Source organism: Malus domestica, chromosome 11 (assembly GCF_042453785.1).
Source record: "Malus domestica chromosome 11, GDT2T_hap1".
Taxonomy (NCBI): Eukaryota; Viridiplantae; Streptophyta; class Magnoliopsida; order Rosales; family Rosaceae; genus Malus; species Malus domestica.
Window position 1 is genome coordinate 1643149 of NC_091671.1, and position 142916 is coordinate 1786064.

Here is a 142916-nt window from a genome sequence, read left to right on the forward strand (position 1 = left end):
CCCATACAAGGTTTTTGGATTATTCCTTTCCGACTTTGATGACTTTAGAAACAGGGCATGAAAGTTATAGATGGTTCATCAGCTTACTACTAATCAAACAAAATACTGGTCACATGTGCAAACCAATAGTTGGGCCAACCCGTGACTTCAGCGTTTTAAATTCATTGTTCCAATTTGGGTAAAGACAATATAGTGCCCCAATCGAGGTTTTTAACTTTTTGATGCGGAGCATGCTTCAATTGAGGTTTTAGAGATGGTTTATTAGCTCACTACTAGTTGAACATTGACATTGACCACATGTACAAACCAATATATAGTTGGGTTAACTTGAAACTTTAGTTTTTTAACAAATTTATTGTCCCAATTAAGGAAGAGACAATCTAGTGACCCACTACTAATGAACCAAGGTTTTCTAGGTTTTTGATGTGAGACATGGTTGGTTGAGGTTGAAAATAAAAATGTAAATAGTTGCAAAAATCAAATATAACAATTAAAACTCCCATACTATTGAATAATGCGTAGCATAAAAGCCACACCGGTGAGACATGCTTCAACTAGGGTTTTCAAATCTTATGCTAAGAGATAGTGAGCCTTGTCTTTCAATTTATATTAATTCACATGTCCCTTCGTATCGTTGTAGTTCTCACTAAAAAAGTAGGTTTAAAAAGGTAGGTGGGTTTTAGATATTTGTCCACAATATTTGAAATTTGAAATCTTTGCTTTCATGTACACAATATATAGACTGAAATATCAGTAGTAGTGAGTGAAAATAGTTCACGTTTGAAGGTTTACATACTTTTTTTTTTTTGGTAAAAAAGAAGGTTTTACATACTTTGACAATGAGTCCCACAATACTTGTAATCACTAGACAGGTTTTTAGATGCAATCAAGTTAAGGAAATTCGTGAATAACGAAAATAGGAGCCACTAAATGATAATTTCGTTTTCAGTTTCAATTTTCACTTTTATTAAAAAATGAAACTTAATATATATTTGGTAACTATTTTTAGTTTTCCAAAAATAAAAATTGATAGTTTTTTTGAGTTTTCAAAATGGGAGGTGAATTGTCACTTAGTACTACGGTTTAGTGATATTTCTCTTCAGTTGTAAGTGAGACATTTTAGGTTCTATTCTTACCAAAGAAGAATTTGAATCACATTATTGCTACTACTAGACCATATTACTAAGTGACTATTTCTAGATATTAAATTGAATAAACCAAATAGAATCCACGACTATAATTAAGTAGGAGTGTGTAAATAGCTAAATTTGTGTGCGATTGTCAATTTCCTTCAAAAATTAGTTTTTTTTTACTTGCCTTTTTTATTTAACATTTTTGAAAATTGAAATGATTATAAAACAAGTAGGAAAAAAGTTTTCCAAATTAAGAAGAGAACCTAGAAAATTTAACTATCAGATGACAACAACCATTTCAACTGGAGTCGATTCAGATTAAAATTAATTGTAAAATCATATCAACAATTATTTCATTCAGCATTCGTAATTGTGCACTTTTGATTTTTCAATGAATTTATTTACCTAAACAAAAAGCAATTAATGTTAAATGCAGTAGTACTAGTACTTAGATGGCATACCATGTTGATTTTTTTCACAATTATATGCAAGTCTTTTTCTTGACTTAAAAAGATTTTGCAGATGGACACATGGCCACTTATCTAAGTTGATAGCAATTACTGTTAAATGCGGTAGTACTAGTACTTAGATGGCATACCATGTTGATTTTTTTCACAATTATATGTAAGTCTTTTTTTTTTTTTTTTTGGTAAACTGGAATTTATAGCCAGGGCAAAGATGCCAAAGCATACACCGAAAGCCCACAATGAGGCAAACAACCAAAAAACAAAGCCGGAAGTGCAAGGGGAAGAAAACTCGACACTACCAGGAAGCAGGAGTGTCACCCCTTGCACAACCGAATAAAACTAATGTGGGCAAGGTAGTCCATCTTTATTAAGTACATCAACAAGTGAAGATGGGGGTCGGTCAACCCAAATAAAATCACACATCTCCACACACCTGTGCGACGCCAACCTATCGGCCGCCATATTGGCTGATCTTGGAGTCCAAGACCAGCAACAGTCATGGAAAGAATTACCAACTTGCCTGCACTTGGATAAGATTGGAAACGCCTCCCACTGTCATTTGTGATGCTACCCTATAAACACGAAATAGACTGCAAGGAATCAGATTCAATAACCACACGAGTGAGACTCAAAGAGTGACCCAACTCACAACCACGAAGAATGGCTAGAGCCTCAGCCGCCTGAACACAAGGGCCCTAAAAAATGTAAGTCTTTTTCTTGACTTTAAAAGCAAAGCCACAATAATTTTGCAGATGGACACATGGCCACTTATCTAAGTTGATTCTCAGTGGTTTAATTAAGTCATGAGCAAGGGAAACCAATGGAGCATTTTGTTTTCTTTTTAGTTGGGTAAGATGCTTTATTCAAACGGCATGGAAATGCATATGCAAATTTCCACGCAAACAATGCACTAATCAGATTACTATGCCGAGAAATGTTAAAGAGACTTTCTCAACAATGAGACTTTCCATAGACTTTCTGTTATTTATTTATTTTTATTTTTTTGCATAGTGTTTTATAATGTTGTTACTATAATTGACGTTAAACTATGAAGTGACAGAGAATACATGAAAAATCCCACTTTCAGAAAATCCGCTTAGCATTTCTCTAGTATTCCTATATGTAGGAAACTTTAATCCATTGAGACAATAAATAATTAGGAATCAAGAGGGAAAATATGAAAAAGAAAAAGAAATAGGAGATGAATAGCCCCAATTAACTTGAAATATCAATCCTTGTATACATACAGACGATGGGAGCCTCGGAATTTTTTGCTTCTAAGGCCACTGCGAATCCATCAACGTTGCAATGATTTAGGAGATTAAATTTTTACCCGCAATCCTATGGTTTAGGATTATTTTATTCTTTAAATGTTTCAGAAAAGAAAAAGAAAAATAATCTTGAAATCAAGAGATTAAATACTTGTGTGATAAATTTGGTATAGAAATAAAGATGTGGGACTCATCGGACCTATTTCAATCGTAACAAATAAAGTGGATTATTTATAAAATTGGCTCACAAAATTGTAGTTATATTCCAAGTTTTAAAAGGCGTTAAGCGCTAGTCAGGCAGTGAGCAAAGATATAACGTTTAAGAGTTTAGGCGGGGCAGCCTAGACGTTTTTTTAATTAAATTTATTATATAATATATAAATAAATATCTATTTATATTAAAAAAATACATAATTGTATTTGATACATAAATTGTAAAACAGAATGACATAAAGATTATAAAGTATTATAACACATTGAAAACATGTGAAACAAACATATAATGAGTGTTGATCTAAATATTCAACAAGTCTTTTATAATTTATTATAAAAATAAAATGCAAAATGAAAGTTATCTATTTTCTGTCAAAATAAGAGTCGCGACTTAAGAAAGTTTAGACAGAGTCTAAACAGATCTAAACTCTCTTTCTTAATTTTACATGCCTATATATTAATCAAATGGTGACCAATTAACGCCTACACATGAACTGTGTAGCGCTAGTCGAAATTTTTTAGAACAATGGTTATATATCAATTTTACTCAAATTTTATTTAGATAGACAAAAAATCCCGACAGAAGAAAATGTAAATCCTATCGCATTTCTCCTCTAAAGCCTCCTCCTCACTCTCCTCCCTTCCCCTCCCACGCCTCTCTCTCTCTACCGCCCTCAAGGGCCTCAACTTCCGCCGTCGCCCTTCCAAATTCCCATTTTACCCCTCCAACCACTTTGGAATTCCCAGGCTGCCCCTCCTCGCATGCAACCTCAGCTCCGGCCGCAGCCAACAGCAAGCTCCCATGGACTCACCCCCGCCGGAGGCCAGCGCCGCGTCGGTCGACTCCGTGACGCACGATTTGCAGAATCAGAGCTTGGCCGGCGATGAGAAGATGGTGTAAGTAACACTCAGAGGGTTAGGTTGAAGCTCGAAGATCTAAATTGGGACAACTTGTTTACCGGAGAGCTACCTGGCGATCCCCGGACTGATACCATTCCACGAGAGATTAGCTTTGATTTTTTATGTGTATTAGGAATTGGGTTATTTTCTGTTTGGTTGCTGAGAAAGTGGAGGAAAAAGGAAAGTTTATCGTACATGTGGGGTGTGTCACGTGTTTGCTACTAGCTCAAGGCTTCCACTTGCGTTTTTGAATTGTGCCAACTCGGAAAAGTTGTTAAATTTAACCATAAATTCTTTGAACATTGTAGTTACTCAATCGAGAAATCGCCAAGTGACTTACGATTTGTGTGTTGTGAATTGGGTTCTGTTTGGTTGCTGAGAAAGTGGAGGAAAACCAAACAAGAAAATGAAACATATGTGGGGTGTGTGTTTGTGTACCAGTTAAAGGCTTTCACTTTTGCGCTGTTGTTTCGGGCCCAAATCAGAAAAGTTGTTAAATATATTCATAACTGCTTAGAAATTTATACTTACTAATCAAGAAATTGCTGAGTGGCTTACAGTCCGAGTGTTGTTAGTTGGGTTAGCTTAAATTGGCTATGGAACTGTGCCATTGATAGGTTTGATTGTGATTTGATTTCTTGCTTTGAGCTCCAGTTGATTTTTACTAGCTGAGGGGGTGTTATGTTGTAATTAGAATCGTGAAAGACGGATAGATCCTTCTTATCGAGCTCGCTTGATTTGGCAATGGAATTGTGTCATTGATAGGGTTGATTGTGATAGATCTCTTGCTTTGATGGAATTGTGCCAAAGATGGATAGATCCTCCTAAAGAGTGAGTATTCGTGTTTCTTGTGCTCCAGGGAACATCAAGTGTTAATGCTTTTTGTGAACATGGATGAGAAAATAAACTTCATCTTAAGAGTGAGTTTAGTAGAATCAGAAAGAACAAAAAAAAAAATGTGTTTGACAGCATATATTATGGGTAATGATTTTGATGGTCCTTCATGTCGAATGTGGATCTGTTTTTACCTCTGCACAAGAACCTTGTGGTTGGCACTTTAGGAAATTAGATCAGTTTGTAAATAACATGACACTATTATAACTCGTATGTGGAAATATGCTAAATTAGTCCCCCAGATATTTGTACATATGGAGTCACCAAATTTCCACATGTTTTCTCAAGATTTCTGTTATTGATTGAAATTTCCTTTTCTTCGAGTTCTGATATTTTGCTGAGGCTATTGCTTGCTATCTACATGTGTTTTTCATCTTGTATCTCGGATGATTGCTTTGGTTTACTTACTGTACCTTGAACCATTGACTGATATACCATACTTCACTTTGATGAATGATGCATGAGTACGTATGTCTTGCATGTGTGGTATGCCATGTTTCATGGGACTAATTTGCCACCTTGTTTGGAGTTACAGATTTGAAAGGCCAGATTTTCTGCTTATATTCTCTGGGCGTCTCATTCAGTGGGATCGTAAGTGCTTCTATGAATATTATGTTATGAGACTCGAATTTGGGCTTCTTGTATTTTTTCATGCAGCCTGGATGGATGCTTTATTTTATGCAGGTTCCCTTATGCTCAATGCTATGGTGGACATCAATTCGGCATGTGGGCTGGTCAGTTGGGAGATGGGTGGGCTATTACTCTTGGGGAGGTTCTTAATTCTAAGTCAGAAAGGTGGGAACTTCAGCTTAAAGGTGCTGGAAAGACTCCTTACAGTCGGTTTGCAGATGGCCTTGCTGTGCTTCGTAGTAGCATCCAGGAATTCCTCTGGAGTGAAGCAATGCATAATCTGGGAATTCCAACAACTCGAGCTCTCTGTCTTGTGACCACAGGAAAATTTGTCACGCGCGACATGTTCTATGAGTGTGTTAATTAGATTTCTATGCAATGAGTATTTTTATACCTAATCATGTTTTACTGTGAGAACCATACACGATTTTGTTCCCTATTGAGATAATTTCTCTTTGTTCTTTGATATTATTAGCCTACTTGCTTTGATCTTTCCCTATTGAGATAATTTCTCTTTGTTCTTTGATATTATTAGCCTACTTGCTTTGATCTTTCCCTATTGAGATAATTTCTCTTTGTTCTTTGATATTATTAGCCTACTTGCTTTGATCTTATGCTAAAATATCAATATCTTGCTCGAAAAGGAATAAATTTTAGGAATATATGTTCCTCATGTTCTCTTGTTAAAAGAATTTCTCTTTGTTCTTTGATATTATTAGCCTACTTGCTTTGATCTTATGCTAAAATATCAATATCTTGCTCAAAAAGGAATAAATTTTAGGAATACATGTTCCTCATGTTCTCTTGTTAAAAGAAATTCCTCATGTCCTTATTTGCACTGGCAGTCCAAAAGAGGAGCCTGGTGCAATTGTTTGCAGGGTTTCTCCATCCTTTGTCCGTTTTGGGTCATACCAAATACACGCCTCTAGAGAAAAAGAGGACCTTGACAACTATATTTGGCCCAATGTTTTCCGCTTATCTGCCACATTTTGAAGCTCGTGTCTACGAGTTCGAGACTACTGAAAAATGTGAAGAAAGATGGAAGCATGCATTATTGCAACATAGTGCATTGGAGAATCACGAATGGCTGCACCTAAGATACAACTCCGAAAGCAATAAGGTTCCGCATTTTGCATGCATATATTTCTGCAGGAGTAGTTACAGAGTTGAAAGTGGGGATACTTTCTTCAAGAAATATGTTTCAAAACGCAACTCTTTATGGGATTTTGTAACATGATTTGAAGCCATTATTTCCAGTTGAAAAGCATATGCATGGTTTATACACAGAAACAATATTTTTAAAGTTCCAGGATGAAATGATTTAATATACTGCTTATTTAAAGTGTGATGTTATAAGGGAGGACGAAAAGGAATGTGTTTATGTTATACGTGCTGATGCAAAAAATTCAAAATTGTGACATATTGTTCACGATAAAGTATATATATCAAAATCAAATGTTTAATTGAATTTAATCATTCGAATTGTCCTTATTATCGAAAGTTTCTAGCTCCGTCCATTAATGAAAGGGTATGCAGAAAAATTCAAGAAACATTACTCTCCCAACAACCAAACAAAAAAGAAAGAAAAAAGAATAAATTAAATGTATCTTAGGTGCAAAAGAAAATATTTTCTACTTGAGTAGAAACAAAAATGGATGTATTTTTAAAAGATATATAGGAAAATATGTGAGGAATATTATTCTTCTTGTGGACCTGGAAAAATCTCCTCTCTTGCTTCTTTGTTCATCAGCTTCTTCTTCTAGGAAAATTAATTACCTCTGCTCCCAAAACCTTTTGGTCAATTCAAAATAAAGGAGAAGTATAAGTCAGCAATTTGCTTTGGTTTTTGCACTCCAAACATATTTAGAACTGTTTCTGTAATGTTCAGCTTTAAAAGAAGGATATAGAGAAAAGAATGAAAAGGAAAAGACTGATGAAATTTATGCACGAGAGAGATGTACCTTTTCCCAAGAAACTTCCAGAAAGTTTTTCTGGAAACGTCAAAAGAACTATCTACAACACAAGATCAAAAGAAAGAATTAAACACTCAAAATACAGAAATCTTCAAACTTGAAAAGAAAAGATAGAAAGCTTTGGTTGCCTCCCAAGAAGTGTTTTAATTAATATGTAGAGCTAAACATCCTGTTGGCAATTCATCTCAACTAACATCCATCAAAGTGATGGAATCTGTAGCAAGATCATAAGGGGACTCATTGAACAACTTTAAGCGGTGTCCCTGAACTTTGAAAACAAAACCGGTGTGCATATTTTGAATATCCACAGCTCCCTAAGGATGGACCAGTACGACAAGTTATGGGCCTTTCCAACGTGATTTGAGCTTTCTTGGGAACAGCTTCACCCTTGAGTTAAAGCGCAAAACTTTCTATTCGGGATGAAATTCTTTTCGACAGATGTGAGCATCATGAAACTTCTTGGCTTTATCCTTATAAATTTCTACATTCTCCTATGCATCATTCCTTATTTCTTCGTTTTCATTTGGATGTAGCTTCTGCTTCTCTCTTAGATAAGCATACCCAAGGTGGATTGGCAAAGGCTTGAGCTCTAACTTGGGAGTTCGCTCGCTTGAAGGAAGAAGAGGTTGCTTAGGCCCTCCAAGGCTTTCATACACATGTCACCACTTTGAATTCTGAACTGGTGTACTATCTACTACAACAATGAGGTTCACCGCATTTTCTTTCGTATGTGAATTAGCATCTTTGGTTAATGAGGCAATTTAATGGTTCATCATTGGATGATCGTGAGGCAAAGTTTGCATGCACAATCCCATCCAAGATATCAATATGAAAACACTTCTCTGATTTGAGAGGACACTTGACAGCTTCAAAGAGTTTGAGCACAACTGAATTTCCTTGCACTCTTAAGGTCAATGTACTTGCTTCCACATCAATAAGTGTTCGGGCAGTGGCCATGGATGGTCGGCCCAATATGAGTGGCACTCCCTTGTCTTTCTTCCATGTCAAGTACAATGAAAAAAGCTGGAAGATGGAATCGATCCACCTTAATAATTACATCTTCCAAAATACCCAAGGGATATTTCATAGACCTGTCCGCTAATTGAAGACTCACATATGTTGGCTTGAGTTCTCATTTACCTAATTTCTTAAACACATAATAAGGCATAAGGTTAACACTATCACCTAAGTCTATCAACACTTGGATCTTTCTTCTTGGGTGGTAGCTTATGTAGTAGGACATCACTGCATTGCTCCGTTAGAACTACCTTCTCATATATTCCAATAACTTTTTCTTATTGGAACACAGCTCCTTCAGAAATTTGGCATATGATGGGATCATTTTGATAGCATCCAATAAAGGCGAGTTGATTTGAACCTTAGCCAAAGTTTTCATGAAATCAGTGGCTTGTTGATCCTTGGAATGTTGTTGTTGCCTTTGTGGAAATGGCAAAGGTGGAACGTATGGTGGCATATCATAAGGTGCAAACAAAGTGTCAAGATCCTTTTTCCTTATTTGCATGAGATTTAGGTCAAGAAAGCACTTCAGATTGCACTACATCACTTGTTGTAGGATCAGCTACGAAAACAGCTCCTGGTTGAGAGTTTGCAATTTACTGGCGCTTCTTCATATGGCTCTTCTTGGTCCAATTCATCCTCATGGTGAACAACTTCTTTATTGTCAACTTTTGCCACTTCTCAGAGTCCTTATCACCTTGCAGTGTTCCATCCCTCTTGGATTTTGCTAAGGTTGACTTGGAAACCTTCAATTCTCTCTTTTGTTGAACTTTGTAACAAGTTGTCCAACTTGAGTCTCCAGATTTTATTTAAAAGGGGACCAAATTTTATTTTATGTACGTCCTTATTGTTTATTCAGTGTTCCTCAACTTTATAATTGATTTGCTCATATTTCCTTTTGATTTAATGGATTTTTTTATAAAAAAATTTATTATTATTAATGGGAGAGGGAGGGTTTTAAACTATTATAATAAGTTAAGAGAGAGGGATTCAAACTTGAAATGAGTGGAAATCCAACACCATATACACTATGATATTGAACATGATGATTTAATGGTTTACAAGTTATAGCTAATTTAGTTTCTTAGAGCAACTTCCAGTGCAAGGACAAGGATGTAAAATTGAGAATGTAAATGAACATTTTATAACTCTAGAGACATGTTTTGCTCTAGTAGGAGAATATAAATTTCATGATGAAAATGAAATGCATCTAACTTTTTCTGTTATTGATTTTTTTTTAAATATTGAATGTGATGAAATTTTTATTCATTGCGTTAAAATAATAAAAGGAAGGAAAAAATACTAAATAAAAAACTCAATTATATAAATTCCCAAATATTTCTTATTATTCTTATGTATGGTGATGCATGAGATGTAAAAATGAAAATATACTACTTTTTTTACTTCTTCTGGTGAGGGTGAGTAATTTCGATATTGAAATTCCGGTGCATTGAATTTCAAATATATTTTTAAGTTATATAATACACACATTTTCAGACATTTTACATATTTCAAAGATGATCTTAATTATTTATATTTTCCTTTTGATTTTGTTCATATATACTTCCCTTTGAATGTGAGCTTTGGTTTATTTGTATTTTTATTTTTTTTAAATTAAATTTTGATTAATGTGGTTGCCAGGTTAGTGGGATTGAAAAGGCAGGAAAGTCGGTAAAATGCCCTAGAAGATTTGCTTGACTGTGAAATACAACATAATACTATTAGGGTGTGTTTGTTGCACCGGATTATCTCGGATTGGATTAGTTTTAGGGACTAAGCTGGACTGGCTTAGACTAGACTAAGTTGGATTAACTTAGTGAAGCGTTTGGTGCAGTGTCAGACTAAAAAATAGGATAATTAATAAACTTTAATATTATATTATTTAACCAATATCTATTAATATTTTAATATTAATATATTTATTTATTCTTTTATAATTTCTTCCTCTCTCTTAACCTCTCTTTTTCTCCGCCCATGGTCTTCCTGCCCTTTCTCATTTTTACTCTCTTTTTTCTTCGTCCATTGTCACCCTCCCTACTCTTTCTTTTTCGCCATTTTCACTCAAATTACTTTGCTCTGTTCTTCTCTTCTTCAAAATATGAAACTTTGAAATTGTTTTGATATTTAAATTTCAGTTCTTTGAGATTACAATTTCAGTTCTTGGGGTTGGATTAAATCCAAAGCAAATCCAACTAGGTATTCCTTCTTGAAGCAAAGAGGGGAAATATGGGTTGTGGGTTGGGTTTCATAAGAGGGAGAGAAATCAATTTGAAGCAAATAGAAGGTTGGGTTTGCGAGACGAAGGAGATCAGCAAGACGACAAGATTTGGTGATGGGTTTGCGGGGATGATGGAGATCGACGAGACCATAGGATTTGATGACTGGATTTGGCAACACATGGTTGCAGATCGCAAACGATGCAGATATTAGAGAGGTGGGATTAGCAATCCCAACCTTTTCAGGGGTCCTAGCTAAGATGAGGTAGCGAAGCCTTTAGTCGGAACGAGTCCGACTTAATCCCATTAAAGACAGTCCCGGATCAAACCAAACATAGACTAGTAAGCCAGTCTAGTCCAATGAAACCTAAGGAGCTCAAACAAACACACCCTTAAGCACCAAAGTGGTGCTTCGACAATTCTCATCAGAGTGAAGCGTTCACTTGAGATGCTTAAGTTAATATTCGAGCAAACTATGGCCTCAAGGTTTTATTTATCTCAAACCTAGCCTCGATCTTCTCTGAATTCACTGCATCATTAACATGTCTAAAATCATTTTCGTTTGCAAATGCAATTTCATCTTGAAGTGTGCTGCTACGTCCACTCATATGTTCTATTTTCTCATATCCACTTAATTTATATTTCCATTCATCATGATTTTTTTTTTAATATTTAATATTCATTAAGTACTTATAAAATGACTGAAAGCGCTTTTCAATGGAAGTGTTTTTGGATTTCAAGAGCACTTAAAGTGATTCTTGCAAGAAGTATCAATTATCTGATTTTTGCAGGTAACACTTCAGGTAACACTTCGACACTCGTTGTTTCTGTCTGGATTGAATGAAGTTGCTGACGTTATTAGAAGGGATGGCTATATGTTGAGCAAGCTGGGACATTTGGTTTTTAAGAGATGGCTTACTTGGCTCATTGGTTGGCTGGTGGGGATGTTGGTATTGGCAAGCCTGTTCGTTGCCACCCCAATTAAGAATGGGATGGTGCCTCCACCCCGGATTATATGTATTGGAAAAAGGGTCATTCTTAGGTATATTATAATTATTTACCATATTGACATGCTCTTGCATGAGCTTAGGTTAACATCCTTGTTGGGGCACTGAATAATGTCATGAGTTGTCACACTACAAATGACACAATCTTCTTGGACATTGGGCACGGAGGAGCCATGCATTAAGGCATCAAACTTGGCGTTGAGAGTTTTATCCAACTTAAAATTTTGGGTAGAAACATTAGGATAACCTTGAGAAATTTCGAAAACTCCCCTCTTTTGTGTTTGTTCTTCTGTCCATTGTTGGGATTCTAGAGCCATCATATCATACAACTCAAAAGCTTCCCTTGCTAATTTCGACAGTAGTGACCCTCCAACAGATGCTTCACTTGACTTTTGGTGGTGACATTGAGACCATCTTAAAAGATGTTCATTTGAAGGTCAGAATTAACCCAGCATGAGGACATTTTACTTACAGCTCATTGTAACGTTCCCACGCTTCATGGAAATATTTGTTTGGCTTTTGGGTGAATGCCAATATCTCCTTCTTAAAGTGCAAGAGTCTTGAAAGATGGAAAGAACTTGTTGAGAAACTTTTCTTGCAACTGTGTCCAAGTTGACATGTTATTGGTAGGAAGAGAGTGTAGCCACGTCTTGGCTTTGTCCTTCATAGAGAAAGGAAACAAGCAACCTCTTATTATGGTGTTATCACATGCTTCAAGAAAATCAGTCAAATGCATGTTAGGGTCGCTGTTTGGCAACCCATGAAAGGATGGCAAAATGTTGAGGATGTGTTCTAGGTATACAATGCACCTTGGCAGTGCATTGACTCTTGCAGCCAATGAATTCCTCAAAGGCTGACCTGCAGCAGGTAGGGCAAGTGCGATGGTTGAGATCAGGGCCAAAGGCTGGAAAATAGTTGCGCTGCTCTCAGTATCACGAAACAACTTTTCAAGAAAAGTGTCACGTAGGCTGGGATCTTGCACTAAATATCTTTCTCTAGCGAACCTCCCTGCAATTCTCTTTGGTTCAGGGTCAAAGGCAGCAAGAGCTTGATTCTTAAACCTTGTTCCAATTACCATATGCTACCTCTAATTGTGATCAAACAAACCAAAATTTTATTTTATTTATTTAGTTTTTTATTATATATTAAAAATATATATTTTACATTTTTTTTATTTTACAATTTATTTCTTTTTAAGTTTTAAGTTTTTATTTTTAGGCAGTAATTATTAATAAATAAAACTACTTTTTTTTTTTTAAAGAAAGACAATAACTATGAATTAATTGTCACTTAGTACTACGATCTAATGATACAAATTTGTTACAGATAATTTGTGTGGAACAAAAAGAAATTAGTTACACATAATTATACAAATACATACAACAGTATACGTGAAGAAATAAAGAGGGAGGACAACCCGTTTTACAAGGTTTCCTCCTGAGCTCTCCATATTCTTTCTGCAACCCGCAACCAAAGACTCCAACCTAATGCACAATGGACGGCTCAGATTAAATCTCAACCAATCCAATGATCCAACAATTTTTAAAATTTAATTTAATATATATAATTATTATAATTTGTAGGGGTATAAAATTGTTAATTTAATATATATAATTATTATAGTATTTTTTTAGGATTACAAAATTATAAAATTAATATTTTGCTTTGTGTATTATGTTACTCATGTGTATACCCGAACCAACCCGTTATCTTACCAGGTGCTTATCGGGTTACCCAATAACAACCCGATTCGTTATCGTGTCGACCCAAACACCTGTTAATTTCGTGTCATATCGTGTCGAATTATCGAGTCGTGTCAGGAATTACCAGGTCTAGTCCCAGTGCCGAGAGCTCACTCTCTTATCTCACTTTAAATCACTTTATTTTATTACTTCCTTTTCAGCCCACCTGTTCCTTCGAATTCCATTTCTTTTACCATCATGCTAGATTCCCCACCATAGAAATATTAATTATTGCAACGTTCGGCTACGAGAGTCCAACTGGAGTGTAGGTTGATTATTAAACCGAATGGAACACATTTTAATGGGCTACTTGTTTCAGAGGCGCGTTTGTTTTTTGTAAACCTTGTAGAGAGCATAGTATTGCTAAAACAAAGGAAGAACAAAATGGTCAGTTTTAGGCCTGGTTTCGTACTGAGGTGATTCTGAAAAAAAGTCGATATCAAAAAAAGTTGGAAGCTTTTTTGTGTTTGGTAAACATTCAGCTTCAGCTTTTTTTTCACAGTTTTGGGTGAAAAAAGGCCAAAAACAAGAAGCTGCAAAACCCAGCTTTGAAAAATCGATTTTTTTTCACATCTGTTTTACATAAAAGTTTACCAAACACTATAATAATGTTTTTTTTTTTTTTTCAAAAGCATTTTTACAAAAAAGTTTACCAAACACTCTATAGCTTTATTTCACAACCGCTTAATCTCACAGCACAACAGAAGCAACTTTTTTCGAATCACAGCAATACCAAACCAACCCTTCGTTTACAGAATAAAAGAAATTCAAGAGCATATTGAAAAGGGTGTTATTCCAATTAATACCTGTACATTCTGGCATGTCTTGAGCTCTTCCTCATCCAAGGTATACTCGTGCATCACCCAATCGGTGCGCTCCCCACTAGGTGCACGGCCTTTGTAATAAACTAAGGTCTTCTTCAATCCAACAGACCGTGAATAGCATACAAGGTACGATCCTTTCCTGTAGCTTTCCAATACCCGTGTCTGGTTGCCCTGCTTGATCTTCCTCCATTAGGGTATTTCCGATCTCTTGGACTGAAAAAGAACCATTGCCTGTCTCCAGTTTCAACAGAGAGAGTTCTGCATATCACATTCACAAGTTAGTAACCAAATTCAATCAACAAAAAACGTGAGAGGTTAAACAACAAAAATTGTGAGAGGCTAAACAAGAAAAAATGTGAGAGGTTAAACAGCTATCTAATACATAAAACTAAGATTAGCAGATGAATTAAAATTAATGAAAATCAGAACCATTCAAAACCATTTCCATTCCAAACGCAACCGGATTAACAGACACATATACTTGGCATTTTAAAGTTGGGATTTATAAACCAAGGGCTAAGAACAAATATTAAATTACTTTACTCCTAAATGCGTAGCTTTATATAGCATTGTATTTTCAGTTTCTCCTGACAGTGGAAATCATTTGTTTTTTCAGTTTTCAGTCAACAATAGATGGGATAGGGCAGGGGGAATCAAGCTGGGACCTCGGGTATAGAGGTAAATTCTCTTCACCACAGGGCTATAAACCCGCACAAACTCATTTATCATAATGTGCAAAAACGTAAGAACAGAAAAGAAAAAAAAATTAGTTATTTATGAGACAGACTATATCCTACAAAAGGATAAAAGGCCTACGAAAGAAACGAGAATCAGTTGCAGTATACCTATTTTAGATTGACCCATTCCCATGTCTCATCCACTGTACCAATATCATAAACCAGAGCATGTAGTGTTGGGTTTTTTCCAGCCCATGATTAGTTGTCCTAAGTCTATTGGGAATTAATAGTCTTAGAGGATTAAATTGTTTTCCCAGTTGGAATTATTTACCCAATTAGAGTTAGTTTCTCAATTGGAGTAGGATTCATAACTAGATTCCAATTAAGATTAATAATCCTTATTGAAGAAGACCTTTATTATGTCTATATAAAGGGGCTATTGTACTAGTTTTGAAAAAGGAGCAAAACAATAAGTTGTATATCACTCAAGGGATTAGAGTGAGAGAATATTGTGTGTGCGAGAGAAAAGAAAAGAGATAGTGTATTTCTTGTTCTTGTTTTTTCAGGTTTTTTCGTCAAGTCCTAGTTCTAGAGATTTGGCAAGATTATTGGTTGTACTCATTATTGATATAATGAAAGATTGTTGTTGCTGTCCCGTGGACGTAGGCACATATTGCCGAACCACGTAAATTCTTGGTGTTATTTATCTTGGGTATTTGTTTTTCGATTTCCGGAGTTTGTTCTTGTTTTTCCCATTCTTAAACGCAATATTCTCAACAAGTGGTATCAGAGCCTGGTTCGACTGATATCCGTTTAGAATGGAGGGTGCAATTATGATGAAACTCACCCGCTCCAACTGGGTTACGTGGAAATCAAGAATGGAGGATATGCTTTATTGTAAAGATCTCCATGAGCCAATTGAAGGTGTTAAGAGCAAGCCAAAAAATATGTCTGATGCCAATTGGACCAAGATGAATCGTAAAACTATTGGTACGATTAGACAATGGGTGGACGAGAGCATCTATCACCATGTGTCTAAAGAAACTGATGCGCAAACTCTTTGGAAGAAGTTAGAATCCCTCTTTGAGAAGAAGACCGTTGCCAAGAAAGCATTCCTTATCAAAGAGCTTGTCAACACGAAGTATGCGGAAGTTGTTAGTGTAACCGAGCACTTGAACAACTTTCAGAACGTGATCAATTAGGTAGCCACTATGGGTTTGAATATTGAAGAAGAGCTGCTAGCACTTTTATTGCAAGGATCCTTGCCAGATAGTTGGGAAACCTTCGTCGTAACTGTAAGCAATTCGACTTCTAATGGTGTACTGTCTATGGATGCAGTTAAGGATAGCATGTTTAATGAAGAAACAAGGAGAAAAGCTTCAGGTGCAGGCGCTGGACAACTCTTTGTCACAGAGAAAAGAGGCAAAAATTCTAGTGAGACGAGATTCAATGGTGACTGCCACTATTGTGGAAAAAAGGGTCACATGAAGAAGCATTGTCGTAAATGGAAAAAGGAACAAAAGGATGGGAACAATACTGCAAGTGTTATGACTTACGATGAAGAGCTTCTCTAATGCAGATGATTGATGGTTTTCTGGCAAAGAAGTCTGTAATTGCCTTTGCCAATGACGATGGGTGTTGCGATCAGGGGGAGCCTGGTCAAGAGAAGTCTAATCAAGAGGGTCTTGGTTAATGAGTAGTTCGATCAATAGGAGTTTGGTCAAGAGGAGCAATCCTTATTTGGTATACCTTCCTCATGGTCTGGAGGGGGAGATTGTTGGGTTTTTTCCAGCCCATGATTAGTTGTCCTAAGTCTATTGGGAATTAATAGTCTTAGAGGATTAAATTGTTTTCCCAGTTGGAGTTGTTTACCCAATTGGAGTTAGTTTCTCAATTGGAGTAGGATTCATTACTAGATTCCAATTAGAATTAATAATCCTTATTGAAGAAGACCTTTATTATGTCTATATAAAAGGGCTATTGTACTAGTTTTGAAGAGGGAGCAAAACAATAAGTTGTATATCACTCAAGGGAGGGATTAGAGTGAGAGAAGGGATTAGAGTGAGAGAATATTGTGTGTGCGAGAGAAAAGAAAAGAGATAGTGTATTTCTTGTTCTTGTTCTTTCAGGTTTTTTCGTCAAGTCCTAGTTCTAGAGATTTGGCAAGATTATTAGTTGTACTCATTATTGATATAGTGAAAGATTGTTGTTGCTGTCCCATGGGCGTAGGCACATATTGCCGAACCACGTAAATTCTTGGTGTTATTTATCTTGGTTATTTGTTTTTTGATTTCCGGAGTTTGTTCTTGTTTTTCCCATTCTTAAACGCGATATTCTCAACATGTAGACCCTGCCAACGTTTGACAATTGTTAGACTTCACAAAGATTTATATTGGAGTCGTGTGGTCAAACTGCTAATTACCAATGCTTAATCAGGTTCAGATGAATTCACAACAAGAGCATACCTCAGCACGGTTGAAATTAGTTATAACAGCCTCATAGAAGTGGTTGTCTTCAGGCCACCTTGTCCAAACCTTTCTTCCTACTAACGGATCACTAGTTTCTCCCCCAGCAGGCTCACTCTCCAAAAAGGCACCAGCGGGACCTCAATTAGCAGCCTGGGGCCTTAGAGGAATATTTGCGGAAGGGTACTGTGTGGACTTCAAAAGCAGGCAACAAATTCCATTGAAAAAGAATAGGTAAAAACTAATCTAAGAATATATAAACAGCACAGGACCATTTTCTCAACCCAGAATTATTTCAACTTACAGATTTTGGTTTCTTGTTCCGAGGTCCTGGAGGAGGACCTCGTCTCAAGGCTGAAGAGGATGGTTGCATGGATTGAGGCAGTTCAGGAGTTGGAGCACCGAGGGATAAGGACTGTGATGTTTTCTGTTTCTTACGTGATGCTGAAACAGTTGGACTAGGTAGGGGGTCATGAACAGGCTGAGCAGCATTAAGTGTACCAGGTTGAAGCCCACTTTTTCTCCATTGCCTAATAGTATATAATATAACATGTCTCGTAAAAAATGCAGAGCTATCCAAACGTAATACATATTTGGTGCTCAAACCAACATGGGATAATATTATCACACCTTATTCTCTGGATCATGTCATCGGCCTGGACCCTGGACAAAAGTTCTCTGTGCTCCTCATCAGATACTCTCAGCTCCTTTCTAAGATTTGTCATTAAAGTTTCCTTATCCTGTAAAGTACATTAGAACTGACTTTCAGGCCTAAGTTTACACAAATAATACTTTGATCCTAAGGAAAAGCAAAAGAAGAAACAACAAATAATTAATCAAACAGCTACCCAGGTGATGGCATCAGATTGAGCACTAAATGCTCTTAGAAGTGAACAGTATGCTTCTTGCTCAATGCGGTGAATCTGGGTTTCCATGTCACCATGCATCCTAGGTAAAGGAGCAGAACTGACGGCTGCAGATCTTCCATTCCCAGAAGTTCGGCCTCCTCTTTGAAACCTATTTTGATGAGACGGCAGAAAGTCATCGTCCGTTCCTGCAAATGTTTCAGAGCATAGCAAACTATTATTTCTAGCTTCAGTAACAAGCCCCTTAGGTATTTCAAGAACTTTGCAATAGCAAAGCATAAAATCCTTTTTATTTCTAAGGCCCTTGTCCCCGCCAATAGCCACCTTTTTCAATTATATACATGTCCATATGCACGCAACATATAATAGCATGCTATTTCTTGTATCTGTGCCTCACAAAGTAGGCATAAACTATATGTATATAGAAAAATGGATCTTATATTCCAGAGTCCAGGCAAGCCACGTAAGAATGTGTTCCTTCCTCAAAATGTATCCTGACACTAGCATAAAACGAACTAAAAATGAAAATCAAACCAACATGTTCTGATAATACAGAAGATGGGTTCTAGAAGCATGCACGGTCCACTAAAAATGTTGCTATAGCATCCAAGAGCAGTATCAACGTTAAATAACAGCCTTGCAGATATTTAAAACAAAAACATTATAATATGCTTAAAATACATCTTTCATTATTTCTACACTAAACTAAAGCATCCTGGGTTAAACTAATATAAGCCATAACTTAGCATTAATTATCAACTTTCCTGAATCGCTAAAACCAAACCAACAACAACCACACGAAATGTGGCCAATATGAAAACTCTTAATGCCAGTAGGTTTCTTTTCTTAAACAATTAGCCACCTTCTCCAACACAGTGACCTTGGCTAGAATCAGAATAGTAGGACCTAACTACCATTCACCAAATTCCACAGAGAATTACAAGTGACTTTAATCCCTGGAGGATGAAGAAACAATTCCAAGCAACAAAAAAGAGTAACTATCTTTTGGGTGTCCACCCAGTGTTCAGAATGCAAATATACAAGGTTCAAAACAATAAGCAAGACCAACTTACAGACGGGAAGAATGGAATACCCGAATCGGAGTCAATCTTCAAATAATGGCATCAAAGTACATGTTGTGGGAGAACTTAAAGTTCTTACATGGTGCTTCCAAACCAACTTATAAGAAGTAAAAGAAGGATCAAAGCCGAATAAAAAATCCTATTACCTCGGAGCACAAGCCGGGTACACTACATTACAATTAAATTTTCTTCTAATTCTACCATGGTCGACCAAAGAAGTTAAATTTCAAGACAATCCCACGAAAATGATGAATTCAACAGTAAAAAAGCAGTAATTAAACCCAAATTCTACCACACCTAACATAAATTCAAGAATTTGAGTCAAAATTACTCTTGAGAACCAATAGATTACACAATGGAAGAACAAAGGTACTTAAACCAAAATTGAAAAACAGATAAGCAAATTCAACTTAGCTTACCACTGCTATCAGAGAGCTCGTAGTCCATCACCGCTCCTCAAAACCAAGACTTTCGCTAAAAACCTAGCAAACCCACGTCGAAAGTCGATCAATTTAGCAAACCCACGTCGAAAATTCGATCAGTTTAATCGAGAACTTGAACTTGCACCCACTGGTACCCTCCAAAACAGATCAATTCGCCGAATTTTACCTAATTTCAAGTACAGTGCGGTCCCAAAACCTCATAGAAGTTGAAATTAGGGCAGCACGAGTGATGGAGAAGGCGATCGATTGACGTCAATGCGAGCGAATTGGGAATTGGAATACCTGTGTTAATTGTGGGGCATAAATAGAATTTCGAAGAGATGTGGGGTGAAGAGAGTGGGGAATGGACTTGGAGAGTGAATTCGAAGAAATTGAATTCCGGCAGACGGATTGGAGATTGGAGATAGGTCGGAAGCGAAGTCGCGGACTTCAAACTATTCTTGTGGCGCCCTAATGTTTTCAGTTAATAGTTCAGTTTCAGTTCCGTGTTTCCTATTGGCTGTTGGTTTTTATTTCGGGAATCCATGTGGCGCTCAAATGTGGGCCTCACATGCGTGCCATGTCAGCGGACTAAGCGGAGGAGTCTTCATGCCACATCAAACCTTTTTAATATACGAGAGATCCAGATCTCCTCCGCATCCAATAAAACTGTGTCTGTTGAGCAAACAATCCGAATCGTTGAAATTTGATCCAACAGCTACGAACAAGGATCCTTAAGTTATAATAATTGTAGATATTATATCAAATTTCAACGGCTCGGATCGCCTATTCAGCAAGCTCAGTGTATATAGAATCGGTTCCATATATGAGGACTGTTTGATTTAATGATACATATTTGCACTTGACAATATATTATTATAGATGCTCTTATAAGAAAGATAAGGAAAACTAATGAAAAGAGCTTGAAAACTTTGAGTTTTAATGATAAGGACAAAATAAAGGGTAAAGTGAATAGTACCAAGATTGACTTTTTAGTGTAAAAATGTGGTTTTTCGTTAAAGTGAACCGTACCAGGTGCTTTTCGTTAAAGTTCCCTATAAGATATTCATTTTGAGGACATGTGACGACGTCTTTTATATGAGCTGTTAAATCAGTTTAATGATAACAAAATTATGAGGTTATATAATCTTGTTATACCTAAACAAATTGAGTGAGTTAATTAAAAAAAAAAAATTAAGGGTTCACGCGTTAATTCTTTGTAGTCAACACAGAGGTCTTTCTCCAATAAAGGTTTTTTCTATGAGCTTCTTCTATAGTAGGTTGAAGGAGAGCAGGGCGCACATACTTCAAATTTCGTAAAGTCGTCAGAAAATTAAAATTCTCTTTCAAGCTTCTATAAGGTATTTTCTTTGTGGTTGTATTGATTTCAACCTTTCTTCGAGTTGTTCATGAACTCGTGAGCGATTGCATGATTTCGTTAACGCCATCTCAACTTGATTCTTCAATTTTAGATTCTTCTTCTTGTTGATAAAAAAAACGATGCAGTCCATACACCTATTTTTACCTTTTACACACCCCTCTTAATTTCTGGCCGTTAGATCGAGTTAATTGAAAAAGAACAATGACAAAAAATTAACAAGAATGTGTGGAAAGTAAAAAGATGTGTTTAAATATCCTTGCTTTAAAAAAAATTGACGTGGTACCGGTTCAAGCCCAACTCCATTTTTTTTATGCTTTAGTTTTAATTTTTGTTTTTTTGCCACTCAGTATTACGGTCTGATGGTATTTGTCTTCACTTAGAAATGAGAAGTCTTATGTTCGAATCTCGTGAATGGCGAATTCAACACCAAATTAGGTTGTCTATTGTGTGACTTAACCGAACTCTCCCTCTTTTAGTGTAAAAATATCAATGTATTAATAAATAAATGAGGTTTCAGATTAAAAAATTTCAGGAATTTATTTCTTGAAATAAGTTAACTATGTTTTAAAAAGATTTTTTTCAATGTTAATTGCAACTTGTACGATGGAAGAACAAGTTGCAGATGAACGTGTTTGCTCCCTAAATCCGCCATGGTGCCTTGCGGGCAAGCCGGGGATTTACTTCACATACGAGATTGGTGGGTGCGGGCGTGCCACTACTAGATGCCGCTAGTAGACGGGATTTGAATGATTGAGGTTGCGCCTGAGTTTGACTTCGAACCAAGAGATTGTGTCATTGAGTGGGAGTTGCTCAAATTAAGGTTCTTTGTTTGCCTTAAAAATAAGGACTTTACTTATATGGAGAGATAGAACAATATGTAAATGACAAGGTTGCTTGGAAATATAAATGACAGAGGAAAGTGACTAATATTGCAGATTGCTTGTAATTTATATGGCTGGAAATGAGTACATAAAAGCTATAAATGAGATCGATACCGCAAGTGAGCAGCAGAGCTAATAAACTTAGATAAAAGAAGGCTTTCGGCAAATCTGGTTTGAGCAGAGTTTGTGCTTTTGTTTGTTTGTTTGAGTGTCTATAATCCTTGTGTATCTGCTCCCTTTTATAGAGGTCTGGAGGAAACCCTCCTGCTGAGGTTTTGTACTTGCCCGAAAGAAGCTTGGGCAGCTTGTATTTCCTTACTTGGGTAGCTTGCATTGCTTTTGCCAACTTGCACGTAGAAACAATATTAAAAGGGGAATTTGCATCTCCACCACATGTTTTTAGCACATGTTTTCCCACTTGTAATAAACTAACAATTAAAAGAAGCAAGTTGGCTTCTTTCATTTGTTCCTTATCCAAAGGCTCTCCCATCCACTTGCAATACATGCATGTATCTTTATTAAACAAAGGCTTGACAAACCTCCACCATCCAAACAAATGGGAAAAACAATATTATAGTGCCAAACCCATCTACTTGCAGCCAAATATCTTTCCAAGTTAGCTTTCTTGCATATTAATCCTCCAAATGCCATATTTTACCCAAATTGCCCAAATAAGTAAAAATGGGTATATTTTGAGTGCAAACAGAACGTAAACCCAAAGTTGGCCAAGAACTTGTATCAATAACGGAAGCATCTGATTTTTACAATCATTATGCATGGGAAGTTGGATTTCGTGTTAGAATGGGTTCAAGTAAGAAGAAAAAAGGAATGAATGAAATTACCTGGAAATAATTTGTTTGTTTAAAGGAAGGTGTACCGGATGAGACTTATGACAAAGAAATACGTCAACCAAAGAAGAAAGGAATCTTGGATCAACGCATGTGTGTTGTAAGGCCAAGTTAAACATTTCTCGTGACAAGTCTAGAACAAAGTGGTCTACTTGTAACTTTGAACAATGTCATAATTATGTACTTTCAACCCCTACAAGAGTACGCCTACTACATTTACACCGCAAAGTTTCGTAAGCAAAGAAGCTTTACATGGAAAGACTACGTAGTGCAAATGTATCTACAAGTCAACAATTCAGAATAATGGAGAATGAGGCAAGTGGAATTGCAAATGTTGGATGTACTGACAAAGATTTGAGAAAGGTTGAAAGAGATTAAAAGAAAAAGTCAAAGGGACATGATGCTAACATTGTTTCTTGAATAATTTGATTCAGAAAAGGAAAAGAAACCAACCTTTATATTTCGAAGTTGATAGAGATGAGGAATTCAGCCCATTTTTGGGTTGATTCTACTTCAAGAAAAGCTTACTTCTTTTTTTGCTAATGTAGTTGCTTTTGATACAACTTACAACACAAATAAGGGATAACCATCACAACCAAACAATTATATTTGGGTGTGGATTTCATTTTATCATTCAAGTTGCCTCTTTTGAGAAAGTTTCTGGCTCCATCCATGGATGGAAGGGTAGGCAGAAAAAAACCTAGAAACATTAATCTCCCAACAACCAAAAATATAAAACTTAAATGTATTTTAGGTACAAAAGAAAATATTTTCTATTTGAGTAGAAACGAAAATGGAGTACTATTAAAAAAATATAGGAAAATATGTGAGGAATATTATTCTTCTTGTGGACCTTGAGAAATTCCTCTTGCTTCTTTGTTCATCAGCTTCTTCTTCCAGGAAAATTAATTACCTCTGCTCCCACAACCTTTTGGTCAATTCAAAATAAAGGAGAAGTATAACTCAGCAATTTTCTTTGGTTTTTGCTCTCCAAACAAATTTATAAAGCATTCTGTAATGTTAAGCTTTAAAAAAAATTCAAAGCAAAAGATAAACAATTAGGTGCATTATCATAATAAGTTACTCAATTGTTGGAGATCATTGGACCCTTTTTCAATTTATTTTTAAATTCCAGTGAGATTGATATGTCGTTGGTATTTAATTTTGATCAGTTCAACAATTGGTATTTGATTTGTGATGATTTTAGCCATTTCCTTAGAAGGAAATAGAGAAAATAGATAGAAAAGGAAATGACAAATGAAAATTTCTGCATGAGAGAGATGTACCTTTTCCTTAGGAGGAGGAAATGTTGCTCATTGTTTACTTGGACTTGCATATTGCTGTGGAAGTCAGAAGTAGAGTTTAAAAACACGGGGCAGTCCAGCACATGCAAGTATTCCAATGAAGGGCACACAAGTGTTGCACTTCCAGCGAGTACGCTTGTCAGCTTTGAAAGACTTTGCAATGCTAAGTTCTTCAGTTGTGGAAAAATGATCTCGTCATCCTGCACAATTAATCCCTCGTTTAGGCCGAAAAGTTTGTCCAAGTTATGGCATTCCTCCACCCAAAGCTCTTCCAATTGCAGCAGACATTGAGCTACGTCGAATGTGAAGAGAGTTTTCAATTTCTTGCTCTTGGAAATCGCCAGAGTTTTAAGGTTATGGAACATTGCAGGCTGAGCAGGACCGTTCAATATGTTTGTCAGTTCCGGTAGATTCTCCAGTTTCATCTCTCTCAATTTTGTCAAGACCGTTTCTCCTTGTTCAAGCCCTAGAGATTTGAATATATCAACCATACCAGCGGTACATACAATTAGTACTTCAAGATTTTGTAGTCTCTGCAACAGATTAGATGGAACAAGCGCATCAGCCACACCTTCACACTGCTCCACCTCCAATAACTTGAGATTTCCAAGCGACCCCTGCGGTAATTCACCAACACATAACTCTTGCAAGCGGTCCCAGTAGAAGACATGCAACTCTTCCAAGCTCTCGAGCACAGGCTTATTTAGAACCCTAGTTTCTGTGTTCATCAAAGTTACCATCTCACGGCACTCTTGGAGATGCAAAAACTTGAGTCCGTGCAACTTCCCATGATTGTACTCCACAAGAATGTCAGTTAAACTTCTAGGCTCCATGTAGATTATTTTCTCCACTCTCTCCGTCACTGTGCTGTTAAACCAATCCGGCAGCGTATTGATTGTTGTGTCCAGAAGCAAGGCTCTTGAAAATGGAGAACTGGTATTCTTTGATAATTGCACATTCATGGACCGATAAAATTGGTTTTCTGCTATACATATATCAAAATTTCCCCAATTTCGAAGAAACCCTACATTTTTCGGAAGGCATTCTACATCAGAAATGTCAACCTTCAAAATCTTTAAGTAACACAAGCTAATTAGCTCATCAAAACTAGCATTAGTTTTGTCATCTTCTCCTTCAACTTTCTTGCCCCAGTCAGCGAAACTCTGTTGCATGTATAGTTCTTCTAATTTGGACAACCGTGATATCACATTGGATGGAATTGTTGCAATGTAGGTACTCATAGTGAGATCCAACATCCTTAAATTGGTCAAATGTCCAATTTCTTCCGGCAATTCCTCAATACCAGATTCTCTCAAACTAAGAACCTCCAGTTTTTTCAGTTCTCCGAGAATTGATACATCCGTTATTGACTGACAACGATCTAGATGCAGCGTTTGGAGCTTGGTTAAGAGATTAAATGATGATGGTAATGAAGAAATTTCGGTACTACTTATGTCGAATACCCTTAATGCATTTGGGCTTTTGAAAAAATCTTCTGGGATCTCCTGTACTTCAAAATTTGACTGTAGTAATAAAATCTGGAGTTTTGGACATACCAACTCGTCAGGAAGATTGCAAATTTCATTCCCCATTAGGGAGATTGCAGAGTAGTCTTCAAGTGAATTCGTTGGCCAATCCTTTAAGTTGCAGCCAGCTTTTACGAAAAATCCTTGGCCATCCCCAGATGATGCAATTCGTATTGCCATGTCCCGAATCACATCATGCATTCTTACACATCCATCTTGTTCACCATCCAAAACCAAGCTACAAGCTTTAAGGTACTTGGCCACTAAATGTGCTGTGCTTCTGGCATCTTGCATTGAATTGGCATCTCGAAACAATCCTTTCCCAAAACCATACTTCAGCAAGTCTTCGATTTGGATATCAGAGTCCTCCGGGAATAAGCAGCAAAGTAAGAAAAATGACTTGGCGTCATTTCCTTTCAAGTAATCGTAGCTCAGCTTTATACATCTGAACACATCCTCCTCGTCATCAAGGTTGGTAGTTTGGGACATCTCTAGTCGTCGAGCTGCTTCTCTCCATTCTTCCAAGTCCTTATCTCCGAGTGCTCTTGCAACTGCAATCAAAGCAATTGGGAGACCACCACATTCTCTGGCTACCTTCCTTGCTATGTCACATAAATTGGTTGATTCAAAAGACCTGTTTGCCTTCTTCACAAACAAGGCCCAAGAATCTTCTTCTGATAGGATATCGAGATGAATCTTTTCTTGGCTCTTCATGGCATGACATACATTCCATATCCTTGTGGTGAGTAGAACTTTGGAATTGCAGTTTTGGAGCTCGTAGTGATCGGGGATCCCTATGAGAGACAAATCTATTGTCTTCCAAATGTCGTCCAAAATTATCAGGATCTTTTTCCCTCTCATTATTCTCTCCTTTAATCTACCTGCTCTGGCTATTTCTGTCTGCTCACTCAAATTCAAGGCCAGCATTTCTGCAAGCTGTTTTTGAATCTTTACCAGGTTCGGGTTTTGGGAAACGACAGCCATAATCACATGATCAAAGAGCTTGCCTTTACGCGCTTGCACGCCAACATGTTTCACCATGGTCGTCTTGCCTATGCCTCCCATTCCATAGACCGCAATGACAGTGACGTTATCGTCTTTCAGTGCCTTCATGACCCCATCCATGGCCTCCCTTGTTGCTTCAAATGCTTCGAAATCTCCTGTTGACATGGTGGACTCGAACTCAACGGGTCGGTGAACTTGAAGCGAAACTGTTTCAAACCTTTTCTCTTCTTTAAGATTGTTCATTTCTTCTGCCTCCTTAACGGCCCTCTTGCTTAAACTGTAACGCCATTTCAAATTCGGACAGCAGCCGCCGAGGCATGTTTTGTCTTCTCCGGCTTCTTTATTTAGTCTTTTCGCATCGATTATGGCCTTGTCAGCATCCTTGAGCCATTTTTGAACCTCGGATTTAACTTCGTCTCCTTTCATTAGTGCCGCATCCACGTCTCGCTGGTAATCATTCTGCCTGGCCTCTAGCTTTTCGACCAGAACTTCAAGAGACTGCATGTGGCTCTTGTAATGCACCAAGTAACCCACATGATGCTTCACTGGAGTCCATAACCACTCACCAACTTGTACTACGAAACTAACAATTTCCATGCCTGTCCTTCTTTAAAAAAATTGACAGAGAAAAACAAATTGTAAGATTCAAATTTCAAACAATAAAATAGGTACCACCAAAAAGGGAGAGAAACTATGTAGGGATTTGATAACTAAATGACTAACCTGGATCTTCCTTAGCTTCAACTGCTAGAGACTTTGAGAACGTTATTTTTGTGCGTTGGACGAATGTCAATGACTATGAGAGGATGGTTAGACTTGGTTCTTCAGATGTCTGATAACTGAAAAGGTATACGAAGGATCAGCAGAGAAAAGAATCCAACTAATATTTTATTGGTTTGTTTGTAGTTTTTGGAGTAGGACTGGGATGAGACTCGATACACTTTCGTGCATCTCCAATCATACTTTCTATTTTGAAGTTAAATTAAATTTTAGCTAAATTCAACTGGACTTTTTAGTTGTTCCTTATTTAAAAAAAAAGGGCAGTTTAGATCCAGGTCTAAAATTCCAATTTGTTTTTTCAATTGAGTACAATTGTAGCATACATAGCTATATCATAAGAAGACTACAAATTTTTTGAAATGAAATATGTTTGAGACAGAGTTGAATACAACTAATTCTGAAGAGGTAGATTACAAGCAAAAAATATCTATAATATGGTAACTAAAAAGACTTATTTTTGATATAGGTAGATTGTCGACAGAAAATCTATAATATAGGTATATTAAATAAGTAAAATGACTAAAATGACTACAATCTATAATATAGGTAGTTTCTGAGAGTTACAGTGACTAGAGGCCGCTAGAACTAAAAAAAAATGTTTATACAGTGATTATAATTTGGAGTGCGTGATAACTATATTTCGAGTATTTGCAATCGTTAAAAAAATGATATCTATAAGTATAATCTATTTATAAGGAACTACTGGAGTTCAATTTAAAGATGGTAGAGACTTGGTATGTAGTATGGTTGGGGTTGGGTTTTTAAATTCTGACTTTAAATTTCATGGAAATAGTATCATTTTTAAATGACCAAATTGGATTATTCATCCCCGTGGTCATAGGAAACTTGCATGATGACCCCCTTGGTGAAAAAATTAGAAATTAAACCCCTGTGGTCAAGAATGTTAGCAAATTTAGTCTAAAAGTAAGATTTCTGTTAAATGACGGTTAAAAGTATAGGTAAAACTGTATTTTTAGTTCCAATTGACATTTAAAATAAATAATTTTTTTATAACAATTAACAAAAAAAAATAATGCTTAATTTTTTAAATAAAAAAAAAGACCCAATTCAATGTCAATTGGAACTGAAAATACAGTTTTACCCCAACTTTTAACAGTTCTTTAACATAAATTTTACTTTTGGACTAAATTTGCTAACATTCTAGACCACAGGGGTTTAATTCCTAGTTTTTTCACCACGGGGGTGATCATGCAAGTGTCATATGACCACAGGGATGAACAATCCAATTTAGCCTTTTTAAATTTCTATAAGTGAGAGCTATAATCATTTTCATTATTACACACCCACCACCCACTTCTGTACCACCATCATGCTTTGCCATCACCACCACCACGCCCACCATTATTGTCGTTGGTGCCGCCACCACAACCATTACCTCCACTCCCACCACCAACGTTGTACAACACCACAACTATGGCTTCCATTACCATCGCCGCCACCACCACCACCCATTATCAAACTGCCTCCACCACCCACCAAATCATCACCATAACTGATCCTAGACAAATAAGAAAACTTACAAATTTAAAAAAAAATTCAAATTCAAATTCCATCATCTTGAAATTACTTAGTAATTTTAAATTTCCTCTTCTAGACTGCAGAGAGTTAAGAAAATAACTTGGAAAATAAAATGACATCCTTAATTCACTTACTTAAAAATATTTTCCTCTTTTCTATTTTTCTAACACCTCTCGGACTCATGTTGACATACCGCATCATGATCAGTTTGCTAAAAAAAAAAAAAATTCAAGCCAATCTCTAATCAAGTAAATTAAATACATAATTTCGAACAGGTTGTACATCTGCGTTTTCTCTCCATACCAGACAACTTGATGATCTGAGCTTTCATTCACCAACTCGACTCTGCCGCCTTGGCCGTCCAGTTCAACTTCGATTAGGTTGCAGTTGGGTGGGGTGTTAGCACAGCTATTCACTCATAAGAGCTGTAGATGGACTCTCTCTGTAGAGGTTTATGCATAGACTTCTCTGCTTTCAAAAACAAATTTTAATTCTCTGCCAAACGGCGACCCTAAGCATCAGAAATGCCTTTTATTTACATAGTTTCACTATAACTTTAGATAACTTGTTTCTTAAGATTGCCTAGTCAGCAAGTATAGTGGGCATATTGTTATTTATGCATAAATTCTCCACATGTACGCTCATTGAAGGTTAATGAGAATACATTCTTCAGATTCAATCTCTCTATGAACTTTACCTCTCTCCCTGACAGATTCTCTCATAACTGTCACATTTTCTACAGTTAGCCCTCCCAACCAGCTTTAGATAACTTGTTTCTTAAACTTTACCCTTAAAATATATACACAAGTCATATTTTCTTAATTCAATTCATGCCACTTGCATCTTTTAAGTTTTACAATTCAAATCTCCTCAATATCCATATATAGTTTTTTTAACAAATATTAGCCCACACTCCTTTTAAAACTCTTGCCTCTGCCCTAACATAATGACAAGTGCTACGTCAGTGCAAGACATCTTTTTAGTTTTCAGACTTTTGTGTTCAGTTTGTCCATAATTTAAAAAAGAGAAATACTAATAAGACTCTCTCAAAGTATAACTCTTCGTAGACTCTTCGTCACCTCATATTTGTGGCATGATATTTTATAATGTTGGCACGAGAATTGTGCCAAAAAAATGTACTAGTACTGGCATATTGTTTAAATAGTTGTTGCTTTCCTTCATATCAAAGCAAACCCGGAACTGTCCGCAACCTTTGTGCTTTTATTGACCAAAAAAAAAAGTCACACCCGGCCCGGAACAACCAATCAAAACAAGGACGAACGCAAAACGGGGGGAAGCCCTCAACAACCCAAGAGGATAGGCAAGTTTTGCTTGCACCCCTAGGAAAACTATGTGGCGTCCTGAGCCAATATAGATTGATATGTGTAAATCTCTTTATTGGTTCAAAATGTTAATACAATGACGAACTCGGTACAGATAAGTTCTTCTCAACTACAAGTGATGACTGCGAAAGAAATATATGGTATGTTTACCAATCGAATTGGGATGAAATGAAATGGAATCATTCCCCATTGAAAGGATTCCAATGTTTACTCAGCCTCTTGGGAATAAAAACATGGTGGGGTGAACTGAAAATCAGGAATTCAATTCCGGAATTTGGAGGAATTGTATTCAATTCTCACCATCACCTCAGTAATCCAATTCCTCCAAATTCTGGAATTGAATTCCTGATTTTCAGTGGACCTCACCATGTTTTTGGCACAATTTATGTGTCAACATTATAAAATATTATGACAAAAATATGAAAGGGCGGAGAGTCCATAAAGAGTTCTATTTTGAAAGAGTCTTCTTAGCATTTCTCTTTTTTTAATTGCCAAGAACAAACTGAACACAAAAGTTTGAAAACTGAAAAGATGCCTTGCACTGACGTAGCACTTGTCATTTTATAAGGGCGGAGGCAAGAATTTTGGGAGTGTGGGCTAATATTTGTTAAAGAAAAAAACTATATATGGACATTGAAGAGACCCCTAAATTTAAATTGTAAAACTTGAAAGGTGCAAGTGGCATGAATTGAATTAAGAAAATATGACCTTTGTATTAGGGCTGGGCACGGGCCGGGGCGAGCCGGGCCGAACCTAAGTTTATAGGAACCTAACATTACTCGAAACGGGCCGGGACGGGACGGGGATTGGATTTTCTTGTATAGGAACCGGACATTACCCGGCCCGGTTAAAACGGGCCGGGTCCACGGGTACCCTTTTTTTTTTTTTTTTTAACTGCACTGCACAGTTTGCAAACTGCACAGATTGCAATTTGCAACTGCACAATCACAGTGACACTGCATTTATGCAGATTTTGCACAAATTCACCATTATTCACATCTAATCTAAATACAAAGTCTAACATCCAAGTTCATAAATTAAGTTTTAACAATACATCCAAAATAACAATATTATATCGTCCTCCAACATCTAAAAATGAAATCCACATACAAAATATCCGAAAGTCCAAGACATCCAAATTGCACATGTATGCTCGATCTGTATAACACCAAACTGCACATATATCAAAACTGCACATATATAAATCAAAACTGCACATGTATAAATCAAAACTGCACATATATAAAAACTGCACATATAAGTATAACAAGGAACTTGAGGACATGAATTTGAAATTACCTTCTCGTTTAAGGAATTGACTGAGAACACACACACACACACACAACACAGAACACACACACAACACAACACATAACACACACACACACAAAACAAAACACACACACACACAAAACAAAACACACACACACACACACACAGAGAACATACACACACACACACACACGCACGCACACAGAACACAGAACACACACACACGCACGCACACAGAACACAGAACACACACACACGCACGCACACACAGACAGAGAACACACACACGCACATACACACAGATCAGAGACAAAGGCGTTTGGAGAGAGTGAGAGTTAATCGATAAACCCTGAAAATTTAAATAGTTACCTGAAAATTTAAACAGATCAGAGACAAAGTCGCAGCTGGTGATGCTTTGTGGATGGCGGCTTGTGGCGCAGATGGTTTACAAATTATCAAACTTATCAAAAGTTACCTTCAATTGCAAGTGATAGAATCGGTGTTCTTTGAAATAATCATAACACTTGACATACAAAACCGAATGCAGAAAACACAAACTGAAATAACACTCGTATTAAGAATCAAAATCGATATGGCATTATCAAAGTTTTCATTGCAATCAATAATATCACCTGGCATTAGTAATTAGCATTACATAGAAAACAGTATCCCCACAAAATTACCCTGAACATGCAGAGCAGCAAACCCTCATGGAATGAAATCTCCACCGAATCCCAAAAAACTCAAAACCGACAGCAATGAACAATTGAGCTGCGAATACAATTCAATCAAAACTCAAACCAAGATATTATATATATCAAATCTTTCCAAGTAATCAGCTAGATAATTAAATCAAACCCAAATCAGAAAAACTAAAAATATAAACTCGTTCCTGGTGGCGAACTCGACGCCAATGGTAGACTTGGACTCCAAATTAAACTCGTTCCTGGTGAACCTAGAAAACAGGTTCGACTTTCCCATCCTAGAAAGTCTTGGTTACGCCGATGGTAGACAGTAGCCGTCGAGGGAGTCGAGGCTCGAGGGAGTGACGGTGGAGACTGGAGAGGTGGGGTGGGGTGTGGGAGTGAGAGAGTGAGTAGCAGGGTGTGTGTGCTTGTCTGTATGTGTGGCTTGCTTGTGGTTGGCCGGAGTCGTGTCGGAGAAGGTGGACGAAGGAGTGGCGCCATGGATTCGAGAGAGCTGAGAGGGTTAGGGAGTGTTGGAGAGATCGAGATTCGAGAGTTACTGAGAGTCTGAAACTGATTTGGATTTTGGAAACCTAAGTTACAAATTAACGGTTCAGATTGAATGATAGGTTATCATTCAATCTCGATCGTTGATTATAATTAGAAACGGGCCGGTCCGGGGCCTCGTTTTTCTAAAGTTTAAGAACCGGCCCGCCCCGTAAATAACCATGGCCCGCCCCGCCCAGCCCCTTTTGTTCCCAAAAAAAAGAGGACTCGGCCTGTACCCGCCCCGAACCTACATTACCCGCCCCTACCCGCGGTTCCTTTACCCGTTTGCCCACCCCTACTTTGTATATATTTTAAAGGTAAAGTTTAAGAAACAAGTTATCTAAAGCTGGTTGGAGAGGGCTAACTGTAGAAAGTGTGACAGTTATGAGACAATTAGATAGAGAGAGACGGAAAGTTTAGAGAGAGATTGAATCTAAAGAATGTATTCTCATTGACCATCTATGAATGTACATGTAGAGTATTTATACATAAATAACAATATGCCCACTATACTTGCTGACTAAGCAATTTTACATAACTAACACATACTGCATACAAGCTAATCTAACAAGTTAGATACTAATCTGGTGCTTTACTCCTAATACACCCTCAAGCTAAAGGAAGGTGAACGAACTGGGAGCTTGTGAGATATTGTAGCAAATCTGTCAACAAGAAGAGACTTGGTAAAAATGTCTACAATTTGAAGAAGAGAGGCAACATGTTGAACCCCAATATTTCCAAGAAGAACTTTGTCTCTAATGAAATGGTAATCGATCTCCACATGTTTAGTCCTTACATGGATGACAGGATTGAAGGCCAAAGCTATGGCACTCTTGTTATCACATAATATAATAGGAGTTTTGAGAAGAGGAAAATATACGTCTTGAAGAATTTTGCATACCCAAGTGAGTTTTGCAACAATGTTGGCCAGAGATCGATATTCTGCTTCAATTAAGGACCTGGCCAATGTATTCTGCTTCTTGGCACTCCATGATACAAGATTTGGACCTAAGGAAACACAATATTGACTAGTAGACCTTATATCAACATGGAAACCTGCCCAATCAGCATTAGACCAAGCAGTGAGGTATAAAGGACCTTTAGTGAACCATATACCTGAACCAACTGTGCCTTTAAGGTACTTGAGGATCCTTTTTACAACCTACAAATGAATAGACTAAGGAGATTGCATGTACTGACAAACTTGGTTGACATCAAATGCTAGATCAGGCTTAGTCCAAGTAAGGTATTGGAGAGCACACATTGTGGAGAAGATGGGATCAAACAATAAAGTTCCAAAATGATCTAATTTGGAAGAACTAACTAGAGTACTATAGGGCTTGACACCAAGCATATCTGTCTTTTTAAGCAAATCCAATGCATACTTAGATCGAGGCAAAAAGAGACCTTTGGATGATCTCTAAACCTCAATTCCCAAAAAATAATGAATATCCCCTAAATCTTTTATAGGGAACATTGCTTGTAATTGAGAAATGATGGATTGACAAACACAAGAAGAGGTAGTGATGATTATATCATTAACATACACTACAAGAATGAAACGAAAAATCAGGATTTCCATGGAGAATAATGAAAACCACGGAAGCAAAAATGAGAATTATAAGATTTGAATAATGTGAGGGTGTATGTAGAAAATGTAAGCTGTATGTTAAGAATGTGGGGTGTGAGGGTGTTATGGGAAGTATGTGAGGTTTATTAAGATAATTTTTAATGAAAAAAAACAAATATGAGGTGCATTAAGTATGTGGGGTGTTAATATAATAAGCCTAATACTAAATAATTTTAACTTTAATATAATGACATTAAATAAGATATCTATTAAATATTAAAACAAAAATATAATAAAAATTTGAATTAAGTACACATTAGAGAACTAAAATCAATATCTAATCTAACACTAGATTTTTATTAAATTTTAATCTTTTTCCAGAATTAAAGTTCAAAAACCCATATTCCTTTTTAGCTGGCCACTTTCACCAGAATTCGGCCTCAATGTCGAGAGCTCACTCTCTAATCTCACTTGAAATCACTGTATTTTATTCCTTTCATTCTTTTCAGCCCACCTATTCCTTCGAATTCCATTTCTTTTATTCCTTTCTTTCCATCATGCTAGATTCCCCACCATAGAAATATTTTCTTTCCATCGTGCTAGATTCCCACCATAGAAATATTTTCTTTCCATCATGCTAGATTCCCCACCATAGAAATATTAATTCTTGCAACTTTCGGCTAATGGAGTCCAACTGGAGTGTAGGTTCATTCTTAAACCAAATGGAACACATTTTAATGGGCTACTTGTTTGAGAGGAGCATTTGTTCTTCCGTTTGCATATTTTTCCACCAAAATCAATGTGGTGTGAGAGGTAGTCATGTCAATGTAATTCCAAGCTCCTTTAAATCATCATATGTAAACCAATGAGCTATTCATGGGACAAACACTATTCACTCATATTTGTGGATTAATTTGTCTCGCTCAAGTTATCTCATTGTACATGCTTTCATATGCTTGCTTGTCCACCTAACTCGATATCAATGATGTTGCAACCAAATTCGTGCACCTTCAAGCAGCTTGCAAAATTGCACACAACCGTGAGCAAGCCTAAGATTGGGGGTGTGTGCAGGCCAAAGGCCCTCCGACGATAAAGTTAGTGGATGATATGAGACTCCAATAGTAGGCTAGAGAATTAAAGCATTTAGATTGCGTTACCTATATGAACCCTAAGAGGGTGTATTTATATCATGGGAGAGAGACATTTTTGGGTATAGAATCCTTGTTCTAAGCCGAGAGAATCATGAAGGATATCTAGTAAGTAGATATTGCTTCATTTTAGGGGTTGTGATCATTTACGACACATGCCTGTTCCTAGATTGTAGGAACTCCAAGACTTATAAAATTTGATTGTATCCAATTCCAGATCAGATCACTTGTCTTGCAGAACAAGCATGGTCATCTAGTAGAATCACTTGGACTCCACCTAGTGCCCAGGAGTAGAGTGATGGTGGCACCATGTTCCGTCCGGAGCTGAGTTCATGACTAGACTCAGGGGCTGAGCCACCAAGGGACTAGGGTAGTCCCTGGCCCATCCTGACTTCATCTGAGGTGTGAACCTCATGGAAGAAGATGAAGCAAACGATATCGTTGAGCTGTTTTGATTTTAAATCTTTTCGGATGTCTAATGAAACAATAAGTTTGACAGAGGAGTTTTAAAAGAGATGTGCAATTTTAAATGGAAAAAGTAACCCCACTTCCTCTCACCTAACAGTAATATACACTCTATAATTTTCTAAAGCAACCCACCTTCTTTATTTGCAAACCTCTCCCCCTTTTCCTTCTTTTTCTACTTCTTTGTATTTTCTTTAGCCTTCCACAACGTATCTCTTACTTGGTTGTTTGGGTTTTTACATTTTCTCCTTCTTAGTATTGAATTTAAGAGATTTTTTTTCAGTTTTGTGAGGATTACACAAATTGCATATGTCAACATGTTACGAATTCAACTTTTTACACTCATATATATATATATATATATATATATATATATATATATATATATATATATATATATACATATTTGTGAAAGGCCCCTTCTCATTCAGAATTCTGGCTCCGCCACTGACTAAACTTACGAGGTAGCAGCATTCAGATTAGCCTTCCTCTAGCCCTAGAAAATCATGGTCCCACAAATAAAAAGTAACAACTCAAATTAAAGGTCTTCAACAAAGTTATAATCTGGTTGAGGGATAAATGGCTAAACAGAAAAAGTTATAGAAAACAAAGTCTAAGGAAAACGTAGAGCATAGAAAATTTCTTCACAATAGAGAGATCCAACTGCATTGTAGAAACTTCGAAGCACTTACAACATAAGAGCATCACCATTTTTTCGTTTTTTTTTTTTTTGAATTTCATGGCACAATTTTTTCTCTCTTTTTACTTTTTTTCTTAACAGAATTTTTTTTATCACTACATTCATCCTTCATGGCACTAATAATTTAGTCCATCATACCTAGGATGTGATGACGGTGGATGTTGTTGGGATGGTTATACCAAAGCGTGGCAATTTAATAAAGTAACCGCGGCCAATATAGAAAAAGTGACACTAGTGGCGCATCTTTTGAGTTTTTACCACGCTTCGAACTCTCCAGACCTTCTTGTTCAAAAAAGTTGACCAACAGTACAGGAAGCACAGAATGGCAGGCAATGGAAAAAGGAAAATTATCATAACTATAACCAAATCGAATAACAATCCCGATAAGGTTCACACTGATATTCAATCATACCATACATATGAAACACGGAAATCAAAGCACATTTGTAAAAATGCATGTGTGAAAGACGGAAATCGATCAAATCAAGCGTAGCAACTCTTGAGCTGACTCCCTTGAATGAAATAAATTGTCCATGTAGCGTATCAGAGGATCCAATGCAATAACTGTCCTTTGCATCAGAACAAAAGCCGAAGCCTCTGATAAAATAGAATACCAAACAAATTGTGTAACCAATTAAGTCCCACCCTAAAATACCCATGTACATATAGCATTCATAGTAAATTCATGTTAATTATATATGCTCAATATTTGAACGAAAGATTTTTTTTTTTCTTCTTCTTCTCTATATCGGATATGAAAAAAAGAACCTGCAACCGGCCACGGTAGCTACCGCTACCATGAGCAGTCGAACCTATCAATCCCAAATCTCTAGCCTAATGTCAATATATATAAGCTAGTCTGCTAGAAGCCTGGGTTGGAAGCAGATAATATGACAATAATGAGTTACATACTAGAATAGTCTTACCATCTAATTTTAGCCTTTTCAAGAACAGTGACTTTGTAGGAAGAGTGTGCAGTGCACCCGCAACAGCCTTTCTGGTAGCCCATCCGTGGTAGGGGTAAAAAACTTGTTTATATGCTGTGTTAACCGGATCCATGATTGAATATCCGCTGCCCAAGTAAAAAAAGAAAAAGAAATTCAAGTTATAAGTAACTGTGAATCTGTGATAGTAAAATAACAGCTAGCTGCAAAATTATAGACATACAAAAATTAGAGATAGCAGTCATTGATTTAGGGTTTGTTCTTTTGTGAATAATTAATTCAAAGATTAGTCAATAAATAATTATGTGCCTTAAGTAAAATATTTAAGTCATGGTATAATGGATATCATGGGTTTAGAACGAGGAGTCTATGAGCTCGTTTGAAAGTGATTTTAAAATGACTATAAATGCGTTTGTTGAGAGTATTTTTGAAACCAATCCTTAGTAAAAATACAAGTGAATCCCGAAAAAATATTTGAAGTGCTTCCTACAAATCACATAATTGGATACTTCTTGCAAGAAGCACTTTAAGTGCTCTTGAAACCCAAAAATACTTTCATTAAAAGTGTTTTCAGTTATTTTAAAAACACTTAATGAATATTAAATATTAAAAAAAATTCATGATGACCGGAAATATAGAATTAAGTGGATATGAGAAAATAGAACATATGAGTGGACGTAGAAGCACACTTAAGATGAAATTGCATTTGCAAACGAAAATGATTTTAGACATGTTAATGAAACAATGAATTCAGAGAAGATCGAGGCTAGGTTTGAGATAAGTCAAACCTTGAGGCCATAGTTTGCTCGAATATTATCTTAAGCATCTCAAGTGAACGCTTCACTCTGATGAGAATTCTCGAACCACTACTGTGGCGCTTAATGGTATTCTGTTGTATTTCACGGTCAAGCAAATCTTCTAGGGTATTAACTGACTTTCCTGCCTTTTCAATCCCACTAACCTGGCAACCACCACATTAATCAAAATTTAATTAGAAAAAAAAAAAAAAAAACCCAAAGAAACACTCACAAGGGGAAGTATATATGAACAAAATCAAAAGGAAAATATAAATAATTAAGATCATCTTTGAAATATGTAAAATGTCTTAAAATGTGTATTATGTAACTTAAAAATATATTTCAAATTCAATGCACCTGAATTTCAATATCGAAATTACTCACCCTCGCCAGAAGATGTAAACAAAAAGGTAATTTTTTACATCTCATGCATCACGATACATAAGAATAATACAAAATATTTAGGAATTAATATAATTGATTTTTTTATTTAGTATTTTTGCCTTCCTTTTATTATTTTAAAGCAATGAATAAAAATTTCATCACATTAAATTTTAAAAAAAATCAATAACAAAAAAAAGTTAGATGCATTTCATTTTCATCATGAAATTTATATTCTCCTACTAGAGCAAAACATGTCTCTAGAGTTATAACATGTTCATTTACATTCTCAATTTTACATCCTTGCACAGGAAGTTGCTCTAAGAAACTAAATTAGCTGAAACCATTAAATCAACATGTGATTCAATATCTCTTAGTGTAAATGGTGTTGGGTTTCCACCCATTCCGAGTTCGAAACTCTCCCTCTCCTAAATTATTGTAATAGTTTAAAACCCTCTCTCTCCTATTAATAATAATATTTTTTTTATAAAAAAAATCCATTAAATCAAAAGGAAATATGAGCAAATCATTTATAAAGTTGAGGAACACTGAATAAACAATAAGGACGTATATAATATAAAATTTGGTCCCTTTTTATTGGCTGTATAGTATCTTCTAGTTTTATTATTTATTTAAAAATGAGTAACTAATTTAATCATGTGTATATTTCCCATGAGTCAAATGCACCTAAGAAATCAAAGCACTCATCAATCACAATCCACCAAACCCTAAAGAACACCCAAGTTTTCCATCAAAGTTTTGAAATTTGATTCAAATGTAGAAGACAATGACAAGGTTGCAACCTAAATCTTTCCATCACCAAAAAGCATCAAACTCTCAAGTTTAAGAGATGAATAATACCTTATCAGAGTACTCTATGTCGGCGAACTTCATAGCGACGCCTAAGTGTCGAATGAGAGGAGAAACGAGACGACATGCTTGGGTGAACTTGCCAATTTCCATGGTGATCGGTGCCGGAGAGTTCAGATGAGCGGCCAGTTGTTCGAACTCATCTGCCATCCTTGTCAGAATTCTCTCATCTTTCCTTATCACTACCCTTGCCATTCTATAACTTCTTTTCACCAAGTCTCTGCTCCTCTCTCAGACACTTTCATTTTATAGGAAAATTTGGACCCCAAATAAAACTTTAAATTTATGATAATTATAACCAAAAGTTGATACAAAAATATTAATATACCCTTAATCACTAAATTCTACTCTTTTTCTAAACCCATTGGGATGCTCTTTGTTCATTGATATATATTAGCCCACGTTGCTTTGATATGATGCTAAAATATCAATATGTTGCTCGAAAGAAAATAAATTTTAGGAATATATGCTCCTCATATTCTCTTCTTAAAAGAAATTCCTCGTGTCCTTATTTGCAGTGGCAATCCAAAAGGGGAGCCTGGTGCAATTGTTTGCAGGGTTTCTCCATCCTCAGTTAAAATCAAATTAACTTGCCGAAAAGAGAAGTACCTTCTTCATCCGGGTTTTGATTTCGGATTTCCGGGATTTGTTGTAAAACCTCCTCTTTTCGGCCTGCCAAGCTCTCTTCACAGCAGAGTCGCGCTTCTTCGTGGCGACCTCACAAACAACGGAATGTCGAACCGGCCTCTGAAGTGGGCTCACAGCCACATACCTTGAAACAGTGAATTCAGAGAAGATCGAGGCTAGGTTTGAGATAAGTAAAACCTTGAGGCCATAGTTTGCTCGAATATTATCTTAAGCATCTCAAGCGAACGCTTCACTCTGTTGAGGGATCTCGAAGCACTACTTTGGTCCTTCATGGTGTTCTGTTGTATTTCACGGTCAAGCAAATCTTCTAGGGTATTAACTGACTTTACTGCCTTTGAATCCCATTAACCTGGCAACCACCACATTAATCAAAATTTAATTAAAAAAAAAAAACAACAAAGAAACACTCACATCAAAGGAAAGTATGTATGAACAAAATCAAAAGGAAAATATAAATAATTAAGATCATCTTTGAAATATGTAAAATGTCTTAATTGTGTATTATATAACTTAAAAATATATTTGAAATTCAGTGCACCGGAATTTCAATATCAGAATTACTCACCCTCACCAGAAGATGTAAAAAAAAAAGTAGTATATTTTCATTTTTACATCTCAAGCATCACCATACATAAGTATAATAAGAAATATTTAGGAATTTATGTAATTGAGTTTTTATTTAGTATTTTTTTTCTTCCTTTTATTATTTTAACGCAATGAAGAAAAATTTCATCACATTAAATTAAAAAAATAATAATAACAAAAAAAGTCAGATGCATTTCATTTTCATGAAATTAATATTCTCCTACTAGGGCAAAACATGTCTCTAGAGTTATAAAATGTTAATTTACATTCTCAATTTTACATCCTTGCACAGGAAGTTGCTCTAAGAAACTGAATTAGCTGAAACCATTAAATCAGCATGCGGTTCAATATCTTAAGTGTATATGGTGTTGGGTTTCCATCCATTCCAAATTCAAAACTCTCTCTCTCTCCTAAATAATTGTAACAGTTTAAAACTCTCTCCCTCCCATTAATAATAAAACTTTTTTATATAAAAAAAATCCATTAAATCAAAAGGAAATATGAGCAAATCAATTATAAAGTTGAGGAACACTGAATAAACAATAAGGATGTAAAAAAAAATTTGGTCCCTTTTTATTGTCTGTATAGTTGTTTGGACCCAAAATTACAGAATCGGCCAATATCTTTGAATGGGCGAATTCTAAACTGTTGGATTTACTAAGATAATTTTTTAATTATTATTTAAAGGATAACATTATGATTTTTTTAATCATATATTTATCTCTTAGATGATAATTTAAAATTATTTATACAGTTATCTCGAAGCACATCGGGTAGGCATGCAAAATAGGATACTGGAGAATATGTTTCTTTTGTATTGCTGTGGCCACGTGAGTCATGCATCAATAGGACTCCTGATACAAAGTGGTATTTGATGGAAGATGGTATCTCAAGTGATTAGATGATATTGCAATTAAATTATAATTTAATTTGCATGTATGGTTGCACTTGGACATCCGTCATGAAAAAACTGTTGGAAACTATTATTATTTAGTTTTATTTTAATCTTTGGTATTTTGGGCTTAGCCCGTTAGTATTAGGGTTTTTTGTCTAGGGTTTGCTTTGATCATTCTCTATATAAAGACCTCTTTGTTTTGTTTCTTAAAATCAATCAATGACAATAATTTTTCCCTATACTTTTCATCTTGGTACCAGAGCAGGTTCGTGAGGACTTGTCTCATAGATTATATATTTGTTCATCTGATAGCTTGTTTGTTCGTTTGTCTCGCACCGTCCGCCACCGCTGCTGCTTGAACCACCATATTTATTCCGCTGCATCAGGGAGGCTTGCAGAGAAACCCTTGTAGCTGTCAGTTGGCTCACCAAACCTGCTGCCCAGAATCAGATTTGCGTGCATCAGTCTGCAGCCTACATCAAACTATTGTCAGTTTTGTGCACTTTGTCTTTGTTTTTGGTTCATTGAATATGACAACCAAGGATGACTCGCTGCAAGCGATTGGTGTGAGATTGAATGGTAATAATTATGTGTATTGGGCATATGTCATGAAGAATTTCTTGATTGGAAAAGGTTTGTGGGGCTATGTATCAGGAACGATTTCCGTTCCGAATAACCCCAAAGATGAAAAACATGTTGACTTGCTTGCTATTTGGGAGATGAACAATTCAAAGATTATTACTTGGATTAATAACTCTGTTGATTTGAAGATTGGAATGCAACTTTCTAAGTTCTCAAGATCTAAAGAGGTTTGGGATCACTTAGCAAAGTTGTATACCAAGTCGAATTTTGCTAAGCGTTATCAGTTAGAGATGGAGATTCGTGGCAGCCAGCAAGGTGATAAAAGTATCCAAGATTTTTATAATGACATGACCTGTCTTTGGGACCAGCTTGCACTGACAGAACCTGATGGACTTAGCAATGATGAGCTCTATTGTAAATATAGAGAAGAACAACGCCTTGTTCAGTTTTTAATGCCTCTTCGAAGTGAGTTTGAGACTCTCCGTAGCTCTATCCTACACCGGACTCCACTTCCTTCCGTTGATTCTGTGCTTAATGAATTGCAAGCCGAAGAAGTTCGGGTACAATCACATAGTCTTTCTTTGGTGAACCCATCGGCTTTGGCAACATCATTTAGGCCTCAAAACCAGCAGCGTGTTAAAAATATTGATCAGTGTAGCTACTGCAAAGAACAAGGGCATTGGAAAAATCAATGTCCTTGGTTAGCTCGGAAAGAGTTAAAAGAACCACCACCTAAGGCCGCATTTGTTGAATTGCATCCACCCGCTTCTTCAACGTTTGAAGAAGATGCCCGCGAGGATTGGAGTTGGTAGTATGGAAATTGCTTACTTGGTTGTTCGTTGTTCGCATGCTTGTTTGTTCGTTCGTTTGTTTGCTCGTTTGTTCGTTCGTTTGTTTGCTAGCTTGTTCGCCTTGTCTTGTTCGCCTAACGGAGCTTGCATCCGCATCTACTGGTTGGCAAACTCATGTTTGTGTACTGCCATGAGTTTGACGGGGGGTGTTGGAAACTATTATTATTTAGTTTTATTTTAATCTTTGGTATTTTGGGCTTAGCCCGTTAGTATTAGGGTTTTTTGTCTAGGGTTTGCTTTGATCATTCTCTATATAAAGACCTCTTTGTTTTGTTTCTTAAAATCAATCAATGACAATAATTTTTCCCTATACTTTTCATCTAAAACAAAAGGCTTTAGTTGCATTGGGATTCTTAATGAGATAAAGCAAGGATTTGATGGTGGAGAGAGAAACCTAGGTAAGCTAGGTCTTTGGTCATGATGGGATAAGCCTAGATAGTTTTTATATTTTAAAGGTCAGCCAGCTTATGCCACGGATCAGATTTCATTCTACGAGGTAGAGTTGCAGTTAGACTCTGCAACATTATCTGACCGTGCAAGCCAAATACTTTAGTCCTATAAATACAAGGCGCTGTGGAACGTAAAAAGCCCCTACAAATCAATACAAAATTGCCCTGCGCAAATTCTCACAACTTGTGATTTTTCTTTTTCCTTTTTCGCTGACACATCTTCCGTTGGCATCAACAGCACTGTGGAAGCAACCGATGATATCTTAAGTCGGCATAGATAGCTTTGTCACCGTAGAATCAGTCGGTCTCGCAGTATCTTCCGTTGGCATCAACAGCACTGCGGCGAGAACGATTGGTTACCTATCCGAGTCTCGGTCGAGAAGGATTTCTGAATCCTTATTGGTCGATGTCATCTAATCAGCCTTCTCGGCGAAGTGAGGTGTTACAAGTGATTACATTCGGCACGTTGAAAGCCGAATTTGATATTGAACTTCGTAAAAATAGTAACCTTGTCTTCAGGTTCGAGAGCCCAAAAGGCCGAGACGTGTTCCTTTCTCGGCCGCAATCGCAAGACGCAGAAGTCAGCCGCGCACCCAACGCAACATCAACAAATTTACTCCTCGGCCGAGCTCGGCCGACGAGTTGGCACGCCTCGCAATCACCGAATGACGTAGTTAGCTTATAGATTACTCGGCATGCGCGCCACGTAGTCTTTGTAGTTTCTAGGGTCAACAATAATATCTTCTAGTTGTATTATTTATTTAAAAATGAGTAACTGATTTAATCATGTGCATATTTCCCATGAGTCAAATGCACCAAAGAAATCAAAGCACTCATCAATCACAACCCACCTAACCATAAAGAACACCCAAATTTTATATCAAACTTCTGAAATTTGATTCAAATGTAGAAGACAATGACAAGGTTGCAACCCAAATCTCCCCTTCACCAAAAAGCATCAAACTCTCAAGTTTAAGAGATGAATAATACCTCAGCAGAGTACTCTATGTCGGCGAACTTCAAAGCGACGCCTAAGTGTCGAATGAGAGGAGAAACGAGACGACAGGTTTGGGTGAACTTGCCAATTTCCATGGTGATCGGTGCCGGAGAGTTCAGCTGAGCGGTCAGTTGTTCGAACTCATCTGCCAGCCTTGTCAGAATTCTCTCATCTTTCCTTTTCACTACCCTTGCCGTTCTAAAGCTTCTTTTCACCAAGTCTCTGCTCCTCTCTCAGACACATACCTTGAAAATAGTCAAGAACCTGCACCAACAATTAAAAACAGACAAACACAACATGATTGAAGAACACAGATCGGAATTAGAAGCGATCTAATTTTGGGAAAACCGTATAGAAGTTACCTGATGCACTGAGGAATCGTTTTTGACCAGCTTCGACACGGCCTTCGCCGGAATCGTAGCAAAAAAATTCAGAAAGCGGAGGAACGTAACAGGAATGTACTGCTGAGAAAAGGGTGGGATGGGGGGATTTGACGAAGGGAAAGAAAAGGGGATGGAAACGGACGGAAAAGTAGTCAAAGCAATCCAGATAATTGACGCGTGGGCGCCCTTCCACTGTGCAAAGCGGTGACAATTTCGTAAATAAATTAAAATTTACAATCTGAACGGCAGTGAAGAAGTGGTGGCAATTTTGTCAATAACTCAATATCCACCCCCAAGCCACTGTTAATTTGAACAGTGCAATTGGAATCCTCACTTTAGACTAAAGTACTGAGTAGAAGCGAGAATTTATCTTTCAACACAGGCAACGAAGAAGTTCTTGATCTGACATCTAACAAGTATGATGCAGGTAACCATTTTTCCGTTGGAGTAAAGGTGTTGGTGCACAGTCCTACTTGGTTCAGTAGTTTTGTGAGAAGTTTTGTTTTCCTGGCCAAGTTAGTGGTGTGGTGGCCTCCCATATCGGGCATGGACAGTGATTAAGATGGGATGGTAAATCTCGTGTGTGCAATGTACACTTTGAACTAATTAAGATGCAATTGGCTTCTTCAGCTTCTGCTGTTGATACTGCCGTCCGTGCTGCAGCACATTACTCAGGGACCATCTTATTATTTTTAATAGGACTTCGTCATTGTGTATCACAGAATGTGATGATTTGATGCATCGCCAGTTTCTCTCTAGCTTATATAGTTTTTAGCGCAACATTTCTGCCAATGTGGTTGCTACAATTGAGAATGGCATTCTCACTTTATGCTGAACCTTGGTCTTTTCTCTCATCTACCCTTGCCGCCACTCTGAAAATAATTTCTGATAAAAGTTCTACACTCGGGCGTACTTAATTACTTGTTTTTATGAACTTCGCTCCCATCATAATTTTTTTAACAGCTTGGGTGGTGCAGGTTGTTGAGAGTATTGCTTCCTTGGTTGCCAGATGGCAGGGGGTTGGTTTTACTCACGGTGTGTTGAACCCTGACAATATGAGCATTATGGGTCTTACAATTGATCATGGTCTTTTCGGATTTCTGGATGCATTTGCTCCAAGTTACACGCCGAATACAACGGATCTTCCTGGGAGGGGATATTGTTTTGCAAATCAGCCTGATATTGGCTTGTGGAATATTGCACAATTCACCAGAACTCTTGTAGTTGCCAAGTGTTGGCATGAGTCAACTATATGTTTTAGGAATGTCATCAGAATAGGATCACATGATTGATTCATTGTATATTTGGGATTCTTAATTCCTAAACTATAGGACCTCTTGTACAATTATATATGTGCTTCCTAGAGAGAAGAATAAACAGAACAATTAAACCCTAAACACATAGACTTTTATCTTGGCATCAGAGTAGGTTTCGCCCTGTCTCTTCCCAAACCAAACCCCAAAACCAGGCAAACGTGCAAACTGCAACCAAGGTTGCATCACAAGCAACTTCTGGTGTTCTTAAAATTTGAACCCAGGAATCAAAAATCTATGTGGCGTTGTAATCATCAAGGCTGCATCAAATTCAACCTTATTAAATTAAAAACCAATTTGGTTCGATGGCTGAAGAAAGAAAAACTAGTGACTTGGTTACCATCCAATCCGTGTCCATTCTGAATGAATCTACCAACATCAGTGGCATTCCGTTTGGATACAGATTGAACGACACAAACTAGAAAGTGTGGTCGAAGATGATGGAGGTCCATGCTTCAGGCCTCGGCAAGCATGGGTATTTGACTGGAAAAATACTAGTTATTGCGTAAGACTCTTAGGGATACACCAAGTGGGTCACCGAAGATGCTATTGTGCGAGGGTGGCTATTGAAAACCATGGAACCACACCTGTTGAGTCTCTTCATCGATGTGCCAACAGCTAACGATATATGGAAAAGTGCAAGCCAGATGTTCCATGAAGGATCTGACGAGTCTTCGCATTATGAATTGAGATGCAAGGCTACACAGACTAGACAAGACGGTCGTCCGATAAATTTATATTTTACAGAACTAAAGGGATTGTGGCAAGATCTTGATAAAAGGCGTCTTATCAAGATGGTGTGTGCGATTGACCTTCAAACTCGCAAGGAAGAGCTGTCAAAGGACAAGGTGTATGCTTTCCTTGCCAGAATGGCTTTTACCAAGTCCGGAGTGATATCTTAAGAACGAAACCCATTCCTGGGATTGAAGAGTGTTTCATTTTGGTTGGACATGAAGCACAAAGACAGGCCACCATGCTTGGAACAAAAGCCACGATAGCAAGCTCTTCTATGACAATGATCACCAAGTCCCCGTCACCATCCCTACGTCCATCAACCATTGGAGCACCTCGCCCAAGTTGTACCCAAGAAGACATTGACAAGGACAAGCTTCATTGTAATCACTGCAATGGAAATAGGCACACTGAAGAAACTTTTTTTGAGATCCACGAGTACCCAGAATGGTACTGGGAAAGAAAAAAAGAATTGAAGGCAAAGAGGAGACTCAAGGGTCAGGCCAAACTGGCCGAGTCTGGAGTTGGAGAGGCTTATGTGGTAGCAAGCCAAGCAAGGCCCAATTATGATGTTGGGAAAGTTGCTATTGCAACAAGTCGTCCTGGGCCCAAGTCAAATGTTGATGTCTAAGACATGGAGGAAAAAAAGGGCCAAAGCCTTTAAAAAAGGTCACCGCTTGCAGCGCCTCAAGAGGAAAATGACCAGATGCTATCTTTAATTAAGCAAATTTCAAATGAGGATCCGGGTAAAATCGATATTGCACTCATAGCATCCACTAAACGAGATTTTGGTTGGATAATAGACTCTGGGGTCCAGAAATTTACGAAACAGAAGGGTATTTTCGTATTTTCACTTTGGTTAGGTTTCATTTGTTTAGAATATTGCTTTTTAGGTCTTATTTTGTGTGCCACTTCGGGCCATTTTCCTTTTTGGTTCCCTTTTGACACATCCCGACTGGAGTCAATACGTGTTGGCAATCACTTGAAGGTGACTTAACCAAAAGTGCAACAGAGTAGGTCAGCTATCTAGGACCTGGAGGGGCGAAAAACAGAAGGGTGAGTGGGCACAAAAGCAAGAATTTAATAAAACCATTTGTTTTATGAACATACTAACCCTTCGTCGTAAAACAAGTATGGTTTTTCGAAAATCATATTACGTATAAGTATGAAATCAAATGCTTGCCAACAATAAATTCAGAAATATGCCACAGCAGAATATCTCAATGGCAATATAAATATAATCATGTACTTAACAAGCTATACTAGCACACAAGTCGGAGTCACCCAATGTGACATGTACGACACACGAGTCGGGGCCCCCTAATGTGACATGTACGACATGGCTAGGTGTAATAATATACGCTCTAGTGCTATGATCACATGAAGGCTAGCGCTATGCGTGTCACCTACAAGTCGGAGCCTAATGTGACCTGTACGACAGGGCTAGAACCTACTTGAATTCAAGGCGAGCGTGTGGTGTGAGCTGAACATCAAGTGAACGACTGGCCCTAGTTCGGGGCGGAGCACTAACACTGGGTGTAACAATGATGAGCCACTATATGAAAATGAGCATGCTATAACTCAAACATTCCAAATAACACAATAAACTCACCTAAACTTACATGCGCGACCTGTAGAATTACTTAGCATTTCATAATAACATAGTATTTATAACAGGTAAAATGCATATGAATATGCCATAATCAAATATAAATCTCAACCACCACAGCATTATTATAAAAGTAAGTAAAACGTGGCATAACATGCATAAATCAAATTAAAAACATTTGTGGAAACTATACAATATATATATATATATATATGAAAACAAAATGCCCACTCACTGGTATGTCGTAGGATCGTAGCCTCTAGTCTCGCTTGTCCTCGAATATCCTCGGGGTAAGTCTCCCTTATATGCGAAACAACTAAATTAAATTAATTAATAAGGACATATAATAAAAACTAGGAATAACTCCCCATAATTTGCTCAAACGGAAGGTTTGAATATACAAAAATGTTCTACTCGAAGTCACGAACTAGTACGTGTTAACCACTCGCCAGCCAGAAGCCGGACGAGCCCTCAATCGCCTTCCAACCCACGACCATACTCGTAGGCAGAGACTGACGGAGGCCTTAACAGCCATTAAGAATATTTCATTAAATGTTAACGCCTTTAGGATATTCCGTCATAGTTGACGGAATATTTCGTCATCTTCGTCGGAAGCTGGAAAAACTCGTTGGTTTTCTGGAAAATTTTCAAACCTTTATAACTTCTTCATTTCTCAGCCATTTTCCATGAAATTTATATGGATTTGAAGCTTATGAAGAGTAGAACAAAGTTATACCTTTCAAAAGTCCAAAAGTGGATGGGAAATGGCCTGATATGGCTGGAAGGTCTTGGCCAAAAGCTCAACTCTTTGAACGTGCTTGGTTCGATGTCAACACCTCACCAAAACTGGTCTAGGAACCTTAAGGAGTTATGTATAAGCTTTCCTAAGTCTTAAAACTTTGTAACTCAGTCGGGATCGTGTTGAAGCAAAGTCCATCGAGTCGCAGCTTTCGAGTTGGCAAGTCAAAACTCGTCCAAATTGTGATCTGAGGGTACGGTTGAGTTCGTGGGCTTAAGGGGAGTACCATGAAGGTAATTTCAGCCTTGATCTATGAAGGTTTGATGTTGATCTTGAAGGTTGCAGAGAAAGAGAGCTTTGGTGAGGGAGAAAGAAAAAAAGAGAGAATGAAGGTCAGTTCTGATTGGACAAGAGAGAGGGAAGTGTGTCTGATTGGTAAGGGAAAATAGGAAGGAATTTGATTGGTGAAAAGCAAATGGCATGGGTCCAATTTAAAAAGGACAAGGGATATGATTTTTCAGATTTCCTATAGTAAAAGTAATAAGAAAATCTATCCAGAACAGTGTTTCTAACACTAATAAATTAAACGTACACTTGTAACAACGAGTACAAAATAATTATGATAGCGAGAAAAAAAAATTAAGAACGAATAACCACGTCCACGTCACTTGCCAACGAGGCAATAAATGTTAATTAACATACTCGGAGAGAAATTACATAGAAAATTAAGGATGGGTCTTTACAACCTACCCCCTTTATGAAATTTCGTGCCTGAAATTTCAACACTGACTACATATTAATCAAAGAACAAATGTGGATACAAATCTCGCATGCGCTCATCTGTCTCCCAAGTAGCTTCCTCAACTGAGTGGTTCCTCCACAAGACTTTAACCATTCGAATGGTCTTGTTCTTGAGAACTTTATCTTTCCAATCAAGAATAGTCATTGGAACCTTGTCATAAGTCAAGTTTGGATTAATCTCTAACGACTGAGGAGGAATCACAGGTGACAGATTAGCGACATATCTCCGTAGCATCGACACGTGGAACACATTATGTACCCTCGATAACTCTGGAGGTAGATCAAGTTGGTAGGCAACTTCACCAACTCGTTCAATAATCTGGTACGACCCGATGTAAAGAAGGTTTAGCTTCCATTTCTTCCCGAATCGTACCACTCATTTCCATGGTGACAACTTCAAGAATACCCAATCACCAACCTTATAAACTATGTCGGTGGAATGTCTATCGGCGATACTCTTCTGCTGATCCTAGGCTGCTTGCAAGTTAGCTTTTATCACCTGAATATTCTGCGTCGTCTCATCCACAATCTCAGGGCCCACCAAAACCCTTTCGCCGACTTCTGACCAACACAATAGAGTACGACATGGTTTTCCATACAACACTTTAAATGGTGACATAGCAATGCTAGAATGGAACTGTTGTTGTAGGCGAATTCTATCAACGACAAGCACTTGTGCTAAATGTCTCCAAACTGCAGAACTGATGATCTCAACATATTCTCCAGTGTCTGAATAGTTCTCTCTGATTGCTCATCGGTTTGAGGATGATAGGCGGTGTTGTAGAGTAGTCTCGATCCCAAAGCTTCTTGAAAAGCTACCCAGAACTTCGAAGTAAATTTGGGGTCCTGGTAGAAAATAATGCTGACTGGAACACCATGATACTTGACAATTTCAAAGATGAACAGTTCCGCTAACTGACTCAACGAGTAATTTTCATGAATGGGTAGGAAGTGTGCTAACTTGCTAAGCCGATCTACTATTACCTAAATAATGTCATAACCATTTCGCGTACGAGGTAACTTGTACACGAAATCCATTGTGATATCTTCACCTTTCCACTAGGGTATCGGGAGTGGCTGTAGCAATGGCTTCTTTCTTTCCGCCTTGACCCGCTGACAAACTGCACAACAGCTCACATACTCAGGAATTTATCTTTTCATACCTGGCCAGTAGTAGAAAGGTCGGATGGTATGATATATTTTGGTACTCCTAGGATGCATCACATAAGCTGAAATATGCGATTCTTCCATTATTTCTTTCTTCAGTTATTCTACATTCGACACATACATCTGATCGCCTTGCATCAGCATGCCATCAGACATTCGTAAATCAAAATTGAACATAACTATAGCTGGACCAAATTTCACTAAAGGCCGGGAAATAGCCTAATACAAATTTTAATAAAGCCCATTACTCAAAATTAAATCCAAATTTCATAAGAAAATAAAGAAAGAAAAACAAACTTACTAGTCGAATTGAAGAATTTAAGTCAAACTTAGTAGACAAAAATCTAAATTTCAGAAGAAAATAAAAAAGCAGCAAAATCACTAGTAAAAATCAATAAATTTTTATGCTTGGACTTCTCTTTGCTTAATATTAAAATTTTGGTTCCCTACTTTGGATGTTAGTACTCTTTCAAAAACAATGTTTAATTCTCTGCCAAACGTACCCTAAGCATAAAAAATCTTCTTGTATTGTTAGTTGCTCAAAGCAACTCCACCCCTAAAAAATGCGCCAGCACCCAGCCCAGCTAATCCACTAAGTGAACAGTGATAAACCCAATGAATAGTAATTGGTCAAAAACATCTCCACCCCTAAAAAATGCACTGGCACAAAGTCTAAAAAATGCGCTGGCACTCAGTCCATTTAAAATATTATTAATTTTTTATGAAATAATAAATAAATAAAATTTAATTTTAATTTCGAATAAGATTTTTAATCAATCTTGTCGCGCCACATGTCATTATCCGAAAGTATTATTTTGTGGATAGATGTTCGATAAGATTTTCAACCAATCCCGACGAGCCACATGTCACTATTTGTTTACAATAATTTAGCCAATATTTCGATCATATTTTCAACCAATCTTGTCACAACACATGTCATTATCTGAAAGTATTATTTTATGGATAGATTTCTGATAAGATTTTCAACCAATCCCAACGCGCCATGTGTCACTATCTGTTTATAATAATTTAGCCAATATTTCGATCAGATTCTCAACCAACCATGTAGTGCCAAGTGACATTGTCCAGAACTTCATCCTTTTTTTGTCCATATAAACCCTACATCCATCCTCATTCATACACCAAACTCAATCTTTTTTTTTTTAGCTTAGAATCCTTCTTCATCGTTTTTAAACCTTGAGTTCTTACAATGTCTTCTTCAAGAAAATTGTATGAAATCGATGAGCATGGGAAAAACTTGTTGGCACAATATGAAGAATTGTTCAATGTGGAGGAAGGTGGAGATAAGGCTTTCACAATGGAAGATGATGAGGATGATGAAGATAGAAGACAGAGGGCTCACATTCCCGTCGTGTCATGGAAGCTGTGGGTCAAATACCCAAACCCAGACGTGCCGCAAACTTCGATAGAAGGAGGGAAAGATGAGGTAAAGATCTATTTGAAGATTATTTTATCCCTAATAGTGTATTCCTTGATCATATTTTTAGACGTCGTTTTAGAATGCAACGAAGTTTGTTCGACAAAATCATGAGTACTGTTTGCAACCATGATCCATACTTTGTGCAAAAAAAAATATATGTTTTTCATGTTCTAGGTCTTTTTCTTGAACAAAAAATTACGGATGCCTTGCGGATGCTTGCGTACAGAGCATTTGTAGATCAAGTGGATGAGATAGCGAGGATGGGAAAATAACTGTTATGGAGTTCCTGATGCGGTTTTGCTCCGCAATCGAAGCCCTGTACACCAATGAGTACCTTTGGAAACCCACACTAAGGGACATGCAAAGGCTTCTGAAGAAGGATAAGATGTGAGGCTTTCCTGGCATGATTAGAAGCATAGACTGCATGCATTGGACTTGGAAAAATTGTCCAAGTGCGTGGCAAAGAGCTTATGGTAATAGAAAATGAGCCAAAAGTATCATTTTGGAAGCGATAGCTTCATTTGATACATGGATTTGGCATGCTTTTTTTGGTGTTCTAGGAACTCAAAATGACCTCAATGTCTTGGCCCAATCTCCAGTGTTCGACAAGGTTCTGCAAGGAAAAGTACCGAGGATATTGGGTGAATGACCATACATACGAAGGAGTATACTACCTAGCAAACAACATTTACCCAAGGTGGTCAACATTTGTCAAAACAGTGCCACATCCACAAAGTGAAAAAGAAAAACACTTCGCAAAATGTGAAGATGAGTGTAGGAAGGATGTGGAGCGTTGGTTTGGTATCCTGCAAGCTCGTTAGGCAATTATCAGGGCTACTGCCAGAATGTTTGTTGTCGAGGATCTTCAATCCATCATGATGATGTGTATCATCCTCCACAACATGATTGTGGAAGATGAGTATGATTATGATGTCGTTAAGGAATACGAGTCAGACACGATTAACAACTCAAGGACATGCATTTATTGTGCTCATAACCACACCGAAGATCATGTGCAACACGAGCCATTGGAACGGGATAGATGTTACAATCACTTGATCGTGGAGCGGTACACAAATATGCAAATACCATACTGGCACTTAACCGGTCAAACTGACTTGATTGAGCACCAGTGGAGATTGCAACAAAGTGAATATTAAAAAGAGCTTGTGGTGGAAGAATACAATTATTAGTTTATGTAATTTTAAGTTTATTTTAAAGTTATTCGTGTGTTTTAAGTTTATTTGGTACTAAAAATAAATAAGAAATTACATCTATTACTAAAAATAAATAAGAAATTACATAAAGTACTAAAAATAAATAAGAAATTACGTCTAGTACTAAAAATAAATAAGAAATTATACAAAGTCAGAGGAGCTAGGATATGTGGTGCTAGGATCTTTGTTGTTAGGATATGTGTAGCTAGAACTTCCTCGACTTTTTTCCTCGTCTCTTGCACGCCTCATTCGCACCACATCTTTTTTTTCCGATGTCCAAAAATATTTAGAATTCGAAGACATTCCTTCTAAAGGCTTGTTCATAGTGTCACAATCTGATTTAGCCATCCTTTATTCTCTAAGCAACTGGCTTTCTCAATTAAGTATTTCTCTTTGTCTCTCATTAGCCGCATCACATCTCTCAGTAGCTATTAAGATTGCTTCCATAGCCACAACTTTTGTCTCATCTCTAGCCGCTTCCCATGCCATGTTCGGTTCACATTGGCGCACAAGTTCGCCCATATATTTTGTGTATTCATTTTTGGAAGAATTCATTTTTTTCCTTTGCAGCCTTTTTACCTTGAGGCCTTAGGGACTGACGAGTTGGCTGCGTCTCCGGCAATTCTTCAGGAGTCCCTTCCGTCTCTTCAAATGCGTCGTCTTCCTATTCCGCCATGTGTGCTTCTGGTGAACTGTGAGGAACACCGTGCATGACAACTTTTGGACCGATTGGCACAAATTTGTATATGGGACAATATTTGACAATTTCCCAACATTCCCATTTGTTGAATGATTTGTTGTTGTTCTTTGCATTGTAGAATGCTTGTGCTTGTAGTGTTTATAAATTATGGGTGTAACACAAATAAATAATTTAAAATTTTGATGTGGGTGTAACACAAATAAATAAATTAAAATATTGATGCGGATGGAATACATATAAATAAATAAATAATGTTGTCACCTAATCCGCTAAACTTGTCCCACTACGCAGATTAGTGGAAGCATGAGAGAGAGCGTTTTTCCAACAAGTAAACGCTATGTTGAGTTTTTTCCAACGACCTTGAAGACCTTGACTACTTCTTGTGCGATCTCCAAGCTTCTCGCAAAACTCTTCCCTAATTCTACTCCACATTTCTCGCAACTCCATCTCATTACCCCTAAGCGAGTCATGCATAATGTGAACCTAACATTGACACAAAGTAACATCTTCGATGAGCTTCCACGTAGCCATTTTTTCAACAAAAAAAATATATGAAAGCTTTGGTTGAAAGTGTTGAAAATATTGAAATCTGGTTAAAGGTGGAAGATGATGGTTAGGTATTTATAGAAAAAAAATTTAAATTTTTTTTTTTTTTTGTATTTTTAAACAATTTTGTATTAATTTTTATTAACTTAATTAATCTGGACCGTTGGATTTGAAAAAAGATTCAAATCCAATAGGCCAGATGTTGACACATGGACCAACGGTCATAAGTCTGATTGTTTGTTTGTTTTTTTCAGTATTTTTTTAAACGAAAATCGTCGATCGTTGATCTTGGATCGGACAACCCAGAAAGCGCCACGTCAACTAGCCGTTAGGTTCAAATTCCAAATTTTTTTTACTGTTGAAAATCCAATGGCCCATAACGAGCCACATGGCCACTCACAGGTGCAAATTGGTGAGCTGCAATGACGGGCCCCACCACCTTTTTTTGTTTGGGACGCGCCCCCACTCGCGCGTGTTTCACATGCACCTGACGCAAAAAAAAATTCAATGGGCTTTGACGTCAGGTTGATGCAAGCCTGACGTTAGATGACCCGTCCCATAGCTCATCACATTTTGGGCTGGCCTGGATACTGGCTTGTCTGGGTGCCAACCGGGCTGGAGCGAAAAAAGGGAATGTTGGCCTATTTGTGTGCTGTGAATCGGCCTATCAACATAGAGTGGGCTTGCTCTCAGACAATTATAGGCTGTCTAATTTGTTTTGGGTTAGATAAGTAAATTTAATTCCCATAGTCAAATTAAGAGGCCAAACAAAGGAAAAACACCCATATAACTTAGAGTTCAATACATAACAGGCTCTTTCTCTGCATTCTTGCTGGATGGTGATCTATATTTCTCCCGCAGTCATCACTCTTAGTGGAGAAGGACTTATGAATACCGAGTTCGTCACTATATAGACATTGAATCAATAACATGATACTATATAAAGAGATATTTATACTAGTCTATATTAACTCAAGACGCCACATAGTTTTCGAGGCGGGCACGCAAAACATACCTACCAACTTGGGTTGCTGAGGGCTTCCCCCTATTTTTCCTTCGTCGTTGTTTCGATTGGTTGTTGAGGGTGTATTTGGTATGAAAGGAAGCAACAACTTTTTAAACTATATGCAAGTACTCATACATACCTTTATAGAAGTAGGATTCTCTCCTCTCATATTTTGATCTCCTTTCTTCCTTCCTCTCGCACTTTGGTTTTTGTCTTATTATCTCTATAAAAAAATCAATATAAGATGTTGAAGTGACTTAATTGTAACTGTTCAATTAGGAGGGGAAGGAATGAGAGAGAGATTTTTGTTTTTTCTTTTTTTTTTGGGGGGGGGGGATCCTCCTCCTTATTTTTTTCAATTATCAAGGACAAACTGAACACAAAAGTATATTATGAGGCTAAACTCACCATTTTTTTCTTAGTGTAGATAATATCGTTTGTTAAAAATATTGAACACAAAAGTCACTGAAAAGATGCTTGTTGAAAAAACAATTTTGATGAATTTAAGTAATGGTTCATCTTTAATTAGAAGTTAAATTTATTTGGTTTTTTATGTATGAAATACGTGGTGGTATTACAACTATTAGAAAACAATTCGAAGAAGTGGTTGGTGTATTGGAAAGCTATATAAACCAATGTGAAGGAGTGGGTATGCCAGTATGTCTTTCTCTTCTCTAAACCCTAAACTGTAGCAGGTTCAAGTCCCGTTCCACACGAGCCCGTCCCTTCTATGTTCTTTTCTATATTGCATTGTCCTTCTTTGCTTAAAATAGACTATTAAAGGCTACTCCTTATTGGACGTACGGACCATATATTCTTTAAACGCAGGGAACTGTAAAACCCCTCCCAAAAGATTTCCTTGTAATTTTACAATTAGTGAAATTTGCAATATGGTACCTTGGACACTTACCCTATCCGGACCCTTTTGGGATTTCCTATCTATCATGACTTGCCACGTGGCAAGTCCCCAACTCCTCCCCCTCATTTCCCCGGTCTCTCTTCTCTCTCACTCTCACTTTCAGTTTTCTCTCTCTCTTTCACTCTCTAACTCTCTCTCTCCCCGATCGAATCCACACCCACACCACTACCTCGACGAAGTCACAGCATCACCACCACCTCGAGGACCTTCCTTCCCTCTCTCTCTCTCGTCTCCGTGAAGTGGGAAAACCCAAAAAACCCCAGACAAACTCCCGTGGGTTTCGAACGAGATTCTGGCCACCACCGGTTTTTCCACGGTGAACCCCTGGTACCAAGTTACTCATCTCACCTCCCTCTTCAATTTGACACCTAGATCATAGTCTAAGGTTTAGTTTTGACGTCGACCGGAGCACGGGAGGTTCCAGCCTCCTCCCGTTGAGAAATGGGTCGGTGACCCAAGTTCAGTGAAACCAGGCCTTGTGGGCCATTTTAGAACTCGGGCTTAGGCCCGTTTGAAACCTAACCCAACCATTTCTTTTTTTATTTTATGTTATTTATTTAATTCTAAAACCTAAAGGCCTTTGGGTCATTTCCTTTAGGGTCTTAGGCCCGTAGATCCTTTTAACCCTAAACCTTGGGCCAGGCTTCTAAGCCCATGCTCATGTGAGCAACCCAGGGCTTCAAGCCCTTTCAGATAGGTCTTCGAGCCCTTTCAGATAGGCCTTCGAGCCATGTGAGAAGTCGGGCCTTAGACCCGTTACTCTTTTAACCCTAAACCCTAATCGGCCCAACCCATTACCCTTTAAACCCTAAACCCTAATCGGCCCAACCCATTACCCTTTAAACCCTAAACCCTTAAGCCCAAACCTTAAACCCCATGGCCCAAAACCCTTAGGGCCCAACCCGGTCCTACCCTAAACCGATTTGACCTGACCGTTGACTTTGACCCGGACCCTTTGACTTTGATCGGTCAACGTTGACTTTTAGACCGTTTTTCGAGTTTTTGTCCGGGACCCCTCATAGGCTAATTTCAACGTCCTGGACCAGTTTATGACATCCGTTTTCCCAAATTCATTTGTTTGAGTATAGTTTCATTAATTGTACTCTTATGTGCTTTGTGCAATTAGGGGCAATTCTGTCATTCTTATTTTGTATGGCTCTTCTACGATGGAGTATCTATGAATGAACCCCTTCCAAAATGCATGTTTTATTAGTAGAAATGCATACATGAAAAACATGATTTACTGAATAGGTTTTGTGAATGTTTTATGAGAAATTGATTATCATGCTATATTGAGCTTACTTTGGAATACCATATTTTCTATCGAACCCATGTTCTTGTAGGGTATCTGATGGATGACGATATACTATTTAGAACATGTTTTCACACACTTCTTTATAGTATAGATGATGGATGACTTTATACTATGAAGATGATTTTGAGATATATGTACGCATGTTTGAAAATATTATGTTCAATGTTTTGTGCGTTTCTAGTGGTCATTATTCTACCTGGGGCGAGGATCTGGTGATGGCATGTGGGCCGGGAGAAATAATCCCTGGCTTCGGGCCGAGGGACATGGAGCTAGCAAGGGGCCTGGAGAAATAATCTCTGACTTCAGGTCGAGAGACATGAAGCTGGCAATGGGCCGGGAGATATTATTGTTTGATACCACTATTTAGCACACTATATACGAGATATGCTTTTTGAGATGTTTTATGGCATGCTAGGTTTTCAGAAAACCTATCACTTATTATGCTATTAATTTTCATAAAACTTGGGGGTTAGTATATTGATAACTGTTTTAGTAATATTATATACATCAACTTGGTCCACTCATGTTTGTTTTGCACCCCCTCATGACCTAGGTACGAGGAATACAACCCGAGCTATGAGGCATTCCCCTACTAGTTACATCGTGTTATTTTCTCTCTGCTTTGGCATCTATTGTAATACCACTTCTCTATCTTACCTTCCACTTGTACTCTGTATTAGTTGTATGCTCTGAACATGTCATGCATTATCATAACAATTCATTGTTGGCAGTTGAATCTTAGTTTTGTGTTAATACTCTACTACTGCATGAATAGTCACATCTTCTTGTCTAGATACAATTTATGTGCATGTTTACATGTTCTCAACATTTGCATTAATTAAATGGCTTTCGTCACCCTCAGGTTTGGCCAGCACGTGACCATCCTAATGTTTCGAGGACATCGAGATCAAGGCGTGTCAGGAACCAGGCCAAGCGACCAAACCAAAAAGACAGTCAACAACCCCAAGCAAAGTGGAACATGCATGAGGGAATCAGAAGCAAGAAGCAACACTGGCCAAGCAAAACAATATTACTCATCGCTCAACTATGAGGGATATATTCCATGGCTTCCCAAAGGTGGAATTTGCAACTATTGTTCGTGGTGCAGACATTAATTGTTCTGGATTGGGCTTGTTCATATGAGGTCGGCCCAATTGATATCATGTGTGGTCAAGGGGGAGATATATTGTGGAGCCAAAAATATTTACTAGGCGACACGTGAACTTTTGGACAAAAGAGGACAAAAATACCCTTGAGGCATACCGGGATTCCTACATGCAAGCAGCGGGCAATTATCTTTCAACCAAGTCAAAAGTGCCCAAAATAGGTAACAATTTAAAGCCTATTTCATCAAATTCTTTCTATAAGGTAATTCCCAAAATCTAATTTATTCTATATGTTTTATATTCCATTATTTAGTTAATAAATTAGCTAAATAATATATTCCTTTCATATTTCCTAAAATTGACTAATTAAGGGATAATTACCTAATCAATCCCTTAATTATCAATTAAACCACCAAATTATAACCAAAAAACATACCAAAGGCCGGTTACCCAGTAGGGCCGGCCATGCCTTTTATTTTTTGCTTTTTGCTACCATTTTGTTCCCTTTTATGACATTCAAATAGCTAGTTAATTAGGTTATTATTATTTTCTAATTAACTAGCCAATTATTTCCATAACTCCCCAAAATAACTAGCCCATTATCTCCATAACCCCCAAAAATAAATCATCATTGGCCTAATGGCCAGCCACACCCTTCCTCTCCTATATATTGGTTCCCATTTTCACCAAACACTAATTCCAATTCTCTTACAAAAAATCCTAAATACTCTAAACACTATTTCTCTCTAAAATTCTAACTTTGGCATCGGAGGTTCTTCGGCCAAAGTCCCCCCATTCATTGTGGGCGCGTGAGGCTTTTGGCCTTAACCTAAGATACTAGTTGTTTTGTAGGTGCAAAATCGTCCAAGATCGAGGAGGAGAAAATTTGCATCCACATATATTATTTCATGTCATGCCACATTAGATTTGGTTTCTCGATTGGAAAATATTTCTTACCATTATTATTGATTTGAACATTTTGACATCTTATTTGAAGATGCTCTTAAAAATTTGTACTTACTCTAACAAGAAATTTCTGAGTGGCTTACAGTTTGAGTGTTGTTAGTTGGGTTAGCTTAATTCGGCTATGGAACTGTGCCATTGATAGGTTTGATTGTGCTTTCATTTCTTACTTTGAGTAAGTACAAAATTCTAAGCAGTTATGTAGAACATTTAACAACTTTTCCGATTTGGGCATGTGCAAAATAATAAAAGAAGAGATGTTTCGAGAGAGAAAGGAATAGATTTCCAATAAAAAGAAGATAAATTACTAATAAAATATTAATACATATGAATTGAATAATATAATATTAGATTTTATTAATTATTTTATTTTTTAGTCTGATACTGTACAAAACGCTTTACTAAATCAGTCAAGCTTATTTCGTGAAGCAATTTCAATTTAAAATAGTCTGATGCAACAAACGCACCCTCAATGTTCGTATTCAGATCTGTTTTTACCTCTGCACAAGAACCTTGTGGTTTGTACTTTAGGAAATTGGATCAGTGTGTAAATAACATGACACTGCTATTATAGCTCGTATGTGGAAATATGGTAAATTAGTCTCCCAGATATTGTAATACTACTCTTCTTGTGGAACCTGAAAAATCTCCTCTTGCTTTTATCATCAGCTTCTTCTTCCAGGAAAATTAATTACCTCTGCTCCCACAACCTTTTGGTCAATTCAAAATAAAGGAGAAGTATAAGTCAACAATTTGCTTTGGTTTTTGCTCTCCAAACAAATTTATAACTGTTTCTGTAATTTCAAGCTTTAAAAGAAATTCAAAGAAAAAGATAAACAAACTAGCTGCATTATGATAATAAGTTACTCAATTGCTTTAAAAGAAAAGATTTGAATGTATGTAAATGACAATTAGTAATGTTGCTGCAGATCATTAATTGGACCCTTTTTCAATTTATTTTCAAATTTCAATGTCAATAATTGATTGATGAAGGGGGGTTCTCTCAAAATTGAGACTTTCCATGAACTCGCTGCTATTGCCAATTCTCGTGCCAATATTATAAAACATTGTGCCAAAATTATGATGTGACAAAGAGTCTTACATTTGAGAGAATCTCATTAACATTTCTCATTGATTGATTGTTGTCGATAATTTTAATTTTGATCAGTTCAACATTGGTATTTGATTTGTGATAATTTTAGCCATTTCCTTTGAAGGAAATAGAGAAAATACAATGAAAAAGAAAAGACAAATGAAATTTACGCATGAAACAGGTGTACCTTTTCCTTAGGAAGAGGAAATGTTGCTCATTGTTTAGTTGGACTTGCATCTTGCTGTGGAAGTCAGAAGTAGAGGTTAAAAACCGGGGGCAGTCAAGCACATGCAAGTATTCCAGTGAAGGGAACAAAAGTCTAGCACTTCCAGCGGAGACGCTTGTCAGCGATGAAAGACTTTGCAATGCTAAGTTCTTTAGTTGTCGAAAAATGATCTCGTAATCCTGCACTATAAATCCCTCGCTTAGGCCGAAAAGTTTGTCCAAGCTATGACATTCCTCCACCCAAAGCTCTTCCAATTGCCGCAGACATTGAGCTACATCGAATGTGAAGAGAGTTTTCAATTTCTTGCACTTGGAAATCGTCAGAGATTTAAGATTATGAAACATGTCAGGCTGAGAAGGACCGTTCCATATGTTTGTCAGTTCCGGTAGATTCTCCAGTTTCATCTCTCCCAATTTTGTCAAGACCGTTTCTCCTTGTTCAAGCCCTTGAGATTTGAATATATAATCGATACCAGTGGCACATACAATAAGTACTTCAAGATTTTGTAGTCTCTGCAACAGATTAGATGGAACAAGTGCCTCCGCCACACCTTCACACTGCTCCACCTCCAAGAACTTGAGATTTCCAAGCGACCCCGGCAGTAATTCACCAATACATAACTGTTGCAAGCAGTCCCAGCAGAAGACATGCAACTCTTCCAAGCTCTCGAGCACAGGCTTATTTGGAATCCTGGTTACTGTGTTTATCAAAGTTACTATCTCACGGCACTCTTGGAGATGCAAAAACTTGAGTCCATGTAACTTCCCATGATCATACTCCACAAGAATGTCAGTTAAACTTCTAGGCTCCAAGTAGATTATTTTCTCCACTCTCTCCGTAACTGTGGTGTTAAACCAATCCGGCAGTGTATTGATTGATGTGTCCAGAAACAAGGCTCTTGAATATGGAGTAACAATATTCTTTGATAAGTGGACATTCATGGACCGATGAACTGGGTCTCTGCTGATACATATATCGAAATTTACCCAATTTCGAAGGAACCCTACATTTTTCGGAAGGCATTCTGCATCAGATATGTCAACCTTCAAAATGTTTAAGGAAGACAAGCTAATTAGCTCATCAAAACTAGCATTAGTTTTGTCATCTTCTCCTTCAACTTTCTTGCCCCAATCAGCGAAACTCAGTTGCATGTATAGTTCTTCTAATTTGGACAGCTGCGATATCACTTTGGATGGAATTGTTGCAATGTAGGTACTCATAGTGAGATCCAACATCCTTAAATTGGTCAAATGTCCAATTTCTTCCGGCAATTCCTCAATACCAGATTCTCTCAAACTAAGAACCTCCAGTTTTTTCAGTTCTCCGAGAATTGATACATCCGTTATTGACTGACAACGATCTAGATGCAGCGTTTGGAGCTTGGTTAAGAGATTAAATGATGATGGTAATGAAGAAATTTCGGTACTACTTATGTCGAATACCCTTAATGCATTTGGGCTTTTGAAAAAATCTTCTGGGATCTCCTGTACTTCAAAATTTGACTGTAGTAATAAAATCTGGAGTTTTGGACATACCAACTCGTCAGGAAGATTGCAAATTTCATTCCCCATTAGGGAGATTGCAGAGTAGTCTTCAAGTGAATTCGTTGGCCAATCCTTTAAGTGGCAGCCAGCTTTTACGAAAAATCCTTGGCCATCCCCAGATGATGCAATTCGCATTGCCATGTCCCGAATCACATCATGCATTCTTACACATCCATCTTGTTCACCATCCAAAACCAAGCTACAAGCTTTAAGGTACTTGGCCACCAAATGTGCTGTGCTTCTGGCATCTTGCATTGAATTGGCATCTCGAAACAATCCTTTCCCAAAACCATACTTCAGCAAGTCTTCGATTTGGATATCAGAGTCCTCCGGGAATAAGCAGCAAAGTAAGAAAAATGACTTCGCGTCATTGCCTTTCAAGTAATCGTAGCTCAGCTTTATACATCTGAACACATCCTCCTCGTCATCAAGGTTGGTAGTTTGGGACATCTCTAGTCGTCGAGCTGCTTCTCTCCATTCTTCCAAGTCCTTATCTCCGAGTGCTCTTGCAACTGCAATCAAAGCAATTGGGAGACCACCACATTCTCTGGCTACCTTCCTTGCTATGTCACATAAATTGGTTGATTCAAAAGACCTGTTTGCCTTCTTCACAAACAAGGCCCAAGAATCTTCTTCTGAAAGGATATCGAGATGGATCTTTTCTTGGCTCTTCATGGCATGACATACATTCCATATCCTTGTGGTGAGTAGGACTTTGGAGTTGCAGTTTTGGAGCTCGCAATGATCGGGGATCCCTATGCGAGACAAATCTATTGTCCTCCAAATGTCATCTAAAATTATAAGGATCTTTTTACCTCTCATTATTCTCTCCTTCAATCTAGCTGCTCTGGCTATTTCTGTCTGCTCATTCAAATTCAAGGCGAGCATTTCAGCAAGCTGTTGTTGAATCTTTACCAGGTTTGGGTTTTGGGAAATGACAGCCATAATAACATGATCAAAGAGCTTGTCTTTACACGCTTGCACACCAACATGTTTCACCATGGTTGTCTTGCCTATGCCTCCCATTCCATGAACCCCGATGACAGTGATGTTATCGTCTTTCAGCGCCTTCATGACCCCATCCATGGCTTGCCTTGTTGCTTCAAATGCTTCGAAATCTCCTGTTGACATGGTGGACTCAAACTCAACGGGTCGGCGAACTTGAAGCGAAACTGTTTCAAACCTTTTCTCTTCTTTAATCTTGTTCAATTCTTCTGTCTCATTAACTGCTCTCTTGCTTAAAGTGTAACGCCATTTCAAATTCGGGCAGCAGCCTCCAAGGCATGTTTTGTTTTCTCCGGCTTCATTATTCAGTCTTTTCGCATCGATTATGGCCTTGTCAGCATCCTTGAGCCATTTTTGAACCTCGGACCTAACTTCGTCTCCATTCATTAACGCCGCATCCACTCTTCGCCGGTAATCATTCTGCGTGGTCTCAAGCTTTTCTACCAGAACTTCAAGAGACTGTATGTGCCTCTTGTAATGCACCAGGTAACCCACATTACGCTTCACTGGATTCCATAACAACTCACCAACTTGTAGTACGGAACTAACAATTTCCATACCTGTCCTTTTTTTAAAAAAAAAAAATTAACAGAGAAAAAAAATTGTAAGATTCAAAGTTCAAACAATAAATAGGTATCACCGAAAACGGAGAAAAACTACGTAGGACTTTGACAACTAGATGACTAACCTGGATCTTCTTTAGCTTCAACTGGTACAGACTTTGAGAACGTTTTGTGCCTCGGACGAATCTCAATGACTATGAGAGGATGGTTAGGCTTAGTTCTTCTGATGTCTGATAACAGAAAAGGTAGACGAAGGATCAGCAGAGAAAAGAATCCAACTAATTTTTTTTTTTCCTTTGTAGTTTTTGGAGTAGGACTGGGAACAGACTCTTTAAACACTTTCGAGCATCTCTAATCATTCTTCGAGAAATTTTCAGTTTGCCAAGAGTATGCCCGGGTACCAAGCGTCATAATACAATTGATTATAAACTTTTTTATTTTCAAATTTTCAACCAGTTATATTATGTTACTTGATGCACCGTGCATCATCCATTTTCTCTTCACACTAAAAATCTCTCTCATCCTTCCTATTTTGAAGTTAAATTAAATTTTAGCTAAACTTCAACTGGACTTTCTGGTTGTCTGTTAATTAAAAAAGGATACTTTGGACTTTCTAGTTGTATGCTAATTAAAAAGAGTTTGTTTAGATTCAGTCCAAAACTCTAATTTGTTTTCTAAATTGAGTCTAATTGTAACATACCTAAATGATATTCAGTCCAAAACTCTAATTTGTTTTCTAAATTGAGTCTAATTGTAACATACCTAAATGATAATAAGACTAAAAATATTTCAACCGAAATATATTTAAGATAGTATTGAATAGGGGTGTGCTATCCACACACTCCTGTTTACTTCTCACACATACCTTGTTAATTTATGTCCATTGATCTTCTTCAATTCATCCGATCCGACGACAAAAAACAAAAAAAAAATGTGGGAGAAGTAAAAATGAGTGTGTGGATATCACACCCCTATTGAATATAACTAATTATAAAGGGGTAGATTATAAGCAAAAAATATCTATAATATAGGCAACTGTTGTAAACTTTTCTAGTTTATGTGTGATTGTGTAAATCCTAAATTAGATTTGATTATGGTTATTTTTTCCTATTAGGACTTGTATTCCTTGGAGGAGAACGATTTCTTCTCGACCCTCGACCTAAAACCTAGGTTTTCCCTATCGATTTTTCAAACGAAACACGATCGGCAGTCGTGTGATTTGGATGAAACTCATCGTTTTCACCAACGATTTTTTGAAATTCCAGAAGAATTTCGTGAGTTTTTAATCAGATTTAATCGAATCCCTTCGGTTCCTCCCCCATGGACATTGAGATTCCACTTCCATCGTTCAATTTTGGTTATCTGATGAACCAACGGCTTGCACCAACCATGGAACACTGCCTAAAGCGGCGCCGTCAACCAGCTTCTGCAGATCCCCACATCCAGCGCCGCTAGGGTGGCTTGAAGATCCCACCCGAGCCCTAACGGGCCTCGAATTCCATTCGGTCCATTCGCACAGCAACCTTATATTTTGGCCCGCTTGTGCTGAGAGTTTTGACCCACATCACCAGCCCTTTGGGCTTTGGTAATAACCCGGCCCAAGAACCAGTTTAGCCCATCTAGGCTTTTGCCATTTCTCTCATGCATTGCGTCACATAGAATCCTAGCTTCTACTGGTGTGTGTGTTTATGTACTGCACCGGATCCCAACTTCATTGGAGTATCTATGCTCCCGTGTCTGCATCACAGTTGATCAGTGCCCTTCATGGGCCCCTATTTTGGGCTTACGCATGCAACCCACTTATTTTGTGATGTTGAGACAGCCTGCATGCTTGGCCGGAGACCAAATCTGCCCAACATTTGGGCTTAGGACGCACGACACCTATTTGATTAGCCCACCCGTGGGCTTTAGCCTTATTTTGGACATTGAGTTTAATTGCCTAATTATTTTAGGCCCAATGAGTTTTTATATTTTTCACCCTCACTTTAAATTTGGCCCGAAGTCCGAATAATTAATTCAATTATAATTACAGACTTGAAGTTCTATTTGCATATTTTCTTGTTGCATATTTATATGTATATATTTGTGTTTGCCTGCAGGAACATATGAACCTGAAGTTCATAATTACTTCGAAACCTGAAGTTTCTATAAACATGCCTTGTTTGAAAATCTGAAGTTTTGCATTAGAAACATCACCCATGAAAACCCGAAGTTTTTCATGCAAATTTAAACCAATGCATGTCTATTAGAACTAGAATGTTCTACTCATATGTGAATGGATTGATTTTTCTCCATTACACTAACCACATCTTGTCCATCTATTTTGTGATAAGAACATGTCCAATTTGAACAAACTCAACTTCACCACTTTGAACTAGAAGGAACTACTTCAAGTGGATCCAAGATGTGAAACTCCACCTCATTGTAAAGAATTTGCGTCCCACCATTGAAGATGAGACGGACAATCTGGTTGGCAAAGCTGAGAAAGCCACCGCTATGATCTTCATCCGATGACATATTTATAACGCTCTGCAAACTGAATATCTTGCTGAGAAGGATCCGCGAACACTATGGGTCGCTTTGGCTGATCGTTTTGATCACCAAAAGAACATCTTATTGCCTAAAGCAAGACATGATTGGCAACATTTGTGCTTCTAAGACTTTAAGTTTGTGAATGAATATAATTCTGAAGTTTGTCGAATCCAATCACTTCTCAAGTTTTGTAATGAAACATTAACCAAAGAGGATCTCTTAGAGAAGACCTATTCGACCTTCTCTGCTACTAATATTGTCCTACAGCAACATTATAGAGCTCAGAAGTTCACTAAAGTTTTCGGATTTGATCTCTATTTTACTTCTCGCTGAAAAACAGAATCAGCTGTTGATGAAGAATCATCAAGCTTGACTTACTGGGGCGACTGTTGTGCCTGAAGCACATTATAGCACAAACCAACGCCCAAAACGCCAAAAGAGGCTTGGTAGGGGCGGCCAGAAGCCACCCCGTCAAGGTCGACAGAGTCAATGCCCACTTAAGGGAGGAAACAAAGCCCATAAGCGCCCAAATCTCGCTCCCAATGCCCTGAACTTCAAGAATAAGGGCAAAGCACTTGAAACCATGGATGCAGATATGTGTTATCGCTGTGGTTCAAATGACCATTGGTCCAGTGTTTGCCGAGCTCCCCATAAGGTTGTAGCTGAATATCATTCTCGTCGTAAGAAATTTGAATCACACTTTATGCAAGTGGACGAACCGAAAACTACAAAGATAAAGGTTTCTTACTTTCAAGAAGATACCACCCCTATAGAAGATTAGAATCTTGGACATAAACTATTTTTTGGTTGAAATAAGATGTTGGGGCCGAATTCCACAGGATGTGGCTAAACCCCCCTTGTTTTTTGGTTGAATTTTGAACAATTTTTTCCTTTATGCTTGGATTATTTGTTGGTGATTTGTTTTTGGATATTAAGTTTTTAATTAATTACCATCCTTGAATAAATGAAATTATTTTGAATGGATATTTGTTTTTAAGAACTTTTATGTATGTGACCAATTCAAATTAATTTTTCATTCTAGGTATGACTAGTGGGGAAGTTAGTTGTCAGGCAAATAATGCAACCACGCACATTGTTTTGCGTGAACGCATCTATTTCACTAGCTTTATACCTAAGAATGCACATCTGACAACCCTCTCAGGCCCATCCAACCTGATTGAAAGATACGGTAAGGCACATATAATGTTGTCCAATGGTACAATCTTGACCATTGATGAGGCACTTTATTCTCCACGTTCCGAAAGAACGTTGTTGAGTTTCAAGGATATTAGAGAAAACAATTACCACGTAGAAAATAAAGTTGAATTTATATGCATAACATTTTACGAATATGGCCAGAAGCATATTATAGAGAAGATTAAGCATGTCCTGAGTGGTCTGTATACTACAACCATACGCCCCATAGAATGCTACTATGTGGCTGGCCCTACCTCTGGTACTGCGCACGAAATTACACTTTGGCATGATCGTTTAGGACATCCTGGGTGAATAGCGATGTGCCGTATCCTCAAATCATTACATGGTTATCCACTAACCCGAAGGTTAGGTTCGATTCAAGGAATCACATGTCAAACCTGCTCCATGGGAAAGCTTATCATTAAGCCTTCTTATAACAAGATTCGTTCGAATTCTCCCATTTTTCTACAACGGATTTATGGGGACATGTGTGGATCGATTCACCCTTTCTGCGGACTATTTAGATATTTTATGGTTTTGGTTGATGTTTCCACACGTTGGTCACATGTGTGCTTGTTGTCCACAAGGAACGCTGCATTCTCCAAATTGTTGGCTCAGGTTATCAAGCTTATGGCTCACCACCCTGATTATCCGATCAAATATATTCGATTGGATAATGTTAGAGAATTCACATCTAAAAATTTTGATGACTATTTCATGTCGGTTGGGGTTGAAGTTGAACATTCTATACGCCATGTTCACACCAAGAACGGCCTAGCAGAGGCATTCATTAAGTGCTTACAAATGATTGCTTGAACGTTGGTCATATGTACCAAGCTCCTAAACGCTGCTTAGGGCCATTCAATATTGCACGCAACTAAGTTAGTTCTCCTGAGGTCTGTTGCGACATAATCATATAACTTCCTTTAGTTGGTTACCAGATACAAACCCGACATATTGCATCTGCGCATTTTTTGTTGTGGTCTATGTGCTGATTTCGCCGCCTTTACATACAAAAATGGGGCCTTAGAGAATGATGGGAATCTATGCTGGATATGATTCTCATTCGATCATTTGTTACTTAGAACCTTTGACAAATGATTTGTTTACCGCTTATTTCGCATATTGTCACTTCTATGAGACTGTCTTCTCGTTGTTAGGGGGAGATAAGAACGTCAACATTCCTGAATAACGACGTGAATTATCGTGGACGACTCCCACTTTGTCTCATTTAGATCCTCTCACCGCTTAGTCTGAAACTAAAGTGTAGTGCATATTAGATCTCCAGAGCATAACTTAAAGCATGCCAGATGCTTTCAACGATCTAGCGCGAGTAACAAGATCACATATTCCAATTGCGAATACGCTTGCAAAGATAGATATACCAAATGTAATACAGACTTCCCTCCTGGAGGCCCAGGACACCACTTTGGCTGATCCACGTACATTAGAAGCTAGCCAATCATCTGCCCCTACACAAAAGTATGGCAGACCTCTTGGTTCAAAGGATTCACACCCCCAGAAGAGGAAACCCATGGTACAGGCACCTGAAGAGCCTACCGTGAATCCAACTGTCGCTTACTCATTATATCCCACTCATGAGGAAATTCTAGATTACGGAAACGTCCTTGAAAGGACGAATCATTCTTTCGAGAATCGTGAGATTTCGGTCTATTATGCTAGCTTAGATGATTTGTGGTGTAGAAATGAGATGATCGTCGACGATTCATTAGCATTTGCAGTAGTTACTGAGATCGTGTTGAGTGATGACATTGAACCGCATTCCGTTGATGAACGTCGATGTAGAATTGATTGGTCAAACTGGAAACAAGCAATCCAACTCGAACTCGATTCGCTTGCGAAACATAAGGTGTTTGGACCTGTAGTTCCTACTCCTCGTGAAGCCCGTTGGTTACAAGTGGGTTTTCGTTCAAAAACGTAATGAGAAGAACGAAATTGTGCATTACAAAGCTCGTCTTGTTGCACAATGCTTCTCATAATGCCCCGGGATTGACTATGACGAAACTTATTCACCCATTATGGATGTGATTACTTTTCGCTACCTTATCAGTTTGGTAGTTTCCGAAAAACTGAATATGCAGCTGATAGACGTAGTAATTGCATATCTCTATGGGGATCTTGATACAGAAATTTACATGAAAGTTCCCGAAGGACTTACATTGACTAGATCAAATGTTTCCAAACCCCAGAACACACTCTCAATTCGGCTGAGGCATTCACTTGATGGTTTGAAGCAATCCGGAAGAATGTGGTATAACCGTTTGAGTGAGTATTTGACTAGTCAAGGATATGTGAACAACGAACTATGCCCATGTGTGTTCATTAAGAAGTCACATTCCGGATTTACGATTGTTGCAGTATATGTCAATGACATGAATCTTATCGGAACTCCTGAAGAGCTCGCGAGAACTGCTGCGCACCTGAAGTCGAAATTTGAGATGAAAGATCTAGAAAAGACTCGATATTGTCTCGGTCTCAAGATAGAGCATTGTTCAGATGAAATCTTAGTTCATCAATCAAACTACACCCAGAAAGTGTTGCGCCGCTTTAACGAGGATAAAGTGAAGCCTTCGAGTACTCATATAGTCATTCGATCGCTAGATGCAAAACGAGATCTCTTCCGTTAGAAGGAGAATGATGAAGAGATTTTGGAGCTTGAAGTTCCTTATCTAAGTGCGATAGGCGCTTTATTATACTTAGCTCAATGCACTAGACCCGACATATCCTCGCTGTTAATCTTTTGGCCAGATACAGTAATGCACCAACAAGCAGACACTGGACTGGTATTAAAGACGTCTTCCGTTACCTTAGGGGTACTACAGATTATTATATCCCTACGGATTCTTGAATGATGTCGCACCCCCTGCTTCTCGAGTCGATTCTCGCCTTGTTGGTTATGATGACGCAGAATACTTATCTGATCTGCACAAGATACGTTCTCAAATGGGTTATGTCTTTATCGTTGGAGGCACCGCAATCTCTTGGACGTCAACTAAATAGATCTTAGTTACCACTTCGTCTAACCATACTAAAATTCTCGCCTTACATGAAGCAACTCGGGAATGCTTTTGGTTGAGAGCAATAGTGGGCCATATTCGAAGCTTCTGCAATCTTTACCCTGTTGTAGATGTCCCGACGACAATTTATGAAGACAACGCAGCATGTATCGAACAGCTCAAGAAGGGTTACATCAAAGGAGACAACGCCAAGCAAATTGCGCTAAAGTTCTTCTTACATCAACAACAAGAGCATCAGAATATTGAAGTCAATCAAATCCATTCACAATACAATCTAGTCGACCTCTTCACCAAATCACTGCCGAAGACGATGTTTCAGAAGCTTGTTCAAGGAATTGGAGTTGTAACATTACTAATTCTCTTTGGAATTGTGTCAAACTCAGGGAGAGTATCCTGAAGTATACTTGTTTGATCTTAATGTACTCTTTTTCCCTACGATTAGGAGCATTTTTCCAACTGGGTTTTTGCTACCTAACGAGGTTTTAACGAGGCACCTACCTTGGGCTGGTCATATCCCTGATGACGTCTCATAGACGTTTATTTTGACTTTGTATTTCTCATGCATTTTTCCTTAAACTAAGGATTTTGTCTCTACTCGGGTTTTTTACCATAGCCATAGGATTTTTTGTGAGACTTACTTCCTTATGCAAGTTCCTACCTTATTAAGAATAAGCATTGTTCCCATAATCAGTGTCGACGAGTTGACTTCCTCAACCTCTACATGATGCTGAATCCACTTGAGTATTTACACACTCAAGGGGAAGTGTTGTAAACTTTCCTAGTTTATGTGGGATTGTGTAAATCCTAAATTTGATTTGATTCTAGTTATTCCTATTAGGACTTGTATTCCTTGGAGGAGAAGGATTTCTTCTCTACCTTATTACTATAAATAAAGGCACTACGTAGGGGGAATAATATATCTCTCAACACACATTCCCCTACAATTCTACAAACGCATCTCTCTCCTTGCCGCCGATCCCCTTCCCCTTGTCAGATAAAATAGGCTACAACAACAACAAAATTAAATTTTAGCTAAACTTCAACTGGACTTTTTAGTTGTCTGTTAATTAAAAAAGGATACTTGGACTTTCTAGTTGTCTGCTAATTAAAAAGAGTTTGTGTAGATTCAGTCCAAAAATCTAATTTGTTTTCAAAATTGAGTTTACTTGTCACATACTTATATAATAATAATAAGACTATAAAATGTTTCAACCGAAATTTATTTAAGATAGTATTGAATACAACTAATTATAATGAGGTAGATTATAAGCAAAAAATATCTATAATATAGGCAACTAAAAACGATTTATTCGTGATATACGTAGATTATCGACAAAAAAGTTAATATATCAGTATATTTTTTTAGTCAAGCAATAGCATTACTGCATTAGTAAGTTAGATGTTAGATTAGATACCGATGAGGTTCAAACCACGTAGTCATGCAAGGGCATAACACATTTCCACCATTGTGGTACAGAATCACTTGCATTAGTATATTATTTAGTAAAGAGACTGAATGCGCTACAGTTGAAGGAATTTATTTTTACAATTCCTTAAAATTTTCAGTTTTATCACTGACTTAACAAAAAGATAATCGATGGACCTATTTTTAGAAAGTAGTCATTCCTAATAATAACATCACAAAATTGGATTTATATTGAATTTATCCTTAAAAAGAATACTATGATGTCTAGTTTCTGAGAGTTACAACAACTAGTGGCCTATATAACTAAACAAAAGATGTTTATTAGTGATTGTAATTTGGAGTGCGTGATTACTATTTTTAAGTATTTACAACCATTAAAAAAGATATCTATAACTATAATCTATTTACAAGGAACTAGTAGAGTTCATTTTTAAGATGGTAGAGACTTAGTGCATATTATGGTTATGGTTGGGCTTTTAAATTCCAACTTTAAATTTCAAGTAAATAGTTTCATTTCTAAATTTTTACTAGTTATCATCTCCTTCACTCTTACACACCCACTACCCAAGACTCTACCACCATCATGCCACAACCACCTTGCCATCACCACCTGCACCACGCCCACCATTATCGTCGTTAGTGCCGCTGCTGCAACCGTTACTCCACTCCCATCACCATTGTTGTAAACACCACAACTATGACTTCCACCATAAACACCGCCACCAATCATCAAACCGCCGTCACCACCCACTAGACTATCACCTGGCCCCTAGCACATTTACCAATTACCAACCTTCTTTATTTAAATTTTATTATACTTTTAAATTGGATAATGCTAGGGAAATCAAATTTTTAAATCAAATTTTGTAAAGCAAATGATTGAATTATTACTTAAGTGTTGCCTAACATGTTTATTTTTTATTAGTGACATGTCATTTGGTTTGCAAATTTGGTTTAAAAAATTAATATCCTTAACATTATCCTTTTAAATTATTAGACAAATAAAAAAGCTCACAAATTCTAAAAATATTAAAATCCATAATTTCAAATTCTGTCATTTTGAAATTAATTAGTAATTTTAAATCTCCTCTTCTGGACAGAGAGTTAAGAAAATAACTTAGAAATAAAATGACATCCGTAATTCACTCTCAATATCTAATCTAAGTAAATTAAATACATAATTTCCAACAGGTTGTACATTTGCGTTTTCTCTTTATACCTGACAACTTGATGATCTGAGATTTGATTCACCAACTAGACTCCGCCGCCATGGCCGTCCAGTTCAACTTCGACTAGGTTGCTGTTGGGGTGGGGTGTTAGCACAGCTATTCACTCAGATAATTCTCTCTAGTTGTAGAGCTGTCGATGGACTCACTGTTCTAAAATTCGGTCACAAGATCGTAAAGCATATTAGACGGACGCCTGGACAGAATTAGGCGGAGCTGGCAGGGGCTGGGAGGACGTATATGGAGAACGCCGAAATCTGGAAAAAAATATTTGTTGCAGAGGCTCCGTTCGGTGTTCGCGCGAAGAAGAGCCTCCATTTTTATCTCTTTGAGATGGTCCCTCCATCTTCTCTTTTCTTTCTTTTATTTTCTTTTAATTTATTAGCCCCTCGTCATCTTCTCTTATACTCCTAATCTCACCAAAACAATCATTTTATGATCTTAATTTTTTTATTAGGTATTATTTAATGAATTTTTTTAGACCACACCATATAATATGTACTCAAAACTCTCACCTTAAACATACATTCTTTAAAAATAAAATAAAAACATGTTATATAACAAATTGAATTAAATGATATGATATATATAAAAAATTTACTCAAAATTGTCTAGCCTTACCTTGACGTTAGCCTTATCTCGCCGTCCGACTATCATCTGGATAGACTTGTATGCTTTTAATTTTCTGTTCCCTACTGTGGATGTTAGTACGTTCTTTCTAAAACAAAATTTTTAATTCTCTGCCAAACGGTCCCTACGCATCAGAATTCAGAAATGTTTTTTATTTTCATAGTTAGCATAAAATCCTCTCCACTATCGAGCCTGTAGTTGCTCAGACATTTATAGGCTGTCTATTTTGTTTTGGGTTAGATAAATTAATTTAATTACTAAAGTCAAATTAAGAGGGGTAAAAAGGCAAAAACACCCATGTAACTTAGAATTAAATATAGAATATGCCCTTTCTTTGGAGAGATTTTTCAATGTTCCCGTCACACGAAGTGGTACACCACGTGTCCTTATATAAATGGTGGGTTATGTGTGTTAAAAGGTTAATAACTTAAAAATTAAAATTTTCCACCACTAGCATAAAAACACGTGGTGTACCATCCGTATCCCGTCAAAACTAAATTTTTTCCCTTTCTTTGCATTCTTGCTAGATGGTGATCTACAAGCTATTCCGCCACGAGCAGTCATTCCACATGCCCCTGAGCACAAAAACTTCTGGAATATAGACCCTATTGGCCCAGAAGACAGGACAACGATTTGGGGACAATGACATGGGCAGAAGGGAAAATTCATATTGAAATTCTACTCTGAAATTCAAAGATGTGGTAGAAAGGCTAGCTACGTCATCCACAGGGGATCACGTCGTAAATGGTTGATACATTTCGGAAAAAATACAAGACATGTTGTCTGAACAAAACCACATCAGATGGCATCCCTTCTTACTCCTATAATTGACAAGAACTTATCTAGACCGAGTTCGGCGCTATGTTAACATTTTAAATCAATAATGCAGTACTATATAAAGAGATATTTACACATATCAGTCTATATTGGATCAAGACGCCACGTAGTTTCCCGAGGGGTGCATGCAAAACTTGCCAACCCGCTTGGGGGCTGTTGAACTTGAGGGCTTCCCCCTGTTTTGCCGTCGTCCTTGTTTTGATTGGTCGTTCCGGGTGTGCTTTGATATGAAAGGAAGCCACAACTTTTTCCAATTATCAAGTTGGACACAAAAGTCCATGAAAACATGCCGTGAATTGACGTAGCATTTGTCATTATATAAGGGCAGAGGAAAGAATTTGAAAAGAGGGTGGGCTAATATCTACAATCCCATCCTTCAACGTTGGATTTGTTCTTTTCTTTCCTTTTTGCTGCAAAACCCGACCATATGGGACCAGGGACATGAACCTTCCCTGCTTTCCGCACACAGCCAACCCTTATCCTTTTTTTTCTTTTATCAAACGTCAACCCTTAAACAACCAGTCATAACCCTAACTCAACCCAAAATTGAAAGGGAAAATGAAGTAACAATTTTAGCTTCACACGTGAAACTCAAATGCGAGCTATTAACGAAATTTTTAATTTTGGGTTCGAATTCTTACGGACTTATCCTTAAGAGCTTAATTTCTAATTATTTTATACAGGGTTATCTTCTAAATACTCTATAACCACAAAAATTATTAATCCAATTTAGCCTATACTTAAAACAAATAATATAGCCCATACACCTTAAGATGTGATGTGTAAGTGCACTGCAAGAAAAGGGAAAATACCCACGGTGGATGTTGTTGGGATAGGTATACCAAAGCGTGGCAAAAAGGTAAAGAACCCGTGGCCAATATGAAAAGGTGACTTGTTACCACGCTTCGAACTGTGGCCAGACCTTCTAGTTCAAAAAAGTTGACCAACAGTACACGAAGTATGGAATGGAATGGAATGGCTGGGACAATGAAGATAAGAAAAATATCATAATTACAACAAATCAAATAACAATCTGATTCCTTATAAGATTCATCACACTAATGTAACATCCCACATCGCTTAGGGGAGTGGATCCTGTAAGTCTTATATGTATATTCTCATCTCTACCTAGCACGAGGCTTTTTGGGAGCTCACTGACTTCGTGTTCCATCGGAAATCCGAAGTTAAGCGAGAATTGGGCCGAAGCATTCCCAAGTTGGGTGACCCATTGGGAAGTTCTGCTCACGTGAGTTCCGTGAGAGCGTGGTCGGGGCTCAAAACGGACAATATCGTGCTACGGTGGAGTCGAGCCCGGAATGTGGTGGGAGCCCGGGCCAGGATGTGACACTAATATTCAATCATACAATACACATGAAATACGGAAATCAAAGCAGACTTGTAAAAATGCATAAAGTGCGAAAGAATGAAATCAATCAAAGCAAGCATAGTAGCTCTTGAACTGACTCCCTTGAATGGAATAAGTTGTCAATGTAGTGTATCAGAGGATCCAATGCAGTAACTGTCCTTTGCATCTGAACAAAAGCCGATGCCTCTGACAAAATAGAATACCAAACAAACTGTGTTACCAATCAAGTCCAACCCTAAAATAGCCATGGATCAATATAGAACTAGGGTTACAGTTATAGCAAATAAGCAACAAGTATACCAAGACATGCATGCAGTGCAAAGCAGAAGCACTTACATGCAGGCATGGCCATTCTCGGTGCAAACAGAAGTAGTCTTCTACTTCCTATGGACTCTAGTAACGAAATAGGTTTGTAGTTTTGTGAGATTCGACTGGTATGGAAGCAGGGACTGCTACCTTGTTTTATAGCTAGGGCTTTCATCAAATCCAGCCTATTAACGAAAAAGATTTCAGCCCAAACTCTATTAAATCAATTAGAGTCCCATAATGATTCTATATCTTGTGTTTACGTAATAAGGGTCCTCATAGATTGTATAGGGTTAAGGCTCCAATATATTTACTCCATTAGGGCACAGAGAATCCTTGAGAGTCTAATGTCTTGTAAACCAAGTCATCTAGCCTACCAAATATTCTCGGCATAATTCATTGTCATTGATATTAGAATTTACATATATAGCATTCATAGTAAGTTCATGTTAATTATGGTCAATATCTCAACCTAAGAATTTTTTTTTCTTCTTCTCTATATTGGATATGAAAGAAAGAACCTGCAACTGGCCACGGTAGCTATCCAAACCTGGTTTGGGAGCAGATAGTATGACGACAATGATGAGTTACATACTAGAATAGTCTTACCATCTACTTTTAGCCTTTTGAAGAACAGTGACTTTGTAGGAAGGTTTTGCAGTGCACCCGCAACAGTCTTTCTACTAGCCCATCCGTAGTAGGGGTAAAAAACTTGTTTATATGCTGTGTTAACCGGATCCATGAGAGTATTTTCGCTGTCCAAGTGAAAAAAGAAAAAGAACATGTGTACGGAAATATAAATCAAGTGGATATGAGAAAATATAACATATGAGTGGACGTAGCAGCACAACTACGGATGAAACTGTATTTGCAAACGAAAATGATCTTATAAGACATGTCAATGAAGCAACGAACTAAGAGAAGATCGAGGCTAGGGTTGAGATAAGTAAAACCTTGAGGCCATAATTTTCTCGAATATTATCTTAAGCAGCTCAAGCGAGCGCTTCACTCTGATGAGCATTCTCGAGCTACTACTAAACTGCTTAATAGTATTCTTCTGTATGTCACTGTCAAGCAAATCTTCTAGGGTATTAACTGACTTTCCTGCCTTTAACACCGCACTAACCTGGTAACCACATCCACATTAATCAAAATATAACCACAAAACCCAAAGAAACACTCACATCAAAGGGAAGTATTGAACAAAATCAAAAGAAAAATATGAATAAAATCATCTTTGAAATATGTAAAATGTCTTAAATGAGCGTTATATAACTTAAGAGCTTGTTTGAAAGTGCTTTTAAAATGACTAAAACTGCTTTTAGAGAAAGTATTTTTGAGTTCTAGAAGCACTTGAAGTGCTTTCTGGAATGATCACTCTTCTAAGAAGCACTTGAAGTGATTTTTCCGAATTCACTTGCGTTTTTATTAAGGATTGATTCTAAAAAATATTTTCATAAAAAACGATTTCAGATGTTTTAAAAACACTTAAGAAATCAAACCCCTCATCAATCACAATCCACCAAAACCCTAAAGAACACCCAAGTTCTGTATGAAACTTTAGAAACTTGATTCAGATTAATGTAGAAGAAAATGACAAGGTATCAAGCCAAATCTACCCATCGCCAAAAAGCATCAAACTCTCATCAAGTTTAAGAGATGAATAATACCTTAGCAGAGTACTCGATGTCGGCGAACTTCATAGCGACGCCCAAGTGTCGAATGAGAGGAGAAACGAGACGACAGGATTGAGTGAACTTGTCAATTTCCATGGTTGGTACCGGAGAATTCAGCTGAGCGGCCAGTTGTTCGAATTCATCTGCCAGCCTTGTCAGAATTTTCTCATCTTTCCTTCCCACTACCCTTGCCATTCTATAATTTTTGTTCACCATGTCTATGCTCCTCTCTCAGACTTTTATAAGTCAACCAGTCAGAAAATTTTTAGTTGTGACAGAAATGCGGATGGTACATCATGTGTTTTTATGTAAGTGGTGGAAAATTTTAATTTTTAAGTTATTAACATTTTAACACACATAACCCACAATTTATATAAGGACACATGGTGTATCACTTTGTGTGACGGGAACATTGAAAAATCTCTCCAACCAGTCAAAATTTGTAAACAAAGACTTCGTTGACGCAGACTTGTCAAATGGTCAGTTTCTATTTAATTTTAATAATTTTTCTATTGTATAACAAAAATTATTCAATGTATAAATTAACGGTGGTTGATCGTTTAGAGCAGTTCCATCCCTTCCAATTGGGGCATTCAATCCCCCAAATCGACAAAAGCATCTTTAGCCCACGCCCATCAGCTAGGCGATCTTGTGGGCCCAACACCGACGGTCCGAGCCATCGGGCTATTCCCACCCACCTCAGCGCCTGAATCTATTTGATGTCAAGCTGATGTCCCCCTCCTGCACACCAAGCACTGAGACGCAACAACCAATGAACCTCTGGAAACGGTACAGAGCTCCAGCTACCTCTGTGGCTCGGCGACCTGTGACGGTCGACGACGCTCCAAAAACCAGATATCAGAAATCCCAAAAAACAAAAATAAAAAAATTGAAGAAAACCCAAAAATCCCAACAAACATTGAACAAAAATCAGAAATCCCAACAAACCTTGAACAAAAACTAGAAATCCCAGAAACCTGATCTACAAAACAGAAATTCTAGAGATTGGCATTTCAGCCAAAATGGTCATTGAAGTTAGCATAACTCTTCACTTTGGTCACTGATATTTGAAATCGATAGAAGTGGTCTTTAAATTTGTCAACTGTCAATCATTTTGATTATTTCGTGAAAAAATAAACTAAAATGACAAAAATATCCTTTATTTAATAAACAACAGGCCATAATGACGTGACAAAAAATTAAGAGTATTTTTGTCATTTTATCTTTATTTAATGAAGATTTTTCGCATAATGACTAAAATGATTGACGGTGGAAAACTCATGAAGTAATTCTACGATTTTCAACGACCAAAGTAAATAGTTATACCAATATAAAGAGCTATTTTGGCCAAAAAACATATAAAATATCCTTACATAACTGTTGACCATAAAAACTACCAAGCCTACTTGGCGTGTAGGCCTAGTAATTAATAAGCTAACTACGTCATTCGGTTGTGTGCGGGGTGTGTCAACTTGTCAATCGAGCTCGGCCAAGAAGTAAAATATGTTGATGTTGCGTTGAGCACGCTGCTGACTTCTTGATCTTGCGATTGCAGCCGAGGAAGGAACACGTCTCGACCTTTGGGTTCTAAAGCCTGAAGGCAAGGCTGCTAGTTTTGCGAAGTTCAATATCAGATTCAGCTTTCAATGTGCCGAATGTAGTAACCTGCTAACACCTCACTTCGCCTAGAAGGCTGATGAGATGACCTCTACCAAAATATTATATTAATTAAGGGTTTAGGGGACTACTGATTCTAGCTAAGTAGTCCAGTCCAGTGAAACTTAAGCCGGCCAAACAAACGCGCCCGTAAAGTGTTAAGTTTTAATTTTAATAAGAGTAGTGTTATTCATATATCTCTTTTTACTTCTCACACACTATTGTTGATTTGTGTCTATTGATCTTCTTCAATTCATTTGATATGATAGTTGAAAATTAAGAAAGATGTGTGATAGGTAAAAATGGGTATGTGGATACCACCCTTTAATAATTCTTCTTTTGCATAAGAATAATTTATAGCTCATTTGGATATGTTTTTAAAATTACTAAAAGCACTTTTAGTGAAAATGTTTTTGGAACAAATTTTTAATAAAAATGCAAGTAAATTCTGAAAAAATACTTAAAGTGCTTCCTGGAAGAAGCACATAACTGGTGCTTCTTACAAAAATCACTTCAAGTGTTTTTGGAACCAAAAAATATTTTTTCTAAAAGTGCTTTCAATCATTTAAAAAGTACATTCAAACGAGCGCTTAATGTATAAATTAACTAAGCAGTCTGAGCTTGTAGCACAAATGGTTACGAACGTGCCTTATCTAGGTCCTACGTAGGAGTTTTCTCACTTAATATTGTTTATATATATAAAAAAAGGAACTGTTATTAGCACTCAAAAATTCTCATTCTACACTTCTCATAAGTGTATTTGTCTTTCTAATTATAAGAAGTTTGGAGTGCCAAATGAGATTTTTGAAATGCTAATAACAATTACAAAAAAAAAAATCAATTATTTAATGACGATAGTGTTAAAAGTTAATGTTCAAGTTTTAGGGGGTGTATTCAATTGAGAATGTGAGAGATTTTAATGGATTTATAAATCCATGGATTTTTATGGAGTTTAATTGATTTGTAGAGATTCCATATAAAATTTTGATTCAATTCCCTCGAAATCTCATGGGATGAGGTGAGATTTGTGGATACTTAAAATACACTACGAAATCTCTCAAATTCCCTCTAATTCCTCAACTTTCTCAAATTCTTTAAAATCAATTTCTAATTGAATACACCTAGAATGTTATAAACTTCTTTAAAATCTTAATTGAATACACCAGGATTTCTAAGGATTTTAATAAACTATTTTAAAATTCTAATTGAATACACCTAGAATTTCAGAGAATCACTTAAAATCCTGATTGAATACCCCTAGATTCATTAAAAGAATTAAAATCCCTTAAAATCCCAATTGAATACACCCCTAGTATTTTTGTTTTGGCTTATCTCCTATTTTCTATAATCTTAATATTTTGACAATTTCCAATTGCAAGAAATTGAAAAATGGGTTCATATGACCAGTTTTCCACAGTTGAAGAACTTAGCATTGCAGTCTTCCACTGCTCACAAGTGCTGGTATTGGAGCTGGAATAACGATATGAACACTCATATAAATATAAGAAATTGCGGGCCACAGACAACTCCTTCTTTTACATATCCCCCTCCATCATCTGCATCTTTTGGTTCCGCCACCTTTATCCTCAATTCCGGTCGGTTATCGCCTTCGTTTACCGTGAGTTGTTCCGCATCTTTGGCAGGGTGTGTGGTGTGTAGAGCTTTAGCTCGGGTGCTTGCACTACCACCATTGTTGACCATTATTGGTCCTGCTTGTTGTTCACCCTTATCGGTGATGTTGCTCGTGCATTCTTCCTGTGTGCTTCCTTGTTCTCATGGCGGCGGTTCCTGCTGGTTCTTTGAGGATGTCGCGGCCTCTTGCTTCACCAATTCTGGGGTTCTTGATGGTGTGATCTTAGGTGATTGTGTTGGGAGGTGGTTCGTGAAGATTGTTGAGTGGTTCTCTGGCAACGGCAAGAAGACTAGTTTTATAAGGTTTTTCTATTTGCTTGGTTTGTGTGTACTGGGCTCCAAGGGTGGTCTTGGAGCTTTGTTTTTTGTGTGTGTTGTGGCCCATTTTTATTTGTGCTTAACTTGTTTTGAGTCTTTGTTGTACATATGGCTGTGGTAATGAAATTTACCCTTTGACAAAAAAAAAAAAAAACAGCAGACTTCAAAAGTCACAATCAAGCATTGACCAAAAAGAAAAAAAAAACATCACTCACACAAATATAGAAATATAAAGCAAACTCTTATTTTTATAGGCAACGTTTCCAAATCCTAATCTTACAAGCTTACTCAGAATATTTCCTTGCATAATAATGAACTAGGTTAAATTTATCAACACTCCCGTAAAACTCATGATGGTAATAGCATGAGTTTGCCAACAAGAAAAACGACATGAAAATGCATATGCAAATTTCCACGGCAAACAATACACTAATTAGATTACTATGCGAGGAAATGCTAAGGAGACTTTCTCAAAAGTGAAACTCACTATAGACTCTTTGTCATCTCATTTTTTTTGCATAGTGTTTTATAATGTGGTCACTATAATTGACGTTAAACTATGAAGTGACAGAGAGTACATGAAGAGTCTCACTTTTAGAGAATTTACTTAACATTTCTCTACTATTCCTATATGCAAGAAACCTTAATCAATTGAGACAATAAATAATTAGAAATCAAGAAGGAAAGTATGAAAAAGAAAAAGAATTAGAAGATGAATAGCCCCAATCAAATTTTTGGCCGAAATTCGGCCTTCCTTTCCGTTTAGATTCGGCGAGCAGCAACCACACCAAGCCCTTTGGGATGTGCACAAACAAACACTGTATTCGAAAAGAAAAGAACCAAAATCCAGAAATAGTGACTTAAATGTCAGAAACAGTGACTTAGATTCCAGAAACAGTGTTACTTAAAATCCAGAAACAGTTTATTTTTACATTCCAGAAACAGTGACTTAGATTCCAGAAACAATGTTGCTTAAAATCCAGAAACAATTTATTTTTACATTCCAGAAACAGTGCCCGTCGTTCTTTTTGAATAACATGCATATCTTAAATATTTTTTCTGGATAAACAAATGATGAACTTCATTGACGAAGAAAAATTGAAAAACAGTACCTCGAATACACTATGAATAATAACGACGATCACATTTCAACGAAATAATACAAAATATAAATTAAATAGCATGAGGATCTATATTTTTGTTTCAAAGAAAAAGAAGAAGGTTTGCAACCACATCATTTGAAAAATTTGCAAAACCCAAAGAAAGAAAAGAAAAAGACTAAAACCTATAACATGGTTTTTTATTAAACAAAACTTATAACATGGTTTTTTATTAAAACTAAAACTTATAACATGATTTTTAATTAAACAAAGTTTTCCTTTAAATTTTTACACTTGGATTATTTTATTCTTTAAATGTTTCAGAAAAGAAAAAGAAAAATAATCCTGAAATCAAGAGATTAAATACTTGTGTGATAAATTTGGTATAGAAATAAAGATGTGGGGCTCATCGGACCTATTTCAATCGTAACAAATAAAGTGGATTATTTATAAAATTGGCTCACAAAATTGTAGTTATATTCAAAGTTCTAAAAGACATTAAGCGCTAGTCAGGCGGTAAACAAGGATAAGAGTTTAGACGAGGCAGCCAAGATGGTTGTTTGTACCATACTTAGGGCCTCCGTATTTAGATCTTGTATAAATACTCGGGAGACTCAAAAGTAATTATGTAATAAATGAAGGGGCAAATATGTAATAAGTGAGGAACCCTTATTCTATAAAAGGAGTCATCACCCTCCTCATTAAGGGGGGCCAAATCTTAGGCCATGGGAAGAGAGCACACTGCATCCAGCCTTCTTGTATATTCGCCATTCAGAGTGAAACAATATCAACATCAGTGTGGACGTAGCCCAAATATTGGGATGAACCACGATACATCTTGTGTTCTTTACTTTCTTGCAGATTCACGGTCGGATTTACGTTGTTCCAAGACCCTTCCGATTTTGTGCATCAACAATGGTTATTATATATATATTTTAATTTGAATTAAATTTATTATATAATATACAAATAAATATCTATTTATATTATAAAAAATATATAATTGTATTCGACACATAAATTGTAAAATAAATGACATAAATATTATAAAGTATAAGAGCATATTGAAAACATGTGAAACAAACATGTAATGAGTGTTCATCTAAATATTCAACAAGTCATTACAATTTATTGTAAAAATAAAATGCAAAATGAAAATTATCTATATTCTGTTAAAGTAAGAGTCGTGACCTAAGAGAGTTTAGACGGACGTCTAGGCAGATCTAAAAGTTTTTTCCTTAATTTTTAAACACCTATAAATTAAAGGAAAACTAATGAAAAGGACTTGAAAACTTTGAGTTTAAACGATAAGGACAAAATAAAGAATAAAGTGAATAGTACCAGGATTGACTTTTTAGTATAAAAATATGGTTTTTCGTTAAAATGAACAATAATAAGAACTTTTCATTAAAGTTCACGTAAATTAATCAAATGATGCCAATCACTTAACGAGACCTATGTGGCGCTAGTCGAAATTTTTTAGAACAATGGTTATATCAATTTTACTCATATTTTATTTAGATAGACGAAAAAGCCCGACAGAAGAAAATGCAAATCCTTTCGCATTTCTCCTCTAAAGCCTCCTCCACACTCTCCTCACTTTCCCTCCCACGCCTCTCTCTATCTACCGCCCTCAACTTCCGCCGTCGCCCTTCCAAATTCCCATTTTACCCCTCCAACAACTTTGGAATTCCCAGGCTGCCCCTCCTCGCATGCAGCCTCAGCTCCGGCCGCAGCCAACAGCAAGCTCCCATGGACTCACCCCCGCCGGAGGCCACCGCCGCGTCGGTCGACTCCGTGACGCACGATTTGCAGAATCAGAGCTTGGCCGGCGATGAGAAGATTCGCAAGAGCGAGAGCAATGGTGTAAGTAACACTCAGAGGGTTAGGTTGAAGCTCGAAGATCTAAATTGGGACAACTCTTTTACCAGAGAGCTACCTGGCGATCCCCGGACTGATACGATTCCACGAGAGGTTAGCTTTGATTTTTTCTGTGTATTAGGAATTGGGTTATTTTCTGTTTGGTTGCTGAGAAAGTGAAGGAAAAAGGAAAGTGTATCGTACATGTGGGGTGTGTGTTTGCTACTAGCTCAAGGCTTCCACTTGCATTTTTTATTTGTGCCAACTCGGAAAAGTTGTTAAATTTAATCATAAATTCTTTGAAAATTGTAGTTACTCAATCGAGAAGTGGCCAAGTGATTTACGATTTGTGATTGTGAATTGGGTTCTGTTTGGTTGCTGAGAAAGTGGAGAAAAACCAAAAGAAAATGAAACATATGTGGCGTGTATGTTTGTGTACTCGTTAAAGGCTCTCACTTGCGCTATTGTTTCGTCCCCAAATTGGAAAAGTTGTTAAATTTATACATAACTGCTTAGAAATTTGTACTTACTCAATCTAGAAATTTGTACTTGCTCATTCAAGAAATTGCTGAGTGGCTTACAGTTTGAGTGTTGTTAGTTGGGTTAGCTTGATTTGGCTATGGAACTGTGCCATTGATAGGTTTGATTGTGATTTGATTTCTTGCTTTGAGCTCCAGTTTGATGATAACTAGTTGAGGGGGGGGGGGTGTTATGTTGTGATTAGAATCGTGAAAGACAGATAGATCCTTATCGCCATAATTTGGCTATGGAACTGTGCTATTGATAGGCTTGATTGTGATAGATCTCTTGCTCTGAGCTATACTTTGAACTTTTTTCTAACTGAGGGGGTGTTATGTTGCAATTTGATGTTATGCATTCTGCGTTTTGATTATCAGGTGTTGCATGCTTGTTATACGAAAGTGTCCCCGTCAGCTGAAGTCGAAAATCCTCAGCTTGTTGCATGGTCAGAATCAGTCGCCGAGTTTCTTGATTTGGATCCTAAAGAGTGAGTATTTGTTTCTTGTGCTCCTGGGAAGTGTTAATGCTTTTCTAGAACATGGATGAGAAAATAAACTTCATCTTAAGAGTGAGTTTAGTAGAATAAGAAAGAGGGAAAAATTGTGTTTGACAGCATGTATTATGGATAATGGTTTTGATGGTCCTTTGATGTTCGAATGTGGACCTGTTTTCACCTGTGCACAAGAACCTTGTGATTAGCACTTTAGGAAATTAGATCATTGTGTGAATAACATGACCTACTATTATAACTCATATGTGGAAATATGGTAAATTGGTCTCCAGATATTTATACATATGGAGTCACCACATTTTCACATGGTTTGTCAAGATTCCTGTTATTGATAGAAATTTCCTTTTCTTCAAGTGCTGATATTTTCCTGAGATTATTGTTTCCTATGCACATTTGTTTTTCATCTTGTATATCAGATGATTGCTTTGGTTTACTGCTGTGCCTTGAACCATTGACTGATATACCATAGTACTTCACTTTGATGAATGATGCACGAGTACATATGTTTTGCACGTGTGGTATGCCATGTTTCATGGGACTAATTTGCCACCTTGTTTGGAGTTACAGATTTGAAAGGCCAGACTTCCCTCTTTTATTCTCTGGGGCGTCTCCTTTAGTGGGATCGTAAGTGCTTCTCTGAATATTATGTAAGGAGATTCAAATTTGGGCTTTGTTGTCTTTTTTTCATGCAGCCTGGATGGATGCTTTATTTATGCAGGTTGCCTTATGCTCAATGCTATGGTGGACATCAATTCGGCATGTGGGCTGGGCAGTTGGGAGATGGGCGGGCTATTACTCTTGGGGAAGTTCTTAATTCTAAGTCTGAGAGATGGGAACTTCAGCTTAAAGGTGCTGGGAAGACTCCTTACAGTCGGTTTGCAGATGGCCTTGCTGTGCTTCGCAGTAGCATCCGGGAATTCCTCTGCAGTGAAGCAATTCATAATCTTGGAATTCCAACAACTCGAGCTCTCTGTCTTGTGACCACAGGAAAATTTGTCACGCGTGACATGTTCTATGAGTATGTTAATTAGATTTCTATGCAATTGAGTAGTTTTCTACCCAATCATGTTTTACTGTGAGAACCATACACACCATTTTGTTTTTTGAGATATATTAGCCTTGTTGGTTTGATCTTATGTTAAACTATCACTCTCTTGCTTGAAAAGGAATAAATTTTAGGAATATATGTTTCTCATGTTCTCTTATGAAAAGAAATTCCTCATGTCTTCATTTGCAGTGGCAATCCAAAAGAGGAGCCCGGTGCAATTGTTTGCAGGGTTTCTCCATCATTTCTGCGTTTTGGGTCATACCAAATACACGCCACTAGAGAAAAAGAGGACCTTGAAATTGTTCGTACTCTTGCAGACTATGCCATTAGGCATCACTTTCCTCATATAGAGAACATGAGTAGAAGCGAGAGTTTATCTTTCAACACAGGCAATGAAGAAGTTCTTGATCTGACATCTAACAAGTATGCAGGTAATTGTTTTTCTAATTTTCCTTTAGAGTAAAGGTGTTGGTGTCATTGTGTATCACAGAATGTGATGATTTGATGCATTGCCAGTTTCTATCTGGCTTATATAGTTTTTAGTGATAGATTTGTTAGTGCAAGATTTCTGCCAATGTGGTTACTACTATTGAGATTTTTATACTGAACCTTGGTCTTTTCTCTCATCTACCCTTGCTGCCACTCCGAAAATAGTTTCTGATAGAAGTTTTACACTCGGGCATACCTAATTAGCTTTTTTTCTGAACTTTCTCCGATCATGGTTTTTTTAACAGCTTGGGTGGTGGAGGTTGCTGAGCGTACTGCTTCCTTGGTTGCCAGATGGCAGGGGGTTGGTTTTACTCACGGTGTGTTGAACACTGACAATATGAGCATTTTGGGTCTTACCATTGATTATGGTCCTTTTGGATTTCTGGATGCATTTGATCCAAGTTACACACCAAATACCACGGATCTTCCTGGGAGGAGATATTGTTTTGCAAATCAGCCTGATATTGGCTTGTGGAATATTGCACAATTCACTAGAACTCTTGTAGCTGCCAAGTTGATAGATGATAAGGAGGCGAATTATGCAATGGAAAGGTAATTGTCATTCCTACACCTTTATCCTAATTAAATGTATGTTGAAGTAGGAGTTACCTAAATTTTTTATTTTCGGGGGATCATTTACAGATATGGAACCAAATTCATGGATGACTATCAAGCTATAATGACCAAAAAACTTGGTCTCCCCAAGTACATTAAACAGCTGATCAGTAAACTTCTGAATAACATGGCTATCGACAAAGTGGATTACACAAACTTTTTTCGGTTGCTATCCAATATCAAAGCTGATCCTAACATTCCCGAAGAGGAGTTGTTGAACCCACTAAAAGCTGTGCTATTAGATATTGGGCAGGAGCGAAAGGAGGCATGGATCAGCTGGGTGAAAATCTACATAGAGGAGGTACGCTGAACTCTGGTTTTCTTATGATTTCTATCGCGGAAAAGTATATTGGTTTGCTACCAACATTGTATTCATCATAAAAATTGTTTTGCTCAGAAGATTTATTCAACTCGTCCAGCGACTAGTCTCATCAAAAGCAACATATATCATATGATTTTCTCACACATTATGGTTGTTGCTTGCACAGCTGGCCTCTAGCGGCATCTCAGATGAGGAGAGGAAGGCATCAATGAATGCGGTGAACCCTAAATATGTTCTTAGAAACTACTTGTGCCAGAGTGCCATCGATGCAGCTGAACAAGGTGATTTTGAGGAGGTTCGGAGGGTGCTTAAAGTAATGGAACGACCATATGATGAGCAACCGGGAATGGAGAAATACGCTCGCTTGCCCCCTGCGTGGGCTTATAGACCTGGAGTTTGCATGCTGTCCTGCTCTTCATGAGTATGGTTATCTGATTACCATGTTATATAGATGGCACAAAGAGATTTTTGTTTTGTTTTTCCTCGACAGTTTTATCGTTCGTCATGTCATAGTAAGTTATCGTATATAATAGTCAGATTCGGATTTTTGTTCTCCGTCGTTTACATCGGACGATAAAATAAAGTGACGATGTTGTACGATTCATGTTTCTATACAATTGATACAGCTTATTGAAATGCAAGAAAAACCAGCTCAAAGGGAACATGTTCCTGAAAGATTGGCTATGAGTTTTTCAATAGGAAAGAACTATTGAAGCTACAATTTGTATTGGTGTCTGAGTTCAAATTTCATGATCGGCAGTTACTAAATCAACCATAAACTTAAAAGCGGAATAAACTTCCTCGATCGAGATTTGAGACTATTGCGAAGCGGCTGGTGCTTGTAGCTCAAGCGGTTAAGAGTTAAGAACAGTTATTTTATCTGTACTTTTGTATTCTAATCTCCCGAGCATGGATACTTTCTAAGAATGCGTATTCTTGCTCATACTGATTTTTGACCAAGCATGCGTTTATTAACACACCAGGAGTAAAGAAAATAAGTGAGTTTCGTATCAAAACCGGTTATCCCTTAAGAAAAAAACATGTATGATTGCTTGTTGAGAAAGTGCTTTTAAAATGATCGAAAGCACATTTTGTGAAAATGTTTTTGGAACCGTTTTATAGTTAAAACAGGAGTGAATTCTGGAAAAGTACTTGAAATGCTTCATGAAAGATGGAGCATTTAAGTGCTTTTAGATACTAAAAGCATTTTCTGATAAAAACAGTTTCAGTCATTTTAAAAGAGAGACATGCCAATACGCACAAGTAAAACGCTGCGTTCAACTTTAGCAGATTAGATTGCGCGAAGTGCTGTCACAGCCAGCAAAGTCCGGGTCCCTCTGAACCACCCTCTCTCTTATCTCTGCAGTGACTGGTTCAGCTTTCGTAAGACTCTTAATTTTGTTGTTAAATTTTGTTCTTTTTATTGCTTGAATCAATGAATCCACGCTTAGCATTCGATGCCCATTAACTGTTAGATGAAATGCTTCTTTGAACGTTGTATCATTGGTATTTGGTAGTGTAAATTTTGAATCTTTTGCTACATTGAATCTGTGAGCTCAAGCTTAACATTTAAAGCCCATCAACTGTTTGATGAAATGCCGCTTACACAATGGCCTTTGAAGCGTATTGGGTTTAATCCAGTTTGCATTTTGGTTGTAGCTCTATCCAAATTGAGCTGCCATGGCACCCCAATTGTCAAGCTTTAGTCTGTCTGTGTATGTTTAAACAGGAATTCTATGTGCGGAGAACGGACTGTATTAATATTCTGGGAAATGCATCGAAAACCATCATGAATTTCCGTTTATAGCGCCAAACTTCGAGTGATTTAAATTTATTTCTACAGTATCTTACAATGTGCCAACACTTATTCCCCCATTTATAGAAAAGTAGAGAACAAGTGTGCTCAAATTCGTATATCATCTCTTCAGTAAACTCTGAAGTTCTTGTCTTTTCACTTTTCTTTGGAAAACTTATATCATGCCTTATCAGCTTATACCTGGAAGTTGAGTTCTTATCGACTTATATCATGCATTAACTGTAAAGTTCGTGACTTGGAATGATTGCTCTTTGTCCCAAGTGACTTCACCCTTCTCTTGGTTTTTTCTGATCTATGAATTTGTAACATGCCAATCATTTCTTTAGAGTCTATATACATCATGTGATATGAAGTTGGAACAAGTTATGTTGAGTTAATTCCGTGCGATGATAAAACTAAGATGCATAATTGGTTATACAGTGGTTTGCAGGAAATGAGGGTTTCGCGAAATCTTGAGGTCTTGAAAATGGGCACTATCAGCTATCTGGAAGCACTTAAGCTGCAGGAAAAGCTGGTAGCTGATAGAAAAAGTCATAAGATTCCAGATACCCTTGTGTCCCTGCAACATCCACCTACATATACCCTTGGCAAACGACTAACCGATCACAATCTGTTGATTCCGGAGACTGAACTCAAAAGAATAGGAGCTGAACTGCACTACACACAAAGAGGAGGAGACATTACATTTCATGGTCCACATCAAGCCATCTTGTATCCCATTATTGCTCTTCATGATATGGGGCTTGGTGCTCGTAAATCTGTGGAGAAACTTGAGTCGACTATGATTGACTTGGCTTCTCTGTATGGCGTGAAAGCTTGCCCTGGAAATAAATGTGAAACGGGGGTTTGGGTTGGAGAGAGAAAAATCGGAGCCATTGGTGTACAGATTTCGTATGGAGTCACCTCTCATGGGTTGGCATTCAACATGGATCCATATTTGAGCTACTTTAAGCAAATTGTGCCTTGTGGAATTGCAAATAAAGACGTTACATCATTGAGAAGGGAGACGGGCTTGGCGCTGCCTACGGAAGATGTAGTTCAGGACCAGTTGATTTCTTGTTTTGCAAGACAATTTGGTTATGGTGATCTTGTATGGAAGGATGCTGCGTCAGTATCGTCAGACAATGGGGAAACTGAATGAGGTTACAAATGTATGCCAAAGATGATTAAACGATGTAAGTGTTATACTCTTCCATTCATTTGTTTGTTAAAACAATTGATTTGAAAATTGCTGGATTTGTATATCTTGCTTAAAATTATGTAATTTCTGACATAAATGTATTCACTAAATCTTTAACCATAACAAGACTTTAATTAATATTCTTTGAAAAACTGAGTTATTGATTAATTAAATAAAAGATTTAAAAAAGGTCGTACCCAGTGCACAAGGCTCCCGCTTTACGCAGGGTCTGGGAGAGGTGAATGTCGGCTAGCCTTACCCCCATTTATGGAGAGGCTGCTCCCAAGTCTCGAACCTGAGACCTACCGCTCATGGGCGAAGGCACTTGCCATCGCACCAAGTGCGACCTCTAATTAAATAAAAGATTTAATTTTGAAAAATCTTCAATGCGTTTGAAAAGAACACGCCTTAGACTTAACAGGAATTGTACCTCAATAGTCGAACTACAATAGCAGACTACTAAAGGAAATACCATGTCAATTCAAGGAGCTAATGACGCATCGAGACATTTTCCAGACCAAACGAAGCAAGTAAGGGTGCTCAAGGGACAGAACTAGCATAACATTAGACATTGAGGATTTCAATGGTTAAAATACTTACCATATTTGGAAGTTAGTTGCACAATAACCTGAAACTCCAAACTCAACCTTCAACCCTGCATAAACATATAAAAATGGAAATGTATTGCAACTGCTGAGTTACTAATGCTAACCGTTGACAACCATTCAGTTTAACTCTACCATTGGTTTAAGGGATCCATGATCATACATGTATGTATGTTCTGAATAATGTAAATTTCCTCACTTCTAATGAAATAAAACACCGACGAATGCGGCTAAATTAGGCAGATAGTAACAGGTGTGTAATAGTTTTCCATGTGCCACACTTTTTACACAATACAGGTCCTATATCTGAACCACTAACTCAAAAGTTCCAAACGAAAATTCCACTGGAGTCACTTGTGCTAGTAATGGATCCATGTGGCACATGGAAAACTATTACACACTTGTTACTATCTGCCTAATTCATAGGTGTTTTATTTTATTAGAAGTAAGGAAATTTACATTATTCAGAACATACATACAGGTATGATCATGGATCCCTTAAACCAGTGGTAGAGTTAAACTGAATGGTTGTCAACGGTTAGCATTAGTAACTCAGCAGTTGCAGTACATTTCCATTTTTATATGTTTATGCAGGGTTGAAGGTTGAGTTTGGAGTTTTAGGTTATTGTGCAACTAACGTCCAAATATGGTAAGTATTTTAACTAGTTTTTTAACCATCGAAGTCCTCAATGTCTAATGTTCTGCTAGTTTTGTCCCTTGAGCACCCTTACTTACTTCGTTTGGTCTGGAAAATGTCTCGATGCGTCATTAGCTCTTTGAATTGACATGGTATTTCTTTTAGTAGTCTGCTATTGAGGTACAATTGTTGTTAAGTCTAAGGTGTGTTCTTTTCAAACGCATTGAAGATTTTTTAGAATTAAATCTTTTATTTAATTAATCAATAACTCAGTTTTTCAAAGAATATTAATTAAAGTCTTGTTATGGTTAAAGATTTAGTGAATACATTTATGTCAGAAATTACATAATTTTCAGCACATATTGTATCTCAAAACTGTGTTTTATATCAAACAAAATTCTTCCATTTTAACATGAGTCTGGAACGTGTGGCTTTATCTACCTTTTTCGCTAATGCACTTGTTCATTTTTAGCATACTTTGTTTATTGCTGAGTTTTTGCTGTCACCATTTTTCAGATTATTGCTGTACTTGTCAGTGTGTTAATTATTTACGAAATTGGAAAATCTTACTCCAGGTCCCAAATTCTTGACAATGAAAAGCGAACTCTAAGTACTACAGTTTGACCATTCGCTATGATTATATGAAAAACACTATCTAATCTGGTCATCTCTTGTACACGGCATCTATACGAAGCATTACTGGAAATAAAGATAGTTCTACACGTGTAGTAAATGCGTTTCAGTAATGTACACGTTACTAATGAACAAGAAAATCCGCTGGTTACATTGATTTTCACCAACTCTTCCTGAGGAATATATACCCTTACCCTCGTAGTATTCACCCTGTAGAATTCCTCTGCAAACTTCAGCCTTAGCTCTAATTTCTTGCTTTTCCTTTGAAATTTCCTAGATAAAGATGAGAATTCAAAATAGCCGGTCAAATTTCTCTCAGATGAATCCACCTGACACCACACCTGTGGCTGCTCGTCTTCGTTCACAACATGGTTCAGATGATCGCTTTGTAGTTGAAGAAGAGAATCGGCGCATTGGATGGTCCAGCTATACAAAAAAAGAATTCCCTGCTCAAGTTTCAAGTAAGGATCAATTGCATGATGAGTTGGAAGCAGCAAGCAGTACAGAAATTGGGCCTTTGAATTGTCTTGATAAGGGGAAAGATGTGAAACATTGCATGCAAATGAGTACAAATCCGGTAATTAATCTTTTACTTATCCTTTCATTTTCACTTTAGGAATTTGCGATTTGTTGATTTTGCTGAAGATCAATTTTGTTATTGTTTAATTAGTGTATTCTTGTTCAAGCTTCATCACACTTGAGAAGTTAAGAACAACTAAGATCCTTTCATTTACAAAAGGTATGATATAAATGTTATTTTGCATTTAGGCCTCAGAAGGGCAGAGTGAAGGAGAAGCAGATAAAGGGAAACAATTTACTGCATGTGCTGGTTCTCAGGGGTAACTATTTCTTGTCCTTTCTCATCTCTTGAACCTGCTGAATTTATATTCGCCATTTATTCATTCTAATTGGGAAAAATGGATTCTTTTCTAATCTGCAATTTTGAGATCTGTGATGAATACATAGTTATTTTACACATCCCTTTTCACATTCTCTTTTGATGGAACATAAATTCCAGATCTGTTTATTTGTAATTTAAATAGTCATAAATTGATGGCGAAAGTAAAATTTTCCATTTACTCATTGATTTCTATGTAGAAGTGCAACTTGAGATCTATAAAATTGAAATAACTATGGTTTTGCTGCAGGAGTGGAGAAGGCGTAACTTCTCCAGTTACAGCTGGGATCGCTCGTCCTTTTTCTTTTTCCCACCTAGGTAAGCTACTCTTAAATTAGATTCCTCATGGAGACCAAGTCTTGAGGGTAATTTTTCAGTGAATTTCTTGTTGATTTAAGAGATTTGGTGGTCATATCAGTTCTTATGATTGGGTTGAATTGAAAGGAATCCCAGTACTAGGCGTTCACTGTGGAGTACATGATTATACATCTAATATATAGAGTCATATGATGCTAGCATATGGGAAATGTAATGATAGCTAAAGCCATCTTGTGTGTGTAATTACTAGGTAAACATGAGGTTTTCTATTTTCTTACATCAGTCGGCATGTGATGTATTTCAGCTCAATTGTTCTTGTTGCATTTATAGTTTATATAGGTATCAATCGAAATCGATCATAACCCTTAGAGGTGACATGTGCAAGGGACTAACAGAAAAGGTTCTGAGACCGAAGCTGCATTTCTTTACATGTCTTTTTGGCTCTAAGATTTTCTTGTTTCGTTGACATGGAAAATTTGTTGTTCTAACTTTATATATTGAATTATTGATTGATGTTCTGAATCAGGTAACAAACTTCCGTTTAAGAAAAGAAGACCTTATAACTACACAGAGACTGAAGTAGAGATGGAAAGAGATAAAGTAGAAGATGGCTTGCTAGAAGTAAAAGTGGAAGATGGGGTAATGGAAGCAAAAGAAAGATGGGTGCCTGTAGAAGTTGAAACGGAAAATCAGTTAGCAGAAGTTAAGGAAGATGAGCCAAAAGAAGTGAAGGCTGACGATGCAACAGCTGACAAGGAAGATGAATCACTCGAGGAGGGGGAACTGAGAGAGGAAACTGAGGAGGAGACAAAAAAAATGGGTGGGCATGAACTCTTCAATGAAGATGAAGATTACCAGAGGACTCAGAGCATTATCCGCACTGTTACCTGTGGGTCGTATGTACCTCATCTGGCCATTGATGAGAACCAGGAGGACAGCAAAAAAGAAGAACTTGGTCTAGAAGAGACAGCAGGTGAACCAATTGAGAAGCCAAGAAGGGGAAGGAAGAGGCGCAGATCTGGTGCTAGCTCTAGCAGCGATGAGCCTCGTCAGTAAGTACCCCGGATGAATACAAAATACTCCCATTAATGCTTTCTAGCATGAAAAATGGTATAACTTTCACTGCTATGGATGTTCTGTTTTTTCCCCTGATGGTTCACAGAGCTGATGTTCTTGACCTTTTCTTGGATGGACTCATATGTAGGTATAGAATTGCCACATAAAGTTCTTCCAATCCTTTAAGAGAGTCTGGAAAGAACTCATATATAATATCATCTATGGTTTTATCTACTGCAATGCGTTCACTTAAGGACATTGTTGTATTTTCAAATATACTGAGACATAGAGTAAATTTTGAAATGCAAAGGCGACCATGTATATCCATGAGATGTTCACTTGCTCCTTCATCTCCGTCCATTTAATTATATTTTGCTCATGATACTCTCACGATGTGTTTGTGCATCTACAAAAACATGGTCATCTATGTGTATGGTTTTCTAGTGGGTTTGGAGAAAATTAATAAATCTGACCATGAACACACAGGGGAAGGCGAGAACTAAAGAGAGGAAGGCCAAAGAGGATGCAAGATCCAGTTGAGGCAAATCAAGGGTATATTCGCATCCCTCCCTCCCCCTATGTTCTCTATGTGTGTGTGTTTGAACATGTGTTTTGGATCCAATTTATGTGTGTTGTGTGCATGCATATATCCTCTGCCTGTGGACATAATAAACAACAATACTTTTGCTATGAAGGTGTGTAGATATTGCCCCAAGAAGAGGTCGCTCCAAGGGGGATACAGAGGCATCATTTCATTCATACAATAGGTACCCAAGAAGAGGTTGTTCCAAGAAGGACACAGAGGAGTCCTTTTCTCCAAACAAAAGGAAGCCAAGAAGGGGTCGCTCCAAGAGGAGCACAGAGGAATCACCTCATTCAAACACTAGGTACTCTCTCGATACAGAGGAATCGTCTTCTTCAAACAATAGGAAGACAAGAAGGGGTCACCCCAGGAGGAGCACAGAGGAATCACCAGATTCAAACAATAGGTACTCTCTCTCTCTCTCTCTCTCTCTTTCTCTCTGCGGGTTAGAAATCTGTGGCTAAAAATTTAATAAAACAGGAATGCTGAAATGCCAAAGCCTAAGAGGGGAGGCCAAAGAGGGTGAAGGATTAACCAGCCAGCCAGTTAATGTAAAACATACGGACTCCGATGTCTTATATCATTATAAGACTTTGGTAGAGTTTCTCTTGTAATAAATGACTCCATAGTCTGCAAGTATATTTCTATGCCTTAAAACTTTTAGGATTTCTGTTTTATGGTCTATAACAGAAGAGACCAAAGTGAAAGCTGAAAACTTGTATTTGTAGTGCATATTTACCAATGTGTCAATGCAATATGCTATTATCAATTATCTCGCCATCCTGATTATAAAAGTAACAAAATATTGTTGGTGGGAATTTAATGCATCTCCTTCAGTTTCGTTTTGTTATCATTGACAGATTGTCCTGCCTCACATTTTTCAGTTTCATTTGTATACCTGTGACCTATGATACATGGTAGGCATAGATCAAAACATTGTTTTTGAGTATGTCAGGATATTCATGTAACCAAAAAACAAATAAAAAATGAAAACTGCTATATTTTTTATATCCTGAATATATTCAAGGACATTTTTTTTTCCCAGAAAATTAGCATCGTGTCAGTTATATATCCATGTACATTTTTTCCAGCAAAAGCATTACTAATCGACAGGTCTTCTTTGTGTAAGCAATCTCGTGTTTACCTGTATGGCCAATTTAGGCATCAAAATTGTTTAGTTTTGCTGCATTGAACTCTTGTATGACTTGTCCTTTGTTTTCTGCATAGACATTTTCATTGAAACAGCCTGATTTTCTTACAGGGAAGTTACATGCTATCCTTATTAGGTTACCTAATATGTAGAATTGCCATTTCATATGAAATTTATGACTATATCTGCTACGATTTTCTTCTATGTTCTCAATGGAAATTAGAAATATCAAAATTTAATGACATCTAGTCTCACATTTAATTTTTAGTCTTTTACTCTTTACGGGTTGAGGGGCACCATGCGACCTAGTAAGGTGAGAGCCAGGCGTCAGACCATCCACCAGGTGTAAGTCATGGAGAAATTTTAGCTTAAGATGCAGTCTAATAAGTCTAATCTTTCTGTTTCTTTCTGTCTGTACGTGAGTTTCTAGGTCTTTCCCTTTTACTCATGTCTTGCTAGACATTGATTTTTCCTTCAGATTCATTAGTTGAAACAACGATCTTTGAGGAATTGAGTGTATACAACAACATCATATTTTGGTACTCTTGGATAATTTTGAAAATGAGAATCAGGGGCAGACGGATCGTCAAACCACCTCCTCCTCTAACTAGCTCAGTTGGTTCATCAGAAGATCCCCCAGCACAGCAAGATGAGCAAGAGGTTTCATCATTGCCCTTCAATGGTGCTATTTTTCTGTCCTACCAAAGATATCTGCATGATCAGTACATTAAAGAGGTAAAGAGGGGTTCAGGATGTGCAAATCTGTTGTGATTTTAAGTTATTTTTATGTTAATTGAATAAACCAAACATCAAATCATAGGTAAAGAGAGGATTCAGGATGTGAAATCCATTGCGATTTAAATTTAGTTTATGTTAATTGAATAAACCTAACATCAAATCAGAGGTAAAGAAGGATTCAGTATGTGCAAACCGTTGCGATTTTAAGTTCTTTTTTATGTTAATTGTTTTCTACTACCTCCTACTGCCTCTCCAATTTTATTCACTGGTTCTACAATTCATCGTTCTTTGGAATCTCAGATCTAGGTATAACTCTAAAATTCTAAATCAAAATCCACTCAGTTTGTTGTTATCATGCAACAAATTCTGCTCCACCATCCCAGATCTAGGTATCCTTGCCTACATCTTCAGATCCAGGCAACGCTATATTTTCTGAAGTTCGGGCTGGTGTAACACCCGTAGTCTCATCTGTTTTTTGTTACTATGCACTAATTCTGTTCCACAATCTTTTTTATAGAACACTGCTGGATGTGTATCTGAAGATAAGGTGATCTCAGATTCCTGTGCTGCTCAAAGGTAAGTTATTTTCTTAATGTAATTATGTGGATTAATTGAGCAGGGCGACATCCCCATGGTTTGTAGGCTTGAAGTTGACAGGAGACACAGTATCGTCATCTTTCATGTGTCCATCTGATTTAATAAAAGTAAAGGGGGTCATCTCTACTCAATGTGTTTCGTAACGTATCAAAATAAGGTTCCCGCGTACTCATTCAATATGCACCTAAAATTTAAAATGCATAAGTAGTAAATTCAAACTGATACTTTGAAGGAAACTAGTTGTTTTATCGGGATTGTGAGAACATTTGAATGACTGTGTACACATTGTTAAATGGATTTCCTTATTGGTGATCATAAAGGAGGGGAAGCATCTCAAATGCAGCTGTACCTGCCCGACAGAATGTAATCGTCATATCTTCTGATGATGGTACGCCTTTTTCACTTTCTTTAAAGAGTTCAAATAATGGTTATCAGGAAATTAATAAATTTTGTATCAAGCACTATTGATATAAAGTATGCTTTTGGGAACATCTTTGTACAAAATTCTCAATGCAGAGAAGATTAATGACTTGTAAACTAGGTGAACTTGTCTGCGTCATTTAATAGCATTATAAAGAAATATGATAATTCTTCGGAATATTGAAAAGAAATTCTTCAGATTATCAAAAACTGTTTTTTTTTTTCTTTCTTTCTCTAAAACCCTTCAAAGCATCAGTTAGCTCCTCCAAAGAATAGCCTACCCGCCATCAGTACTATTTTTAGCATTCCTTTTTAGGATATTCTCAAAATGCAACAGCCAAAAAGAAAGCCATGTCGTTGGGAAACTTCCACAACCCGCCACGAACCAGCGTATATATGTTACAATGGTGATTTGCAAATCAGGTTAGATACAGATTCCCTTAGCTCCCATAGTAAAAGAAGCATGGAAATAAAGGTCAGATATGATATCTTATTCAATGGATGAACTTTGTCAAGAAAACACATTTTATTGATATTTAAGCCTTTTCCCAACGTATCGTTTCTGTTCTAATATCTTTGCTTAGTCTTGAGGGGGAAGATATTTGGTGTTGGCTTGCTTTGTTCTTCATGACGTTCACGTATTATAATACCATCTCACCATTTTCATATATGGAAATGATTTTGTGGATCAAATATGCATATTACCAGACTACTTAGTGTCTTTGCTAATAATAATGATGCATATAGATGGTCCGCCTATTCTTCTTCTAGAGTTTTGTTCTTGCTTTATTATGTGTCATCCACTCGATACTTACTTAAGAAGTAAATACTTTAGCTTCTTGTGATCTGATTCTCAAAGGCCGCGAGATGTGAAATTGCAAGAAAATTAGCCTTAGCGTTTGTTGTTATTATTAGGTTCTGTTTCGTCGTATGCCGTTTCTTATTGGATTCTTAATTTATTAACATGGAAAAGCAGATGAACCTGCACTGAGGAACGAGAAGGTAGACCCGGATGAAGTCACCAGCAGAAGGATTCGCAGGAGAATGGACAGCAGGGATGTCAATATGGGAAGATCTAACTGCGCACACAATGAGATGACTCAGGCGGGACATGCACGCGTACGCACCTCAGTTGTGGCAAGAGCTAGGGGCATGCACAGCCTTATGCGCAACCTGAACCTAATGCCTTCTCGTCCCAGATTTGAAGAGGAGCTCATTAAGAACGTTAATGGTGAGGCAAAGAATGCGCAAAGGAAAAGGTTCAGGCTTCTGAGCGAATTCTATGGTGTTTAGAAAAAGCTTGAGGCAGTGAGGAACCTCATTTGGACTAGAGCAATGGTTTTCTGAGTTGCATGTTTTTCCGTTTCCTAGTGTTTGTTGTTTTCGTCTTAGTTTTTTGAGGAGGTTTGGGCTGTTAAACTAAAACAATGCTTTTCTGAGTTTCATGTTTTTCGATTTCGTAGAGTCATCGTTTGTCTGAGATTTGTTAAAATTTGGTTTTCTGATTTGGACTTGAATTTCATACCATGATTCTATGCACGAGTGTTCAATCTTGAGTGACCTCCACATGACTTGGAGCTTGCTCTACCTTTACCTCATCTCTTACCTTCCTCTGCAGTATCGAATATGGGTCAAGTGGTAGGCAATGTCCAACCTGGTACGAAATGGCTGGCCCGACCTGATGAGATGAAATGGCATATCAGCCTTGTCTTGATCTATACGGGCTTCGAATGCTCGTCGAACCATGCCTGAAACCGGTGATATCTCAGCTCGGCCTCCGGTGTTTTACCCTGACGATGTATATCATACAAGTTTAAAAACTTTAGTTAGTACTTAGTTTTTGGTGAATGCATAAATGAACAGAGATGTTTGGCATTTTTCAAAAGTCTATCACTTGAAGACTTGGTAGTTTTTGTTTGATCATGGACGTCTATTTTCCAAGTTTTCCCCAGTTATGTCCTACTCCTGCCCCACTGAAAACATGAACTTCAGCTTTGACACCACCTCTATCCGTCCTCTAATTTGCATTTACTTTTCACATTTTCCGGCTTCGATGGAAGGTAAAGTGAAGACGGGATTCAAACTGTGATCTCGAACGCAAAGGTAAATGCTTTCAATTCAACCACCCGAAATTGAAGTCTTCTTACCAATCTTTGAATTTTGCTGCTTGTCCTTTGTTCTGGTAGGCTTGAATGGTCAGCAAATGATTGAGTCATGCTCATATTTACTATAGTTTTTTGGTTTGAAACATTCATATACACACACACACACACACACACACACACACACACACACACACACACACACTATAGTATTTTTGGTTTGAAACATTCACACATACATACATATACATTATACATATATATAATATTAATATAATATTGTATAGTCGAACGTAAAACTTCGAGTGTAGTGGTAAATGTTCTTAACTACTTAAGATACAAGTCATTTGCTAGTTTGAAACATTCATAAGCGCTTAAGTAAGTAGAATTGTAAAATGAGTGAGGGACGAGAATATGATGAAAAAAGATTTGAGAAAGACAAATCAGCCGGCTGTTGCTAATCACATCAATATTGCCCCAACTTGCATTCTCTTACCACCTATTAGCAAAGTAGTTACGGAGTTGGTATCAGTGTCATTAAATATAGAACTATTCAATTATATTATTCTCTCAAAAAGTGGAATTCTTGTATTTTGAACAAGGACTAAATGTGTATTATATGTGCAGGTTAGGAGAAATTGTTGTGTGTGAAGCTAGCGAGGGGAGGCCATGCGTGGTTGATGGCTAATATATACTTAAAGAAATGTGGTACACGCATTTACTTCCAGGAAAAAACTTAAGACAATGACAGGCATGGAGATTAGTCAAGCCTAATTAAGATATATATTTAATTAAGCTAGGTTGAAGAAATATAGCTCATTAAGCTAGGTTGAAGAATTGGTGCTTTGCAATGGCAATGGCTTTTTCTGTACGGATGCTTTTGTTCTCCTCATTGTTTTTGCTACCAATTTATGTGTTTTCCCAAAATAATGGAAGAGTAGTAGTTGGGAGTTCTCTAACTGCAAGTACAGGCAACTCCTCATCATGGCTTTCTCCATCCGGTGATTTCGCGTTTGGATTTTCGCCCCTCGGAAACAATGATCTTTTCTTGCTTTCGATATGGTATGCGAAAATCCCAGACGAAACCGTAGTTTGGTATGCATATGACGGTAACAACCCCATCGTTGCACCAAGGGGATCAGTTCTGAACTTGACTGCCAACAGTGGACTAGTTCTTAACAATCCTCAGGGTGGAGAGATATGGAAATCCGAAACAACTTTCGGGATTGTTGAGAACGGGGTCATGAATGACACCGGAAACTTTGTCCTTCAAGACCAAAACTCAGGGAGCTTGTGGGAGACCTTCAGCAATCCTACAGACACCGTTTTGCCTGGACAGACAATTGAGAAAAATGGGAAGCTTTCGTGTAGACAATCGGAGACAAACTACGCAAAAGGGCGGTTCCAGCTGCGCTTGCAAGATGATGGAAACCTCGTGCTCAACACCGTCAACTTGCCAACAGATTATGCCAACAACCCTTACTTCGCCACGAACACCACCGCAGGGACTGTAGAAGGTAGTCAAGGTAAACAATTGGTGTTCAACAGCTCAGGGGACATGTTTGTTCTGAGAGAAAATGGTGGAAGATTCACTCTTACAGGGACACAGGGAGTTTCGGTGAGGGACAACTACATAAGGGCAACTCTTGATTTTGATGGGATTTTCGCTTTATATTCTCACCCGAAAAATTTCACTGGAAATGCAAGCTGGAGTAATCCTCTGTGGTATAAGCCGGATGATATTTGCCTAACACTTCGTGAAGTCCTGGGCGTTGGTGTTTGCGGATATAACAGTGTCTGTAAGCTCAAACCAGATAATAGGCCAACCTGCGAATGCCCAAAAGGGTTTTCTTTTCTTGATCCGCAGGATATATACCGAGGCTGCAAACCCGATTTTATACAAGGCTGTGAAGAAGATGAGCTACGAAGTCCCAGAAAAGATTTGTATGATGTCGAAGTGCTGACAAATACTGATTGGCCAACCTCAGATTATGTGCAGCTAAACTCTTTTACCGCAGACGAGTGCAACGAGTCCTGCTATCAAGATTGTTTGTGCGCTGTTGCTGTTTTCAGGTCTGAAACCTGCTGGAAAAAGAAGTTACCTCTCTCAAACGGGAGAGTGGATGTCAGTCTTAATTCACAGACCTTCATAAAAGTCCGAAAGGATAATGCCACTCTGCAGTCTCTTCCAAAGCCAATTCCAGATGATAAAGAGAAGAGACGGAAATCTGTGATACGAGTGGAATCAGTATTATTAGGTACCTCTATCTTTGTTAATTTTGTCTTAAGTTCTGCTCTCTGTCTTGGGTTTTTCTTCATATTCCGGAAGAAACCTGTAAGACCTAGTACCGATATTGTTTTGGACTCGAATTTGCGCTCTTTTAGCTATGAAGAGCTACGAGAAGCTACAAATGGATTCAAGGAAGAATTAGGAAAGGGTGCTTTTGGAGTGGTTTTCAAAGGGGTGATGCAAATTGGTTCTGGTGTCGAAGTGGCGGTGAAGAAGCTAAACTGTGTTATGGCAGATGTCGAGAAGGAGTTTAACACAGAAGTGAATGTAATTGGTCACACGCATCACAAGAATCTGGTTCGTCTATTTGGATATTGTGACGAGGGGCAGCAGAGATTACTAGTTTATGAGTTATTGAGCAATGGCACATTGGCAAGCTTTCTTTTTTCTGATATCAAACCAAGTTGGAGACAGCGAATTGAAATCGTTTATGGCGTTGCGAAGGGGCTTTTGTACTTGCATGAAGAGTGCAGCACGCAGATTATCCATTGTGACATAAAGCCGCAGAACATACTTCTCGATGAGTATTACACCGCTCGGATCTCTGATTTTGAATTGGCAAAACTTTTGATGATGAATCAGAGCCAGACTCATACCGCCATCCGAGGAACAAAAGGTTATGTTGCACCTGAGTGGTTCAGGAACTTGCCAATCACTACCAAAGTTGATGTATACAGCTTTGGTATTGTGCTGCTGGAGATCATTTGTTGTAGGAGAAGCGTTGACATGGAAGGTAACTGTGAAGAGAAAGCAATTTTAACGTACTGGGTTTATGATTGCTACATTGAAGGAGTACTAGATGATGTTGTAGATCATGAAGTCGAGGCCTTGGGTGATCGAACGACACTGGAAAAGTTTGTGATGGTTGCGATTTGGTGTATTCAGGAAGATCCGTCTCTTAGGCCTACTATGAGGAAGGTTGTGCAGATGCTTGAAGGAGTTGCCGAAGTGCCTGTTCCACCATGTCCATCCCCATATACCAGATAAGGTTGAACCACCGTTGTATATATTGTCACAGTAGTAGCTAGCTTGTTTCCTTCTTATCAATCTTTTTTTAGTTTAACAATTTGTGGCTTTGTAATGTGATGATTTGTTACGAAAACATTTTCATTTGCTTAATCTATTGCTGCTGATGAAGTTTGTGGTTTATCTTGTACGGATTGGAATTATCGCTGGCCCCGCTACTCCCTACTGTTCTTTGTAGAGAGGGTGGCGGCGAATTATGATCCTTTTTATCGGCAAATACTAGTTCAGTATAGTTTTCAGCCACGCTACAAACTTCATTCACATTGGAAAGAGTAGCAGATTCTGAATTCAAAATGAACACCGCTGCAGTCTCATTACACGAAATTGCAGCTGGATATTACTCCTAATTCCTTCCATTCATCGTTCCCCTCAGACGGGTTTTCTTATATCTTCACTCTGATTTGGTTTTGTTGCTACCAGTTTGCTTCTACTCTACGCAAGCAGATAAACCTTGCTTCATTTAAATCCTCCTAAAAAGAACAGATGAATTGCCCTTATTTCAACACTGCTTCTATAAATTGCCCTTTGTACTAGTTTTATAGAGACAGCCCAGCGGCCCACTACTAATTACCATCAATACTGACCTTAACTTAACCACATGTGCAATTCAATAGGTGTGGTTTATACAAAATTAAGCAATTAGTAGTCGAACTTTTCTATATAAGAGGATTTAAACTTTATCAAGTTTCCGATGTGGCCATGTGGGACATGCTTCAACATACTTAATTGGTATAAACAGAAAATACACTTCTTTGTGTGTTTTGGACAAAAGGCTGGTTTCTCCATAATCTAGACATCTTGGAGTCCCAAGTACAAATCGTGCAGTCAGCTGCTTTGAAGTGGAATAGTATTTTTCCTGTTTGCGGGGTGACTTCCATTGTGAAAAGTCAGAACCGAGTTATAGTGTCGAAGAAGAAGATTTGAAGGCTCTCCCAATTTTCCCATAAAGTATGCGACCCCTGTCCTTGAAGAAGACATCTAAGATCTGCCAAAACGTACTTCTCTGAAATTTTCTAGATCAAGAAAAACCTCGAAAACATGCCTACAACCTGACTGATGCGCTATCTAGTCAAAGTAGGATTTCTACAGTACTCTTTTTATTTGGATTTCCTTTTATGTTTAAGGTTTTGTTTTGCATGGGATAGTTGTCTAAATCCTGAAACTGAAATTTAAATAAGACCGGCGAAAGGACATACAAGAGAGAAGTCGAAGACGGGAGAGTAATTGGGAGTTTTGGAAGTGCTGGTTGCTTATATCTAAGTAATAAAGGATATGTATGATAAAGTAAGGAAGTAGTAAGAACTCATGAATGACAAATCGAAAGCTTTCCCATAATCATAGAGTTACACCAGGGCTGAGCTTTAAGATCTTACCTTTTTGCATTAGTAATGGACGAGTTAACAAGATACATTCAAGATGATATATCTTGGTGTATGCTTTTAGTAGATGATATAGTCCTGAAAGATGAAATGCAAGAAGAAATTGCGATGGGATGTGTTGGAATCTAAAGGTCTCCACCTAAGTAGGTCAAAGAAAGAGTATATGAAGTGTAAGTTCATGGGAATGGGGATTCAAATGAGTAGGGGCGAGGATTGGAGATCAGAAAGTTCAAAGGCTAAGTGCTTAGGATGAGTGCTTTCATTATCTTGGATTTATCTTGCAAAAAAACAAAGAATTGGATAAAGATCTCAACCACAGAATACAAGTTGAACGGATGAAGTGGAAAAGTACATCGGGTGTGTCGTGCAATAGTCATATGCCGCCAAAGTTCAAGGAAATTTTTTATAGAACGGCAATAAGGTCAACAATGTTTTAGGGCACGAAATGTTGGGTGGTCAAAAAATAACATGTGCAAAAAATAATATCCGCAGAGATGAGAATGTTTCAATAGATATGTGACCACATGGGAAATGATAAGATTAAGAAGGAGAATATCTGAGGTAAAGTAGCAGTGGCTGCAATTAAAGATAGTATGAAAGAAAATCAGTTAAGGTGGTTAGGGCACGTAAACCAAAGACCTACTGACACGCCCTGATCCCGATATTCTACGAACACTAGGATAGGCACGTGCTGGCTAACACCCGAGGGTGACGAAAGCCATTTATTGAATGCAAATGCTGAGGATAAGGAATAAATAAGACTTATAAATATAAATATAATGAATATGCATTTAAGGAACGTGTTCAGAGCATATAACTAACTAGAATACTAAAAGAAATAATATAAAATTGAATGAATAAAAGAATGGGTCCTACACCGAGAAGACTCGAAGATGCCGATGTGGAAATGCGTTGACGCCAGGATTGTATGCCTCAATTCTAAGTCCTGAAAGGGGCGCAAAACAAACATGAGTGAACCAAGTTGATATATATATATATATATATATATATATATATATAGTAAAACAGTTATCAACATACTAACCCCCAAGTTATATGAAAACACATATAGCATGATAAATAAAATAGGTTTTCTGAAACCTAGCATGCCGTGCAATGTCTCAAATCAAAACTCATATATATCATAATTAGTGAATGTCTCTCCAGGCCCCATGCCAGCTCCCCGTCTTTGTGCCAATTGCCAGACGAAAATCACCCCTAGGCCCCGTGCCAGCTCCTCGTCCCTGTGCTAATAGCCAGAGGAAAACCATATTCAAGCCCTATGCCAACACCGTAACGGTCACCCGAGACGGAATCTATCCTTCACCCCGTAGCAGAATAGGGACCACTAGGTAAGTACAAAATCATTGAACATACATATATTTGAAAAGCAACTTCATAGCATAATGTCATCTATCATCTATATGATAAAGAGGTGCTCTAAACATGTTCTAAATAGTATATCGCTATCCATAAGATATTCTATAAAGAACACAGGTTATAGGAAAAATAGTAGTAATTCAATCTAGCCTCAGTAAGCATGTTATCCCAAAGCGTTTCATAGAACATAATTGTTAAATCATGCTTTTTCATGTATGCATTTCTATTATCAAAACATGCATTTTAGAAGGGTCCACTCACAGATACTTAGCCACTGAAGAACCACGCAAACTAGCGAACACGGAAACACCATAATAATTGCCTCTAAGCACATAAATGGTCTAATTAATAAAACTCTATTACAACAACTGAATTTGGGAAAACAAACATCGAAAATAGATTCAGGACGTCAAATTACCCTAAGAAGGGTCCTGGGTAAATTTCGTATAAGTCAATAGAAAGATTATTATCTGACATAATATTCCCTAATGGAATATTTCCTAACAGAATATTCCCCATAAATGGGCCGGTTAGGGTTTAGGTTTTGAAAAATTAAAGGGTTTAGTGGTTAAGGCCCTAGGTTAAAAGGGTTTGGGTTAGGCTTTTAAAAGGGTTAGGCTTTAAGGGTTTCTAATTTAAAAAGGGTTTTAGGGCAAGGTTAGTGACGGGCTTGGGCCCAGGTGCATGGCCTAAGGGCCTTTGGGTTCGAGAAAACAATAAAAAATGAATTATGAGGATGAAATGGGAAAGTTTTAGAGTGGTTTCAAAGCTCACTTATGCCGGGGTTCGTCGAAGCACACTTTGAACAGTGACTATGTCACTGTTCCGTGAAAGGGGAAGGATGAGGACAATCATGGTGGTCCAGGGTCACGATGGGGAGGTCCATGTGGTTGATAGTGCTCGCCAGAAGGACTGGGTGCGTGCGTGTGTGTGTGTGTAAGGTGCTTGGGGGAGGAGGTTATAGAGAGAATTTAGAGGGAGAGATAAGGGAAAGTGAGGGAAAAGATAAAACTGAGAGCAGTTCCACCAGGGAACTGATAGGCCAGAACCCACCCAAAAAACTAGCCCGACACCCAGGGTATCCACTCCAACCTAGCATTTTGACCAGCACCCAGCCCAAGCTGGTCTCCAAGCCAACCCAAAATCGACAGAGGTGTGGGTCGGCCCGTATAACTCCAACGTGGAGTCGAAGGCAAGGGTGGAGTCTAAGGCAAGGGTGGAGCCGAAACCGAAGGCATGAGCTGCTAGAATCTCACGTATGGTGTCGTCGTTGTCGTCATCCATGTCCTTGATCCTGAACCAGTCGTAATACACTCTGCATCTCAAGCTCTAGAGGCTGTGCCGCTTCACTCTGAGGTTCCTTAATTGGGGACTGGAGAAGTCCAGTTTCCAATGCTACCATCGCCAGAAGTTGCAGCCTCAGCCACAAAGAAGGAATCTTGGCCGCAGTATCTCCAGAAACTTCTCGAATTCCAACACCAATGTTTCTCTCTCCGGCCAGTCTGGTGGCCCCAACCTCCGCCACTTCGTCACTCAAGCTACTTTCATCGGTGCTGAAGCCTAGCCTTAGTGAGTCCACAGTTCACGCCCACACACAGTGTCTTTCAATGTTTTTGTTAATTTTTTAGGAATTTATGCAATGATTCGAATTGGGTTGTCTTGGAAAGAGGATGGTGGTGGTGATGATGATGAAGGTGGCGGTGGGATCTTACATGTGCTATGGTCTGCTTCATTGGAGGAGCATTTTTGGGGAGTTCAGAAACGGTAAAGTTACAAATTAAAAATCAAATTATTAATTTTTATTATTTTATAATAAAAATTAATAATATTTTAATAAAATTGACTAGGCTATTTAATTTTAGGGGTGGAGATGCATTTGGTCTATTACTGTTCATTGGGGTCTATCATTGTTCACTGAATGGATAAATGCGTTGGGTGCTAGCGCATTTGTGTTAGGGGTGGAACTGCTCTGAGAGAGAAGAGAGAGAGAGATCAGGGGACACAAATCAGGGGGTGGGTCCCTTGGGCTCATCAATCAAGGCCCTAAAAATAATTTTTAAATAAAAATCCAAAACTATCTTTAAAATCGGGGGTGGGGTGTAACACCTACACATGCTTCGGTTAGAAGATGCGAGTATGAGACAGAGACTCGAGTAAAAAGGGATAGAAGAAGATCTATGAAGACTTGAAAATAGACTTTAAGAAAATATATGGAATACCTGGTGCAAAACAGAGACTGTTCTAGGATTCATACAACCCACCCTATTTAATGGGATAAGGGTTGGTTGTTGTTGTTGTGTGGAAGAGTGCGGCAAAGTCATTCAATTTTTGTTATTTTTCTCTTCTGCTTTTGCTTATGACAATTATAATGACTATGAGTAACTAAGCTCTTTTTGCTAGGGCATGATGCAACCCTAGTATTACAATCTATTGATCATCTCTGCGATGTTGGATTCTTACTAATAGTGAGCAATTCTAGGTTAATTAAGAGTTAAATTCTAGGTTGAAATTTTGTATGAAAGCACTAAATTAGATATAGAGTATGTTTTTGGAAACATCTTTGTACAAAATTCTCAACGCAAGAAGATTAATGACTGGTGAACTAGGTGAATCTGATAATTCTTCGGAATATTGAAAAGAAATTCTTCAGATTATCGAAAATTAAGCGATTTTTTTTCCTAAAACCCTTCAAAGCATCAATTAGCTCCTCAAAGAACAGCCTACCCACTATTAGTATTATTTTTAGCCTTCCTTTTTAGGATATTCTCAAAATGCAACAGCCAAAGAGAAAGCCATGTCGTTGGGCAATAAAATAGAAGCATGGAAAGTTGGAAACAAAGGTCACATATGATATCTTATTCAACGGATAAACTTTGTCAAGAAAACGCATTTTATTGATATTTAAGTAAGCCGTTTCCCAACGTATCATTTCTGTTCTAATAACTTGTGCAGATTGTTTTATTGGTATAGGAAACTGTATCTGTTATGTACTTTGCTTAGTCTTGAGGAGGAAGTATATTGATGCTGGCTTGCTTTGTACTTCATCCCGTTCACATATTAAAATACCATCTAACCGTTTTCATTCCATGGAAATGATTTTGCCGATGCAATACGCATAATATCATACTAGTTAGTGTCATTGCTAGTAATAATGATGCATAAAGGCGGTCCGCCTCTTCTCCTACTAGAGTTTTGCTCTTGCTTTATTATGTATCATCTACTTGAAACTTATTTAAGAAGTAAATACTTTAGCTTTTTGTAATCTCAACGGCCGCGAGATATGAAATTGCAAGAAAATTAGCTAAGTTTTATTGTTATTAGTAGGTTCTGTTTTGTCAAATGCTGTTTCTTATGGGATTCTTATATTTATTAACATGGAAAAGCAGATGAACATGCACTGAGAAGCAAGAAAGTACACCCGGAGGAAGTCACCGGCAGAAGGATTCGCAGGAGAATAGACAACAAGGATGTCAATATGGGAAGATCTAACTGCGCACGTAATGAGATAACTCAGGTCGGACATGCACGTGTACGCGCCTCAGGTGTGGCAAGGGCTAGGGGCATGCACGGCATTGTGCACAACCTAATGCCTTCTCGTCCCAAATTTGAAGAGGAGCTCATTAAAAACGTTGATGGTGAAGCAAAGAAGGCACAAAGGAAAAGGTTCAGGCTTCTAAGCGAATTCTATGGTGCTTAGAAAAGCTTGAGGCAGTGAGGTACCTCATTTGGACTAGAGCAATGGTTTCTGAGTTGCATGTTTTTCCGTTTCCTAGTGTCGTCGTTTTTGTCCAAGTTTTTTAAGGAAGTTTGGGTTGTTGGACTAAAACAATGCTTTTCGTGGTTGCACGTTTCGGTTTTGCAGTGTTAAAATTTGGTTAAAATTTGGACATGAATTTGATACTATGATTCTATGAACGTGCGTTCAATCCCGAGTGACCTCCACATGACTTGGAGCTTAGCATCGATCGAATTCGGATCGAGCTGAGGTGGGCTTTACACACACCAGGGTCCAGATTCATCATCTAATGAGCCCATGAGTCCATTTGGTCGCGGTAGGCAATATCCAAGCGCCTCGTCTGTCAGGTCCATCTTAGGCAAATGAAATGGCTGGCCTGACCAGGGATCCAATTTGGTACGAAATGGCTGACCCGACCTGGTGAGATGAACCACACCTCAATGGGCTTCAAATGGTCGAACCATACCTCAAACCCGAAATCAGATCTTTCCGAATCTCACAATCCGGAGTCGATGGATCACTGTTCAAGAGAGGGGAGAGAGAGATTCGGACCCTTTGTGTGAGGTGGGCAAAAAAAAAAAGGCTAATAAGAACTATATGATTTAAAATGAGAATCCGAATCTTTGCGTCCGTCGATGCTGGACTGCGAGATTCAACTCGCCCATCCTTTTGGGCACAGGGACCGGAGAACCAATCCCAGAGGATCTCGATTCCTCAAACCTGTGATTATCCCAGCTTGGCCTCGGGTGTTTTACCCCAACGGCGTATATGTTACATTAAAGACTTTAGTTCGTACATAGTTTTTCGTGAATACATAAATGGAGAGAAGATATTTTTGCATTTTTCAGAAGTCTCTATCACCCTAAGACCTAGTCCTCTTTGTTTAATCATGGAGGTCTGTTTTCCTATCTTTTCCACAGTTGTGTCCATACTCCTTGAGAAATATTTTATTGTGACGGAAATATGACACGTGTTTTTATGTAAGGAGTGGAAAATTTTATTTTTTAAGTTATTAACATTTTTACATATATATTCTATCATTTGTATAATAACACATAATATACCAGCTCGTGTACCGATCAAACTAAAAAATCTCTCATACTCCTGCCCCGCTGTATCCGTCCTCAATCTCCATTAACTTTTCACATTTTCTTTGTCAGCCCCATTGTTGAATTTTGACTGGTGGACTTGAATGGCCGGCACATGCTTGAGTCATGGTCGTATTTAATAAAAGTCTTTTTGGTTTGGAACATTCATATATATTATTATATATTATATAATTGAACCTAAAATCTCAAAGTCATAAGTACTTTACCGGTTTGGAACATTCATAAATGCTCATAAAATAGACGAGGGACGAGAAAAAGATGAAAAGATATTTGAGAGAGACAAGTCAGCGGATCATTACTAATAATCACATCAATATTGGCTCAACTTGCAACAGTACAAAGAGTTGAGAGAGACAATGAGTTCTATCATAGAAACTCTCAGTGTCATTATGTATAGAACTATTCATTATATTATTTTCTCAAAGTGAAATTCTTGTATTTTGAACAACGATTAAACTAATTTGACCATGATATGTGTAGGTTCGGAGAAACTATTGTGTAGGCTCGGAGGAATTATTATGTGTGACCGTAGCGGGGTCTGAGGTCATGTCGTGGCTGATGGTTAACAATGACTTGAAAAAATGGGGTAGTCAAGCCTAAACTATGGTGCACGCACATTTATATGAAGAAACAACAAGGAACCAATGCTTTATCAAGAAATATGGCTAATCAATTAAGCTAAGTTGAAAAATTGCTTCTTTTGCAATGGCAGTGGCTCTTTCTGTAGAGATGCTTTTGTTCTCCTCATTGTTTTTGCTACCAATTTCTGTGATTTCCCAAAACAATGGAAGAGTAGCAGTTGGGAGTTCTCTAACTGCAACTACAGGCAACTCCTCATCATGGCTTTCTCCATCCGGTGATTTCGCGTTTGGATTTTCGCCCCATGGAAACAATCATCTTTTCATGCTTTCGATATGGTATGCGAAAATCCCAGACAAAACCGTAGTTTGGCATGCATATAAGGATAGCAACCCCGTAGTTGCACCTGGGGGATCAATTTTGAACTTGACTGCCAACAGTGGACTAGTTCTTAACAATCCTCAGGGTGGAGAGATATGGAAATCCGGAACAACCTCCGGGATTGTTGCGAACGGGGTAATGAATGACACCGGAAACTTTGTCCTTCAAGGCGAAAACTCGGGGAGCTTGTGGGAGACCTTCAGCAATCCTACAGACACCGTTTTGCCTGGGCAGACAATTGAGAGAAATGGGAAGCTTTCGTCTAGGCAATCGGAGACTAACTACGCAAAAGGGCGGTTCCAGCTGCGCTTGCAAGATGATGGAAACCTTGTGCTCAACACCGTCAACTTGCCAACAGATTTTGCCAACAACCCATACTTCGACACGGCAACGACCACAGGAACTGTGCCAGGTAGTGAAGGTAAACGATTGGTGTTCAACAGCTCAGGGTACATGTTTGTTCTGAGAGAAAATGGTGGAAGATTCGATCTTACAGGGCCACAGGGAGTCTCGGTGAGGGACAACTACATAAGGGCAACTCTTGATTTTGATGGGATTTTCACTTTATATTCTCACTCGAAAAACTTCACTGGAAATGCAAGCTGGAGAAGTCCTCTGTGGTATACGCCGGATAATATTTGCCTAACACGGGGCGCTGGTGTTTGCGGTAACAACAGTATCTGTAAGCTCAAACCAGATAATAGGCCAACCTGCGAATGCCCAAAAGGGTTTTCTTTTCTTGATCCGAATGATATATACCGAGGCTGCAAACCCGATTTTAAACAAGGCTGTGAAGAAGATGAACTGCAAGGTCCCAGAAAAGATTTGTATGATGTCGAAGTGCTGACAAATACTGATTGGCCAAACTCAGATTATGTGCAGATAAACTCTTCTACCGCCGACAAGTGCAACGAGTCCTGCTATCAAGATTGTTTGTGCGCTGTTGCTGTTTTCCGGTCTGAAACCTGCTGGAAAAATAAGTTACCTCTCTCGAATGGGAGAGTGGATGTCAATCTTAACTCACAGGTCTTCATAAAAGTCCGAAAGGATAATGCCACTCGGCAGTCTCCTCCAAAGCCAATTCCAGATGATAAAGAGAAGAGCCAGAAATCTGTGATACGCGTGGAATCAGTATTATTAGGTACCTCTATCTTAGTTAATGTTGTCTTAAGTTCTGCTCTCTGTCTCGGTTTTTTCTTCATTTTCTGGAAGAAACCTGAAAGACCTAGTACCGATATTGTTTTGGACTCGAATTTGCGCTCTTTTAGCTATGAAGAGCTACAAGAAGCTACAAATGGATTCAAGGAAGAATTAGGAAAGGGTGCTTTTGGAGTGGTTTTCAAAGGGGTGATGCAAATTGGTTCTGGTGTCGAAGTGGCGGTGAAGAAGCTAAACTGCTTTACGGGCGATACGGTGGATGTCGAGAAGGAGTTTAAAACAGAATTGACTGTAATTGGTCACACGCATCACAAGAATCTGGTTCGTCTTTTTGGATATTGTGACGAGGGGCAACAGAGATTACTAGTTTATGAGTTCTTGAGCAATGGCACATTGGCAAGCTTTCTTTTTTCTGATATCAAATCGAGTTGGAGACAGCGAATTGAAATCGCTGATGGCGTTGCCAAGGGGCTTTTGTACTTGCATGAAGAGTGCCGCACGCAGATTATCCATTGTGACATAAAGCCGCAGAACATACTTCTCGATGATTATTACACCCCTCTGATCTCTGATTTTGGATTGGCAAAACTTTTGCTGATGAATCAGAGCCAGACTCTTACCGCCATCCGAGGAACAAGAGGTTATGTTGCACCTGAGTGGTTCAGGAGCTTGCCAATCACCACCAAAGTTGATGTATACAGCTTTGGTGTTGTGTTGCTGGAGATCATTTGTTGTAGGAGAAGCGTTGACAATGAAGGTAATTGTGTAGAGAAAGCAATTTTAACATACTGGGTTTATGATTGCTACATTGAAGGAGAACTAGATGCTGTTGTAGATCATGAAGTCGAGGCCTTGGGTGATCGAACGACACTGGAAAAGTTCGTGATGGTTGCGCTTTGGTGTACTCAAGAAGATCCATCTCTGAGGCCTACTATGATGAAGGTTGTGCAGATGCTTGAAGGAGTTGCCGAAGTGCCTGTTCCGCCATGTCCATCCCCATATACCAGATAAGGTTGAACCGCTGTTGTATTTATTGTCACAGTAGTAGCTAGCTTGTTTCCTGCTTATCAATCTTTTTTTAGTTTAACAATTTGTGGTTTTGTAATTTGATGATTTTTACGAAAACATTTCCGTTTGCTTAATCTATTGCTGCTGATGAAGTTTGTGGTTTATCTTGTACGGATTGGAATAATCACCGCCCTTGCTACTCCCTAGTTTGTGGTTTATCTTGTAATGTGATGATTTGTTACGAAAACATTTTCGTTTGCTTAATCTATTGCTGCTGATGAAGTTTGTGGTTTATCTTGTACGCATTGGAATTATCGCTGCCCTCACTACTCCGTGTTCTTTGTAGAGAGGGTGGCGGCGAATTAGGTTCCTTTTTATCGGCAAATACTTGTTCAGTATAGTTTTCATCCACGCTACAAACTTTATTCACATTGGAAAGAGTAGCAGACTCTCAAATTCAAAATGAAAACTGTTGCAGTCTCATTACACGAAATTGCAGCTGGATATTACTCCTAATTCCTTCCGTTCATCGTCCCCCTCAGACGGTTTTTTTATATCTTCACTGTGATTTGGTTTTGTTGCTACCAGTTTGCTTCTACTCTACGTAAGCAGATAAACCTTGCTTCATTAAAATCCTCCTAAAAAGAACAGATGAATTGCCCTTATCTCAACACTGCTTCTATAAATTGCCCTTTGTACTAGGTTTTTAGAGACGGTCCAGCGGCCCACTACTAATTACCATCAATACTGACCTTAACTTAACCACATGTGCAATTCAATAGGTGTGGTTTTATACAAAATTAAGGCCTCAAAGCAATTAGTAGTCCAACTTTTCTATATAGAGGATTTAAACTTCATCAAGTTTCCGATGTGGCCATGTGGGACATGCTTCAACACATTTAATTAGTATAAACAGAAAATACACTTCTTTGTGTGTTTTGGAAAAAAGGCTGGTTTCTCCATAATCTAGACATCTTGGAGTCCCAAGTACGAATTCGTGCCATCAGCTGCTTTGAAGTGGAAGAGTATTTTTCCTGTTGGCGGAGTGACTTCCATTGGAAGTCAGAACCGAGTTATAGTGTCGAAGAAGAAGACTTGAAGGCTCTCCAGACTTTCCCATAAAAGTATGCATCTAAGACCTGCCAAAACGTACTTTTCTGAAATTTTCTAGGCCAAGAAAAACCTCTAAAACGTGCCTACCACCTGACTGATGCGTTATCTAGTCAAAGTAGGATTTATACAGTACTCTTTTTATTTGGATTTCCTTTTATGTTTAAGGTTTTGTTTTGCATGGGATAGTTGTCTAAACCCTAAAACTGAAATTTAAATACGACCGGCAAAAGGACATACAAGAGAGAAGTCGAGGATGAGAGAGTAATTGGGAGTTTTGGAAGAGTGCTGGTGGCTTACATCTAAGCAATAAAGGATATGTATGATGGAATAAGGAAGTAATAAGAACTCATGAATGAAAAATTGAAAGCTTTCCTATAATCATAGAGTTGCACCAAGGCTGAGCTTTAAGTTCTTACCTTTTTGCATTAGTAATGGAAGAGTTAACGAGATATATTCAAGATGATATATCTTGGTGTATGCTTTTAGCAGATAATATAGTCCTAATGGATGAAATGCAAGAAGGAGAAAATGTGAAGCTTAACCTTTGGTGGGATGTGTTGGAATCTATAGGTCTTCGCCTAAGTAGGTCAAAGATAGAGTATATGGAGTGTAAGTTCGTGGGAATGGGGGTTCAAATGAGTAGGGGCGAGGATTGGAGATCAGAAAGTTCAAAGGGTGAGTGCTTTCATTATCTCGGATCTATCTTGCAAAAGAACGAAGAATTGGATGAAGATCTCAACCACAGAATACAAGCTGAATTGATGAAGTGGAAGAGTGCATCGGGTGTGTCGTGTAATGGTCGTATGCCGCCAAAGCTCAAGGAAAAATTTTATAGGACAACAATAAGGTCAACAATGGTTTAGGGCACAAAATGTTGGGTGGTCAAAAAATAACACGTGCAAAAAATAGTATCTGAGAATATCCGAGGTAAAGTAGCAATGGCAGCAATTAAAGATAATATGAGAGAAAATCAGTTAAGGTGGTTTGGGCACGTAAACTGAGGACCTACACATGCTCCGGTTCGAAGATGCGAGTATGAGATAGAGGCTCGAGTCCAAAGGGGTAGAGAAAGACCTACGAAGACTTGGCAATAGACTTTAAGAAAATATATGGAATACTTGGTGTTAACGGAATACTTGATGCAAAACATTGAGCATTCTAGGATTCATACAGCTGACCCTACTTAATGGGATAAGGGTTAGTTGTTGTTGTTGTGTGGAAGAGTGCGACAAAGTCATCCAGTTTTTGTTATTTTTCTCTTATGCTTTTGCTTTAAGCAATTTTTTCCTAAAACCATTCAAAGCATCAGTTAGCTCCTCAAAGAACAGCCTACCTACTATTAGTATTATTTTTAGCCTTCCTTTGTAGGATATTCTCAAAATGCAACAGCCAAAGAGAAAGCCATGTCGTTGGGCAACTTTCATAACCCGCCATGAACCAATTTATTTATGTTACAATGGTGATTTCCAAATCAGGTTAGATACAGATCCCCTTAGGCCATCTCCAATGATGGTTGGCTAGAGGGCTCATTTTAGCGATCTGGTCCTCCAAGATATTAATATTTTAATGAACAGTCTATGACCATATTTGCCTCCGTCTCCAACCGAGGGCCATAGGGCTCATTTTAGCCCTATCACAAAAAACCGTCTTCAACCGAGGGCCAAAGGGCCAAACATAATTTATTATATAAATTTAAAAACTACAACAACTTAAATTCAAATCTAACAACAACTTATATTTAAAAACAACGAATTAAATTTAAAAACTACAAATTAAATTTAAGGGAATGGTGAATGAATGGTTTAGGTATTTATAGGAAAAAAAATTAGAATTTTTAAGAATTTAAAAAAAAATGCCCAAAAAACCTATAAAAAAAATTCAAATGCAACGGCTAGCTGACGTCAGCTAGCCGTTGCATTTGAATTTTTTTACGACGATATGTATAAACGACTAGATACCAAAGAAGGAGAGTTGGATATCTATAAACTATCTAGAGCAAGGGAAAAGAAGACAAGGGACCTAAACCAAGTGAGGTGCATCAAGGATGAGGATGGAAATGTTCTTGCTACAGAGAACGCGGTTAAAGACAGATGGAGAGGTTATTTTCATAATCTTTTCAATGAAGGACATGAAATGAGTGCTTCTTTAGGGGAGTTGAGTAACTCAGAAGAGTGTAGAAACTACTCTTTTTATCGTCGAATCCGGAAGGAAGAAGTGGTTGTAGCTTTGAAGAAGATGAAGCATAAAAAAGCAATAGGCCCAGACAATATACCAATCGAAGTGTGGAAACTTTTGGGAGAGACAGGTATAACATGGCTCACTGACCTTTTCAATAGGATTTTGAAAACGAAGAAGATGCCAGATGAGTGGCGAACGAGCACTTTGGTGCCTATCTACAAGAATAAGGGCGACATACAAAATTGCATGAACTATAGGGGTATTAAGCTAATGAGTCATACAATGAAGCTCTGGGAGAGAGTCATTGAGCATAGATTGAGGCAAGAGACACGGGTTTCGGACAACCAATTCGGGTTCATGCCAAGGCGCTCAACCATGGAGGCAATCTATCTCTTACGAAGATTGATGGAAAGATATAGAGATGGGAAAAAGGATTTACACATGGTCTTTATAGATTTGGAAAAAGCGTATGATAGGGTCCCAAGAGACATTCTTTGGAGGATTTTAGAGAAGAAAGGAGTACGAGTAGCATATATCCAAGCTATAAAGGATATGTATGAAGGAGCAAAGACTGCCGTAAGAACTCATGAAGGACAAACCGAAAGCTTTCCCATAACTGTAGGATTACATCAAGGCTCATCCTTAAGTCCTTACCTTTTTGCGTTGGTAATGGATGAGTTAACAGGACATATTCAAGATGATATTCCTTGGTGTATGCTTTTCGCAGACGATATAGTGTTGATAGATGAAACTCAGGAAGGGGTAAATGCAAAGCTTAACCTTTGGAGAGAAGTGTTGGAATCTAAAGGTCTTCGCCTAAGCCGATCAAAGACAGAATATATGGAGTGCAAGTTCAGTGCAAATGGAGGCCAAAACGAGTTAGGGGTGAAGATCGGAGATCAAGAAATACCAAAGAGCGACCGTTTTCGTTACCTAGGATCTATCTTGCAAAAGAACGGAGAATTAGATGGAGATCTCAACCATAGAATACAAGCTGGATGGATGAAGTGGAAGAGTGCATCCGGCGTGTTGTGTGACCGCCGTATGCCACTGAAGCTCAAGGGAAAATTTTATAGGACGGCAATAAGGCCGGCGATGCTGTATGGCACAGAATGTTGGGCGGTGAAACATCAACACGTACACAAAATGGGTGTAGCGGAGATGAGGATGCTTCGTTGGATGTGTGGGCACACGAGAAAGGATAAGATTAGGAATGAGGATATCCGGGGTAAAGTAGGAGTAGCCGAAATTGAAGGAAAGATGAGAGAAAATCGGTTACGGTGGTTTGGACATGTGCAAAGAAGGCCTACTGACGCTCCGATTAGAAGATGCGACTATGGGACAGAGGTTCAGGGCCGAAGGGGTAGAAGAAGACCTAGGAAAACTTTGGAAGAGACTCTAAGAAAAGACTTAGAGTACTTGGATCTAACGAAGGACATGACACAGGATCGAGCACAATGGCGTTCTAAGATTCATATAGCCGATCCCACTCAGTGACTTGGATTTTCCAAGTCTCCAACCGATAAGTTTTCCTCACTCGGGAAATTAAGGGAACACTACCCCAACCTACATGCTCCACTCAGAAAGCTTCAACATACAAGCTTCAACAAAAGAAAATTCAAAGAACTTAGCGAAGAAGGCTTTGGTGTATTTAACACAATACGTTGAAATGAAGGAAAGCTTATTTATTGATATCCCCGATAAGCTACAAATATGTACATATGCATGAGTCAAAATAAACACACAAGAGGGAGCCTTCACAAAGGTTGTTTAGGAGAAGTCTCAGCAGTCGGTAGAGCCCCAGAAAGAGAAGGCACCGGAGGGGGATCATTTGGAGCCTCAGTACTGGACAGAACCTAGAAGGAGGAGGCATCAGAGGTTGATCATTCGGAGCTTCATTATGCGGTACAGCCCCAGAAGACGAAGGCAATAAATGCCTTTGGAACAAACCCACAAATCTCTGATGATCAAGTAAAACCTGACCATCAGTTTCCTTCATCTGGTCAAGCTTCCTCTTCATGTTTGTAGCATAGTCATGTGCGAGCCGGTGCAACTGTTTATTCTCATGCTTGAGCCCCCTAATCTCCTGTTTAAGACTCATCACTTCAGCCGCCAATGAATCAACTTGGCGGGTTCGAGCAAATAGGCGTTGGGCCATATTAGACACAGAACCTGCACACTGAACACTGAGAGCCAGCGAATCCTTAACAGCTAACTCATCAGACCGTTTGGAAAGTAGTTTGTTATCTTTGGGAGTGAGAAGGTTCCTGGCCACCACCGCAGCGGTCATATCATTCTTCATCACGGAATCCCCAACGGTAAGAGGACCAGTAAGGGAGACGAAGGATGGGCGCCATATGTTGTCTGGAGAAGGCGGGGCTGCCTCTTCAACAAGGTTCAAGTCAAAACGACGGTCAGAAGGGCCAGACATTTTCAAAGGTGTTGAAGAGAGAAGAGGTCGGACAAATCAAGATCTTCGAAGTGCAAGAATGAAGCTTCTACTGGTGGAGATTCAAGTGTGCTTTGGAACTTAATGCCAGCCCCTATAAAAATCTGCATTCGACGGAGCTTCAGAAATCGAAGAGGCGCCTGCTCAGAAATCGAAGAGGCGTTTGCTTTCTCAAAAGTTGGGCTGCTTAGAGATCACGAGGGTTGATCTCAGAAATCGAAGAGGCGTTTGCTCTCTCAAAAGTTGGGCTGCTCAAAGACCACGAAGGCCGATCTCAGAAATCGAAGAGGCGCTCGCTTTCTCAAAAGCTGGGCTCCCCAGAGACCACGAGGGCCGATCTCAGAAATCGAAGAGGCACCTACTTTTCCAGCCTTGTCAGCACCTGTCACACGCACATTCAGCTTTGCGGAAATTATGGGCATTCTGTCGAAGACTTCTGAGGAAGTAGAAAACACATGAATCTTACTGTTCAATCACCCACTTCCCACACGCAACAATAGCTCACGGGTACCACAAATAACTTTGCCAAAGTTCTCTGCCAAAGTTGAGCACGTGAAGCTTGCAGCTCCCACTACATCGCTCTGACCAAGAAGGGTAAAAGAATAGCAAAGAAACAACACTAACAAAGTTTAGACCCATAAATTTTGAAGGTCTAGCTACCATATTATTACCCACAAGGGTAAAGGAACAGTACCACTGCTGGATAATTGGAAAGTCCCTGTGTGTCAACCTCTGTGCTTCGTGGCAAGGTAGACTAGCAAACATGCCCAACCTTTACTCACATTCGAGAAAACACTCCCAATAAGATTGCTTGCTCCAAAATCGAAGAGGCACCGTCCTCCAAATCTCGAGAGCCAGACTCCCAACATGACTAATTTCTTAAAAATCGAAGAGAGGGTAAAGGAACAGTACCATTGCTGGATAATTGGAAAGTCCCTGTGTGTCAACCTCTGTGCTTCGTGGCAAGGTAGACTAGCAAACATGCCCAACCTTTACTCACATTTGAGAAAACACTCCCAACAAGATTGCTTGCTCCAAAATCGAAGAGGCACCGCCCTCCGAATCTCGAGAGCCAGACTCCCAACATGATTACTTTCTCAAAAATCGAAGAGACACTGCTTCCCGAATCTTCGAGAGCCAGACCCCCAGCATGATTGCTTTCTCAAAAATCGATGAGGCATCGTTCTCCGAATCAATCGAAGAGGCGCTCGCTTTCTCAAAAGCTGGGCTGCTCAGAGACCACGAGGGCCGATCTCAGAAATCGAAGAGGCACCTACTTTTCTAGCCTTGTCAGCACCTGTCACACGCAACAATAGCTCATGGGTACCACAGATAACTTTGCCAAAGTTCTCTGCCAAAGTTGAGCACGTGAAGCTTGCAGCTCCCACTACATCGTTCTGACCAAGAAAGGTAAAAGAATAGCAAAGAAACAGCACTAACAAAGTTTAGACACATAAATTTTGAAGGTCTAGCTACCATATTATTACCCATAAGGGTAAATGAACAGTACCACTGCTGGATAATTGGAAAGTCCCTGTGTGTCAACCTCTGTGCTTCGTGGCAAGGTAGACTAGCAAACATGCCCAACCTTTACTCACATTCGAGAAAACACTCCCAATAAGATTGCTTGCTCCAAAATCGAAGAGGCACCGTCCTCCGAATCTCGAGAGCCAGACTCCCAACATGACTACTTTCTCAAAAGCGAAGAGAGGGTAAAGGAACAGTACCATTGCTGGATAATTGGAAAGTCCCTGTGTGTCAACCTTTGTGCTTCGTGGCAAGGTAGATTAGCAAACATGCCCAACCTTTACTCACATTCGAGACAACACTCCCAACAGGATTGCTTGCTCCAAAATCGAAGAGGCACCGCCCTCCGAATCTCAAGAGCCAGACTCCCAACATGATTACTTCCTCAAAAATCGAAGAGACACTGCTCTCCGAATTTCGAGAGCCAGACCCCCAGCATGATTGCTTTCTCAAAAATCGATGAGGCATCGTTTTCCGAATCTCGAGAGCCAGTTACCACAGACCACTTTTTCAAAATGCTCTGACAGAGTTAAAACATGTGAAACTGGCAGCTCCCACTACCGTGCTATGACCAAGCAGGGTAAAGGAATAGCATTACTACTTGTTGTTAGGGAGACTCCTATATATGTCGACCTCCATCCCCAACGGACAGGCAGACCTGCAAAAATGCTCAACCCTTCATCATATCTGAGAGGGCACTCCCAACGAAGCCTTTTGAAATATTCAGCTTTCTTTCCCCCCGATAATACCTCTGCAAACAAGCTATACTAGAGCAAGAATATCTCATATCATCAGGGTTAAAAGCAAGAGTATCCCATATCATGCTTTTTCCCTGTCTTTTCCTTTGGCCTTGTTTTTACCTGCAAGACAAGGAGAAAGAGAGCAATCAGTCAGCACTTGGAATCAAGCTTCCAGCCAGGAACTGACTGCCTGGAACCCCTTACCTGATTACTTACCTGGCATTGCTCTCGAGTACTCATCTTCAACATGTTATGTTTCCAGGGAAGATTCCGCATCTGCTTGAGGAACAAATAGGGCAAGTGCGAAGGATACAAGGAAGCATGTGGAGACAAGCGTAACAGCACACGTGCCGATACATCCATTACTCTGTCAAAAGCAAAAGTATCCCATATCAGCAGGGTGGAACGTACTCTAGATTTGATGGACTTGTTTTGACCCTCAAATTCTTCAGTCGGCCTTATACTCTGGAGGAAACCAGAAAACCCTCCAGCTCAGTTCAAGAATAAGCCTGTGGAAAGTTACTTCTTCAAAAGCAAAAGTATCTCATATCATCTCTTCTCATTTTTCTTCTCTTTATCCTTCATGCTGCTGCAAGATGGGGAGAAGGTGAACAATCAGTCGGAGCTCTGATTGCTTACCTTGTCTGTCACCTCTTTCAGCAGAACCCCTAGCTCGGCGACTTGGGGGACTCCTACTACATGGTTTGTATCGCGCTTGACCAAGCCTGAAACTACAAGTAAGCTTCAAGTGAAATTGATACATTACCTTGTGCATCTCCACCAGTTAAAGATACCACCCCTGGATGGAGGAAGAGTACTTCCAGAGAAGATGCCACATCTACCTATGAGACAGATAAGGCAAGTCAAGACGACACCACACTCCGATACTTAGAAGTTTCGTGATTACGAGATCATTCTCCCACAATATTTCCTAATGTCATTTGTACTAAATCATTCACTTGTACTCACTAAAGGAGAGCTTGAACCTATGTACTTGTGTAAACCCTTCACAATTAATGAGAACTCTTCTATTCCGTGGACGTAGCCAATCTGGGTGAACCACGTACATCTTGTGTTTGCTTTCCTATCTCTATCCATTTATATACTTATCCACACTAATGACCGGAGCAATCTAGCGAAGATCACAAAAAGCGACCGTTTTCGCTACCTAGGATCTATCTTGCAAGAGAACGGAGAATTAGATGGAGATCTCAACCATAGAATACGAGCTGGATGGATGAAGTGTAAGAGTGCATCCGGCGTGTTGTGTGACCGTCGTAGGCCACTGAAGCTCAAGAGAAAATTTTATAGGACGGCAATAAGGCCAGCGATGTTTTATGGCACAGAATGTTGGGCGGTGAAGCATCAACACGTACACAAAATGGGTGTAGCGGAGATGAGGATGCTTCGTGGGATGTGTGGGCACACGAGAAAGGATAAGATTGGGAATGAGGATATCCGAGGTAAAGTAGGAGTAGCCGAAATTGTAGGAAAGATGAGAGAAAATCGGCTCCGGTGATTTGGACATGTGCAAAGAAGGCCGACTGACGCTCCGGTTCGAAGATGTGACTACGGGACAGAGGTTCAGGGCCGAAGGGGTAGAGGAAGACCTAGGAAAACTTTGGAAGAGACTCTAAGAAAAGATTTAGAGTACTTGGATCTAACGGAGGACATGACACAAAACCGAGCGCAATGGCGTTCTAGGATTCATATAGCCGACCCCACTTAGTGGGAAAAGGCTTTGTTGTTGTTGTTGTTGTTATTCATGTCGGTTATAACCGACAGGAAAGATGATTTTTCTGGCCAGCCTAGGGCTGGCTGGCTAGCTAGAAGTGGCCAGCCCTCTAGCCTTTTGGCCCTTTCTGATTCAGTGGGGCCCTCTGGCCTAGCCCTCGGTTGGAGATGGTTTTAAGGCTATTTTTGGCCCTCTGACCCTTTGGACCCTTCGGTTGGAGACGGCCTTAGCTCCCAAAGTAGAAAAGAAGCATGGAAACAAATGTCGCATATGATATCTTATTCAATGGATAAACTTAATTTGTCAAGAATACACATTTTATTGATATTTAAGTAGCTGTTTCCCAACGTATTGTTTCTGTTCTAATAACCTGTGCAGATTGCTTTGTTGGTATAAGAAACTGTATCTGTTATGTAAAAGAATTGTGCTCGTTGGTTTGAGCGTATTCCATTTGATGTTGTTTTATAGTGATTACAAGAAGTATTTGGATGAAGAACAAACTCTTCAAACCAAATTTACAGATAATACAAATGATAAATAACCTATTTTATATTCAAAATACTTTCAACAGATAAGGCTTATCTCAGCCTTCCTTTTGACTAATCTGATTGCGATCTTCAGTAAGTGTTGTGGCGGGAACCTTTGAATTCGGACTTGGTTTATCACACCCCCGCAAGCTGAGCGGTCGTCGGCGAACGGGAAGCTTGGATAAAAGATAGTTGAAACGATGAGTAGACAGACCTTTAGTCAAAAAATCAGCAACATGATCTTGAGTAGCTACATAGCCCACCTGAAGTTCACCACGAGTAACCTTCTCACGAATATAATGATAGTCAACTTCCATGTGACGGGTTCGTGCATGAAAAACAGGGTTAGAGGCAAGGGAGATTGCAGAAATATTATCACACCACACCTTTGGAGGAGACAGATGAAGATGCAGGTCTTTAAAGAGTTGACGAAACCATGAAAGAGTAGCTGCAGTTATGGCAAGTTGTCTATATTCTGATTCTGTGCTAGAGCGAGACACTCCTTTTTAATTCTTAGAACTCCAGGACACAAGGTTTGGACCAAGAAATATATAAGACCCGCCAGTGGATTTGCGATCATCGAGGTCTCCTGCATAATCAGAGTCGGCAAAGGCAGTGAGGGTGAGAGGTCCAGATTTGTACACAAGGCCATGATCGGGAGTGGACTTCAAATAGCGAAAGATGCGTTTAACAGCAATCTAGTGTGTGGTGGTTGGTTGATGCATGAACTGGCAAACTTGGTTGATAGAGAAGGCAATATCAGGGCGGGTGAAAGTAAGATATTGGAGTGCACTTACCACACTCCTAAACTCGGTGATGTCTTGTAAGGGTTCGCCATCATATAAGCTGAGGCGTTTGCCACTGACTGCAGGAGTAGAGACCGGTTTACAGTCCACCATGTTTGTACGTTGAAGCAAATCAGAAATATATTTAGACTATGAGAGATGAAGGCCATGACTGGAGCGATGAACCTCCATACCCAAAAAATAAGTGAGAGGACCAAGATCTTTCATTGAAAAAACCGAGCCCATGTCCTTGATCAAGGAGTTGATACACTGAATGTTGTTGCCTGTGATAAGTATGTCATCGACATAGACTAATAAGTAAATACGAATTAAACCATGACAATACACAAAGAGAGATGAGTCTGCTTGGGAGGCCACAAAACCAAGGTGTTCCAGATGATTAGAAAAACATTGGAACCATGCCCTAGGGGCCTGTTTAAGTCCATACAACGATCTACGCAATTTACAGACATGTGTGGGATATTAAGGATCAACAAAACCAGTGAGTTGTTTCATGTAAACTTCATCAGATATGGAACCATGTAAAAACGCATTCTGAACATCCAGTTGGCGTATAGGCCATGAAAAATGAACAGCCATAGCAATAATAAGACGAATGGTTGAGTGGGTCACCACTGGACTAAAAGTTTCACCATAATCAAGACCTGGTTGTTGATGAAAACCATTAGCCACAAGACGAGCCTTAAACCGATCAATAGACCCATCAAACTTGCGTTTAATACGAAAGACCCATTTATTTGGTAGTACATTCATGGTAGGAGTATAGGGTACCAAAGACCATGTGCCCGTACGTTGTAGGGCATTGAATTCATTAGCCATAGCTGTCCTCCATTCCTGAAATTTATTAGCTTGATTGTAGCATGTAGGTTCAGACATAGCAGTGATGGTGGAAGTATGGGCATACTTAGGGTTAGGTTTAGAAATGCCATCTTTTGCACGTGTAACCATAGGATGGATAGTGGGGGGTGCTAGAGCGGATGGGGTTGTCGAAAGGGGAGGGGGGAGTGGGGTAGGTGGAAGTGACGTTAAAGGTAATTGATTGTTTACTGGAGGTGTGGAAATGGGGGGGGGGATAGTAGGGTAGGGTGGGAGGAGGGTAAAGGTGAGTGGATGGGAGAGGAAATAGGAGTCAAAGGGTGTGTGATAAAGACGGGTGAGGGAATGTGAGTTTCTGAAAGAGTGTTGGAATGGGTAATGGAAGTATGGGATAAAGTAGGATTATGTGGCGAATTTGGGGGGGATGGAAAAGTGAGTTCAGGGTTCCCAAGAGTAATGGGATGGTTATCATGCAGAGAGGATGGTACGGGAGTAACACTGAGATTTGCATGAAATGGAAAACAATTTTCATAAAAAAGAACATGTTTAGACATGAAGACACGACCGGTGCATAGGTCAAGGCACCTATACCCTAATTGATTTTGAGAATAACCTAAGAAAACACACTTTTTGGAACGAAAATGCAATTTTGTTGACATGTATGGACGTAGGTATGGAAAACAAGCACACCCAAAAACTTTAAAAAAATCATAGGATGGTTCTCGATGAAATAATTTTGTGTATGGAGAAGATAAGTTCAAAACTTTAGTTGGCAGACGATTTATTAAAAAATTAGCAGTATGTAGAGCTTCAGCCCAATAGGTTTGTGGCATGGACGTATGAGCAAGAAGAGTGAGACCAGTTTCAACCAAATGACGATGTTTACGTTCTACCATACCGTTTTGTTCAGGATGGTGAGGGCATGTATATTGATGATGAATGCCATGTTTTTCTAAATAAGATTTAAAATTGTTGTTAATATATTCTCTTCCACCATCCGTTTGAAAAGTTTGGATTTTTCGTTGAAATTTATTCTCCATTTCAGTTTTAAATTTAATGAATGTGGAGAACACATCAGATTTTAGTTTTAAAGGATATAGCCATGTATATCGCGAAAAATCATCAATGAAAATCACATAATATCGAAAACCAGAAATTGACAAAGTAGGGGACATCCATACATCAGAATGAATAAGTTGTAAAGGAAAATGGGAAATAGAATTTGATGGTAAAAATGGCAATTTCTTGCTTTTGCCCAAAGGGCATGAATGACAGACAGAATTAAAATGGTGCCTAGTAAGAGGCACTTTGCACGATACACGCTTTTCAGTTTCGTAGTGTTAAAATTTGGACTTGAATTTGATACTATGATTCTATGAACCTGTGTTCAATCTCGACTGACCTCCACATGACTTGGAGCTTACTCTACCTTTATCTCATCTCCACCACCTCTGTAGTATCGACCGAATATGGATCGAGCTGAGGTGGGCTTTACACACACCAGGGTCCAGATTCATTAACTAATGAGCCCATAAGTCCATTTGGTCGCAGTAGGCAATATCCAAGCGCTTATCTGTCGGGTCCATCTTATGCTAATGAAATGGCTGGCCTGACCTGGAATCCAACCTGGTACAAAATGGCTGACCTGATCTGATGAGATGAACCACACCTCAACGGGCTTCAAAAGGTCGTCGAACCACACCTCAGATCCTATCTGAATCTCGCAGTCCAAAATTCACAAACCAAGATATTCAAACTGTTCAAGAGAGGGGAGAGAGAATTCGGACCCCATGTGTGATGTGGGCCAATAGGATAGGCTAATGGATGCCGTATGATTTAAAATGAATGGTCCGGATCTCTGCGTCCGTTTGTGCCAGATTGTGACATTCGGAGAGGATCTCGATTGCTTAACCCGTGATTATCTCAACTCGGCCTCAAGTGTTTTACCCCAATGACGTATATAATACATTAAAAAACTTCAGTTAGTACTTAGTTTTTTGTGAATACATAAATGGAGACTTAGTCGTCTTTGTCTTTGTGAAGATATTTTTGCATTTTTCATAAGTCTCTTATCACTTGAAGACTTTGTTTGGTCATGGAGGTCTGTTTTCAGATTTGACACCACCTGTATCCGTCCTCAATCAGCATTTTCTTTGTGAGCCCCATTATTGATTTTGACTGGTGGACTTGAATGGCCGGCAGATGCGTGAGTCATGCTCGTATTTACTAGTCTTTTTGGTTTGGAACATTCATATATATTATATATTATATATTGAAACCTAGAATCTCCAGTGTAGTGATAAATATTCTTAATTATTTAAGTTAGTCATTTGCTGGTTTGGAACATTTATAAGTGCTTAAGTAGAATCATAAAACGGACTAGGGACGAGAGTAAGATGAAAAGAGATTTGAGAGAGACAAGTCAACGGGTTATTACTAATTAAATCAATATTGCTCTAACTTGCAACATTACAAAGAGTTGAGGAAGACAATAAGTTCTATCACAGAAAGTTTCGTTGTTATTATGTATAAAACTATTCTTTATATTATTTTTTTTCAAAGTGAAATTCTTGTACTTTTACCAATGATTCAATGTGTAATTTGATCCCGATATGTGTAGGTTCGGAGAAATTGTTGTGTAGGCCCGGAGAAATTTTTGTGTGTGATCGTAGCAAGGTCTGAGGTCCCGTCGTGGCTGATGGGTAACACGGACTTCAAAAAATGGGGTAGACGCCTTTAATTCCAGAAAACAACATAGAAAATGACAGGCATGGAGATTAGTCAAGTCTAAACTATGGTGCACGCATATTTACTTGAAGAGATAACAGGGAACCAATGCTTTATTAAGAAAAATATAGCTAATCAATAAAGCTAAGTTGAAAAATTGGTGCTTTTGCAATGGCAGTGGCTCTTTCTGTACGGATGCTTTTGTTCTTCTCACTGTTTTTGCTACCAGTTTCTGTGTTTTCCCAAAATAATGGAAGAGTAGCAGTTGGGAGTTCTCTGACTGCAAGTACAGGCGACTCCTCATCATGGCTTTCTCCATCCGGCGATTTCGCGTTTGGATTTTCGCCCCTCGGAAACAATGATTTTTTCTTGCTTTCGATATGGTATGCGAAAATCCCAGACGAAACCGTAGTTTGGTATGCATATGACGGTAACAACCCCATCGTTGCACCTAGGGGATCAGTTCTGACCTTGACTGCCAACGGTGGACTAGTTCTTAACAATCCTCAGGGTGGAGAGATATGGAAATCCGAAACAACTTTCGGGATTGTTGAGAACGGGGTCATGAATGACACCGGAAACTTTGTCCTTCAAGACAAAAACTCAGAGAGCTTGTGGGAGACCTTCAGCAATCCCACAGACACCGTTTTGCCTGGACAGACAATTGAGAAAAGTGGGAAGCTTTCGTGTAGACAATCGGAGACTAACTACACAAAGGGGCGGTTCCAGCTGCGCTTGCAAGATGATGGAAACCTCGTGCTCAACACCGTCAACTTGCCAACAGATTTTGCCAACAACCCTTACTTCGCCACGGACACGATCGCAGGGACTGTGGAAGGTAGTCAAGGTAAACAATTCGTGTTCAACAGCTCAGGGTACATGTTTGTTCTGAGAGAAAATGGTGGAAGATTCACTCTTACAGGGCCACAGGGAGTCTCGACGAGAGACAACTACATAAGGGCAACTCTTGATTTTGATGGGATTTTCACTTTATATTCTCACCCGAAAAACTTCACTGGAAATCCAAGCTGGAGTAGTCCTCTGTGGTATACACCGGATGATATTTGCCAAAAACTTCTTGAAGACGAGGGCGTTGGTGTTTGTGGTTACAACAGTGTCTGTAAGCTCAAACCAGATAGTAATAGGCCAACCTGCGAATGCCCAAAAGGGTTTTCTTTTCTTGATCCGAAGGATATATACCGAGGCTGCAAACCCGATTTTATACAAGGCTGTGAAGAAGATGAGCTGCAAGGTCCCAGAAACGATTTGTATGATGTCCAAGTGCTGACAAATACTGATTGGCCAACCTCAGATTATGTGCAGCTAAAGCCTTCTACGGCGGACAAGTGCAACGAGTCTTGCTTTCAAGACTGTTTGTGCGCTGTTGCTGTGTTCCGGTCTGAAACCTGCTGGAAAAAGAAGTTACCTCTCTCAAACGGGAGAGTGGATGTCAGTCTTAATTCACAGACCTTCATAAAAGTCCGAAAGGATAATGTAACTCTGCCGTTTCCTCCAAAGCCAATTCCAGATGATAAAGAGAAGAGCCGGAAATCTGTGATACGCGTAGAATCAGTACTATTAGGTACCTCTATCTTTGTTAATTTTGTCTTAAGTTCTGCTCTTTGTTTCGGTATTTTCTTCATTTTCCGGAAGAAACCTGTAACATCTAGTACCGATATTGTTTTGGACTCGAATTTGCGCTCTTTTTGCTATGAAGAGCTGCGAGAAGCTACAAATGGTTTCACGGAAGAATTAGGAAAGGGTGCTTTTGGAGTGGTTTTCAAAGGGGTGATGCAAATTGGTTCTGGTGTCGAAGTGGCGGTGAAGAAGCTAAACTATGTTATGCAAGATGTCGAGAAGGAGTTTAAAACAGAACTGAAAGTAATTGGTCAGACACATCACAAGAATCTGGTTCGTCTTTTTGGATATTGTGACGAGGGGCAACAGAGATTACTAGTTTATGAGTTCTTGAGAAATGGCACATTGGCAAGCTTTCTTTTTTCTGATATCAAACCAAGTTGGAGACAGCGAATTGACATCGCTTATGGCGTTGCACAGGGGCTTCTGTACTTGCATGAAGAGTGCAGCACGCAGATTATCCATTGTGACATAAAGCCGCAGAACATACTTCTCGATGATTATTACACTGCTCGGATCTCTGATTTTGGTTTGGCAAAACTTATGCTGATGAATCAGAGCCAGACTCATACCGCCATCCGAGGAACAAAAGGTTATGTTGCACCTGAGTGGTTCAGGAACTTGCCGATCACTACCAAAGTTGATGTGTACAGCTTTGGTGTTGTGCTGCTAGAAATCGTTTGTTGTAGGAGAAGCGTTGACATGGAAGGTAACTGTGAAGAGAGCGCAATTTTAACGTATTGGGTTTATGATTGCTACGTTGAAGGAGGACTAGATGCTGTTGTAGATTATGAAGTTGAGGCCTTGGGTGATCGAACGACACTGGAAAAGTTTGTGATGGTTGCGATTTGGTGTATTCAGGAAGATCCATCTCTTAGGCCTACTATGAGGAAGGTTGTGCAGATGCTTGAAGGAGTTGTCGAAGTGCCTGTTCCACCATGTCCATCCCCATATACCAGATAAGGTTGAACCGCCATTATTTGTATTGCAGCGAAGGTGTATTTATTGTCACAGTAGTAGCTAGCTTGTTTCCTCTTTGTCAATCTGTGTTTAATTTACCAATTTGTGGTTTTGTAATGCAATGATTTAGATCAAAACGGTAAATGCTTTATGTATGTAACTCTTGTTATGAATGATAAAGTTTGTTATGAAAGCATTTTCGTTTGCTTAGTCTGTTGGTGCTGATGAAGTTTGTGGCTTATCTTTTACGAATTGGACTTATCGCTGCCCTCTCTATTCCCTAGTGTTCTTAGTAGAGAGGGCAGCGATTTACGATCCTTTTTATTGGCAAGTACTTGTTCAGTTTAGTTTTCAGCTGCCGTACAAACTTCATTCACATTGGTAAGAGTAGCAGACTTTGAATTCAAAAAGAACAGCAGCCGCAGTCTCATTACACAAAATTGCAGCTGGATATTACTCCTAAATCCTTCCGTTCATCGTCTCCCTCAGACGGTTTTATATGTCCACTCTGATTTGGTTTTGTTACTACCAATTTGCTTCTACTCTATGCAAGCAGATAAAACTTGCATCATTGGAATCCTCCTAAAAAAAAACAGATGAATTGCCTTATCCAAACACTGCTTATACAAATTACAATCCATTAGCTAATATCAGCAGGATCCTGATAGGTTCATAATTCACTTACATTGTACTAGTTTTAATTAATTTGCAGGAGAGAAGTGATTCAAAAGGACATATTTCTTTATTTTATCTATTTTCAGCTTTCAAACAAACTTTTGGAGACGGTCCAATGGCCCACTATTAATTAACATCAATACTGACCTTAATTTAACCACATGTGCAATCCAATAGGTCTGGTTTTATACAAAATTAAGGCCTCAAAGCAATTAGTAGTCGAACTTTTCAATATAAGGGGATTTAATTTCATCAAGTTTCCGATGTTGCCATGTGGGACATGCTTCAACACACTTAATTAGTTTAAGCAGAAAATACATTTCTTTGTGTGTTTCCCACAAAAGGCCGTTTCTCCATAATCTGGTCATCTTGGAGTCGAAGTACGAATCGTGCCGTCAGCTGCTTTGAAGTGGAAGAGTATTTTTCCTGTTGGTCGAGTGACTTCCATTGCTGAAAATACAGAACTGAGTTATAGCGTCGAAGAAGAAGATTTGAAGGCTCTCCCGAATTTTCCATGAAGTATGCGACCCCAATCCTTGAAGAAGACATCCAAGACTTGGCCAAAAAATATTTTTCCGAAATTTTCTAGACCAAGAAAAAACCCTAAAACGTGCCTACAACCTGACTGATGCGCTATCTATCTAGTCAAAGTAGGATTTCTACAGTACTCTTTTTGTTTGGATTTCCTTTTATTTTAAGGTTTGTTTTGCTTTGTGCCAAATGTTCTGACCCTACTCATCCGACGAAGCTTTGTTCTTCTAGTATCCCAGAGTTCAACCAGGAGCAAAATGATCCTTATCGAATAATGCAATTACAATGTTGGCTGTAAAGACCTTCTAACTTTCTCCTTGAACAACCAACAAGAAGTTTGTCATTCATCTCTCGAAAATCTGAATGCTCAATTAAAGCAGGCCACCCAACAACAAAATACAATAATGCAAGCTTCCATCACCAAATTCCCCAGCCAACCTGAAATAAAATTCGAGTCCAAAACAATTTTGGGTTCAAATCTGTGTTCTTTTAGCTATGAAGAGATTCAAGAAGATACTAACGGATTCAAGAGGTAGCTAAAAGCCATATTGGTGCTGTTGTTTCTATACGAAACTTGTGTGAATTTGGTTAGAGGCAGCTATCCTGACATTATACTTTAACTGAACTGCAATTCTGCCTCCTTTATAGCAGCATTCCTTTCCAAAAAAAAGGGGTAAGAGAAGAAAGTTAGTGCTCATGGACCTCCTTGTTTTGTTGAGAACTAGGACAGGGTGCTTTTGGAGTTATTTACAAAGGGGTAATGCAAATTGATTCTGGTGTCGAATTAGTGGCAGTGAAGAAGCTAAACTATGTACTGCACGACATTGAGAAGGGTTTACAACATAATTGAATGTCCTTGGTCAGATACATCACAAGAATCTGGTTCACCTTTCCGGATATTGTGATGAGGGACTAGTTTAAAAATTCTTGAGAAATGGCACATTAGAAAGCTTTCTTTTCGCTGAGGTGAAACCAAGTTGGAGACAACGAATTGAAATTGCTTATGGAGTTGCCAGAGGACTTCTTTACTTGCATGAAGAGTGCATCACGCAAATTGTCCAGTGTGATATAAAGCCTGAGAACATACTTCTCGATGATTATTACAATGCTCGGATCTCTGATTTTGGATCACCAATTTTGACAATGAATCAGAGCCAGATTCATATTGCCATTCGGAGAGCAAAAGGTTATGTTGCATGTGCACATGAGTGGTTTCGTATCTTGCGAATCACTATCAAAGTTGGCGTGTACAGCTTCGATGTTGTACAGCTAGAGATCATTTATTGTAAGAGAAGCGTTGATGTTGAAAGAAACTGCAAAGAGAGCAAATATAACAGATTGGGTGTAAAACTGCAAGTTAATGGAGAATTATGTGTTGTAGTAGATTATGAACCCCAGGCCTTTCTTGAACAATGGAAACTGCAAAAGTTCGTGATGGTTGCGCTTTGGTGTGTTCAAGAAGACCAATCTCTTAGGCCTACCATGAGGAAGGTTGTGCAGATGCTTGAAGAAAAGGTGGAACTACATGTTCAACCTTGACCGTGTCCATTCCCATATACCAGAACTGGTTAAAACCGGCATTGTTTCGATGGCATGGCATCCAAACTGTGGGTTATCAATCTATTGTTAGTCGACTAATTTTTGGTTTGCTTTCCAAGTCTTGCTTTAGTTTATGATATCGTATCAAGAACTATAAAGTTTGCTACGAAACTGTGTGTTTTCCCAAGCGATTGGTATTGATGAAATTTGTGGCCTATCTCTTTTCCTGTTTAGCATTCTCGCCACCCTCTCTACTCCATTGTCTTCTCTTTGTAGGGAGGGCCTGAATTATGATCATGTTTATTGGCAAGAACTTGTTGAATATAGTTTTTAGCTGCGAGCGCAACTCCATCCACATTGGTTAGAATTCAAAATGAACTTCTGCAGTCTGTGACGACCTTGTCTTCACTGCTTTGTGAATACAATGGCCATGGCTTTTGCTTCTGCCAATAAGAATTCCAGAATGGAAAGTATTCTCACTGCAGGTGAAGAGCCTGCTTGGTGGTTTTCAACTTACAGTGATTTTGCGTTCAGGTTTCGAGTACTTAACAGCGATGTCTTCTTGCTTGCCATATGGTATCAAAAGATATTACTACAAACGCACAACTTTGGTCTTATGGAATTATAATGGCATCCGAATTTTGATTTTTCAGTTAGTTTTTTTCCTTAGGAACTCAAAAATGCAAAAATTTGGTCTTATCAAAACATAATGGCATCATATTTAATTTTCAGTTACTTTTTTTTTCCTTATGAACTCAAAACGCACACATATTTGGTTTTGTCAAAACATAATGGCATACCCTTTTTTGGCATCTTTCGTTGGTTCAATCTTTATTCTCTGTGGAAAACTCGTGAAATTACTATCGTAACCTACTGAAAATACACACAAATTTGGTCTTATGGTAACATAATGGCCTTAGATTTTCATTTTTCAGTTACTGATTTTTCTTATGAACTCAAAACACACGATTTGGTCTTAGCAAAGCATTCCCTCTTTTGGCATCTTTCGTTTGTTCAATCTTTATTCTCTATGGTAAACCACATGAACTTACACTTACACTCATGAAAAAACATACAGATTTGGTCTTATTGAAACATAATGGCCTCAAGTTCTATGTTTCAGTTACTCTTTTTCCTTGTAAACTCAAGATGCACAAATTTCTTCTTACCAAAAGGAAGTGTTGTTCCCTCTTTTGGCATCTTTCTTTGGTTCAATCTCTATTCTATGTGGAAAATAACTCATGAATTTACTGTTGTACCCTCTTGAAAATGCATAGATTGGTCTTATCGAAACATAATGGCCTCGTATTTTAAATTTTCAGTTACTCTTTCTCCTTATGAACTCATAATCCATAGATTAATTCTTATCAAAACATCTTCCCTCTTTTCACATCTTTTGTGGTCCATTATGAAATTGACATCTATCATTAGATCAGTAGGTATTATCTGTGGAAAAACAAGAAGTTAATTTTTTTAGATACTCTTTTTCCTTATGAACTCAAATCCCATAGATTTGGTCTTTATCAAAACATAATGGCCTCCCCTCTTTTGGCATCTTTCATTGTGTAACATCCCACATCGTCCAGGGAAGTGATCCTTAAATGTATATTATCATCCCTACCTAGCACGAGACCTTTTGGGAGCTCACTGGCTTCGGGTTCCGTATGAACTCCGAAGTTAAGCAAAAAGGAGGCCAGAACACTCCCAGGATGGGTGACCCAGTGGGAAGTTGTTCGTGGGTTCCCAAAAACAAAACCGTGAGGGAATGGTAAGCCCAAAGCGGACAATATCGTGCTATGGTGGTGGAACGGGCCCGGGATGTGGTGGACCCGGGCCGAGATGTGACAAAATGGTATCATAGCCAATCCCTAGCTGAAAGTGTGCCGACGAGGACGTCGGACCCCTAAGGGAGGTGGATTGTAACATCTCACATCGACCAGGAGAGTGATCCTTAAATGTATATTCTCATCCCTACCTAGCACGAGGCCTTTTGGGAGCTCACTGGCTTCGAATTCCGTAGGAACTCCGAAGTTAAGCGAGAAGGATGCCAGAGCACTCCCAGGATGGGTAACCCACTGGGAAGTTGCTCGTGAGTTCCCAAAAACAAAACCGTGAGGGAATGGTAAGCCCAAAGCAGACAATATCGTGCTACCGTGGTGGAACGGGCTCGGGATGTGGTGGACCCGGGCCGGGATGTGACACATTGCTTCAATCTTTATTCTTCGTGCAAAAATCCTGAAACTAATGTACCGACATCCCAAGAAACACACACATATTCAGTCTTATCGAAACATAATGATCTTAATTTTTTATTTTTTTAGTTACTCTTTTTCCTTATGAACTCAATAACACAGGGATTTGTTCTTAGGGAAACATAATGTTCTTCCCTTTTTTGGCATCTTTCGTTGGTTCAATCTCTATTCTTTGTGGTAAAACACGTGAAATTACAGTTATGCTCTTGAAAAAACACACATATTTGGTCCTATTGAAATGGCCTCAAGTTTTATTTTTCAGTTACTATTTTTTCTTATAAACTCAAAAGGCACGGATTTTATATTATCAAAATATAGTGGCGTTTCCTCTTTTGGCATCTTTCATTGGTTCAATCTCTATCCTATGTGAAAGATAAATAGTGAATTTACTATTGTACCCTCCCGAAAAATGCGCAAATTTAGTGATCTTATCGAAACATAATAGCCTCATATTTGAATTTTTCAGTTATTCTTTCTCCTAATGAACTCATAACGCACAAATTTATTTTTTTCGAAACGTCTTCCCTCATTCAACATCTTATGTGGTCCATTATGTATTTTGCCATCTTTCATTGGACCATTATGTATTTTGGCATCTTTTGTTGGACTAGTAGGTATTAATTGAAAAAACTTGTGAACTTCTCTTGAAAAACGCATAGATTTGGTTTTATGAAGACAAAATTGCATCACATTTTAATTTTTTTGTTACTTTTTTTCCTTATGAACTGAAAGCCCACGGATTTGGTCTTATCAAAACATAATGGCCCTTACTCTTTTGGCATCTTTCATTGGTTAAATCGTTATTCTTTGCGCAAAACTCGTGACACTACCCTTGTACTGGCATCCTGAGAAAACGCACAGATTCAGTCTTATCGAAGCATAATGACCTGATTTTAATTTTTCAGTTACTTTTTTCCTTATGAACTCAATAACACACGGATTTGACCTTATCAAAACATAATGATCTTCCCTCTTTTGGCATTTTTTCGTTGGTTCAATCTCTATTCTCCGTAGTAAAACACGTGAAATTACAGTTACGCTCTTGAAAAAAACACACAAATTTGGTCTTATTGAAATGGCCTCAAGTTTTATTTTTCAGTTACTATTTTTCCTTATAAACTCAAAAGGCACAGATTTTATCTTATCAAAACATAGTGGCGTTCCCTCTTTTTGCATCTTTTGTTGGTTCAATCTCTATTCTATGTGGAAAATAACTTGTGAATTTACTATTGTACCCTCTCAAAAAACGTACATATTTAGTGATCTTATCGAAACATAATAGCCTCCTATTTTAATTTTTTAGTTACTCTTTCTCCTTATGAACTCCTAACGCACAAATTTATTCTTATTGAAACGTCTTCCCTCTTTCGACATCTTATCTGGTCCATTATGTATTTTGCCATCTTTCATTGGACCATTATGTATTTTGGCATCTTTCGTTGGACCAGTAGGTATTAATTGATAAAACTCGTGAACCTCTTGAAAAAAAACGCATAGATTTGGTTTTATCAAAACAAAATTGCATCAAATTTTAATTTTTTTTGTTACTTTTTTTCCTTATGAACTCAAAGCCCACGGATTTGGTCTTATCAAAACATGATGACCCTCCCTCTTTTGGCATCTTTCATTGGTTCAATCTTTATTCTTACACAAAACTCGTGACACTGTTGTTGTACTGGCATCTCGAGAAAACGCACAAATTCAGTCTTATCGAAACATAATGACTTGATTTTAATTTTTCAATTACCTTTTTTCCTTATGAACTCAATAACGCACGGATTTGGTCTTATCAAAACACAATGGTCTTTCCGCTTTTGGCTTCTTTCGTTGGTCCAATAAGTATTCTCCGTGACAAAACTCGTGAAATTACCGTTGTCACTTCCCAAGCAAGAATTCATCCCAACCTCCCTATATAACCCAACATGGTGAAAGCTAAGACGAACAAACATATCGACCATTCAAGTCATTTACCTTGTGTACCTCGCTCAACTCTCATGGTTTATATAATTGAGTTTCGAACTCAATTATTTCAGTGTTCTTTCACCATCCAACTTCTCCAATCCACTTCAATCAATCACATCACGGATTCATTCATGATGATCATCATCCTCCTTTATGATGAAGTCATGCCTAATGACGCCAGTCCGCAAAATCTCGACCCTCCAACTCCTGATATCCGAGAGTCCAGTCTTGCCGAGGGAGTCCACCGTCCGTCAGACAAAGACGATGGCCGTGGTGATCAAGAAAATGTTTCCATTGATGATGAGAATATTATTTCTCATCTGGGAGATGATGATGGACGGATACACAGCCTCCCTCAAGGAGGGGTGGATCGTGACGATTTTGTGGTGCCGTTCGATCACCGGAACAGAAGCACTCTGGTGGTGGGTCGTCATGATCACGAGGCAAACTTGAAATTACCGTTGTACACTAACCCATATTCTAAGTTCCTAGCAGAACGCTACAACAGAACAAAACGGAGAATAATCGTACTTTACCCAAATTCCCATTTCCGTCAACCTTCATCCCACCTTCAATTTAACATGTCATCCTCATTTCCCAAACTCCATTTCCGCCAAGCAAAACAACGGATCCGGCAGACCCGTCAGCAGCACCACCACAACCAGCAGCAGCAAGCCATCTTGGTCAGTCGGCTGATCCACTCAGCTTTCACCGAGAAGCTCAAACCCCAACTTCACCAGTCCCGAGGAGCATGCCTATAACGACACTATCAAGGAGGGGCTGCAGCGCCCCCACAACCAGCAGCAGCAAGCCATCTTGGTCACTCGGCTGATCCACTCACCTTTCACTGAGAAGCTCAAACCCCACCTCCACGGGTCCAGAGGAGCATGCCGATAACGACGCAATCAAGGAGGGCTGCAGCACCACCACAACCAGCAGCAGCAAGCCATCTTGGTCACTCGGCTGATCCACTCAGCTTTTTCCGAGAAGCTCAAACCCCACCTTCACGCGTCCCGAGGAGCATGCCAATAACGACGCTAGGAGGGGCTGCGGCCGCTTGATGTGGAAATTATTTCTCATCTGGGAGCTGGTGAGCGGATACTCAGCATGAATTCGGTCATATCAAAACATAATATCCTCGGATTTTAATCACAGTTACTCTTTTTTTTTCTTCTGATGAACCCCAAACGCACGAATTCGGTCATATCAAAACACAGTAGCCTCGTATTTTATTTGCAGTTATGCTTTTTTCTTCTGAACTCAGAATGTACTTTTGGTCTTATTGAAAACATAATGGCCTCATATTTTAATTTTTCAGTTACCGTTTTTCCTTATGAACTAAAAGGGTTCAGATTTTAATTTTCCGAACTCAAAACACACAAATTTGATCTTATCAGCTACTAATTTTCTTATATACTCAAAATGCACAGATTCAATCTAATCGAAACTTCTTCCCTCTTCTAATATCTTTTGTGGTCCACTATGTATTTTGGCATCTTTTTTTGGACCAGTAGGAATTATATGAGGAAAATTCGTGAAGTTACGATCGTGCCCTCTTGAGAAAACTCATAAATTTGGTCTTATCGAAACAAAATGGCCTCAATTTTTTTTTTTTTTGTTACTTTTTTTTCTTATGAACTCAAAATGCATAGATTTGGCCTTATCGAAATATAATCATCTTCCCTCTTTTGGCATCTTTCGTTGGTTCAATCTTTATTCTTCAAGCTAAAATTCGTGAAATTACCATTGTATCGCGATCCTTAAAAAACGCATAGATTTGGTCCTATTGAACATAATGGCCCCACATTTAGAGTCTTCAGTTACTCATTCTCCTTAGAACTTGTAACGCACATATTTATTATAGGAACGTCTTCCCTCTTTTGGCATCTGTAGTGGTCCACTATGTATTTTGGTATCTCTCATTAGACCAATAGGTATTATCTGTAGAAAAAAATTGTGAAATCACGGTTGCACTTCTTGGAAAAACGCATGGATGTTTGATCTTATTGAAACAAAATAGCCTTAGATTTTAATTTCTATTTTACTCTTTTTCATTATTATACTCAAAACACACAGATTTAGTCTTGTCGAAACATAATGGCCTTGGACTTTAATATTTTTCACTTACTCTTTCCTTATGAACTCAAAGCGTAGTTATTGGTCTTAATTATCAAACATAACACTCCCGTGTTTTAATTTTTCAGTTACATTTTTTCTTGAACAACAAACATGTGAATTTGGTCTTATCGAAGCAAAAAGATCCCGTGTTTCAAATTTTCAGTTACTTTCTTCCTCGAACACCAAACACGTGAATTTGATCTTTTCGAAACATTACTACCATTTTTTTTTAATGACCTTGTTCTCTTAAGAACTCAAAACGCACAAATTCGTTCTTATCAAAACATATCGATCTCATGTTTAATTTTTCATTTACTCATTTTCCTTGTGAACTCAAAACGTACATAATAGATCTTA

General features: G+C 38.3%; 12 protein-coding genes, 1 long non-coding RNA gene and 1 pseudogene across 22 annotated transcripts; 8 read left to right on the plus strand and 6 right to left on the minus strand.

Moving 5' to 3' along the window:
• The first annotated feature begins 3655 nt into the window (after positions 1–3655).
• Positions 3656–6005, plus strand: LOC108175305 (uncharacterized). The gene is made up of 3 exons (XR_011573398.1): positions 3656–4815; positions 5414–5469; positions 5563–6005. It is a non-coding gene; the product is annotated as an uncharacterized lncRNA (long non-coding RNA).
• Positions 6006–12996: 6991 nt separating this feature from the next.
• On the minus strand, positions 12997–20305 carry LOC103447108 (protein EMSY-LIKE 3-like; annotated as a pseudogene).
• A 3180-nt stretch (positions 20306–23485) lies between these two features.
• Positions 23486–29570, minus strand: LOC103422584 (disease resistance protein At4g27190-like). The gene is made up of 4 exons (XM_008360646.4): positions 29367–29570; positions 27468–27583; positions 24196–27351; positions 23486–23837 (listed from the first exon to the last, which is right to left on the minus strand). Exons 3-4 carry the CDS (start codon positions 27339–27341, stop codon positions 23819–23821), a joined length of 3165 nt encoding a protein of 1054 aa, XP_008358868.3. The 5' UTR covers positions 27342–27351; positions 27468–27583; positions 29367–29570; the 3' UTR covers positions 23486–23818.
• Positions 29571–32166: 2596 nt separating this feature from the next.
• Positions 32167–45297, minus strand: LOC103447076 (accelerated cell death 11-like). Of its 6 annotated transcripts, XM_008386250.4 has the most exons (7): positions 45158–45297; positions 44789–45059; positions 40398–40785; positions 39780–40026; positions 38529–38701; positions 37723–37868; positions 37130–37393 (listed from the first exon to the last, which is right to left on the minus strand). In XM_008386250.4, the coding sequence occupies exons 4-7, from the start codon at positions 39981–39983 to the stop codon at positions 37275–37277; spliced, it is 642 nt and encodes a 213-aa protein (XP_008384472.2). In that variant the 5' UTR covers positions 39984–40026; positions 40398–40785; positions 44789–45059; positions 45158–45297; the 3' UTR covers positions 37130–37274. The 6 variants fall into 6 exon arrangements, with proteins under 6 accessions (XP_028943698.1, XP_028943699.1, XP_008384472.2 ...); XM_029087865.2 differs by lacking the exon at positions 37130–37393 and adding an exon at positions 32167–32449 and having other exon boundaries at positions 39780–40785; XM_029087866.2 differs by lacking the exon at positions 37130–37393 and adding an exon at positions 36418–36592 and having other exon boundaries at positions 39780–40785.
• Positions 45298–50367: 5070 nt separating this feature from the next.
• LOC139189246 (uncharacterized) lies at positions 50368–51695 on the minus strand. The gene is made up of 4 exons (XM_070807818.1): positions 51661–51695; positions 51425–51493; positions 50872–51073; positions 50368–50691 (listed from the first exon to the last, which is right to left on the minus strand). Exons 1-4 carry the CDS (start codon positions 51693–51695, stop codon positions 50368–50370), a joined length of 630 nt encoding a protein of 209 aa, XP_070663919.1.
• A 9389-nt stretch (positions 51696–61084) lies between these two features.
• Positions 61085–75161, minus strand: LOC103412686 (disease resistance protein At4g27190-like). Of its 2 annotated transcripts, none has more exons than XM_029087870.2 (4): positions 74596–75161; positions 65309–65413; positions 62033–65185; positions 61085–61462 (listed from the first exon to the last, which is right to left on the minus strand). In XM_029087870.2, the coding sequence occupies exons 3-4, from the start codon at positions 65176–65178 to the stop codon at positions 61444–61446; spliced, it is 3165 nt and encodes a 1054-aa protein (XP_028943703.1). In that variant the 5' UTR covers positions 65179–65185; positions 65309–65413; positions 74596–75161; the 3' UTR covers positions 61085–61443. The 2 variants fall into 2 exon arrangements, with proteins under 2 accessions (XP_028943703.1, XP_028943701.1); XM_029087868.2 differs by having other exon boundaries at positions 62033–65180; positions 74596–75160.
• Positions 75162–77057: 1896 nt separating this feature from the next.
• On the minus strand, positions 77058–79637 carry LOC103412697 (accelerated cell death 11-like). Its single transcript, XM_017326097.3, has 4 exons — positions 79412–79637; positions 78695–78867; positions 78351–78496; positions 77058–77621 (listed from the first exon to the last, which is right to left on the minus strand). The coding sequence occupies exons 1-4, from the start codon at positions 79631–79633 to the stop codon at positions 77503–77505; spliced, it is 660 nt and encodes a 219-aa protein (XP_017181586.2). The 5' UTR covers positions 79634–79637; the 3' UTR covers positions 77058–77502.
• Positions 79638–85604: 5967 nt separating this feature from the next.
• LOC114819425 (uncharacterized) lies at positions 85605–90208 on the plus strand. The gene is made up of 8 exons (XM_029087871.2): positions 85605–86097; positions 86880–86989; positions 87581–87637; positions 87732–88031; positions 88251–88492; positions 88796–89102; positions 89193–89466; positions 89654–90208. Exons 1-8 carry the CDS (start codon positions 85672–85674, stop codon positions 89906–89908), a joined length of 1971 nt encoding a protein of 656 aa, XP_028943704.1. The 5' UTR covers positions 85605–85671; the 3' UTR covers positions 89909–90208.
• Positions 90209–90527: 319 nt separating this feature from the next.
• On the plus strand, positions 90528–97985 carry LOC114819269 (octanoyltransferase LIP2, mitochondrial-like). Of its 4 annotated transcripts, XM_029087872.2 has the most exons (9): positions 90528–90870; positions 91724–92478; positions 94636–94935; positions 95127–95197; positions 95507–95574; positions 96101–96626; positions 97117–97182; positions 97326–97619; positions 97694–97985. In XM_029087872.2, the coding sequence occupies exons 3-9, from the start codon at positions 94642–94644 to the stop codon at positions 97737–97739; spliced, it is 1365 nt and encodes a 454-aa protein (XP_028943705.2). In that variant the 5' UTR covers positions 90528–90870; positions 91724–92478; positions 94636–94641; the 3' UTR covers positions 97740–97985. The 4 variants fall into 4 exon arrangements, with proteins under 4 accessions (XP_028943705.2, XP_028943710.1, XP_070664283.1 ...); XM_070808182.1 differs by lacking the exons at positions 90528–90870; positions 97694–97985 and having other exon boundaries at positions 90871–92478; positions 97117–97178; positions 97323–97456; XM_029087877.2 differs by lacking the exons at positions 95127–95197; positions 95507–95574; positions 96101–96626; ... (1 more) ...; positions 97326–97619; positions 97694–97985 and having other exon boundaries at positions 90731–90870; positions 94636–94921.
• Positions 97986–98787: 802 nt separating this feature from the next.
• On the plus strand, positions 98788–101657 carry LOC103416263 (uncharacterized). Its single transcript, XM_029087878.2, has 4 exons — positions 98788–99098; positions 99619–99677; positions 100019–100086; positions 101095–101657. The coding sequence occupies exons 1-4, from the start codon at positions 98925–98927 to the stop codon at positions 101409–101411; spliced, it is 618 nt and encodes a 205-aa protein (XP_028943711.1). The 5' UTR covers positions 98788–98924; the 3' UTR covers positions 101412–101657.
• Positions 101658–103049: 1392 nt separating this feature from the next.
• Positions 103050–105659, plus strand: LOC103431138 (G-type lectin S-receptor-like serine/threonine-protein kinase LECRK3). The gene has a single exon (XM_029087879.2). The coding sequence runs from the start codon at positions 103071–103073 to the stop codon at positions 105495–105497; it is 2427 nt and encodes an 808-aa protein (XP_028943712.1). The 5' UTR covers positions 103050–103070; the 3' UTR covers positions 105498–105659.
• Positions 105660–113720: 8061 nt separating this feature from the next.
• Positions 113721–116530, plus strand: LOC103447104 (G-type lectin S-receptor-like serine/threonine-protein kinase LECRK4). Its single transcript, XM_029087880.2, has one exon. The coding sequence runs from the start codon at positions 113846–113848 to the stop codon at positions 116267–116269; it is 2424 nt and encodes an 807-aa protein (XP_028943713.1). The 5' UTR covers positions 113721–113845; the 3' UTR covers positions 116270–116530.
• Positions 116531–130456: 13926 nt separating this feature from the next.
• Positions 130457–133678, plus strand: LOC103415210 (G-type lectin S-receptor-like serine/threonine-protein kinase LECRK3). Its single transcript, XM_029087881.2, has one exon. It carries the CDS (start codon positions 131056–131058, stop codon positions 133483–133485), a length of 2430 nt encoding a protein of 809 aa, XP_028943714.1. The 5' UTR covers positions 130457–131055; the 3' UTR covers positions 133486–133678.
• A 1414-nt stretch (positions 133679–135092) lies between these two features.
• On the plus strand, positions 135093–136227 carry LOC114819563 (G-type lectin S-receptor-like serine/threonine-protein kinase LECRK2). The gene is made up of 2 exons (XM_070807819.1): positions 135093–135220; positions 135705–136227. The coding sequence occupies exons 1-2, from the start codon at positions 135093–135095 to the stop codon at positions 136225–136227; spliced, it is 651 nt and encodes a 216-aa protein (XP_070663920.1).
• The last annotated feature ends 6689 nt before the right edge of the window (positions 136228–142916 follow it).

Bases quoted from the DNA above. Each gene is read 5' to 3' on its own strand.
- LOC103422584 (XM_008360646.4), bottom strand. From the start codon at position 27,341: ATGGAAATTGTTAGTTTCGTAGTACAAGTTGGTGAGTGGTTATGGACT.
- LOC103447076 (XM_008386250.4), bottom strand. From the start codon at position 39,983: ATGGCAAGGGTAGTGATAAGGAAAGATGAGAGAATTCTGACAAGGATG. The intron at 38,702-39,779 runs GTATTATTCATC...GGTGGTTGCCAG, and splicing joins ACATAGAGTACTCTGATAAG to GTTAGTGGGATTGAAAAGGC. The intron at 37,869-38,528 runs GTTTGACTTATC...TTACTTGGGCAG, and splicing joins GAGCAAACTATGGCCTCAAG to CGGATATTCAATCATGGATC.
- LOC139189246 (XM_070807818.1), bottom strand. From the start codon at position 51,695: ATGTCTGATGGCATGCTGATGCAAGGCGATCAGAT. The intron at 51,074-51,424 runs GTGAAGATATCA...TGAGATCATCAG, and splicing joins CCCGATACCCTAGTGGAAAG to TTCTGCAGTTTGGAGACATT. The intron at 50,692-50,871 runs GTGATAAAAGCT...GGGTCGTACCAG, and splicing joins AGACGACGCAGAATATTCAG to ATTATTGAACGAGTTGGTGA.
- LOC103412686 (XM_029087870.2), bottom strand. From the start codon at position 65,178: ATGGAAATTGTTAGTTCCGTACTACAAGTTGGTGAGTTGTTATGGAAT.
- LOC103412697 (XM_017326097.3), bottom strand. From the start codon at position 79,633: ATGGTGAACAAAAATTATAGAATGGCAAGGGTAGTGGGAAGGAAAGAT. The intron at 78,868-79,411 runs GTATTATTCATC...TGTGGTTACCAG, and splicing joins ACATCGAGTACTCTGCTAAG to GTTAGTGCGGTGTTAAAGGC. The intron at 78,497-78,694 runs GTTTTACTTATC...TCACTTGGACAG, and splicing joins GAGAAAATTATGGCCTCAAG to CGAAAATACTCTCATGGATC.
- LOC114819425 (XM_029087871.2), top strand. From the start codon at position 85,672: ATGCAAATCCTTTCGCATTTCTCCTCTAAAGCCTCCTCCACACTCTCC. The intron at 87,638-87,731 runs GTAAGTGCTTCT...TTATTTATGCAG, and splicing joins GCGTCTCCTTTAGTGGGATC to GTTGCCTTATGCTCAATGCT. The intron at 89,103-89,192 runs GTAATTGTCATT...GATCATTTACAG, and splicing joins GCGAATTATGCAATGGAAAG to ATATGGAACCAAATTCATGG.
- LOC114819269 (XM_029087872.2), top strand. From the start codon at position 94,642: ATGAGAATTCAAAATAGCCGGTCAAATTTCTCTCAGATGAATCCACCT. The intron at 95,198-95,506 runs GTAACTATTTCT...GTTTTGCTGCAG, and splicing joins GCATGTGCTGGTTCTCAGGG to GAGTGGAGAAGGCGTAACTT. The intron at 97,620-97,693 runs GTACTCTCTCTC...TTAATAAAACAG, and splicing joins TCACCAGATTCAAACAATAG to GAATGCTGAAATGCCAAAGC.
- LOC103416263 (XM_029087878.2), top strand. From the start codon at position 98,925: ATGAGAATCAGGGGCAGACGGATCGTCAAACCACCTCCTCCTCTAACT. The intron at 99,099-99,618 runs GTAAAGAGGGGT...TCTTTTTTATAG, and splicing joins ATGATCAGTACATTAAAGAG to AACACTGCTGGATGTGTATC. The intron at 99,678-100,018 runs GTAAGTTATTTT...GTGATCATAAAG, and splicing joins GATTCCTGTGCTGCTCAAAG to GAGGGGAAGCATCTCAAATG.
- LOC103431138 (XM_029087879.2), top strand. From the start codon at position 103,071: ATGGCAATGGCTTTTTCTGTACGGATGCTTTTGTTCTCCTCATTGTTT.
- LOC103447104 (XM_029087880.2), top strand. From the start codon at position 113,846: ATGGCAGTGGCTCTTTCTGTAGAGATGCTTTTGTTCTCCTCATTGTTT.
- LOC103415210 (XM_029087881.2), top strand. From the start codon at position 131,056: ATGGCAGTGGCTCTTTCTGTACGGATGCTTTTGTTCTTCTCACTGTTT.
- LOC114819563 (XM_070807819.1), top strand. From the start codon at position 135,093: ATGCAAGCTTCCATCACCAAATTCCCCAGCCAACCTGAAATAAAATTC. The intron at 135,221-135,704 runs GTAGCTAAAAGC...TGGAGTTGCCAG, and splicing joins GATACTAACGGATTCAAGAG to AGGACTTCTTTACTTGCATG.